The 144,179-nt window shown below is 34.4% G+C and overlaps 5 protein-coding genes and 3 pseudogenes across 6 annotated transcripts in view; 4 read left to right on the top strand and 4 right to left on the bottom strand.

The window, feature by feature from the left end:
- Positions 1-37,242: 37,242 nt before the first annotated feature.
- Positions 37,243-42,913, bottom strand: LOC120120704 (annotated as a pseudogene).
- Positions 42,914-58,200: 15,287 nt separating this feature from the next.
- On the bottom strand, positions 58,201-58,774 carry LOC120120599 (40S ribosomal protein SA-like). Its single transcript, XM_039140222.1, has 3 exons — positions 58,733-58,774; positions 58,442-58,649; positions 58,201-58,319 (listed from the first exon to the last, which is right to left on the bottom strand). The coding sequence occupies exons 1-3, from the start codon at positions 58,772-58,774 to the stop codon at positions 58,201-58,203; spliced, it is 369 nt and encodes a 122-aa protein (XP_038996153.1).
- Positions 58,775-68,671: 9,897 nt separating this feature from the next.
- LOC120126109 (endoplasmin homolog) lies at positions 68,672-73,258 on the top strand. Its single transcript, XM_039144414.1, has 15 exons — positions 68,672-68,837; positions 68,910-69,021; positions 69,129-69,282; positions 69,362-69,442; positions 69,599-69,710; positions 69,809-69,935; positions 70,022-70,160; positions 70,355-70,494; positions 70,601-70,790; positions 70,884-71,099; positions 71,218-71,383; positions 71,526-71,667; positions 71,793-71,943; positions 72,089-72,493; positions 72,790-73,258. The coding sequence occupies exons 1-15, from the start codon at positions 68,771-68,773 to the stop codon at positions 73,054-73,056; spliced, it is 2,469 nt and encodes an 822-aa protein (XP_039000345.1). The 5' UTR covers positions 68,672-68,770; the 3' UTR covers positions 73,057-73,258.
- A 5,479-nt stretch (positions 73,259-78,737) lies between these two features.
- Positions 78,738-80,511, bottom strand: LOC120126011 (thaumatin-like protein 1b). The gene is made up of 3 exons (XM_039144341.1): positions 80,308-80,511; positions 79,506-80,199; positions 78,738-78,982 (listed from the first exon to the last, which is right to left on the bottom strand). The coding sequence occupies exons 1-3, from the start codon at positions 80,369-80,371 to the stop codon at positions 78,802-78,804; spliced, it is 939 nt and encodes a 312-aa protein (XP_039000272.1). The 5' UTR covers positions 80,372-80,511; the 3' UTR covers positions 78,738-78,801.
- A 14,348-nt stretch (positions 80,512-94,859) lies between these two features.
- On the bottom strand, positions 94,860-96,967 carry LOC120125909 (annotated as a pseudogene).
- Positions 96,968-103,931: 6,964 nt separating this feature from the next.
- On the top strand, positions 103,932-126,385 carry LOC120120497 (snakin-2-like). Its single transcript, XM_039140161.1, has 4 exons — positions 103,932-104,150; positions 125,835-125,927; positions 126,030-126,072; positions 126,175-126,385. Exons 1-4 carry the CDS (start codon positions 103,932-103,934, stop codon positions 126,354-126,356), a joined length of 537 nt encoding a protein of 178 aa, XP_038996092.1. The 3' UTR covers positions 126,357-126,385.
- Positions 126,386-136,710: 10,325 nt separating this feature from the next.
- On the top strand, positions 136,711-137,587 carry LOC120120403 (annotated as a pseudogene).
- Positions 137,588-142,065: 4,478 nt separating this feature from the next.
- Positions 142,066-144,179, top strand: part of LOC120125738 — a 4,068-nt gene continuing 1,954 nt past the window's right edge. Inside the window, exons 1-7 of one of the 2 annotated variants that reach the window (XM_039144118.1) lie at positions 142,066-142,351; positions 142,451-142,508; positions 143,057-143,181; positions 143,281-143,476; positions 143,554-143,851; positions 143,943-144,000; positions 144,087-144,147. In XM_039144118.1, coding sequence (XP_039000049.1) covers positions 142,226-142,351; positions 142,451-142,508; positions 143,057-143,181; positions 143,281-143,476; positions 143,554-143,851; positions 143,943-144,000; positions 144,087-144,147 — 922 coding nt within the window. In that variant the 5' untranslated portion in view covers positions 142,066-142,225. The remainder of the gene's footprint in view (positions 142,352-142,450; positions 142,509-143,056; positions 143,182-143,280; positions 143,477-143,553; positions 143,852-143,942; positions 144,001-144,086; positions 144,148-144,179) is intronic. The other variant, XM_039144176.1, reaches the window with a different exon arrangement.

Below are 144,179 nucleotides of genomic sequence, written 5' to 3'. Positions count from 1 at the left end.
GAGTTGCCGAGGTGTGGGATATTCGGCCAAGGACTGGGTGGTTTACTTGGGCTAGTGGAACTCGAGCCAGATCGTTCGTGTGTGAAAGAATTGATAGATATGTTGCGAAGAATGATTGGAGATTGCTTTTTCCGGAGGCTAGAGTTGATACGGTCCCGATGGCTTCCTCGGATCATTCGGCTATTGTTTTAAGTTTAGAGGGAGTTGCGGTGATGCGCTCGGTTAGGAAGGATTACTTCAAGTTTGATGCTTGTTGGGCTGAGGAAGAGAAATGCAAGGATATTGTGCAACGGGCTTGGGGGAATTGGGATGACTCTTTTGAGACCAAAGTGGGAAAGTTGGGGGATACGTTGGGTGGTTGGCAAAGGATGAGAAGATCTAAAGCTAAGAGGGAAGAGAAGCGGTTAAGAGGAGCTATTCTTAAGATTGATTCTGGACCGTTCAATGATGAGAAGTGTGATCTTCGGAGGAATGTTATGGCTGAGCTAAAGGATGTGTTGGATAAAGATGAAATGTTCTGGCTTCAAAGATCGCGTGTGGCGTGGCTTAAGGATGGTGATCGCAATTCCTCTTTTTTCCATGCGAGAGCTAATGGGCGTCGGAAAAAGAATTGGATTGAGGGTCTGGAGAATGAAGGAGGGGTTTGGTGTGATAGGTTGGAAGATATCTTTGGGATTGCTTCAAGCTATTTTTCCTCTCTCTTTCGTTCATCTGCTGCGAACCCTGATGAGGAGATCTTCCAAGCCATTGAACATTGTATTGAGACATGTGACAACGAGATGCTTTGCCGGGAATTCTCTGCTGAGGAGGTTACCTTTGCCTTTTCCCAAGTTAACCCTTCGAAAGCTCCAGGGTTTGATGGTCTTCCAGGTCATTTCTTTCGTTCTTTCTGGAATATTATAGGTAGTGATTTTGTGAATCTTTGTCTTTGCCTTTTGAATGGTACGAAGGAATTTGATTTTGTTAATCGTACCATTGTTGTTCTTATTCCTAAGGTTGATAGCCTGAAATTAATGAAGCATTTTAGACCGATAAGCCTTTGCTCGGTCATCTACAAAGTAGTGTCATTGTTAATCGTCTTAAACCGCTTATGAATGCATGTGTCTCTGAGAATCAATGTGCTTTTGTTTCGGGTCGTAGTATTTCGGATAATTTCCTTGTAGCTCATGAAATTTTTCACTATCTTAAACGTGCTAAAAATGGTCCTAACAAGGGTGCTGCTTTAAAGTTAGATATGGAAAAAGCTTATGATAGGGTGGAATGGGATTTTTTATTGAATGTTATGACCAGGATGGGTTTTTGTGATCCCTTTGTTAATCTCATTCGCAAATGTATTTCCACTGTGTCTTTCCAAATTCGTATCAATGGTGTGTTGTCTGATGCATTTGTTCCTCAGAGGGGTCTCCGTCAAGGAGATCCTTTATCGCCCTATTTGTTTTTGTTCTGTGCTCAGGGTCTTTCCGCTTTGCTTCTCAAGGCTCAAAGGCAGAACGAGATCAAGGGCATTAGAGCCAGCGTGAGAGGTCCGAGGGTTTCACATTTGTTTTATGCGGATGATAGCCTATTGTTCGTGAAGAATTCCTTGGCGGAAGTTAGAAGAATTAAGGGTATCCTTGATCAATATGAGAAAGCGTCCAGACAAAAGGTGAATTATGAGAAGTCTAGTATCTACTTCAGTCCTAATACACCGTCTGCGGATAGGGGATCCTTTTTGAGAGAGCTCGGTGTTGCTGAGGCCTCGGAGCCGGGAAGTTATCTTGGTCTTCCGTTGGTTGTGGGGAAAGGCAAAAGGGCAGCGTTTAATTTTATAAAAGACAGAACGGAAAAAAGGATCCCGGGGTGGACGAAGAGATTGTTGTCTTTTGGAGGGCGGGAGGTCTTCATTAAGTCCGTGGTGCAGGCTCTTCCTACTTATGCTATGTCTTGCTACTTGATTCCGGATGGGGTTCTGGAGGACATTAAATCACAAGCTAGATCTTTTTGGTGGTCGGGTAAACAGAATTCTAGAGGATAGGCTATGGTGGCGTGGGATAGAATTTGCAAGGCTAAGAAATTTGGTGGGATGGGGTTTAGGGATCTTCGAATGTTTAATGTGGCGTTGCTTGAGAACCAGATTTGGAGATTTATTCAAGATGAGAATTCGTTGGCATTTAAGGTCATTAAAGCAAAATACTTCCCGAATTCATCATTTTTTGAGGCAAGGCTGGGGGCTAATTTTTCTTATGCTTGGGCCAGTCTTATGAAGGCTAAAGAAGAACTCAAGGATGGATTTTTCTGGAGAGTGGGTATTGATAGTGGGATCAGAATGTTTGAGGAGAATTGGGGGTATGCTTGCCCTATTGAATGAGGAGAAAGATATGTGGATAATGCTGCTCGACCGGTTCGGGTTGCGGAATTCATGATTCCTGGGTGTGCTAGGTGGGATGTGGATAAGGTGCTTGGAGTGCTACAGACGGCAGATGCTGAGAAAGTTCTCAAGACGCTTATTGCTCCAGTTAGAGGGGATCGAATACTGTGGAATCATCATGGTTCAGGGTTCTATTCTGCTAAATCGGGTTATAATTGGTTGATGCTTCGTAGCAATCCGACCTTGGTGGTGGATGGTATTTGGAACAGAGTTGCAAGAGCTCGGGTTCTTCCAAAGATTAGAATCTTTGGATGGCGTATTTGTCATGATGTCATCCCTGTGGGTGCTAAATTGGTTCAAGCGAATATTGAAGATGGGGTTTGCCCGTTGTGTAATTTGGATTTGGAAACCATTATGCATGCCATCAAAGATTGTCCCAAAGTTAGGTCGGTCCTGGTGTTATCGGGGCTTTCCCAGGTGATTGTTGATTGGAGTGGGTCTTCTCCTCTTTCATGGTTGGTCTTTGCCCATTCCAAATTGTTTAATGAAGGATTTGATCTTTTCCTGGCATTATTATGGAATATTTGGAATCGACGAAATGACGTGGTGCATAACGGGGAAATGCAATCGGACAAGGACGTTATTGTAAGTTCTTAGAGTTTGATTGGGGAGTATCATAAAGTGGCGAAGGTGGATGCGTTTGCTAGGGATGAGGTTGGTATTAGTCGTTATCGGGGTTGGATAAAGCCGGGGCAGGATGAAATTAAAGTTAATGTGGATGGGGCTTTTTGCAAGGATTCTAGGATCGCGGCTATTGGGGTTGTGGCGAGGGATTCCAATGGAATGGTGATTGCGGGTCTCGCGAAGAAGATTAATCCTCCGTGTTCGGCCGAGTCTGCTGAAGTTGCTGCGTTTACAGAAGGTATTAAGTTGGCGTTTGAGAATGGGTGGAATAGAGTTGTTATTGAAGGCGATGCTATCTCGATTGTCAATAGATTGGCTAACAAGAGAACGGGGAAGATTCAGGATTTATCTACGATTGGATTGCTGCTCAAAGAAGCTAGGCATATGTTGGTTAGGGTTCCTACCTTTAAAGTTCATTATGTATGTAGGGATGCTAATCGTGCTGCTCACTCCCTTGCGCATTGGGCTTTATCGAACACCAATCCAATTTGATTCTATTTTGATGAACCTGAATGTATTAAGCAAGTTGTAATTGATGATGCGATTGGAATATAATGAATTTTCACTTCAAAAAAAAAAGTCTAAAAAAATTAGTCGGTACCTGGTAGTTGACAGTTATTCTAAAAGTAACCATCATTTATATTTGAATATAGCGGTGACTGACCCCCAAGGCAAAAGGCAAATTACAAGACAGAATACAAGCGTAACAGGACAAAGACACCTCCCAGAAATCAAAACTTTAGATTCCTAATTTCGAATCAAGCCTTAGCTGGAACGAAGCATGCCCCTTTCAAATTTCAAATTCCAAATTCAGCTGCTTGCTTTCTTCACAGGATTTGAGCCACTGTTCTAAAGTTAAAATATCATCAACCAACCAGCAGACAACCAACCAGCAGACAACCAACAGTCACTTCTGAGTCGCTGAATTTCAACCGGGAAGTTCTGCGGTGCGGCGCCTAAAAAACGGCTAATATACGGCGTGATCGGTTAAAATTTGGACCGGTTATGTTATATTATTTAACCGAAAATATTATAAAGTATAATAACATACTAGGTAGCGCTTATATAATGTAATAGGTAGCGCTTATATAATGTAATAGGTAGCGCTTATATTTACCTATTTTATAAGTAAACCGGTATATTATACCGATAGCATGCAAATTACCTACATTATTATATTGAAAGTGTCTTTATAAATGATCGATATTCTTTAAAGTTATGTAATTATGTTTCAATTTTTTTTAATAGTGTTTCATGTTTCCACCTACAATATTAATTAATAATTCATTTGCACAAAAAATTATTGATTGTTTTGATTTTATAAATATATTAGAATTTTTAATAATAATATATATCGTAACGTAAAAAATAAATCATTAGACGCCTATAATTAAATTAATATCTTAAAACTCACTCAAAAGATAACCTTAAATTAAGTTTTCCACAGTGAAAAGTATGGACACTTTTAAAAAGGATAGATACTTTACAATAAGCACTACCTATTACATAAACGCTACCTATACATTATATAAGCGCTACCTATTACATCATATTTTTACCTATATATTGAAAGTGTCCATACTTTTTATAAAAAGGTTCGATCTTATTTTAAGTTATGTAATTGTTTCATTTTTTTAATAGTGTTTCATGTTTTCACCTACAATATTAATTTAATATTCATTTGCACAAAAAATTATTCATGTTTTGATATTTATAAAATAATTTAGAATTTTTAATTTAATAATATATCGTAACGTAAAAAATAAATCATTAGACGCTATAATTACTAATTAATATCTAAAACTCACTCAAAGATAACCTTAAATTAATGTTTTCTACAGTGAAAAAGTATGGACACTTTTAAAAAAGGAAGATATTTAACCACTACCTATATATTATATAAACATACATAACATATATAAGCGCTACCTATTACATCATATTTTTACTATTATATTGAAGTGTCCATACTTTTTAAAAGGATCGATACTCTTTTAAAGTATGTAATTTGTTTCAATTTTTTTAACAGTGTTTCATGTTTTCCACCTACAATATTAATTTAATAATTTCATTTGCACAAAAAATTATTTGATTGTTTTGATATTTATAAATATATTTAGAATTTAAATTTAACAACATTAACAAAGATATAAAAATATGTAATATATATGTTTATTGTTTTTAATTAATAATAATATATACAACATCAACACATTCCAAGCTATAAATTACAAGCTAAGACACTTGAAGAAGCAAGAGAACAACTATCCAAGCAATCAAAAACGAGAAATCCCACATGATAACACTGAACATATCATATCAATGTCAACTCAAGTTGTAGATTTTGATTTCCTTTGCTTGGCATCATATGAAATTTGGATTTTGATTTCCTTTGCTTGGCACCATATGAGCTTTGGATTTTGATGAGCATCGGAAGTATTTCGGACTTATGATTTGGGTGGTACTCAGAAGCATTTCGGATTATGATTTTAGTTGCTATTGTTACATTTCTGGATACCACCCAGATCATACGCCCGAAACGTTTCTGACGCTTTAAAGTTGACCAAAAATACAATGGTCGGGATTCCCTCGCGTTTAAACTTGGAAAAAAAACAATGGAAATTAGGAATAATCAATGATAACATGCATATTGGCTTGGGCTAATATTATAGTGGAGCCGAAATATATATTGAAATTCAAACTCAAATTGAAATTTAAATTCAAACTCCATTACATATGAAATGAATTTGAAATGCAGTGTTAAATTGAACATGAAAATTGCATATTGATCATTGTTCAAGTAACATGCTTATGAAGCATCAAGCTAAAAGACAATATTGATTAAGTTCAAGCTGAGTTGTGAGTTGATGGAGTTGTCACACTTGTCAGATGGTTGGAATAAAGTACTCGCATGGAAGAGATAGATTGTTTTGTTATACTAACACATCTCACTGAATGAAATACATACAATATAATCAAACCAAAACATACATACACAACAAATTTATATATAACAATGTTCAAATAATGTACCCACAAAAACGAAATTAATCCAATGAAAAAGAGTTATTTCTAACAAAGTCTGGAACATTATTTTTCCAAATAATGTACCCATAACAATGTTCAAAAATGTCCCACAACAATGTTTAATTGATTTGTTGTTTAATTTCAATTTGAATTATTGATTTAATAATTTCATTTGCACAAAAATATTTGATTGTTTTGATATTTTATAAATAATATTAGAATTTTTAATTAATATAATATATATCGTAACGTAAAAATAAATCATTAGACGCCTATATTACTAAATTAATATCTTAAAACTCACTCAAAAGATACCTTAAATTAATGTTTTCCACAGTGAAAAAAGTATGGACACTTTATAAAAAGGATAGAACTTTACAATATAACCATACCTATTACATTATATAACGATACCTATTACATATAGCGCTACCTATTACATCATATTTTTACCTATTATATTGAAAGTGTCATACTTTTTATAAAAAGGATCGATACTTTTTTTAAAGTTATGTAATTTATGTTTCAATTTTTTAACAGTGTTTCATGTTTTCCACCTACAATATTAATTTAATAATTTCATTTACACAAAAATTATTGATTGTTTGATTTTATAAAATATATTTAAATTTTAAATTTAACAACATTAACCAAAGATAAATAAATATGTAATATATGTTTATTGTTTTAATTTAATATATATATATGTAACGTAAAAATAAATCATTAGACGCCTATAATACTAAATTAATATCTTAAAACTCACTCAAAGATGTATATACCTAAATGTAGTTAACAAACATACCTAAATGTACTGCGAATTTAATGTTGTACCCACCCTTTAATACCACTACCATGCCACATCCTATTGAAAGCAGCACGACTGAAACATGTCAAAATGACCTTTGCTTACATCTCCATCAACTCCTGGAGCACTGAACTTGCACAACAAATTTTACCAAGGATAATGATGTAGACAATGTTAAGCCAACGAGGAATGCCATGAAGTACATATGTTGATGAATCTGACAGATTGGTTGGTCAGCTCTTCTGTTCACGTGATCAGCTTGGCACTTTACAAGGGATTCGCACGGGAACATGGGTTTAGTGCACGTAAGGGAACAACACGGCTTGACGTGGAAGGAATGTGAAGACACAAGAATTTTGTTGTTCCAAAGAAGGGTTTCGAGTATCAAAAGTCAATATTGTTGATCGTCAACGTGCTCATACGCCAGTCACAAGAACAATGTAAGGCTAGAGTCGCAACAAATACAAACGGTCAGGGGTTATAAGTAAGTCTGATCAGAAACATAATCATGCATTGTGCACAACCTGCTATGACACCATTTATGTGTTCTAATAGAGCTGTAAGTAAGGCTGATATCGATGAGGCAACAACATTGAAAGAGGTCGGTGTGGCAGTCACAAGTAATGAACTATTTAACGCAGCAGGCAGGGGGCTTCATAATGTTGGATTTACATAAAGACCTCTACAAGCACTTCAAAGAGGTAAAGCAAAGGAAATCGTCGATGGGGATGTGAATGCTTATTGTCTACTTTGATTATAAGAAACATGATGATCCCGGGTTTTTTATGACACTCGGTAGACGAATCAGGGCATTGTATAATCTTATTTGGTCGGATTCTACATCGAGATCGGATTACACATGCTTCGGTGATGTAATTGCGTTCGACACAACGTACAAAGATAATTTGTATGGTCGACCAATTATGCCTATTGTTGGTGTCAATCATCACCAAACAATTGTGTTTGCCACTACCATATCGCTGACGAGACGTCTCAATCTTTCGAGTGGGTGCTACAGAATTTTTTAGAAGCCATGATGAATAAATCACCTATTTCCGTTGTAATCGATGGGGATAGGGCAATGCAGAGGGCTATCAAATATGTTATCCCTTATGCTAAGCACAGATTATGTTCTTGGCATCTTTCTCGCAATGCACAAGCTAACATTGGTGACCCAAAGTTTACAGCAGCATTCTCAAAATGCATGGCTTCCTGGTGGACAACCAAGGAATTTGATATTCAATGGCGTTCGGTTGTTTCAGAATTCAAACGTCCAAAAGCATCATGGGTGATTGAGAAGGGAAATACACGACACTTATGGGCACAAGCTATCTACCCGGTCATTTCTTTGCCAATATTCGCTCAACACAAAGGTGCGAGTCTATGAATGCTTCACTAGCTATTGCACTGAAACACAAGAAGACATATTTAGATGTTGTTCGTGCAATTGAAGATGGAATTAGTAGAATGCGTAGAACGATGAAACGAGTTGAAAGCGGATTACTTAAGTTCCCATACGAAGCCCTTCCAGATCACAAAACTGGTCGACCTTGAAAACCATGCCGCTACGATTTTTACCCACGAATCTTTTCCTGTGTTCCAAGATGAACTTATACGGGAGACATTATACCGGATTGAGGCAGAGATTAAGTCCTTATCAGATGAATGTCAACATTATATTTTGTCAAAGTACGCAGAAAAAAAATAGGAAATTTGAATTAGTTTTGATTCTCGTACGAAAACTCTAATTTGCTCCTGCAAAAAATTCGAGACCGTTGGACTTCCATGTCGCCATCAACTTCACATTTTGAAGCAATTGGACTACACATATTGCCGGGACTTTTAATTCAAAGTAGGGGACTAATGATGCGAAGGCTTCTGCACCCAGCTAGTTGATTGAATGTGTCTCCAGAAGTGATGCAAATGGCAAGGTTCGCTGCTCTACGTTCAACGTCAAGTAGGTTATGCTACATTGCATCAAAGACAGACGGTCTTTCAGAACCGCAAGAGATGAGATGAAAAAACTAATAGAAGAATTAGAAAACTCGTTGGTTTGATCATTCAGTCAACAGAGCATTGTATAAACAATGTTCGTGACCCTCAACGAAAAACAACGCAAGCGAAAAGAAGTGCCGAAGAACAAGGTCGAGAAGAAAATTAGGCGATGTGGGTACTGCAACGATGAGGGACATAACAAACTAACATGTCCTCAAGTCAGCTCAGTTTGAGTACAAGCACACATCCTACATCAACTGATTTTTTCGAAGACGGAATGGAATGACAACGATCTCCATATAATATATCGTAAGTATCAACATGACTCCTATTGTATGTACATATAATATTTTGAATGAAGGAAGAAAAACCGCGTTACTTAAAATTACCGACACTTTTTTAAATGGTATTGACACATTTTCTTCCAATCTGGACATAAAGTACCGACAAAATTAGAAAGTGTCGATATAGGTTGTAGACCTATTCGCTCATAAAACCGGTATATATACCGGTTATATTACAAAATTATCTATTACATTATAAATCTGGGTTCCGATGTGTAAATGTCGACACTTTTTTAAATCGTATCGACACATTTTTCTTCCAATCTGGACATAAAGTACCGACACAATATTAAAAAGTGTCGATATAGGTTGTAGACCTATTCGCGCATAAAACCGTATATTATACGGTATATTACAAAATTATCTATTACATTATAATTATGGGTTCCGATGTAAATGTCGACATTTTTGACAATGTATGGACACATTTTTCTTCCAATCTGGACATAAAGTACCGACACAATATTAAAAAGTGTCGATAGGTTGTAGACCTATTCGCGCATAAAACCGGTATATTTATACCGATAGCATTGCAAATTTACCTATTTTATTATAATATGTTGAAAGTGTCCATACTTTTATAAAAAGGATCGATACTTTTTTTAAAGATATGTAATTTATGTTTCAATTTTTTTAAGTATGTTTCATGTTTTCCACTACAATATTAATTAATAATTTCATTTGCACAAAAAATTATTGATTGTTTGATTTTATAAAATAATATTAAGAATTTTAATTTAATAATAATATATATCGTAACGTAAAAATAAATCATTAGAGCCTATAATTACTAAATTAATATCTTAAAAACTCACTCAAAAGATAACCTTAAATTAATGTTTTCCACAGTGAAAAAGTATGGACACTTTTATAAAAAGGATAGATACTTTACAAATAACCACTACCTATTACATTATATAAACGATACCTATTACATTATATAAGCGCTACCTATTACATCATATTTTTACCTTTATATTGAAAGTGTCCATACTTTTTATAAAAATGATCGATACTTTTTTAAAAAGTTATGTAATTTATGTTTCAATTTTTTTTAACAGTGTTTCATGTTTTCCACCTACAATATTAATTAATAATTTCATTTACACAAAAAATTATTTGATGTTTTGATTTTATAAAATAATATTTAGAATTTAAATTTAACAACATTAACCAAAGATAATAATAAATATGTATATATTGTTATTGTTTTTAATTTAATAATATGTAAGTTATGTAATAGGTAGCGCTTATATTTACCTATTTTATAAGTAAATCGATATATTTATACCGGTTATATTACAAAATTGTCTATTACATTTTTCAGTCGACACTTTTTTAAATCGACACTTTGTTGTGGATATCATCGAAAACAATGCTATAGTCATGTGTTCGATACATTTGCAAGCAGATGTAAAATATATTAGTATTGATATTTCAACAATCCTCAAATGTATATGTACACATAGAGCAAATATGGAATAATTAATGAAAATATACACAATATAATCACACCAAATATAAATACACAAGAATGTTCAAATAATGTACCGACAAACAAAATTAATCCGATGAAAAGGGTTATTTCTAACGAAGTCCGAAACATTAGAGGCCTTCAACAAATTTTCCAAATACTCTCGTATGTTTCCACCTTTTTCTGAGGACATACATAAATAATTTCAATTATCAAACTAATGAGGTGCAATTTTACTAACAATAAACTAAATTCGTATAAGCATGAATAAATTTGTGTCATACCTAGAGCATTGTCGTTCGAATGGGAAGCAGCGTCAAAGGTATGTGGACATATGTAATTGTATTTCTATAAACATAAGTTGTTAAAATAATCAATGTCTGAACACCTGTTCAACTGGAAAAACATATTGCATAATGCAACTTACGGATTATAAATCATTTTTCCGCTGAATCATCGACCAAAAGTGTATTTAGCTCGTTAAAATCTGGACACGCGTTCCAAACATCATTGAGATCTTTACAGTAGGTAACAGAATCGTATGTTTTGCATTTTTTTGATCATGTTCACAAACAGTCGAACATAAATATGTAGGAATCATAGACAACGAAAAGTCAGCAAACTGTAATGACATCATCTTACCCACACGAATAGAAAATGCTCAGAAAATACAGGTAGTTTCTCAAGTACACGGTCGACGTTATGCCTGAGATTGTAATCAAGTTTGAATGTTAACATTCAAATGTATATTAACGATTTTGACTACAGTAATTCAATGCTTCAAACATGTTCTAACCTCATCTTTGAAGACCAAAGGGCAACACAAAATGTCGACACAAAATTGCATAAATTCAAATAATCCTCTTCTGAGGACAACATCTACAACATGAGAAAATGAGATTAAAGTTCTACGCTTATATGTTAAAATAAGGGATACAAAAGAATAGAATTAAAACCTGCAGGCAGTCTTGGGATGTAGGCAAGGACACCATTGAGATCAAAAATTAAAAGTTTTCTTGAAGGCGGCGTTGAAGACACGATATACTTGTTTGGATCATCATCTTCATCATCATCATCATCATCGTCATCATCTTCATCGTCAGCTTCATCGTCATCTCATCGTCATCTCATCGTCAGCTTCATCTTCTGCGACCGCTTAGTTGTCACATCTGTTAAAAGAAAATAAAATAAAGTTCAGAACGTATAATGTTAAGAAACATAGATATGAATTACCTAACTCGTTTGATGTTGTTGACGTAATTCGTTACCCAACATGGAGACTTCACGTTGCAATGATGAAATATCGATCGCATTCCACTCACAAGGGAATCAATATGCTCCCGAAAATTGACCATGTATTCCATCACGGTCTTAATTGTGACATCCTCTGCAACTGGAGCTTCTTCCATCATTGCGTCTCCACTTGGTTGCTCTTCATGGCCAACGGGGTTCATTCCTACCTCTCTTGATCTAATCCGGCCTCCTTGACACGCTTCCAATCGGTTTTTCAACAAAATCATATCCCGCTTTTTTAATAAATACCATGTCAATCTTGCGGGTTAATCGAACAGGGCGTCATGCGAAAAATCAACTTCCTTCTTCTTCAACAGATGGGTTGATGACACATCCATATGTAGTGTAGTTGAAATTGTTGCTCCCTTTGTGACCATATACAATTGTATTAAATATGAGTTTGCAATGTTTGGAGCTGTTTGGATTTATACTTTGCTATCCACCAATAATCGTTGTCTCGAAGCGTTGAATGTTTTCCCCCACTAGGCCGGATATACCATGTGAGCATTTTGTGAAACACTCTCGACTCTACATCGAGGTGATTGGGCTATTTCTAGCAACCCGTTTAATTGTAGACCAATCTACACCATTTTCATCTGAATCCCCTGTATTCGCTACACCTAAACCCTCCGCAATAGTTTCTGGAGATATATATATATCCTTCCCCATGACATGTGTATTAATTCCTATTATATTAGTCTTATTAGGCTCGTGCTGTAAGGAAGCATTGTTTTAGAAGACTCTAACTAGGTTGGGATAATATCTTGGTTCTACACCAAGGAATTCAAGCCAACCCCAAGATGTAATGTGGATTTAAAACTAAATGCATATTTATCATCAAACAAGAAACTCAGGTCAATGACACGTTCGGGACGATCTTCCTTACTTTAAACTCGTCTGCCATCTTTGTTTCTCCATATCGGATCTAAAGTTTAGAGTTTCGAAGGACCTGATTTCCTCAGAAGAATCGTTTGTTACAGAAGGAGGTTGTGGTTGAGAAGAACTGGGTTGAGAAGAGCTTTGAGAAAGACCTCGCTTCTGACGCTGACGTTTTGGAGCCATTTTGGTTGGATGCTATTACAATGGAACACAAACCATTCAGGAAAAAACTCCAATATAGAAATCAATCAAACCCATAAAATATCGATAAATTTACCTGAATATCTGATCGTCACGATGATAACGGTAGAGGAAAGAGGAAGAGCTATCTTCTGCCTGCTTGCCTTTATGTTTAGGGTTTCTCGATTAAGAGTACTATATATAGTGAACGGTGGAAAAACACTTGATATTTAAATTACTATCGACACAAACTAAAAAGTGTCGACACATTATTTAGACATATTCTCTCATAAAACCGGTATACTTGTACCGGTTAGATTGAAAAATTACATATTACATTATACTTTGGGGTTCGATGTTTTTGGGATCGACGACACTTTTTATATATGGATCGACACTTTATGGGTGCACCCTGTTTTCCATTCATTCTGGAACAAAAATATCGACACCAACCAAAAGTGTCGACACATTATTTAGACATTCTCTCATAAACTGGTATACTTGTACTGGTTAGATTGAAAATTACATATTACATTATACTTTTGGGTTCGATGTTTTTGGGATCGACACTTTTTATATATGGATCGACACTTTATGGTTGCACCCTGTTTTCCATTCATTCTAGACCAAAAATATCGACACAAACTAAAAAGTGTCGACACATTATTTAGACATATTCTCTCATAAAACCGGTATACTTTACCGGTTAGATTGAAAAATTACATATTACATTATACTTTTGGGTTCGATGTTTTTGGGATCGACACTTTTTATATATGGATCGCACTTTATGGTTGCACCCTGTTTTCCATTCATTCTGGAACAAAATATCGACACAAACTAAAATAGTGTCGACACATTATTTAGACATATTCTCTCATAAAACCGGTATACTTGTACCGGTTAGATTGAAAAATTACATATTACATTATACTTTTGGTTTTTGATGTTTTTGGGATCGACACTTTTTATATATGGATCGACACTTTATGGTTGCACCCTGTTTTCCATTCATTCTGGAACAAAAATATCGACACAAACTAAAATAGTGTCGACATATTATTTAGACATATTCTCTCATAAAACCGGTATACTTGTATCGGTTAGATTGAAAATTACATATTACATTATACTTTTGGTTTTCGATGTTTTTGGGATCGACACTTTTTATATATGGATCGACACTTTATGGTTGCACCCTGTTGGCCATATTGTAAATTTGCCTTTTACTTCAAAGTATCAACATGACCCTTAATGTGTATAAGAAACATGTACAACAACATACTACTAACTTTTCTCATCTCATCATAATTATATTCACATACAAAAATATAAATCGTATACAAAATTATAAATCTTATACAAATTACCCTACATTTACATCATTGCATTCTTTTGTTTATTAATATGGCAGCTTTTGTTATCTCCTGTCTTGTTCATTTTGATTGTGGCTTACGAGATCGTTTAATATTCGCGATCGATCCCAGTCTCCAACAACCTATATTCAAATTGTCAGAACGTTAAGTATTGTCAACTACAACATTCAATCTACGACTTTTAACAATTTTACCACAAACGAATTTTTCTATCCACTTACAAATCACCAGTTGCCCCTAGAACCGATCGATTCCATCCACATCATCACATACATGCCGCAATCATGTCTGTTACAAAATTGAAGACCACACATGTCAATTATGATGAATACTGCATAAATTAAGCTTTCTATTTGTGATAACATCTCATACCCATTCAATTGCTTATTCTTCTTATGCTCCACAAATTTGAAAATTTTCAAGGGATACTTTCCTAGAGATCCACAGGATTCAACCCAAATGCGTTTCTTATTATAAGAATCTAATATTTTAATCTGCATTAAAATAGAAGAAGTTATGCACCAAAAAATTTATGCATTATAATTTACATAATGTCCTTTCATACATACATACATACATACCAATCTCTTAGCATCCTTCACTCTCTGTTTAGCTGCTTCAGTTGTAAACATACTATCATATATTGTTGCAACACGATCTATCATATCCAACACCAACAGATACCAATGTGAATTATGGTAGTTTATTGTGATCATGATCTGCAACAAATTTCACACCCAATTTGACAAAATTCAACATTCTATATCCGAAAACATCATTTGCAATTGGTATGGTGTCTTACCTTCTCACAGTCGGTGAATTTCACATAGTTATCCAATATGAGACCCCAGAAGGTAGAAATACTCTCAACACTTTCTTTGTTGTTGGCATCCAATGCATGTTGCTGTAATTACGCAACAAACATTATTAATTTACCGTCTATAACACTACTTTTCAACATTTATTAATTTAACTCACCGCTAAGAGGTATGGAAGGTAGCCAATCCTCCGGAGTGACTTTGAGAATCGTAGCATATTGTCCAGGCGAGCAAATCGATAACCTAACAAAATTAATTACACAATCAGAACATATTCAATAAGTTTTAACATTTTCTTTCTACTTACACACCGCCAACCCATTCCGTAGGCTTCAACGTTGCAACGTCGTATACAGTAGCGAATTGATTTCCCATTGAGATTACAGAATATCTGTATGAATCATTAGGATTAATATGTTGTCATGAAATATTTAAATATCACTCACAAAACAATATATTTCACTTACTCCGATTCTAACTCGCTATTCCATAAATAATCACAAATTACAGCTTCGATGTCATCAATTCCGCTTGGAATATCCGCTTTTTTCAACCTACAATTTTGCATACAAATTTTTGTCACAAACATAATAAAAATCAAATTAAGTTTTCTTTTATTCAACTTACCTCTGCTTCTTCTTCTGGGGTGCAGGACATTCCGAATCCAAATCTGCTGCTATAACACTCTCCGGTGTATAAATGACATTGACTTCCTTCCTCCTCATTTCTTCCATCTTCTTCTTCCTCCTCCCTCTTTCTTCTTCATATTTTTCAGTTCATCGTATTTTTTTTCTACATAGCTATTCATCTCTTTTATTTCACCCTTCAATTGATCTCCTTCATCCAAGTATTTATCAACCACCCCCTTCACCCCGTAAGTTCACTCCTCAATTCCACAACCTCCTTCACCACTCCCTCAAATTTTCACCCGTCACCATCTTAATATCACCCCTTAACACCCCAACTTCTTCACCACTTCACCCCTCAACACCTCTACTTCTTTCACCACTCCATCTATTTTCCTTCCACTACCCCCTTATGCCTCTCAAGTGTATCTTCGACTCTCTCAAGTTTCTCTTCGACTCTTGATTGTCTTTGCATGATTTCAAATTGGATTTTTTTGATATCAGCCAATTCAGACATCAAAATGTCGAAGTTACTACGTTTTCCCTCACCATCGTCCCACTCACCGTCATCCCCCAATACAACCATCCCTCCTTTCTTCTCCTCTGCCTCCACTGCCTCCTCTACATCCTTGCATCCATGGCTACTGCTAATAAGTTTACTCCAAGGTATCGACCTTTCAAATGTGCTCCGTCCAACTATAATAACTGGGCGCATACAAGTAATAAACGAACGAATCTACAAAATAATATACACAAGACATAATCATTTAAATGTGAAATGTATGTAACTAACAAAAATGAGTCAACAAAATTATATTGATTTACTAACCGCAACACCAATGGCGATAAACAGTAACTCAAAGCGTCCATCTCTATTTATTTTGATATGAGTTACCGACCCAGGATTTTTCAGCTTTAAATTGTGACAATAAGCCGGCAGTTGGGTAAACGATGCTTCTGGAGACCCCTTAACAATTCCAAGGCATACATTTGGCTCTCCAAGCTTGAGAATATGAGATACTAATCCTGAACCGAGCATTCATGTCAGTCATAATTTCATGTCCCCGATATACCCTGTCATTCAAAACATTAACTCAGCCAGAAAACCACCCAACACCTTTTGTTTGCCTGTCTATGGTGAGGAAAAACTTGGGTTCTTGAACATGTATGTTTATCAATAAAAGTCCTAACTTGAACATTTCGCAATCTTTTATCTCTCTTTTGCAATCATACGCCACGTACAGTTTTTGTCAATCATACACTTTGTTTCGAAACGATTTTTGCTTGATTTGTTAACTTTTAGTTGATAGTCATCTTCCACACATTTCATATTCAAAGCTATCTTCAAGTCTTCCTTTGTATCAAAAACAATCATCTTTCTTGATACGAATAACTTTTGTGTAACAATCAACTACTATCTTTACCAACTCTTCTCCGTATCTGAAGTAATTCTGGCATATTCCAGTTATACTCCGTGGCATTTTCTTTATTTCTTTTCTTCAGGGACTTATTCTTTTTTTTTCTTCAGGGTTTTATGAATTACAGAATGAATGTTCACATGTCATTCATAGTCGTAACTTCCTCCTCATTATTATCAACAATCTTCCTCGGCAACGGCTATTTCATCATCAAAATTTGGGTATTGACCAATATCAAAATCATTACACGCAGGGCTTGTTTCTTCTTCTAAAACATCATCAAAATCCGAGTATTGACCAAGATCAAAGTCCGGGTATGACCAAGATCAAATTTCGAATACTGACTAGTGCTCACAATTTTTTCTGTTGGCTCATAATCGTCTAACTGGTCAATACGAAAACCAGAATTTGGTGATGAAAGTTGATTGGGATTGGATTAGGAAAATGTTGTGGGTTTTGAGATTGTGTTTGATATTGTGTTTGGTATTGGAAATGTGGGTGAAACAAAATTTTCTTGGTGATGAAATTGTGGTGGAACCATTAAATTTTGAGGTTCATAACAACGTTGTACATGTGAGCACCATAAACTGGGGTTGAAGAACTTAGTTGATTACTACCCACTACTGACCCAACTTCACTACTTCTAGGTTCAACAACATACAATGTAACATCATCTTGCGAAACACTAATGTAAGCAATGAATCGTCAAACATCTTCATTGTCGGTTAACAAATAAACTTTACATTTCTTTGATAAGATAGCCTAAATCCACTTAGAAGCTCTAAATTCAATTTCTTTGCAACACGTAACATTAGAGTTTCATAAGTTAACTTTTTAATGACAATTTTAGTTGAGATTCATAGGTAAAGGCATATATTGTAAAACACCATGAACATTCTCCCATGACCCTCCAAAACACAAATCTATCCAAACATGATCAACATTAGATGATTTCATTCTACAAATTGTAAATTAATTTACTAAACAAACGAGCTATAAAAACATATCATCACTAACTTAGAGAAAAACATACCTTTATTAAGTTGATAGTTGATAATTGGGAGAGAAATCATTGAAAATTATAGAAATAAAATTATGTAAAAAAATAGAGATGGGGAAGGATGTCGTTGGATATAGGACGGATGTCATCGGAAAGAGTGATAGATGGAGATGGAATGAGTTGCGATTTAGGAGTTAGGTATGAGTTGCTGTTGCTGCTGCGTAGTTATATACCCAAAACATTTGTGTTGCAAAACTAACCTGTTGCGAAATTAAAATTCATGTTGCGAATTCAAAATCGAGTTGCGAAAACAAAATTCGCGTTGCGAATTCAGAAATCGAGTTGCGAATTTGAAATTCAGTGTTGCGAATTTGACTTTTGTGTTGCGAATTTGAAAAATCGCAATGCGATTACATATTCGCGTTGCGAGTTTGGAAACTGAGTTGCGAAATTAGAGTTCGCGTTGCGAATTTGTTGGTCATTTCGCAAATCCAAAAAAAGTTGTTTAAAATCGTATATTATAAGGCATTTTCGGTCACTGCAATTATTTCTCAAAAATTATTGCCTTTTAAAATAATTATTTAAAAATATACAAAAATTAAAATAAACTTTTAATTACAACTGAGGGTTCAAATGAATTATTATTCAATAATTTTTTTAAAATTATATGAATTTTATAATTTTTTTTAAATTATAAAATATTTATTATTATAAAAAATAAACTTGTTAAACACTAAAATACTAATAAACTAAACCACTACACACACTGCCCACTTCATTAATTTGTGACAAAACTCCAGCCAGTTCAACCTAGAACCTTACGGGGTGTCTGCACAATTTAAATGTTGACGTTTTTACACAAATGTCACCATAATAGAAATTAATGACATATTTGGCACCCGTTTAAAAATATTTATAAAACTAGCACCCGGGTTTTTTACACATTTGGTAAGGGGCGCGCCTTCGACCACGTGGCGTAAAGCGCGGTTCAAGGGACGCGCTTTCCTACAAATGATGTTAGATCGAAAAATATAGTCTGAACAGTGTCTGATAAGGAAATATATAGGGTTAGGGTGATATTTCAGGAGAAACGCCTTTGAACCGTTAATTTAAAAATAATTGGAGTAAAATAATGTTATAAAATAGCATACCCAAAGATTAGAAATTAAGTCTAAAAAATTAGTCGGTACCTGGTAGTTGACAGTTATCTAAAAGTAACCATCATTTATATTTGAATATAGCGGTGACTGACCCCCAAGGCAAAAGGCAAATACAAATTACAAATTACAAGACAGAATACAAGCGTAACAGGACAAAGACACCTCCCAAAAATCAAAACTTTAGATTCCTAATTTCGAATCAAGCCCTTAGCTGGAACGAAGCATGCCCCTTTCAAATTTCAAATTCCAAAATTCAGCTGCTTGCTTTCTTCACAGGATTTGAGCCACTGTTCTAAAGTTAAAATATCATCAACCAACCAGTAGACAACCAACAGTCACTTCTGAGTCGCTGAATTTCAACCTTCTTCTTAATCTGGAACTCGCAGGGGATTATGATGCCAGTCAAGACATGCGCGATTGCAATGGCAGATTATAGAGCTTCCATGCCTTGTGGACTTGCACCAAAGGAGCCAAGCAGTGCTTAGGATCGGCAGCAAAGTTTCTTTTTCCGAGAAGAGTTTGATCACTTCAAAATGACATATAGGGGTTGAATTTGCAATGTTTTCTGGTACTGCAATCTCACAAGACGAGTGGCATATTCTCCTTAGATATCAAATCTATGTGGCTTCCACTCTCAACAAACCTGACCACTGTTCAAAACGATTATGGTGTCACATCTCGAATAGTGGATAATCGCTGTGCCACAAAATTTCGTTCGATTTGACGCCATCTTGTCTAGTGCCTGCTGAACTATGAGATCTGATTCTACATCAAGTGCACATGTTGGTCTCATCAAGCAGTACCTTCGGCTTCTTCCAATAGCAATTCTATGTTCTGCGGCTGCCCTCCAGAAAGTTGATCCCCTCCCTCTCCAACCTAAATTCAACAATCTATTAAAAGCATCACACTTGAGATTGGCCACAAATCTGTAGAAAAAAGTTTGATATGGGCAATAGATTGTTCTTGAGGATGGGTGTTTGGAGAACGCACCTGTGATAGGTGTTTGGAGAACTAGCTGGAAGTTCTTGGCATATATGCGTTTGCGGCTTTGAGGGCTTCGTGGTCTTGCTTCGATCATGCTTAAGATATTGGCAGCAACCAGCAAGGTTCGGTGCTTTCAGACCTAAAGAATTGTGGTTGTTTATTTGCATTAATTCTGCGTTCCTTTATAGTTTCACCCAACGTATACAATCGTGCTAAATTGGATTGCTTTCGGCCACTTAATTCTAAGATTTATTCTAACTTTATGAATTCTACCGAATATTCCAGCTCTATTACCAGAATCATTGCGTCCAGCTAATTGAGAACCAACACCATGCTTTACATGACAAAAAACCGAAAATGGCAAATAAGGGAAATACAATATTTTTAACTTTGAATCCCAACATCAGTTGATAAAAAAATTCCACAAGTTTTCCATTTCAGTTCGTTCGTGTGAGGATTTACACCTGTAGTAGGATTTTTTTTTTTTCAAAAGCAACAAATTTTTTTGGCAATTTTCTGCTCGAATCAACCAATACATTTATCAAACAAAAACAAAGGGCAAAGCCTGTATAATTGTGCTCACCCCATTCAAGAACAAGGTAGTGATCACAATATCGTTGCATATGGATCTAAATTACAAACATATTACACACTCTGTACGATATACAGAAAATGGACAATCTATGACGAGGACCTTCTTCTTCTTCATCGTCATCATCTTTTTTTCTTTCTTTAGCGCACCTCATTTCAGAAAAAAAAAAAAGGAGGTGATCAAAATATTTTCCCATGAAATAAGAATATCTTGGGGAGACATGAGAGAACGAAATATAGAAATTTACTAATCGATCAAGGAAAGCATACCCATAAGTAGTCAGGCCGTCTGCAAACTGCACAACGGGAGACAATTGGTCAACGGATACGGAGAAGCCGCCGGAGATTGTCAGTGGCTCCGATATCGACCTCGGCGGCTTCAGCGTTACAACTGAGTTTCGGTCTAAGCGAAAACTTGGGCAAGGCAAGCTGCTAGGTGGTGGAGAGAGTGTAAAGACAGAACCTGAAAACTTCTCCAAATCTTTGGCAACGTTACCTGTTGCTATGTAAGACTAGAACCTTGGGGAGATCATTCGGGTCGGGTCCTATCTGGTTAACTGATTCCATGACTGAGGGCTTAATTATGGCCTGTTTTTTGTTGCTTCTGTTGGCTTCAAGTGTTTATTCGGCTGATCCTCTACTCTGCCACAGATGATGAGCTGTTTTGATTTCGATCTCTTTGGTGTGAAAGATTGGTCTCTGGCTTTGTTGTTTTTCCTGTTAGACGGAGAAGAAGAAAGGCTTCGGATTCGAGAAGGGAGATGACTATTGGGGGTTGGAAGTGGAAGGAGAGGCGGCTGCTGCTGCATCTGCTGATAATTTGTATAGAATATTGGATTGTGAAGAGAGTCGAAGGAGGATAAGAGAAAGAGAGGGACAGCGGTGGAGGAAAGAAGAAGCCGCCTCCGCCTCCTCTTCCATTGAGGGTGTTTTTGTTGGAACTAAGTTCTCATTTGATTTTGAAACGAAGTTAGCTCCCATATTGCTCTTTTGGACATTTCTGAGTTGCTTGGAGAAAATGATTTCTCAGCTGAAGATGACATGAAAATTGCAGCCATGATATAATGGTTTTTTTTTCTTTTACACCTTACTGACTGAAATTTGTAAAAACAAATAAATCCGTAAAACCCGGATTTTTTAAAAAAATATTACAAAGAAAAACAGGCATGATCTTTGAAATAATATGATCAAGAGCCTAAAATCAAAATCTTGAAGAAAAAAAATCAAATTTCACAGAGAAAATTAATCTTTACAAATTCTCTCAAGAGGAGATAAAAAAGAAGTGTTACAAATAATACATACAAAGCCGACGGGAAAGATATCAAAGGATCGATTAGAAATCTTCTAATCCCAAACGGATCTGAAACACCCTTTTCCATACAAGAGTTTTGGATTTTTCTCTGTAATTATTATTCTGTGCCAAGGTACAAACTTCAATAGCATTAAACTCTGTGCCTCCTTTTATAGGGGGCATTTAGCCTCCGAAGTCTCCAACGGCTATTTTATTTTTAGAGGAAATTACTAACTTCATCGTTGAATTTTATCTTTATCCTATTTTACTCACTAAATTTAATATATTGAGTTTTTTTTATCACTCATCATTAAATAATTATCAGCATTAAAACGATACCATTTCAAAAAATATTTTTTTCTAAAAAAATCATTTCACATCTATAACATCTCATTTATCATATCGTTATTAAAAAAATGACTGAGTGATAAAAAAATTCAATGTATTAAATTTAGTGAAAATTGAAAATATTTAAAATATAGTGAATAAATACGAAAGAGAGTAAAGTTAAGTTACCAAATTTGTAGTTTACCCTTATTTTTATGACTAAAATATTACTCAATTTACAATTTACAGACAAGACCCGGGAGACAATGTTTGGGCGGCAGCCGTCGATCCGATGTTGACCGTTGGATCCAATTATTTGATGTAGCCGTTTGTGTGCTCCTCCGGTTCTTCAAAGTTGGTCCGGTATGAAAGGGACTTGATAAAATCTTAACCATACACGTGCCCACTTGGTGGGACCCTCGGGAGGGTATTTTATATTACCTCACGCACAGGGAATGAGCGCGGGCAACGCATTTTTATTTTGCTTTTTAGAGCGCAGCCATGATAAGTATTCAATTGGCAGTTTAGAAAATGGTCCTACAATAATACAGTACCAGAACTCCGCGATTCAACACGGCAGATCCTTGATGAGATTTTCCAGGCCGTGATTGTTAGTCGGTGTCATGTGCACGTGATCTTCTTTGCCTTGATTAATGTGATGGAAACGGGGTTCTACGTGTAATTTACTACTGAGATTTGGATCCTTAAGGCTATGAATTTTGCAAAAGAAAAATTGACTATTTGCCATACAACATTTACAATTTAATTATCAACGTAAATCTTTTAAGTTTTTGATTTAATTTTAATTTAATTGAAAATAATAATAATTTAAAAATACAAATATATATACATATATTTAAACATATATTATTTAAAATTTAAATTTATATATAAACATTAAAAAGATAATAAGATTTCAAATTTTATAAAAAAAATCAACTGCCTACACTAAGGTGGTGTTTGTTTTTACTGTGCAAGGTCTGCAAAGTTTTATGTATGCGCCGCGCATCACGCGCAGACATTGGCTTTACAGATAATTTGTTTTTTAGAAGACAGAAGCTCTTCTAACGTCTGCGTGAGGTTTCTTTGTGCAGACATGATTTTATGTCTTCAAACCTCTTCAAAATTAAAATTATTTAAATTATTTTAAAATTTTATTTTAAAATATGAATTGATTTATTTTAAAATATGATTGATTTATTTTAAAATATAGAAAAATTTATTTTAAAATATGATTGATTTATTTAAAATATGACAAATTTATTTAAATATGGATTGATTTATTTTAAAATATGAATTGATTTATTTTAAAATATTTATTGTTGTATGGATTATTTAAATTTCAATATTATAAAACTAAAATTATTTAAATTTCAGTATCAAAATTTTAAGTTTAAAAAACCAGTTTATTTATATTTCAGTTTATTATGCAGTCTGCAGATGTTAAAAAATAAACAATCTTCTTCTTCCAGACTACAAACTTTTATTCACTCTTCTGATGCAGATAATCGGATGTAGTTTACAACTACAATTTTTACCTCTGTAAAAATAACACACCTAAACTATAGTGTTATGGGTAGCGTCCAGTCCCAACTGCTCGTTGCACAGTTTTCAACTATTTGAAGTTTTTACGCATCGATTTTCATATTTTAAATTAGAAGTGAATTTATAAAATTTTAAATATTTTAGAGAAATAAAAAAATTTTTTAAACCCTGTTCAAAGCTTCTTGGGCGGAAAGGAACAATCTGAAGATAAATAATTTTAATAAACTAACTAACAATAATGATTTAGTTGTATAAATATCGTGTTTAATTTATTCTAGGTAATTTTTTTAATTATATATCGACCAAAGTTGAACATGTCACGATGTACATGAAGGTCGAGTGAACACATTTTACTTTAAAATTTAAATTTTTTATGTTAATTATTAATTTTATTGATGAATATCATTTTAAAATTTTATTTATGTTTGTCTCATATAATTTTTTTATTATTAATATATATGTATTCATTCTAAAAATATTTTAAATCCGTTATTATCTATAGAAAATAACCTCAGTGACCAAAAATCCCAGATAATATACGATTTTGACCAATTTTTTTGGATTTGCGAAAATGACCAAAAACGCAATGCGATCTTTAATTCGCATTGCATTTCGCTATCGCAAATCGCGTTGCATGCGTTGCGATTTTCCAAATTCGATAGTCTACAGTTGTCGTTGCGATTTTCTAAATTAGTTGCGATAGTCGACAGTTGTTGTTGTGAAAGTCTACAATTGTCGTTGCGATTTTCCAAATTCGTTGCGATAGTTTAAAAAAAGATTTTGTTTCTTAAGAATTTTCTCTAAAAAATAGTCCGCGCGGATGTCGAAGACACGTACGACCCACGACCCGACCCGAGACGAGACGAACGGCGGCGGCGCGCGAGAGTCCCCTTGTTCTCTATCACTCAACAAGGAAGTGGGAAAGCCAAGCCTTAAATACCATTCCCAATAGTATTTCCAATACTATGTGGGATTTGAGCATTACCAACACTTGTTGCCAATACTATGTGGATTGAGCCTTAAATAGTGAATACCATTCCCAATAGTTTCCAATACTATGGGGATTTGACATTACCAACACTTGTTGCCAATACTATGTGAGATTGAGCCTTAAATAGTGATATTATTTGAATGTTTTGCTTAAAACAATAATCACGATTGATGTAGATTGACTTTAATTATGACATATTTAATCGATAATACTAATGCATTGTTGATTCAGTTGTTTTAAGGTGCATGATTGTTAATTGTTTCCTGAATAATCACATTGTATTGGAAACAAGTGTTGGTAATGTTCAATCCCACATAGTATTGGAAACACTATTGAGAATGATATTAAGGCTTGGCTTTCCACTTCCTTGTTGAATGATAGAGAACAGGGGACTCTCGCGCGCCGCGCCGTCGCCCGTCCGTCTCGTCTCGTCGTGGTCGTGGTCGTGGTAATACGTGCTTCGACACGTCCGCGCAAACGACAACTGTATACTATCGCAACGCGAACTGGAAAATCGCAACGCTATTTTCAATTATCGCAACGCGAAATCAACGCGAATTTGCGATAGTGAGATCGCAATGTGAATTAGAGATCGCATTGCGATTTTGTGGTCATTTTCGTAAATCTAAAAAAAATTGATCAAAATCGTATATTATCTGAATTTTTAGTCACTGAAATTATTTTCTCTTATCTATTTACTTATAAATTCACTGTGTCTCCTAGATCTTTCATAGTTATTATAGGCGGTGACGTGGGTTTAATCCATTTAAATGGACCGACCGTATACTTTAAAGCAGGTTTAATATTGGTCATTTTTAAATCCTAGGCTTCATTTAATTATTTTGGTTATTCGATGAAAACCCTTTGACAATATGACATCCCTTCTAGATCGAATGAAGTTAGGGTTTTTAAAGATATTCTCTAATGTTTAGTCGGCTGCACATAAAAGAAATTTTTGTATTTATTATAAATTTATTTATAATTTGATTTTCATAAGTCCTTTTCAAATTTTTATTTTAAAGTATAAATGTTTAAATTAATATTGTTTTATATATTTACTTAATATTATTTTAATACTATTTTAATAAAATATTAATTATTAAATATATTACTAAAATTTTCAGGGAATGTTATGGTATATGGATCAGTAATCAAAGCTTAATATTCCGACTTTGTTTATTATATTCACGCTCTTGCCATTGCATAAGGTGCCTTATTTAAGGTCATTTTTCTCTGTCAAATAACATCTTCCCAACGGTCTGGCACTCTGGTTCTTGCTTCTCTTTTCATATTTCCTGTCATCGCATATCAACTGTATAAGGTACAAACCAAAATATTCCTTCAAGCTGAGTGTGCTTGAATGCATTGATGAAAGTGACGGAATGAACCATGGTAGGTCGACATTTTTTTCTTTTTTTTTTTCTGGTAGTCTCTTCATGAGAATCCAAGTGAGTCGAATAATTGGGTTGCTGAGCATCTTGTCGTAATTCACATGAAAAAGGTCTGGTTTCGATACTTGGTTTTATGTTACACACACGATCATGAAACATATTACATCCTACTGAGCCTATGTTACCATTTCTCCTGTGTTTGCAAACTAGATAACGGCCTATCATATATGTTCCGTTGATTTGTTGGTTGCTTTATTTCCTTCTCTTTCAGTCTATTGTTTTACCTATGACTGAATTTTAAGCCTTAATGTTTTTTGTCAGACTTTCAGGCAATGAAAGTACATCTGTGCAGCCATGTCACAGCTGGTGAAAACATTAGTGTCTTTCCACATTCTGCATTAATGTTAGAAATTGACCATTAGTTTTTTTCCCTTTGACAACATTATGCCCTCTTAGGACTCATTGGATCTGCTGGTATCACGTAAGCATATTGAACAAACTCAACAGCAAGATCAACAATCTGTTGATGATTCTGAGAGGGGTAAGATGGGGAAATGTAACCTGAAATTGAAGGATTGATCCAAATTGAACTCATAAGTTTTTTTAAATAGGGACCTAGAGTAATAGTAGTTTCCTATAAATTTAAGGATAATGCTATAGTACCCATTCTTTTTGCTTTTTAATTAACTCCCTATTTTACATCGGATTGGATCAAATTTATACTTAAAAATTCGGGTTGGATCAGATTCGGGTAGAGAGAATATGCTCTTTGGGTTGGATCGGACGGAGAGTATATGATTCTCAGGTGAGTTTGAGGGAAGATATATTTTTCGAGTTGGGTTGACCAAACCCCCACCTATTGCCATCTCTAAGTAAAACCTTATACTTCTTGCAACTCTTCGGAGAAGGAAAATAAAGGTTTAGAGTTTAGAATTTGTTTGGTTTTAGAAAAAAAATTTTTTTTCAAAAAATAATTTTTATTTTCAATTTTTTGAAAATTAGACAACATGTTAGCTATAATAAATGAAAATTTGAATTCATAAATAAAATAGTGAAAATGTATTTGGTATCTAATTTTTTAAATATATGACAAATAGTTGTTACAAAATTCATTATTAAAAATTTCATTATAAATTAATCACATGAGTTATACAATATAAATAATAAAGTTGATAAGAAATTTCATAACACAAAAACTATTTAGTGTATAGAAGAACATAGACATTAATTAAATTTAAAAAACACAAAAAATATTGTTACAAGTAAGAGCACACATTGACAAAATTAAGGAAATAATACATGCCGGAAATTTCTTTTAAAATGGGGGTGGTTGAATTATTTGGAATCTAAGACCATTTGTTATAGTGCACGTTAAACTCGTCACGTGGAGGTGACAAGTTTCATACAATTTGATCCGTTTCATATGACAAGTTCTATTTTAATATATTTATGAAACTCATCACATCTACGTGATAAGTTTCACGTACTGTAGCAAAATTTGCTAATTAATTATTTCACTTGCGTTATTACCTGATTTTTTCCACAAAAGTTTTGTTAATGTGTGTGCGCATATGTGTATATATATATATATTGGTTTTTGGAGCTCTCAAATATTTTGAGAAAAAATACTAATGTAGCCCACAAATTTTCTTTACATTTAATGTGATTCTTAAATTGAGAAAAAAACAATTTAATCCTTGATCAACATAACCAAACATTAAACATCATGAGCTTACATGGTAATATACAATGTTGATGTGAGTACATGAGAGTTGATGATGTGGTAAAATAGCTTAATTGATTTTTTAACTAAGTTCAAAGATTTAATTATTTTTTTTGCAAAGTTTGAGAATTTATTTAATTAAAAAAGAAATTAAATAAATAAAATATAAATAATTATTAAGATATTTAATTCCTAAAATATGAAAATACTACAAAATTAAGTTATTAAAATTAATTTGAGGATCACACAGTGTTAAAAAATTATGTACTATAATGATTTTTCTGTAAAAGTTTAAAAGCTTCGGATACCATTAAGTCAACAAATTATTATCAGGATTTGAATCCGTGTAAATTAAGTTAAAAATCTAAATTACGTATTTTTCTATTTTCAAAATTTTAAATAATTTTAATAAAATATTAAAAACATTTTGTATGTTTTCATTTTTGAACTTAATTTTTTTATGTTCCATATTTAATTTTACAATTAAACACATTCACTTTTTATAAGAAAATAAAATAAAATAGTTTATTTTTAGAACCAAATAAACCCTTGATTGGTTAGATTTGGATCACGTCCTGGGTTCTTGTTAGTCTCGGTACCTATCTTGCTTTACATCATTGTTTGCTCATAAGCCTTTTGTTCTTTTGAACTCCCTCGGATCCTTGCTATATACATTGCACAAACAGGAGACTTTTGCCTAATCATCCATGTGAAATCTATTAGTGACGAATTAAAAATTTAAGATTGAATGTCCAAAATTTAATATTTTTCTAAAATAATGAGTATAATTTTTTTTTTTTTTTTAAACACGTTAAATTAAATTTAAGATGCATTTGACCGGCAGAGGTTCGTGCATCCGCCCCATGCACCTGTGATGTTGAAAGAAAGAAAAACCAAAGGTTAGTTGATAAATCTCGTGGTCTGTTGCTTTGAAGTTTACATCGTAATCTAAATGCACTTCACAGGGAATATAAGGCTTAATATTGTTGCTTGTAAAGAAATAAACTGATACGATTCATTCACTCCAATGAACAACATATCTCCTAGAATCTTTCTGCAGGGAAATGGAGGAAAGAACTCAGGGCAGCATTTCTCCTACGCTTACTAAAGAATAATCCTCATCTCTAGTTTAGCACCTTTATCCTTTCACGTAACGCTTGCTCTTTTGTATAGATGGGGGCAATTTTGAGTTTTTTTTTTTGGGGGGGGAGGGGGATAGCTAAATATGATATGTGCAATGGTTATCGTTTGCTTAATCTTCGAACTCCCAACAAACAAATATCTACAATTGCTGTCCCTCCTTTATTTCACAAGTGAATGATTGTGTAGTCACTATTGATTATCTTAATTAAAGTTGGGGGTGTCAGAAAAAGGTTATCACAATAATTGGCTTCTGACAATAAGCATTTGGAACAGTTAGCTTTTTATCCTTTCATAGATTGATTCAACTATTTCTAATCAGATACTATTTTGTCAAGCTGTTACAGTTCTAGTTTCCTTTTGTAAGTTTTCATTACAACTAATGGAGTGGGATGCATGTAATAATAATAATAATAATAACGTGTTATGAACGCACCCGATGTCTACGCTGATTACCTCAAATCTTTTTGCTCTTGTCCTTCGTCACTTAGCTCCCGTTCACAAAGGCCAAAGCTTTGTTGACTGTTGGCTCACCGCCGTGCCTTTGTTACCTCTTGCAGTATGATCAAACTTTACCAGGTATAAACAATTATAGATGCAATCCAATTTTAGTAACAAGTATTTTTTTGACAATCATCTGTATTTGATTTATTAATCGATTAATTCGAATCAGGTACTGCAGAGGGGACGACGACCCTCTCAACTCAATTTGCTCCATACACAAATATCATGATTCAAACCTCTAACATTGTTAATAAATCTAATCTATATCGCTAGACCAACTGGTTGTTGTATACAATCCTTCCCTAAAAATACAATAATATTAACTAAATAAATCGGATTTGAGGTTGGAGAAAAATTAAATTAAAATAAATCTAATGTATTCATATAAAATTGATTGATCTAGGTATTAACATAAATAAATCAATAACCAATCATGTTTCAACATACTTTTAAATTATCATAAAATCAAAGTTTAAATTTAACTGAATTTTGTTTACAATCTATATAAGGAAACCCATCTCGTTTTCAAGGGTGGGTGGGTTTAGACCATGTCAAGTCCGCCTATTTCAAATTTTCTCCGTTACAGTTTTAGGTCTCTACACAATAACATTGTTAAAAAAACTCGTTAAGTGATACATTCATGTTTTTAGTTTTAGTTTAATGTAAAAATAAATGCTAATCTACACCCTAAGTTAACTTTAAGTGCCTAAAAAGTGTTTTATCTTGATAACATTAAACGAGTTCAATATTTTGTGAGAGCATTTGATTGGTGTTTTATCTTGTAGGTCAAATTTCAAATGAATCTAAAATTTTATTATTTAGGCATCTATTAATGTTATGATTCCTTTAGCAAGAAATTATGACAGTAAATTTTAAGTGAATCATGTATCATGTATTTTTCTCTTGCTTGTTTGATTTATAATAATGAATATTATTGTTCTATTTTATGATAATTTTTATATGATTATGTAACATCTTAAACCCGACTCATAGTATTTTGGAAATTGAGGTAAAAATAACCCAACAAAAATTTAAATAACCTTAGTCAATCCTAGGATCTCATGCATATCATACTAACTATGAAGAAAAACAATCCTGAGATTACTTTATTCGTCGGTTTAGCAATCCTCTTCTATTGTCACTGATTTTCTTTGATCTTCAAAGGTGATACCTTTCTAAAAGACGAAAACCATCTACAAGTATCCGCACACGAATGATGAAAAACGATTTACAGAATGCTAGTTCTCATAGTTTTCTCAAAATTGTATTTTGTGATTTTGGTTTTGGACGGAACTTTTACCCTAAACATATTACATATATGTAAATTGATTGGTTAAATAATTCATCAATTTTTTTCTGTTATACTTAATTTAAATTCTTTTAAAAAAATAATTCAGTTATTATATCTAAAATGTTTTTAAATAATAATATATAAAGTATATTTTTATTTGATAAGGAATTCAAATTCATCCAAATCTTAATAAATATTAGTTAATTATTTATTTATTTAATATTATTTCTAAATCAAATAAGAAATAATAATAAAAAATATTCTATCAAACCTATTTAAATAAAATTTAATAATATTTTATAATATAATTTAAATAATCTCTTTATCTTAAACTATCATTTATAATAATAACCACAACCGTTCTTATTTATTCTTAGTATGCGACTCTATAGGTTCAAGTAACGCTGACAGTAGATAAAATCATATTTGATTATACAAGTCATAAGTGGCATTTAGCAAGACATTATGACTACTAAATTAAAATGAAAGCTCATGGTCTGAGACATAATGTATCCTATGTTATAATCATTTTATCTCACGATATCTTGATAGAATATGAGGTATGAAAATGTCAACCTTATATCACTCTATCTTTAATTTATCGATATTCAATTGAATTGATTAAATAAATGACATTCATTTTTATTTTTAGGCACCTAAAATTAATTTAGTATAATTTGAATACTTATTTACATTAACAAATACAAACATGATATATGTTACTTAAAACCTATTTTTTACCGAAAAAAATCTTTAAATATTTAACATTAATTTAGAGTACAATATGAACACTTATTGTGTATAACATAAATAAAATAAAAATAGAAAGCCCCACCAACTATACTCGAAATGACTGTTTCTCGGGTGCAAATCTTTAACTATACTCGAATCGATCCGACCGGGACATCAATTCGCACACACTGCACGTGCCATTTCTCTTAACTGCGAAACTAAACCGAAAGCCACCACAAGAATTGACAGTGTAAAATCAAAATTAGCCTAAACCAAAAATTAAAAAGAAATTATTATTTTCGAGGAATAAACGTCTCTCTCTCTCTCTCTCCCCCCTCAACCTGGTGCGGGAAAGCTCAAAACCAAAGGGTCGAAAAAAACTTGAGAGCGATTTTGGTTTTTTTCAATATCAGGGACAAAAGGGTGTGGTGTCGTCTCCCTATTGGAGCTCAGTTTCAGAGCTAGGGTTTCGTTTTTCTTGCTTTTTGAAGGTTTTCGATGAAGGTAACTACGCATAACGCTTTTAATTATTCGATATATTGCTTCCTTTTTAAAAGGAAAAGTGGGTTTTTTTATCATTTTTTTTGCACATTGGGGATTGGCGTTATTAGAGTCTGTTGTATCTTGGCATTAAGTAAGACAATCTTAATTAAATTCACATCACTCTTTAAGCTGTATATCTGTGAAGGTAGGGTTTTGTAACGATGTTTCTTCTGAGCTTTGGTTTCTAGGGTTAGATCTTCACTGTCTACTATGGTAATTGATATTACGTTGCCCTGTTAACCGTTTTAGAGGAAATTCGAAGGGCCTATTTAATTGTTTCTTTGGGTTTTTAGTTGGTTTAACTTTTAAGAGTTGGTTTTTGTATGTTATATAGTTTTGGGGTTAAGTCTATTTTAGAATTGAAATTCAATTTATCTCAAAATCAAACATATTTCTGTTAGTTCTGATAATTTTAAAAGCTTGAGCTTTTAGTTAATTCTTGTATGTCAGGTTTTGAGGAGTGTCATCATTTATGTTTGTCTAATCTTTTGTTGACAATTAATATGATTTTACATGATCAGCTTGCTTGGAAGGTATAATACGGCTGTTTTAGCTCATTTTGTCCTTTTTTTTTGATCATATATCAATAATGTCAATGTTTCTTTCCCTTTTAATTCGATACCAATTAGTTGATTAGCCATTTATATCATGCAATTTACAGAGAACTTTATTAGGGATGAGGAGTACGTGATTAACCATTGTGTCATGCCATTTTACAGGTTTTTTTAGATATCACCTTGAAGCTTCACCTCCTGTTCTAGATGGAACAAAAATTGTCAATATTACAAAGTTCTCTTTTTTAGCAGTTTGCATCTGAAGCACCATGACACTGGAGGATTTTTTACGCTGACTGAGATGAAAGATGGACTTACAGTCCCTTCGCGAGTTGAGGAGCTAGTAACTGTAATGAAGAAGGAGAAAGAATCCGTTGTTAAAAATGTCAGCGATGTGACCAGGCAGTGGACTGCTGTTACAAGTACAATTGCGGCCACCGAGAATAAAGATTGTCTTGATCTTTTTATTCAACTAGACGGACTCTTGTTCTTGACAGATGCTCAAGGATGCTCAGGAATTTGGTAAGACTCAAGTGGTAGTTTTGTGGAAGAATCATTACTGCACTCTTACGAGCACTTGAAAAGTTGCATAGAATAGGGATACGTCTATTTCTTCAGAGATTTGGACTATGGTCAAGAATCTTTGTGGCCAATAGCTCTCGAGTTCAGGACAGTGCTAGGTTGCTCTTTGATAGCTGGAAACAAGGTAGAGTTACTGATCAAGTTGACAGTAGTGGACGTGAGTATGAGATTTCGGGTACTGCTACTGTTACTGGAGAAAATAATGGGCCAGAATGTTCTTCCAAAGATGGTCCTGTTTCAAGAGGAAGTTCCCATGAGGAAAATGATGGAGCAGATGCTGCAAAAAGTGAAAATCTTCCTTAAGCCAAGATGGTGTTCAACCAGAAAGCACTAAAGATTACCCATTGAAACTACTCATGATGAGCTCCAGCTCCACATAAATCAGACCATTCGGACATGGAAACAGATCTCCTTCTCTGTGGCCTCTTCTTTGGTGTCAAATCCAGTTCAAGAGGATTCACCCAAAACGGAAGAGCTCCCTGCAAAAACTGTGGAAGAAACTGCTTCCCATGAGACCTTAAGTTACCAGATCCAAAGCAAGAAAATATTGAAGTTTGGACGCTCAGAAGTTGAATGGGTTATCAAGTGATGAAAAGTTGTTTGATGTGACAGCTTCAAACTCTAGTACTGTGGAGCATGCTGGTGTTGGAAGTGCTTTGGAGGTTACAACAGAACCCAATTCCCAAAATGATTCTGAGGCCAATAGAAGTCATGTCCTAAAATCTGTCGATCTTGCTGATGAGAAGTCACATGGATCTGAGCCAAAGAAAGCTGTGGGTGATCTGGAAGCAATGAATCATTCCGGAATAGTTCACAGCTATTCAAGATTGCAGGCAAAGACATTGAGTCTCATTTGAGCATGTTGCGGAGCTCCTCTGAGTATCACTCATGTATAAGAGACTGGAATCTGGAGACTAGGTTTTCCAGGAAGTCAGATAATGGAATAACAGATGAAGATAAGGAGAATATTGGATTTGAGAATTTGAGGGGTGCTTCTAGGTTTACCGGTAGTCCTGTTGTGATCAATACAACATCTGACATTGAACTTGAGTATGGTATAGTTGATGCTCTAGAAGTTGCCCGAATAGTTGCTCAAGAAGTGGAACGAGAAGTTGTAGATGACAGAGAGCTTCCAGCAGCTCATCAGAGAAGATTTCGGAAGGTGTATTAGGGAACCTAATGCCCTAGGATCCATAAATGGAAAGAAGATCTACCCAGCGAGGCCTTGCAAGGAGGTATCAACTGACCCTCTCAGTCTGCTGGAGCGCAATCTGAGGGGGATGTGCTTATTAATTCAGATGATGCAGACAATGAACCAAAAAATGAGTTGCATGACATGGAGTCCTCTCAGGTGACTGTAGTTCAAGATCCTGAGCCTAACACAGAGAAAAGTCTGTGCGATTTGATCTGAACCAAGAGTATGTTCTGATGATATGGAACATGTTGCGACTTCCATCTCCACCCCTGTTTCGGTAGTTTCTGCTTCAGGGCGGCTGCAGTGCGTGACTTACCTGCAGCTCCTTTACAATTTGAGGGGACTCTTGGATGGAAAGGATCTGCTGCCACAAGTGCTTTTCGACCAGCATCACCTCGCCGAAACTCTGTTGGTGGTAAGACTGTATCACTTGGTGGAACTAGCAATAGCTCAAAACAGAGACTGGATTGCCTTGATTCTTAATGTTGCTGAGGCCCTTGATGAACAAGGTGCTGAACTAATGTCCGGAAAGCAGTTTACAGCTCATCAGGCCTCCATTCTGCTGAATCTTCAAAAACAAATCATAGAAAATCCGAGAGATTTGAGCTGGATTTAAATTGTATCAGTGATGATGGTGATGCTCCAGCATTAGATTCAAGAGTGGAGCAACAACTTTTTTATGACAGGAATGGCCATCGTAGCCAATCACCTGTTTCTTCATCATCAGCAATGCAGTCTTCTCTGAGGAACTTCGATTGAATGACGGACCATATAGTCAAAATAATACTTAGAACAAGGGCCATATCCTGGTAGATCACGAAATGCTACTGCTCATGGAGGGCCTAAATCAAATGATCCTGTCTTTCTATAATGGGTGCTAGAGTGAAGTCAATAGGAATGACTTTGTTTCTCAGGTCGTATCCTTCCCAAATGGCGAGGCTCTTGAGCCTGCAACTGATGCAAGTATCTCAAGGACTGCAGGGTTTATGGGTTGGTTCCCACTGCGTCGTACACATTCTCTGCTTTTAGTGCTAATGGAATGCCTTTGGCACCGAAGATGTCCTCCTCTGCCATTTACGGGGCTAGTGGTTCAATACCTTATATCATTGATTCAGGTGCACCTGTTGTGCCTCAACTTATGGGCTCTACATCAGTTGTTCCAATAGCTTACTCAAGCACAGTTCTGATGGGAATGAGCAATGTGAGTGCTGGTTTAAATGGTTCAGGCCCCTCACAGCCTAATTTCGATCTGAATTTTGGATTAGCAATCGAGGGAGGAAATACAGAGTCCATGGGTTTAAGGCACCCATTCATGCCTGCTCAAGGTAGGTCTATAGAAGAACATTTGAGGGCAAACGCACAAGCCTCCTCCAGTTCTGGGGTCGCCATGAAAAGGAAGGAACCGGCGTTGGACGGGATCCATACACATTTACCTACAGACAGCAGCAATTCCCATGGAAACAGTAAGTTCATATTACGTTGCTCCTTCCTCCCTCTGGGTCATCTCATAGTACAAGTTAATTGATGGTTGCATTGCCAAAGATGCCTGGAAAATCAAAGAGCCCATTGACTTTTGTGGAGGGGAGTTGAACTGAATAAAACAGGGAAATGACGATGTAATATGATTCATGAGGCAAAGGGGGAACTAGGTTTTCATTGTTTTAGTTTTGCCTTGTTTTCATATTCTGCGTTTCATAGAAGTCCATTGCAACCGCAGAAGGCTTGGTACGTGTAGGTTAACTTATTTTCCGTTTATGCCACAGAAAGATAAAGAAACTGTGCTTTTCTTACCATTTCTTTTCTTTTTGCGAGAAACAATTTTGGTTATTCATCATACCGATTTCAGTTACTGACAGCTAGAAATTAATATATTATTTTCAACATCCTCATTTTTTTGCCTGTCTGCGTGTACTCAACATTTATATAATCCCGATCAGCGTAGACTCCAATAACAAAGTAATATGCGGCCCAGTATCATTACCACACCCTTCGGGGTACTTTATTAAAACATTTTCCTAATGATTTGCTTCGTTTTCCTTTTGTTCGTTGCTCTTTTTCATGTGAACAAGATTTAGAATAAAAAAATAAACCTAACATGTGAAGGGTGACAGCACGAATTAAAAAAAAAACATTTAACAAAATTGACTTTGATTATATATTCAGTAATTTAGTCAAAAATACATTTCCAAAAACATCTGCAGAAACTAGAAATATTTGATAACTAATATAAGTTACAGTTGATGTAGAAACGTCAGGCTGCCCCTTTCGACAGGCAGAACCTGACCATTGTTGAAGGTAATCCCATCTTGCAATAGCTAGCTCTCCCTCAAGAGAGAGTGTGTAATAATCAAGTTTAAGTTGACCCATGGAGCTGCTCCCACCAACATAAAGAGCTACAGATTTGGTGCACCCAATAGAGCGTATTAAAGCTACCTACGCTTGTAACTGGAAGACAAAAAGGAAGTTTAGTAAAAGCAGCATCAAGACATTCTTGAGAATAGGAAGACGACTGTACTAAGCAAACATATTCCTTTCAGTTATTCAGAAATAGATGTAGAATCTACTTGGAGAACTTGGTAGTGCAAAGACGTAAAGAAAATAAGATGCAAATGGATCTGTAAAATCAAGTTCATCATACGACGGATCTAAGAAATTGTGCAGAAGCATGTGTGCTAATTTTTCTAAAATACATTTGCGCAAACATTGCCAAAGACAAATTTGAAGACGACGAATTAATGGTTTAATCGGCAACCAAGTTCACCCGCTTGATTTGAACCAAGAAACAGTTAATATATATCAATAGAGAAACAAGGCAGGAAAATTAGAGCAATATATCATGTTTCATACCGTGATTTGCTCTTAAATGAACTCTTGGACTTTTTCCTTCCAGCATTACTAGAGCTTTTTCTGCCTCCTCTCACTCATGTCATTTTGAAATAATTCCCTCATCTCTTCTGTCCTCGATTGAGTTCTTTGTTTGGGTTGCTTCGACATTTTGTTGGATTTCTTAACAATTTTTCCAGAATTACTGCCTTCTTCACAGCTTTTGCTGCTTTTGCTCTCCGGTAAGCCAAATCAACCAAAGATATACCTCCTTCTCTTTCTTATTTTTTCCACTACACTGCAACTCTAATATATTAGCATTTCATAAAATAAAGAAAAAATAAAAACTAATACTTGAACCAGTAAAACAGATTCTAGTGGCAAGAAAGAAAAATTGACTGATTTTGACAGTTATGAAGGGAAGAGTCAAAAGGTTTGCCAACAAAAAAATTAGATAAGCATTATAAGCCTTGAAAACGGTTAGAATTCCAAAAAAGAAAGAGATGCTTACATGTGATTCATTAATTTCACTTTGATCCTCCAACATTTCTCTGGCAGCTTCCAGTTTTCGACGTTTCTTCCGAGGTAAATTTTTCTGTTCAGTAGATGTTAGAATTAGCAATGTGCACAATGCAAAAGCTTTTAAAGCAAGTTTTGAATTGGAAAATATCTACACCTCACGCTCCCGCTTCCTCTTTTCCTTCATCTTAAGGTCCTCGGCTTGTTGGGCACTTATGATTGCATTTGCATAATCTTTTTCCTTCTCCACAGAAGCCTATTCAAAGAGATAATTCACATCACGGTAGCTAAACAGAAAGTGGTTTTAATAAAAATTCCTGAAGCTTATAGACTAGTGACATCAATACATGAAAATCAAAATTTCAATGCCAGGATTATTCACCTTTGCTTCCTTCGCTACAAGCTTTTTCTCCTTTTCAGTCATAAACCAGTTCTTTTAGGTCGTGCATAAATTCATCCTTATGTGCAATCATATTTTCAGCCTTGCAACACAAAAGCACATCAGTTTATACATAGCATGAAGTTTCAAAATAAAAATATATTCACTAGGATCTGAAAATGGTACAGCCAGAAAGCCATTGAACAATTAAATAAAGACAAGTAATAACATAGAGAGCAGAATCAGAACTTTAGAACTATACAATCTGGACTTCTAGGTATAAATAGCATGAAAATGAGATCACCCACCTTAGTAGCTTCCATTTCAGCCTTTCTTAGGGCTCGCTCAGCCTGACAAATCCAAAATCAGAAGCTATAATAGTTGTATGAAGAGAAAGAAATAACCTTGAAAATGAAACAAACCAAACCTCTCCTCTTCAATAACTTCAGTGAATTTCTCTTCCATCGCCTCTATTTTCTGAGACCACTTAGCAATAGACTGCTCCGCAACATCCGACTCTTCAACTTGGAACCCCTCTTGCCTATCGATAAACCACCATATAGAGTTAAAAGAAAGAATTTTCAAATTTCTGATTGCTGACGAAACTGTTTCAGATTGTGGATGAAATTGAAGTTTAAGAAGGTGTCAGAGTAGAACGAAATATTTGGAACACCCACCACCTTTGCAATTCAAAGTTTCATAATTAATCTTACCTTTATTGAGGCCAGCATGATTCTTTACCACAATCAAACCAGTATTAACATGCATAATCACTTCTCACAAAAATATTAATCCGGAATGCCTATTCTAAACTGGAAAAGAAGGCAGACCAGGATGACCATCACTTACAATAGCTTTTAATAGAGATCGGTCATTGTCAGTAAGAATGTAACAGCATATCCTTCTCTTCCAGCCTTGCTGTCCTACCCACTCGGTGAACATAACTGCATAAAGAACAAAAAACAGAGCCAAGCCATTGCAATTAAGCACAGTGCACATGAAAGAAACGAAGTACCACAAACTATTATTGATAACAGAAAGATGATGCATGCCAGGCAAACATAATTCAAAGAATGTGAATCTACCTTGTAATATCTCGAGGACAAGCATAATTAATGACGGTCTCAACACCAATTATATCAAGTCCCTACACATTGCAACCAATCAGAAGCATGTGTTAGAAAACAATACTGCTGCTGCGTAGATGTATGCATGTACATGTGGAGAGTATTCCATTATCATCTAACATATATTATGTAAAGTTGATTCCTTTCAATGACCAAATCTATCAAACTAAAGCACGTAGAAGTTTACAAACTTCTGAGCATTAGGGCAAGGGACGAGTTTCAGGGCAGCTACTTACACGAGCAGCCACATCAGTGGCAATTAAAAAATCAACTTCCTGCTTCCTAAAACGTTCCAAAGCCTAAACAACAATAGTTGATTAGAATGGAAAAAAGAGTACATAATAATAATAATAATAATTAAAAAAAAGAGAGAAGGAACTAAGTATAACAATAGCATATACTCACATCAAGGCGCTGAACTTGAGTAAGATCTCCATGAAGCTCAGCTGCTTGAAGACCGGCCAACTGAAATAAAATCTTCAATCTATGCGCAGCTTGCTTTGTTCCACTGCCAAATGAGATGGAACGTCATTTCTAAGTCATAAGCGATTGCCCACTAACGTGTGGGTGTGACATAAAACTGGTTAGCAAAAAAACTGGTTTATAAATTAAACTGAAACAAAAGAGGAAACATATCATATTTTCTCTATGGATCCTTTTTTCCCTCAGAACAAGTGAACTGATTTGAGAAATATGATACTTTCCAAACATCTATTTGTCCTATTGATATATTAAATCAGTATGGCCATCTACAAGTGTAACAATAACCTGAAGATGATCACTTTGGACATGAAAGTCTTTGTACACAATGACAGAAGAACTGCTTCTTGATTTACTTCTCGCATTCGGCGTATCCTTACAACCCTAACAAGAAATAACAAAGATAACATAGTCAAAAAACACAAAACGAGAAATCAGCAAGCAAAATAGACTGAAATTATAAGAGTTTACTCCTCAGTCAATGTTGATGGCCGTTTAGCTGATGGGTCGCTGAGAGACGTAAGGGTCTGGTCAAAGAAAGCTTGACAAGCTCATCACTTCTTCAGTCATTGTAGCTGAAAACAGCATAGTCTGCCTCCTTTAGGACAAAGACGAACCTATATATAAGTTGCTTAGATAACATACAAATCCACAGAAACAGATATCAATTCAATGCAGAAAAACATAACATGGTACGTTAGAAGTGAAATTATTGCTATCAAAAGGAACTCGATTATTGCTATAAAGATAAATTCATTATAAACTAAAACTGTTTCGAATATGGAAAACAATTTTGTTTTACCTCTGCATCCTACTACCTCATAAGAATTAGACAAAACCCGTCAAGTAGTACGTCAAGAATAAACTATTCTTTCCCGTCATCTAAGAAATTCAGAGAACCACTTACAAAAACAACTCATAATAAAGAGATTTGATTGGGAGAAGTTACCAACTCATGAATTTCAGCGTTGAATCCGAGCTCCAGAAGACGATCTGCCTCATCAAGGATCAAAACTGCAAGATCATCCAAATCCACAGACATTGTATTCCGTAAATGATCTATCATGCGTCCAGGAGTAGCCACAACAATGTCAGGCATTAATCTCAAAGCTGTCTCTTGTGCCTAGAGATGACATGAGATAAAAGAAGAAATGTAAGCATAGGAATGCAAATAATTAGACAACAGTAACATCAGCTTCCAAAAATAACAGGTTATAACCAGTCAAACATTTAAGAAATGGAAAGGGTGATCAATGATCATAGCTTTTTTACAATAGTGGATGAAGTTTCAACTGAGTTAAAGAAACAATTAAAAAAGAGTGCTGAAAGGATCAGACATAACTTTTTGCCTGTATATTAAATGAGTGCAAATTAAGCCGGCTAAGTAGGGAAATCAATAGGTAACCTTTAATGAAAGCCCACCAACAATCAGACAACATCGAATATCAGTATACTGAGCAGTTTCTATCATACTGTGAACCCTGCAACAAATGAATGTAGAATAAGGTTTAAACCTTAACGAATCTCCAAAAATACACATGAAACATATTTTTAGTTTTCAACAAACTTGAAGCATAAAAGATCGAACAAACAGACTAGAAAATTTCCAATAAACTAGTAAAATGCAAAAACCAGTTCACTGGTTTATGATAACATAATTCCATTAAAAAATATATTAGTTTACTTACATTATGCCAGAACAAAGAAAGCAAAATCCTGAATAAATCTGTGATAGAGAGCAGAAAATGTTCAAAAGATTTTATAGTACTTACTGAACGGCCAACTCTCTAGCAGGAGTAAGGATTAGCACTCGTATGCTGAAACCTTTAGGACGGAATACAGCCTTTCTAGTGTAGGTAAGGCATACGCAGCAGTCTGCATTATGGGAAAATTAAAAGCATTTTAATAAAAATCAAATCTTCAATGCAAATTAATGGCACAGAAAGAGATGAAGATCAAAAGAAATATACCTTCCCAGAACCCGTAACTGCACTCCCACATATCGCGTCCAGTCAAGGCTAAGGGTATACATGCAGCCTATAGAACAAATTACCCAAAAACTCATTGATGAAAACTCAATTAATGAAGCGAGAATATGAAATCAAGTAAATAAAGACCTGAATAGGGGTAGGCTTGGTGTAACCAATTTTCACAAGCTCGAAGCAAAGGACGCGAGAGATTGAGCTCCATGAAAGAATTCGAATGAAGCTCCTTCAGATGGCGCAAAGAACGATTACTGTCTGCTGCATTTTTTGTTTCTTCATCTTCATCTTCTGATCTATAATCAACCTGATATATTGAAAAAAACAGGATTACTAATTTAAAAACGATATTTAGAATAAAAAGAACAAAGCAATAAGAAATAATTACTTGTTTATCGGATTCGGAATCGGAGGTCTCGTCCTGCTGAGCTGGAGCAGCGCTTTGTTGGAGGATTTTGGTGATTTTGAAATCAACGGAGGTGGTGCCACGGCGAGCGTGTTCCTCTGCCACGGACTCGGAGTAAGAAGCAAAGTCCCATGGAGATTGAGATTTGCGTTCGGTTTAGAAGGTTTGTCTCCTGCTTCATCTCCTTCTTCTACTTCTTCATTTTCTTCCTCGTTGGATTCTGAAAGTTCGGGTTCTTCGTCACTGGGGGCTTCGAATATGAAAGGAGTCATGGAGTTCGGAACCAAGAAAGTTTGTGTACGTATAACTTTCACAAATAAAACCCCAAGACCTAAAGTGGCGCAACAGTGTGCTCAAACAAGCTTAATGCTTAAAACCCATAAACCCTAGCTAATGCCAAAGGCAAATGTAGAAGGGAAAACCTTATGTAGAAAGGAATGTGCCATAATTATTTTATGGTAAACTACACTATGATCCCCATACAATTCTCTCTCCTATTTTGTGTTACTATACTAATTTTATATAAATAATTATTAATATTACTTTTTTTCCTAATTAATATAATAATAATTTATAAATTTAAATTTAATATTAAAAACCTATCAACTTAAATTTTAAATAAATATCATTGTTATCCCACATCAAACATTATTATATAAATTGTTTTTTCTAATAATAAATCTCGGAACCTTTACTTGTTGTAAATCTATTTCATAAATAAAATGAGGTCATCAATTAGGAGTAAATATTTGGTCAAGTTAAAAAAATTGAGTTAGTTAGTATTTTACGATTATTTATAATTTAAAATTTATTTGAATTTTTTAGAGTAGAGTTTATGAAATTTAAGTGAGTTATTCGAGTTTATTTGAATTTAATTATAAATATTATAATAATGGTGCTAATTGATTTCAATTTAAATGGATTTCTATAAATATATGCGATATACATATATTTCTTCATATTTTCTATATGTGATATACATATATCATGTAGGGTTGAAGAACTCAAGCCGAACTTGAAAATCAGTCCATTAAGTATTAAAAAATCGAGTCTTTGAGTCTTATTCTATAACTCAAAGCTTATGTAATTTCTTTTAATCGGCTGAGTTTATAAAAAATCCAAGTCAAGTTTTGCTTACCTCGACATAAAAATAAGATTTTTTATAAAATTTTAGAGTACTCTTTATAATGCTTTTAAAATAAATAAAATAATAATATTTTTATTTAATATAGTGTTTTCACCATTTACAAATATTATAAAATATTTTAATATTATAAAAATTAAAATCTAAAATTTAATTTTTGTATTACATTTAAACCACATACAATCTAAACAATAGCCGCTCCAATCCAGAACAAAAACCAACACATTTAAAAAAAAAAGGAGGACATGTACTGATCATACACGAAAATCATAACCCTTTAATGAGGCCCATGAGGTGGTGTACTTGTAATCTTCTCTATACAAAATACCTCTTTCAAAAAAAAATTATTACATTTTAAAAATTATAAATAATAATTTTTTATATATTATAATTTGATTCTATTTACAACTGCTCAAACCCTAGGTTATTAAAAAATAACAGTATTTATTTTAATTACTAATATCACTTAATGAATTCTACTCTCTTTAGTGAGGTCCTCTCATACTATAAACATATAACTCCTAATTGATAAATGACATTGTCATAGTAAAGTGATCAAATGTCATATTTTAGTAATAATCTTTATATTGTTATAAGTTTAATATTTAATATTTTTAATACTTTAGTTTTTATATCTTTCAAATTTTAATAAATGGCATTTATTATAAATTAATGAAATATGCTTGAATTTACATTTTATTACTTGTTTTAATAATTTTTTATATTCATACTTGAAGAATAATGTTTTATTATAATTCTTAATCTATAATTAATTTGTAAATTTAGCCTACATTTTTACACACCTTTTTTATAATTTAATAGTATTATTTAAATATTAATTGAGTCAATTAACAAATTTATAATAGGTTTAAGGTTTCACCCGTTTACTCCCTAGATTTTTATCTAGATTTTTTTTCTTGTATCGCTTATTCCCTTTTCTATTTTTCCTTAAAGTAACGACATCAACTTTAATATTAGCTGTTGACCGTCAATATTTTGTTGACCGTCAATATTTGTTTATTTTCTCTTTTTTTGTATTACATCTTTATTTTTCTTTCGAATTTAGTTTTAAATAATTTTATCTTTATGGCTTTATGACAAATTTTTTTCCATGTTTTTTGTATTTTTCAGTCGTTTGACAGTTCTTTCTTTTTCTTTTTTCTCAGGATTGGATTTGAGGATACTTCGACTGATCAAGATATCACTTATTTGTTATCTAGATGATATTTCATGTTTTAGATCCTCGGTTTGGATTGAGATACATGGGTGTATTCGGTGGTCTTTCAGTATTTTTCATCCCTTTTGTAGTTCGTTTACCAATGCAATTAGATCTATTTGTATCTATTTTTGTTCGGATATTTTAGTTGAATTTTTAACATTTTCCTAATATGTGTATGATCTCAAGAGACTGATTTCTTGTGTTAATCCTAGTTATGTGCTTAGTTTATGGTTATGCTTGTAATCATTCATTGTAATTTTAGGTATTTTTCTTTTAATAAAACTAGCAATTTTTATTCAAAAAAATATTAATTGAGTCAAACTAAAATTTTAAATTATGAAAAAACTTAATATAAAAATAAGTGCTCAAACTATACTCTTTTGCCCATTTAGGTGCCTAAACATTTTTCTGGTTAATTTAAGTGTTTAACATTTTTTAGGCTACACTTTTATGTACCTCGACTGTAACGAACAGTAAATTTGTCGTTAGGTGATGCATGTTGCATTCAGATAATTTTTAAAAATTTATTTAAACAAATTAAAAAAATATTACATTAAAATTTGGTTTTTTCAAAAACTCTCTCACTTGTCCCCGTCCCCCTCACTCTTGCAAATTCACTCCCCTTTGCTCCCTCTCTCCCCTTGTTCTATTTTCATTTTCTTCCAATATGAACAACGATTGAGATTTATAAAAAACAATGATGTAAAAAAATGTTAGGATTTGCACAAAAAGGGATGGGATTTGTGCAAAACAATTTGGTCTCGCGCTGTTAAGGAGGTGGATGGCCGGTAGTGGATTTCATCGGCGATGAGCGAATGTTTGTCGATAGTAGTGTTTGTTTGGTCATTTGATGAAAACCAAAAAATTTGTTGTTTGGCCATTTGGTTGTTGACTGATGGGTCGAGATTTAGGGGTGGTGAAAATAGCGATAGGCTAATCGACAAGGGGTTATCGGTAAAGATTAATATTTTGTTTTTTGGGATAATTTCATTTTATTACCCAAAGAAGCATAGTTCTGCTACAAAAATAATCAACAATCTGATTACATATGAACATCCTATATACAAAATCAAAACATCAGTTAAACTATACCTCAATGTTTACAAAGTAATATTAACACTATCTAGTCTATTTATCTTTCTACCCCTTAATTATATACCTGCAATTTCCTTAATAGCTTTAAGTATCTCATCAACATTTCTTGAGCAGCCTTGAACAACCTTATGTTTTTCTCCTCCTACAGAGTGTAAGTTAGTGCACACCAAACAAGCTTCAAGATTGTTGTGAGTAAGGACTTACCTTTCTAAGCACCACAAGCCCAAGCTAACAGATTCTCCCATGACAAAGATTTTATCCTCAAGTCGTTTAGGATCAACACAACCTCCCATAAAGAAACAACCAAAGGGCACTCTAGGAACAAATGATCATTTATCTCTAAAGCTTCATTGCAAATAACACAATTTCCATCAGTAACAAGCCCCATATGTTGCAACATTTCCCTTGTTGGAAGTCTGTCCAATAATGACATCCAAGCAATCAATGTTTTGGGATGTGGAGAGGAAACCATATCAATTTATGCCATGGTACTTTGGCACCCTTCACCCGAATATCTTCACATATTTCCCCTACCTTTTTTGCTCTAGTAGATAAAACAGGAAAAGCCTCAGTCCCCAGTTTAAGAATTCTACTTAAGCACCAGCTAGTATTTACTCCAACTTATATGTGCCAAAAGTCCATATCCTTTTGTAGCTTTTGAGTCAAGCTACCTACAAAGAACCTTCTCCTGCAAGGATGTTTCTGATTAGTTGCATCATACATGCTTTATTCCAAGTTTTTATGTCCTTTATACCAAGCCCTCATTCTGATTTCAAACAACAAATCTTCTCCCAGCTTACTCTGGCTCCAGAAGTTACCTTATCAGATCTTTTCTAGAAAAATCAAGAACAAAGTTGCTCAATCCTATTAATAATATATTGAGGCAGAATTAACTATCTGCACCAGTAATTAGCAATACTAAACAGAACTGCTCTGACTAATTCAAGTCTGCCTGCAAAACTCAAGTGCTTTCCTGACCAATGGTGAAGCCTTGACTTGATCTTATCAATAAGAACCACATAGTCCTTTTCAGAGAGTTTTCTAATGACCAAAGGAACTCCTAAATATCTCACAGGCAAGCAACCATGCTTGATAATTTCCTCAAGTTTACCAATAGTGATACCAGTATCAAAAAATTCACATTTAGCAACATTAAGTTTGAGGCCAAACAGTTCATAAAAGTAATCTAAAACACTTATGACTCCAACAACAAATTCAATATTTCCTTTAAAAAAAATAACCATATCATCAGCAAAAGTTAAGTGAGTAAGGCCTATCTTCTTGCATTTAGGATGATAACAAAACGTACCTCTAGTAACAACCAAGTTAAGAATTCTTGAAAGCAATCATTGAAAGAACAAATAAGAAAGGAAAAAGAGGGTATTCTTGTCTTATTCCCCTTGCACCTTTGAAATAACCTATCAAACTCCTATTAAAATAGATAGAGTATCTAGTTGCTGTAAAACATGCTTCAATCCAACCAATATAAACCCTTAGAAGCCCTAAAGTTTTTAGAATATCATAAATGAACCCCCAATAAACAGAGTCCAAAAGCCTTTTGGAGATCATTTTTCAAAGAACACCTTGGAGAACTAGACTTCCTTCCATAGCCTTTAACCAGTTTTTGGGCAAGGAGGGTGTTGTCAACAATACTCATTCCTTTAAAAAATGTTGTGTGATTTAAAATAATCATCCCTGGAAGGATATTTGTCAATCTTTTGACCAAAATCTTTGAAATTGCCTTGTACACCACTAAACAACAAGAAATAGGTCGAAAGTCCTTTACCTTGCTAGGATTTGGTACCTTAGGCACCAGTGCAATAGTTGTAGCATTGAAGGCTGGCAGCAGAAAATACTCTTGAAAGAAATAGTTTATAGCGCCACTACATCATCACCAACTATAGACCAAGATTTTTTGAAAAAACAAGGGGTGAATCCATCAGGACCCGGAGCTTTATCGTTTCATTGACAGAAAATGGCATCCTGGATTTCCTCTCTCGTAACTTCCTTAACAATGCCATAAGATGCTTCTATAGGTAAGGTAAAATGTAACAAATCTTTCAAAAGATTGGCATTACAATATTTAACTCCAAGATCAGTAGTGTCAATCAAGCTAGTGAAGAATTTAATCACTTCGCAAGCCATAACATCTAAGTATTCTAACTTATTTCTTTTATCATCAACAAGAACCCTGATTGTATCCCATTTATTTTAACATCAACTACTGAATGGAAAAATTTTGAGCATTTTTCACCCTCCTTTAACCACTGCACCTTAGCTTTTTGCTTTAAGAACATCTGCTTCTTTGAGAATTTTTAACTCATTTTGTAAATAAAGCTCATTGTCAATAACATCTTCTCCTTTTAAAGTTAAAATTTGCTGCCGTTCCAACTCAATTTTCTTTTGCCTTACCTAAGTTAAGAGATCATTATAACAAGACTATAGTCTATAAATTTTCCAAGAATATAAATATGATCTTTATAGGGTTGCCTTGAATATAAATTTGCCAAGACTACCTAACCACACACAAGAAATTATGATGAAGAGTCTAGAAATTAAAGAATTTGAAATGCTTAGGACGATTAGCTGGAACCTCTTTAGAGAGCCAGACCAAAGCCAAATAATGGTCGAAAATACCAGGCGCAAGGAATTCCATAAAAGAATTTTGAAAAGCATTTACCCACGTAGAGTTAATTAATACCTTGTCGAGTTTCCTTACAATGAACGAATCATGTTACTTGTTGCTCCATGTGTAGAAATAACTGAAAAATGGATGGTCATGAAGATCTAAGTCATGGAGGATATCTTGAAAATCTTTCATATCAGAAGCTGAAATAGGCCCCAACAGCTCACAATCTAAGCTTTCATTCGAATGTAAGATAATATTGTAATCCCCTCCTAGGATCCAAAGGAACTGACCTATATTACTTTCCAAGTCACGCATCTGCTACCAAAGTTGTCTTCGTACAATACCATCGTTGCTACCATAAACTGTTATAAAAATAAGAGGAATACCAAGATAAGAACCTTTAACAGAAATACACTGGTCAGAAACATGACAAACTGAAAAATCCAAGCCTTTCTTCCATAGAACCCATATCCTCCCATTTAAAGCATACTCATAATTTGAGAAAACATTCCAGTTTACAAACTTACTCTCAAGAATATCCACTGACTTATCAACTTTTACACGAGTCTCCAACAAATAGAAAACATCAACTTTGTTCTGATTTACCCTTTGCAGTACTCTATCTTATTTTAGAGGACTATTTAATCCTCTAACATTCCAAAAACTAATTATCATTGAGAATGAGAGCCCATAATACCCCCATTTACCACATTCTACAGGACTTTTTGCTTTGTCTAATTGATTCTTCTTTTTCGTTTTAAGTTCATTAATCAAACCAGCAACTCCTAGAGAGGCAGTTCGAACTTTCCATGGTTGACCCATCAGAAATAGAAGGATTCTCATCAACATAATTTAGGACTTCAAATCTATTTTTTGATGTAACATCCCAAACTATAGGTTAGTGACTAAATTGTAAATTTTCAGAATTTGGTGATTAAAGTTGAAAGGTTCAATGATTCATTTGAAAGTATTTCCTGAAAGTTTTTAGTAATCATCAAAGGAAATAAAGGGCAAAATGATCATTGAACAAATAAAAGAATAAAATATTATTTTAGGGTTATCTTATAACCCACAGAAGAGAAATGTTGGAAACAAATGTTTCCAGAAATTTCTCTCATCATCTTCTCATTCTTCACCGTGAAGCATACAAGCAAAGGTAAGTTTTCAGTTTAGCTAATTGTTTGTTAATTTTAAGATTGAGTTATGATCATTAGATGATAATTAAGCTTAAGGAAAGCTTAATTTGTTCTAAAACAACAATATGCACTACAAGAAAATATACCTTTAATGACACACGAACGATGACACACGCTAATTTATGACTTACAAAAAATGTGTGTAACAAAAAAATGTCATATTTTTTAAAATTTGAACGATTTATCACTTACACTAATGTGTGTCATATTTAATAGTCATAATCCAAAAATTTTACAAAAACCCAGAGTACACTTTTAATTGTGTGTCATCTGTAAAAGTCGTCTTTTAATTTCCCCCATTATTTTCTTCCTTCCCCGCTTCTTCCCCCTCCATAATCAGTTCACGCCACATGTTTCTCCCTTTTTTTTTTCTCTTTTTCTCTTTGCATCAGTCCACTGGTAAAATGCCGAGAACCACCCCGACAACAGCCCCGATGCTCGACCAAGGTAAGCTCTCTCTCTCGCTGATATTTACTATTTTGATTCAAAAATGATTTTATCTACTAACTTCACTCTTATCTTTTGACAAAGGAAATCGAACAATGATAAAATGGAGTTAACGAGACTCCATTAACGTGTGCACAACCCAGGTAAATATTCCTCTCTCGATTCCTATTTGTTTCAAAACAATGTACACACAAACAGAAGTAAAAAAATGGAAAGAACAACATGAAATGAGATATAAAAAATACCCTATAAAAGCTAAATAAATGATTGTTCTTCGATTGCAATTGCAAATCCCCTTTACAGATATTTATTGTTGAGTTTTCTAATATTCCCCCATTACAAAAGATTTCCCTTCCGTTTTTTCCTTGTGTTCTCCTCTTCTTTTTTCTCCCTCTCTATTGCCTTCCTCCTGTTCGAATTCCCCTGTTGTTGATGAAATATTTTCTCTTCGAATGGTAGCCTGCTTTCAGTGGTACTCAAGCTTTCAGGTAGTTTATTTTTATTTATTTCATGGATCTTGCGGTGCTAGTAGTTGTGCCTTCATTGCTTCCTTTTATATGATCTGAATGTAACACCCCCAACCCGTATCCGACCCAGATCCGAGTCTGAAGTGTCACATTGACTTTTCAAAACCTTTACTTATATAAAATAGTGAGCAATTTAAAATTTATTATTACAAATAACTTTTTCAAAACCTTTACCGAACTATTTAGAGCTTATACAATATATTATTTTGAATACATGCCAACTAGAACTTTTATATATTAAAATACATAATATTCACCTTTCCTCTGATCTGACCTTTATTAAGGATAACTGACCTGTCTTTCTCCACATTGCTCTTTACTCTTCTCACTTCGGTAACCTACGTGTGAAACAATCACATGCTAAGTCTATGACTTAGTGAGGTAATAAACATAAAATATAGACTATAACTTGTAATCATGCATGAACAATTATTACTATCACTCATACCCTTATGCATGTAACAAATCCCTATCACACATATGCAATATATCATTACATATAAGAACATATACACACATATATTCATCACTCATCATTTCCATCATTAGCCTTATTTCATTATCAATATTATTATCGTTTATATCACTTAATACATATCCTCTTATACCTAGCATTTTAACCAACATTTGACTCATTTAATCATACAATCCACATATCATCATATAAATCATATAATACCATTCATAGCACAAAAGCATACAAGTCACATGTAATATATTTGTTGTTATTTCTTTATTATCCCATGTACACATGTGAGAACTATAGATATATGAGTCTATAGAGGTTGTGCACTAATGCTGTCACCACAGCTCGTATAAATGCACCGAAGTGTCACGTAGAATTGTACCGTAGTGCCGCGTAGAAATGCACCTAAGTGCCATATAAGGTTGTCCCTAAGGACCACATAGAAAATTCCTCAAGAATCATATACATATGCCAAGGATCAAGTATGTGTCTCAAAAGACCTCACACATGTTCCAAATAATACATATATGTCCCGAAAGACTGCGTAGACCCTCGACTCTTGGCATGCCAACTATACCCTAGCTCTCATGACACATAACATGGGCATCATCATTTTATGTCATTTCATATTTTCACATAAGCACGTAGTTCACTTTCACATAGCACGTAGATTATGTCACATATCACGTAGCTCATATCCACTTTTCATACTATTTCACATTTCTTGTCACATTGCTTATATCTTATTTTTATGTCTTATCATATATATATATATATATATATATATATATATATTCCCATGTTCATAGAATCCATCATTTCAACATCTAAATGCGTATTCATATAATTCATTTTCCTATATATATATATATATATTTATTTATTTATATATATCATTTTTTCTATACTTGTATTCACATCATTTATATTCTCCTTCTCATAATCTCATATGTCCTGATTAATAGCTTATATCATATATGTATAAAATAACTTATATCATATCATATAACTTATACCTCATTCCATGATATTCACCTAGATCATATCACCTCTGTCATACTCATAAAGATATATCACTTCTATTATTTCATATATATACTAGTCTAATCTATTTACCTAATTCAATTCATATAGTACCTATAACTTTCTAATATGACTACGTAGATTTCCATCATACAACCCATATATCATAATTTTATTTAAGCATATGTATCTTTCCCATCTAGTTCATCTTATATGTTCCTATTATCACCTATGTTCAAGTCTCCTATTTGATCTACTATTCTCATATCATCATATATGTCAATATTATCTATCTTGTTTCAATTCTCATTCAATGATATAATTCTATTTTACTATTTCACATAAATGTTCATACCTCTATTCACTTGCCCAACTCACATTCTTATTGTTTATATAACCTTTACATTTGATTACTTCATTCCTATCATTTCTTCTAAACTCACTTTTTACCATATTCCCATATTATTACCTAATTTATCCCATATCATGTATTCGCGTAATCTTATATTCCATTTCTATATATCTCAAAGATCTTATCACATAACTTCTCTTTTATATTCATATAATTTCTTATCATATCATATAGTTTATATCATCATAACATAGCATATATTCACATCAACCATGGAATACATATACAATAACATGTCAACACATACCATAACATATAACTCAGACACTCATAACAAACACATGTTCATGTTCATACTTCATGCACAATACTATAAAAAATAGACTTGTCGCAAGTCTTATTTCCCATTAAACATTATATATAAAATAATGCGCACTCACCTTGGCCTCACTAAGTTCCAATCCATTTTTATAATTTCCTCTCTTGCAATCGAATCACAACTTGATAATCGGTCCGAGACTTGTTCGTGCTTAATATCTATATAATCATACATTGATACATATTAGTATCCAATTGATATACACTAATCTATCATTTCTTAGACCAAAAGAAAGGTATAATTCTATTTCCCTTGAAGTGCATCGATGCACTACCCATGCATCGATACACAAATCACCTTTGATGTTTTCATTTTAAGGGGATGCATCGATGCACTCCTTATGCATCGATGCACTCCTTATGCATCGATGCACTAATTACATTCGATATTTCCATTTTTAATGGGTGCATGTATGCACTTCTTGTGCATCGATACACACTGAACAATTTCTGGAAATTTACCCTTGATGCATCGGTGCACATTGAATGTGCATCGATGCACATAGCCCATAATTCATTTTTAAGCCAGAAAATCTACTCAAATCAACTCAAATGCTTCATCTTTCGTCCCCTTTCATGTTCTCAACTCATATACACATGCTTAAACCAATTTATATCCATATAAAACATCTTTAACTTCAAAATTCTATTCCTCATATGTAACTCAAGAATTAAACCAACTTTGCAATATGTTTTAATTCCAATTCTATGGCTTCTAATTTCTTAATTAGACCCTTGACAAGTCAAATTTAAATTCCAACTCTAATTATGAACTCTATTTTAAGATTTCACCCAAGAACCTCAAATCTTTAATCCCTCATAACTCCATCATACTTTGATTTTAAGATAACTTAAGCTTTCTTTAAGCATAGTTATCATCTAATAATCAAACCCAACCTTAAAACCAATAATTAATCCATAAACAAAGAAACTCACCTTTGAACTTGGAGATACGGGAGGATGAAGAAGAAGAAAGAAAAATCTGGATAATTCTCTCATTTTCCACGTGGTTCCTTTTCTTATAAAAGGAATATAAAAATCTTACTTGTCAATTTACCATTTTACCCTTTAATTCATTCAATAATTATTAAATAACCTTCATCATATTTCTAATAAATCATTGAACTATTCAATTATCCTACTTTAATCACCAATTTTTGAATCTTTACAATTTGGTCACTAACCCGGTATTAAGGATGTTACCAATCTCCCCTCCTTTAAAGAAAATTCATCCTCGAATTTTCACTGAACAAATCAATAAGAACATATCTTCTATTGCTCTCATATTACCTCCTTTCTTAATCTTTCCTTCCTTTATTTCTTCAACTACCTTCTACTATCACTGATCATATAAACAGTAACTAGTAACTTTAATCCCTTTCTATCTTTTCTCTCCTTCCATTATGCATTTTCCTTTGACCATTTCTGTGACTTCATATAATATCACTAATCATGTAGACATTAACATCCATTTTCATCACTTAACCTCATAAATCCCCCTTTAATTGTCTTATAACAATAATCAACTCGTTTTCCAAAATCATTTGACCGAGAACACAACATTAGATCTTCTTTAAATATAATTAACTCACACTTTTAAAGAATCTTTTCACATCACCTTGCACCCTTTTCTTACTTCTATATTAAAATTGTCATCTACACTTCCATATAACCTTTATCGTATCTGATCCTTTAACACATCCCTTTCATTTCTTTATTCCATTATTCCTTTATTTATTCCTTATACCCAAATCGTATATTTCCTTTCATGTTCACATACTCTTGTCTTATCACCTATACTCATCTCTATGTACCAATCTTCATTGCATCCTCATAACTTTGATAACCCGTTTACTTATACGAAACTTCATTCTTTATCATTTCTTATACTTGTATTTTTCTTCCTTAAGGTTCCATACAAATATTTATCTTCTTTTCTACATCATAGCTATCTGATCAGAATACACAACTATATTCAGTTTCACATCATAATTGATTAACTCAACTCTATATTTTCCTCCAATTTTATAACTCTATCACCTTTACTCTGACAGCTAGTCAATAACATCTGTCCAATCTAGGGCACAAGCCCTAGCCAACCAATCATATACATTCTTTCCAATCGAAATTATCTCAAAATTAGTTTATTTAACTTATCAATTTCACCTCTATTCTCATACATCTTGTAATTTCCGTTGCTCAAACTCAACATTCTGACTTCTTTTGTCTTATAATCTGATCATCGATATACTCATTTTTAAACTCTTCTTATCAATCTTCAACTTTACTCAAATATGCAAATCCTTACTTCCTTTTCCTTTACTATACCACCTTACTATGATCCAAATATACAACTGTATCTAGATCCATTTCATATTTGGTTATCATATCCTGACAATATCTTATAATCTTATAATTCGAGTACATTTTATCACGTACTCTGGTTAGCCAACGCTAACTCTTTCCGTCTTAACTGCAAACCCTTATCATATAAACACTCTTGCTTATACACAATATTATCCCTTCATTTCGAACTCATAAGCTTTGACTTTATACATTTTATACGCTTGTCACTGATACACTTATTCTTAAACTCTTATACCAATTCTCACTGCATCATTTGATCTTTTAATGCTCTTATGGTGACACTTGTTCACCTTATTTTATCTTATCCACGAAATAATAAAACTACTCCCTATCACTTTTCCGATTCAAAACAGTGAAAACCTGCTATCACTATTCTAATATGATTTCAACTTTCTGAAATCAATCTTTGATCTTACGAGGCATTTCCTGATGTGTCCGCTCTTCATCCTGTCTGGCCAAGGTAGGTGAATTGTTATTACAATCGGATTTACCTCTCACTTTATTTCGAAACTATTGCAATCAGATTTCTACAATATCATACTATTCTTATTCTATTAGCAAGATAATATATTCCTTACACTTATCAGATCAGAAATTATTGACTTTGTGTTGGCATGTATGCATTTTAAATCTTATTTAACTTCGGTTTAAGCCTAGAATCGGCTAAACCTTAGCTCTGGTACCATTAAATGTAACACCCCTAACCCGTATCCGACCTGGATCCGAGTCTGAAGTGTCAAATTGACTTTTCAAAACCTTTACTTATATAAAATAATGAGTAATTTAAAATTTATTATTACATATAACTTCTTCAAAACCTTTACCGAACTTTTCAGAGCTTATACAATATATTATTTTGAATACATGCCAACTAGAACTTTATATATTAAAATACATATTATTCACCTTTCCTCTGATCTGACCTTTGGTAAGGAGAACTGACATGTCTTGCTCCACATTGCTCTTTACTCTTCTCACTTCGGTAACCTACGTGTGAAAGAATCACACGCTAAGTCTATGACTTAGTGAGGTAATAAACATAAAATATAGACTATATCTTGTAATCATGCATGAACAATTACTACTATCACTCATACCCTTATGCATGTAACAAATCCCTATCACACATATGCAATATATCATTACATATAAGAACATATACACACATATATTCATCACTCATCATTTCCATCATTAGCCTTATTTCATTATCAATATTATTATCGTTTATATCACTTAATACATCTTCTTATTCCTAGCATTTTAACCAACATTTGACTTATTTAATCATACAATCCACATATCATCATATAAATCATATAATACCATTCATAGCACAAAAGCATACAAGTCACATGTAATATATTTGTTGTTATTTCTTTATTAGCCCATGTACACATGTGAGAACTATAGATATGTGAGTCTATAGAGGTTGTGCACTAATATTGTCACCACAACTCATATAAATGCACCGAAGTGCCACGTAGAATTGCACTGTAGTGCCGCGTAGAAATGCACCGAAGTGCCATATAAGGTTGTCCCTAAGGACCACATAGAAAATTCCTCAAGAATCATATACATATGCCAAGGATCAAGTATGTGTCTCAAAAGACCTCACACATGTTCCAAAGAATACATATATGTCCCGAAAGACCGCGTAGACCCTCGACTCTTGGCATGCCAACTATACCCTAGCTCTCATGACACATAACATGGGCATCATCATTTATGTCATTTCACATTTTCACATAAACACGTAGTTCAATTTCACATAGCACGTAGATTATGTCACATATGACGTAGCTCATATCCACTTTTCATACCTATTTCACGTTTCTTGTCACATTGCTTATATCTTATTTTTATGTCTTATCTCATATATATATATATATTCTCATGTTCATAGAATCCATCATTTCAACATCTAAATGTGTATTCATATAATTCATCTTCCTATATATATATATATATATATATATATATATATATATATATATATATATATATATATATTTATATACATCATTTTTCCTATACTTGTATTCACATCATTTATATTCTCATTCTCATAATCTCATATGTCCTGATTAATAACTTATATCATATATGTATAAAATAACTTATATCATATCATATAGCTTATACCTCATCCCATGATATTCACCTAGATGAAAAGATTAAGTAGATAAGCGTGAAGCTTCATCTTCATTGTCATCTTCTCCATACTAACAAAAAAGTTACGCAATGAGGAGACTGTTATAGACTTATAGTACATGAAAAACACAAAAGAAAGAAGAATAGATGGTCAGCAAATGTGAGTAACGTTCAAAAAAAGAAAGGAAAAGGACGAAATGAATGAAATTGAAATGCACGAGGTTGGTGTTCAAATGTAAATTTCCTATTAATCCTAGAAAATAATCTTTACGCTTGTAATGTATTGAACGTGCAATGACATTAAAAAATTAGAAACTTCAATGACCACAAATCAATCACATTACTTATAAAACCAATTGATCCGATCATTGTTGATTATTTCGAACACAGGGAAATGCATGGTAGAATTTGAATATTTCTTTAGTTTATCACTGTTGGTTATTAGTTTAGGTGATAATGCAAAGCATACAATTTTAACACATTCTGATAACAAGAAGCTATTACAGCATATAACATAATATAAATTCATAACAAAATTTCTAAAGCCATTGATGTCTACAAGAACACTATTGCTAGAACACATAATTGTATCTTTATCATAACAAAGTTCAAAATGGTTCTTTTTAAAACAAAACTTTTTGCCAAAATTTAAAATAAAACATTTTTGCCAAAATTTAAAATGAATCCCTCTCACACCCAACTTGTGGGAGCAGGGCCGTGACATCGACGGGAACACCTGGGATTTGTGCTGGAGCGGCTACAACATCCCACCCTTCAGCACCACCAACTGTAACTACATTCGAAATTTCAAAGTAGATTAAGCAAAGGAAACAATAAGTAAGACGTAAATTAAATGATATAATCAGAAATAGAAGTTATTACCTTGGTCACCCTAGTTAACAACAATAGGGACACCAGAAATGGGTGCCTGAACCATATCAGCAGACCATTGATCGCCTATTTGCGCAGGCCATTGATCGCCTATTTGCGCAGGCAATTGATCAGCTGCTAACCCACACATTCCAAAATCTGCTGGAGGGAGTCCATAATCAGGGGCCACAACAACCTCCTCCTCTTCTGCCTCTTTAGCTTCCTCAGATTCCCTGTAGAAAAATAGATACACCTACATACAAACCATGTATAAGTAACACAAATTAACACATTCAAATTGTATAGGAGATATCATGAAAGTGATATATCTTTTACCATCACATCCCACTTCTGTCCGGGAGAAATTGTGCCGCGCATCTAAAGAACAATCCTTGCCAACAGTCAGAAAAGGCAACCGATGTTGTGTTTTCCCTTGTTGTTAACAGGGATACCAATGTCAACATATCGCATCAGCGAGTCGGTATCACAAAAGGTAATGGTCAGAATGTTTCCAAGAGCTGCTTCCTTGATGGGCTGTAGAGAGCAGTTGGTTACAGAAAAGGCTTCTTAAATGGTTATTGATTTCTCGATAAGAAAGTTTAATTATGCAAATTGCTCTTCATTTAATGGTATTTATTCCATAGGTACAATTCATATAATTTTCTTATAATATTAGCACTCTCAGAGCTCTATCTAGAATATCATATACTTAATATGATTTCTTTCTCATTTTAGCACACGAAGTGCCCTATTCGAGAATCCATACCATTAGTATGATTCATTTACCATTTTTAGCACATGAAGTGCCCTATTCGAGAATCCATACCATTAGTATGATCCCTTTACCATTTTTAGCACATGAAATGCCCTATATGAAAATCCATACTATTAGTATGATATCCTTATACTTGTAGCACCCTTAGTGCTTTTTCTGGAAATTCATACACTCAATATGATTCCCTTACCATTTTAGCACATATAATGCCCTATCTGGAAATCCATATATTCAATATGATTTTCTTATCATTTTAGCACACTCAGTGCTCCATATGGAAATCCATACACTCAGTCTGATTTTCTTATCATTTTAGCACACGCAGTGCTCCATATGGAAATTCATACATTCAATATGACTTCCTTATAATTTTAGCACAGATAGTGTCATTTGGTAATCACTATACATACATTAATAAATCATGTTATTTTAACTATTACCATATGTACGTGCATAATTGGATGCACTCACCTGGTTCTCCTTGCTTATATATCCTAATTAGCAAAATGATTACTCTGAGACTTGGCCCTTGCCTTTCACCTTACTCGACTCGGGAGCTTGATTTCGATCTATCTCCCATTCATTGAGTACATGTATGTTACCAATTGTTAGTGTATTTACTAACCATTATAACTTAAACATTAATAAAAATATTTATTTTTAATCTTTCTACAATATTTTTGTCCCAACTTAACAATTCTGGCCCTTATGTATCGATGCACTCAATAGTGTATCGATGCACTGCCTATGAATCGATGCACTTAATGTATTCAATGTTTTTTAATTGAAGGGGTGCATCGATGCACTTTGCCCATAAATCTCATTTTAAGCACAAAATTTCATTCCTTTCAACTTCAATACTCCATGTTTCTTCCCCTTTCATGTTCTTAAGTCACATACACATGCTTAAACTCATTAATACTCATTTATCCCATCTTTAACTTCAAAATCCACTTCTCTACATAGAACTCAATATTCATACTCAAATTTTAACATATTCTAATCATCATACATGCTTGAATATGCATATACTACCTCACAAACATCAAGATTCATCATCAATTCCATGATACCTTATATGAACACAAACTATAGAATTTGAGGTCTTTGAACACTAGCAAGATTATCAAGCAATATTGGTACCAAATGATAGTGTTTTTCGTATACAACAATTTTCTATTTACATCATACTCAAAATCCTAAGGAAATTGCTTGAAAATTGAGTTTAAGCTTTCTTTCACCTTTGAAGAGAAAACCCACGTAGCTTTGGAGAAGAAGAGAGCAAATTTGGATGAAATGTTGGGTGCATTTCATCTTTGTTTAAACTATATTCCACTATAAATGAATATAATATTCATTTAATTGGGTTAAGACCAAATCACCCTTAATGAATCTTCTTAATCACCACAAAACCATGACAATTCATCCTTATCATATTTCAAAGTCAAAGATGAATTAATTTGACTTTAATTTCTGAAATTTCCCTTGAACTTTTCAAAAATTGCATTTTAGTCACTAAATTCCACAGTTTCGGTTAAATCTGAAAAATTGCTCATTTCCAAACAAATTTTCTCTGATCTAAAATATTAAAATAATATTTCCAAACATATTATACCATCCTTTAAATTTTTATAAAATTCCAATTCGATCTGAATTACCGATTCCTTATCGGTTTCTAGCATTTCTAATTTTATTTACTAAAATTACAAATCCAAAATATGATTTCTATAAAATCCCCACTCTTAAGAGTAAACTATCTATTTATGGAATAAAATTATTTTTGGGGAAAATCACCACTTAATTCCTAAAACTTTTCCCAATTTTCTACTTTGACTATCAAACTTTCAAATTTTTCATTTTGCTCATTATATAAATTTTTGGGGTATTACAATTGGATTTAAAACATGTTGAAAATTGGGTATGATTCTTGAAGTTCATAAAGATGAGAAGATTTTGAGGTTTAAGATGTGATAAATGAGTAGAAATTAGTTTAAGTATGTATATTTGAGTTAAGAATATGAAAGGGAATGAAATATAAAGAATTGAAGTTAGAAATAGTGAATTTTCGTAGTTGAATAGTGATTTATGGGCAAAAATTTACATATTACGCAGAGGGTACAGATACCCCTTGGGGGGTATCGATTCCCCCTAAAGAAAAAAAATGGAATTTTGGTTCATTAAACTAGCTTAAGTTATTAACATCAAGTTTAAGGTTTAGGCTTCTGATAATTGTTTTGAAAATTATATTTATGTAGTTATTGAGCCTAAACAAGTTCTGGAATAATCAAAGGATTAGGATCGAATCAAAGTAAGGCTAAAGTGAGTGCAATTTAATTGTACTTATGCTATCGAACAAACATTGGCTTGCGATGAGCCAGTGACGGAGTTACTATGGTAAGAAGTGACTCCTAAAATATTATTTGATTTGTGATTGATGAAATTCTTATATGTGCATGAATACATGAAAAGGAGTGTATGTGTTTATATAATTGATATGAATACATGATGTGTTAGGAAGATATAAACCATATGATATGATAAGAAATTATAAGAATACATGTATAGGTGACTATAAGAACATGTAATATAAGATATGTAAATCTAATATATGAAAATATATACCTATGTGACAAGCTATGTAGAATTGTGAGATAAGTTATAGGGCTTTGATATGCAGATTAGATGAAAGTATATACATGCTTACATGAACCCATGAGAAATAATATAAGTTATGTGATTACATGAACATGTGATACATGTTATATGAAATGACACAGATGTTTACACATACATATGGTATGTGATAGAAAAAAAGGTATATGTGATCACAAGAGAAATGACATGAGTACATGAACATATGAAACATAAGAATAATGCCCATGGTATATGATACGAGAGCTATAGGTATAGTTGGCATGCCAAGAGTCGAGGGTTTCATAGGTCATTCGGGATAACTCATAGGTCATTCGAGACAAATTCACAGGTCCTTAGGGATAATTTATATGCCACTCAATGGGACTTATACGAGTTGTGGTGACATCATAAGTGCACAACCTCAATGTGCTCGAATACCTTAAGTTCTCAGTAATTTACATGGGCCTATAAAAGATATCAAAAGTATTTATAAGATTTATATGTGATACTGTGTATATTCCTAAGTGAAATGTACTTGTTATATGAGCTTGGAAATCATTTAAGCACTAGTGTGATTTAGAGTTTATAGTATATGCTGACATGGTATAAAAAGAAATTAATGATGATAAACATGTTAATGATGTTATGTTACATGATATGTGTATGTATGTATATGTTACAGAGAAGAATATATGTTTTGGTATGATAAAGCAGTATCAAATGTTTATGCATTGTAGAAGTTACAGTTAGCATATAATTATGTTTTATATGCCTCACTAAGTCATCGACTTAGCTTGTGATTGTTTCACACGTAGGTTTGGAAAGCGAAAAGAGAAGTAAAGAGGAACAAGACAGGTCAATTCTCCTTACCGAAGATCAGATCAGAAATGTAGTTGAATTACATGTATTTTGTTACATAGAATTTAGTTGGCATGTAATATAAAAGATTTGAATCCGATATGCTTGATCAAGTTTTGTAATGTTTAAACATATTTTTTGTAAATGATAAATGTATAGAGATGAACGTTTTAAATTTTAAGAGTTTATATATGTTTTACGGAAGTATTGTAGCAGGGTATCGGTTCGGTTTCCCTATAACAATCTGGAAAATTTTAACATTCAGGTATTGTTCACGGTACTGTTCATTACTGTTCACAGTACTGTTCATATCGTATTTTACTGTTCATAAATACGTTTTTGCCTCAAAATTTTATAACAAACACAATTGAACAATATATGATCGTATTTTCTTAATATAAGTTCAAATGTTCTGTTATTGCAAGAATAAAGGTTTTGAAATGTCAATGTGAAATCTCGGACTCGTATCCGGGTTGGATACGGTTGGGCTGTTACATTTGATCCTACTAATGCTATTTTAAAATTATCCTTTACTGGCCTTCCTCTTCCCTATTTAGGAATAGTTGGTTGATTTACAACTTTACCATCAACTGTTGAAACTGTAGGTTCAGTAATAATGTGTTCCCCTCAGCAGCAGAATCATTAGGCTCTATAATAGCTTCGATACATCCTAATTCTTTATCTATATTAGCTTCATTATTATTTTGCTCCTCTATAACATTAGGAACATGTAACTCCGATTCCTGCAAGGCCCCAATGCCTCCAACAATTGGAGCCACTATATAAGCATTCGATTCTCCCTTCTTTTTCCAAACTGTATTATAACTGGAGCTAAATTTTTAACTCCAAGCATCCCTTCTCACTATGCCCAATGTAACACCCCCAACCCGTACCCGACCCGGATACGAGTCCGAGGTGTCACATTGACTTTTCAAACATTTTTCTTTTACAGAATAAATAAAAGTCAAATTCACAATTTAAAAAAATGATTACTTTTCATTTATTTAAAATCAATTGGTTTACAAAACATATCAGAGCTTATACAATTTATATCTTTAGACTACATGCCAACTACACCCTATATAACAAAATACATATGTTCAACTACACTTCTGATTTGATACGTGGAAAGGAAAATTTGACATGTCATGCTCATCCTCGCTTCTCTTCTCGCTTTCTGGAACCTACGTGTGAAACACTCACACGCTAAGTCTATGACTTAGTGAGGCATATAAAACATATAATATAAACTATAACTTCTACAATGAATTCATGTTTCATGCTATCATATCATACAACCTCATATCCACTTTCATAAAATAAATACATGCATACACAAATATCATTATACCAACATATTTTGCATAGAATTTATAACATATGCAATAAATGAAACTCATACACTCATATCCAAGTGCTCAATCACATATAACAATCATATTAAGTTTATTTATATTATCTCTTAATTAGCCCATGTATATTTTGGAGATCTAAAGATATGTGAGTTCATTGAGGTTGTGCACTTATGTTGTCACCATAGTCGTATAATTCCCACTAAGGGAACTTAGAATTTGTCCTGAATGACCACTATGTCCTGAAGGACCACTCCTTAAGAACCATATACATAATACAATGGACTAAATAAGTGTACCGAAGTACCACATATATGTTCCACAGAATTACATATATGTCTCGAAGGACCACGTAGAACCCTTAACTCTTGGCATGCCAACTATACCTCTAGCTCTCATATTACATAACATGGGCATTATCGTTTATTCTTATCACATATTCACATAGTTACACAAATCATCATATAACGTATAATATTTCACATGTAGTCACATGGGTCATATCTCATAGCATATATCACATTGTTCATGTAACATTTTCATGTGCTCACTTAAATCATTGTCTTATAACACATATCACATAACTTCACATCTCATCTCATATAATGCTAACAAGGTATATCAATACATATGTAATCACCTACCTTATATCATATAATTTATTCTTTATTATCTTATGATCACCTTTCCATTTATATAATTTAAGCAGATACTCTTATATTAATACAATATAACTTATCTTACCGATTTTCGTAATCATTTATAACATATATAGTTTATACTAGTTCCATATATTTACTTAATTCAGCTTCACATATTTTATTACCTAAACATATATTCACATGTGATTTCCTATATAATTATTATACAACTAATATTAAATGTTAGTATAATAACTTATGCCAGTATTTCCTAGTTTACATCTGATTCTCATTTTATTATCATATATATATATATATATATATATATATATATATACATACCAATGCTACTCAACTTATCTCAGTCTTCATTTAATCACACAAGTTCATCATATTAGTTCACATAGATCTAACTTATATAACTTATACTTGGTTATCATATTTCACCTAAATCATTATCATACAATATACTATATGCCATATAGATCCCTTCAACTTAGAATATTCCCTAGGGTTCGTGTGCACTTATTACATATTCACATAAGTACTTAAATTGATAACACATAAATATATAAATTCTTATTCCATAGTTTTCCTATTGTTCTTAACTCTTCTCCTAATCATAAAGACACATAGATCCTTATTACCTAATATATATTACATGTCCATATAATTGTTGGTATTTATACCATAAAGCTTATACCACTTCATCTTGTTATTACTTAAGTCTTTGTTATCTACATAGTTCATGATCACGTAGCTTATATCAAATGAATTATTTATATCTATTCACATGATCTATTAACATGTATTCATACATATCATGTAATACATACCAGAACATATAACACATATACTAATATTAAACACATGCTTATATTCATTAATTCATGCATTCTAATATAGGAAATAGACTCGTCGCAAGTCTTATTTCCATTACACATCATATAACCAGTATGCACTCACCTGTGCCTCACTTGCTATCAATTACTCATATGGCTTACTTTCCCTTCTTGATCAATTCTAACATTTCAGTCATTCCAGAACTTGCTTACGCTCGATGTCTACATAATCATACATTAATACATATCAGTATTCTAAATAACATACTTTAATCCTCCATTTCTTAAACTAAAAAAAGGCAAAATTCACTTTCTATTTAAAGTAGGTATTGGTACCCCCTATAGGGTATCAATACATCTCTTAATTGAAGTATTGGTACACTGCCTAGGTATCGATACCCAAATTTCAGTCAATAATTTTTCATTTCAAGGGGGTATCAATACCATCCTTAAGGTATCGGTACCCTTTAAATATCTTCCTGAAATTTACTCTTGAGGTATCAGTACCTGATGAATAGGTACCGATACCCCTTGCCTAGAATTCACTTGTTAAGCCCGAAAATTACTTCATTTCGTCTCAAATACTTCGTATATCATCTCTTTTCATATTCTTAACTTACATACACATGCTTAAACTTACTTATACTCATTTATCACATCTTTAACCTCAAAATCTCATCTTCCATATGAAATTCAAGAATCATACCAAATTTTCTACTTGTTCTAAATTCAATTCTATCATTTCATATCTCTTAATTCAACCATTGACAAGTCAATTTTAGCCTCCAATTTATCTTATCAACTATTCTTCAAGATTTCATTTAAAAACTCTTTAACTTTAATCTCTCATAACTCTTTCATTCTTTGTTTTAAAGATAACTTAAGCTTTACTTAAGCTTAAGGATCATAAAATAACCTTAAATTCAACAAATAAACAACTAATAAGGAAACTCACCTTTGCTTTGGCTCTCACGGTGAAGAGAAAGAAGAAGAAGAGAGTTTTCTGGAGAATTTTTCCTTCATTACCCACGTGTTATATACCATACAAAAGAAAGATAAAAATATTTATTGTCAAATGACCATTTTACGCTTCTTTCTTTCAATCTTTACTAAACCATCCTTCACAAAATATTTCCAATTAAGCCCCTAAACTTTTAACTTATTTCAAAATCAAACACAAAGTTTTCAGAATTTGCATTTAGTCACTAGCCCTGTTTTGGGATATTACACCCAAAAACTTTGCATTTACTACAACAAGATGGTAACCAGGGAACCTCAACAATAATTGATATTGTTAGCCCGTCTTTTAAAACAACATCCACATATTTAGGAATTTCATCATTCACCCCTATTTCAATACAAGTTTTAGCACATTCTAATCTCGATTTGGATGCTGTAACAGAATCCATTGAGAGGGAAATTCCTATGGCACTAGCTATGTAGCTTAATCAAGCTTGCGAAAAGAGTTCAGAGGCGCATTATATAGATGAACCCAAACTGGAATTCTTGATAAATCGAAGTTTAGTCTTTTCAAGTTAGGCTCCCATTTTCTAAGAATCAGAAGTTTGTTTTGGATATGCCATGGTCCATTTTCTAAGACCCAATCTCTATCAGATTCAGAATTAAAAGGAAAAATGTAGAGATTGCTTCCAACTAAACTCACATGAACTCGAGAACCCATCAATGCCTTTTTCCACAAATTATCCACTATTCTTTGCATTGAAGCAAAATTTGGTGCAACACCAAGGAATTGCCCTACTAATAAAAGCTTTCATTCAGAAATTCCAACTTCAAAGACCTCATGAGGAGGTTAAACCATCAGAATCTTGTCTCAATCATCGGGGGAAAGAACTTTAATTCTAGCCCAACTGAACACCCAAAAAGCTTCATCCAATCCATCGAACGATCACTCTTAATGAAAATAAAAGGAACAAAAATGGCACGCGTTTATGGTTTTCTCTGGATGCAAGTTAGCATGGCTAATGTAATCTGAGAATTCCGTCCCACATCCTAATATTGTATAATACACATCATTGTCTACGTAGTATATTAATATTGGGTTTAAATTTTTTAGGGGTTTTCCTGATATTTTAGAAAAAATTTAAGGTCTTTTTTATATAAAAATATTTTAAAGTTTTTAATTTTTTTAAAAAATTATCAAAATATGATATGTGTCACTTAACAGATTTTTTTAAGAAAGTTACAGTTATGACACTTAAAATAATTACGTTTGTAACGTTAAACACATAAATTGCTTAAAAAAATGTAAACACCTTAATGAAAAAATAATATAGTTTATTTTTATATTAAGTCTAAAAACAACATCAATTTATTACAAAAAATATATATATATATATATATATATATATATATATATAAACTTCTGATTCTTGAACACTTATATAAATGGATTCAGAAGTTTGTTTTAGTGCCTTAATAAAACCACTTGTTTATATATATATATATATATACACTTATATATGTCACGGGACTAAGATTGAAATTAACAAATCGTACGTCTGTAGGCACTAAAACATGAATTATGTGTTTAAGAATTAAGTAAACCCTCAAATCGGATAAATAATACCAAAATACACTTAATCGCGTGAAAAAGGTATAACAGATTAAATGAGGGGAAGTAGAATTAAGAGAAAATTTATAATGAAAAGACGATGAAAGAGATTTCATCATTTTGTAAGTCATTCATATTACATAAAAGTAAAATTAATAAATGGAAAATTAATGAATTTAAGAAGAAAATAGTAAAAACCCAACTTTAATAACAAAATTATCAAAAATTGAAGACTTTCTGCGTAATATTTCCGTGCCAAGCTCCCACGTAGAACTCTCTAGAAAATCTTCTTCATCCACGTCAAGCCGGAGACTGATACCCAATAAATTTCTGCCACGTTCCTTGAAGCAAAACCGTTGGATTATTGATCAATAGGTCAAGTACACTTAGAACTTGAAGTCGTCTCATGTGGAGCCGGCCATAACACAGACTTCTCCACGTCGAACAAACAATGCAAAGCCAATAGCATCATTCCATGTGTTACGAGTTCAGTCATCAGCCGTTAGATCATCCACGCTGGCACCCATAACCAATCGAGAGACAATCCTTAAGGTACAATGTAAGCAAGATCTAAAGCTCTTCCCCTTGCTAAAACCTCCAATATATAAAACCTCGCTAAACCGACTCAACATTCCAAACAAATAGATAAGCGATCTCTTTACTGATTAATTCTACTATCAAACAGCTTGGAAGCAACACAATGAGGAAGTGGGCGATCCCTTCCGCTTTGATTCTTCTCTGCCTTCTCAGTCTCCTCTCAGATCAAGGTCAGTTTACTCCAATTTCCCTAACATTTTTGTAGTGTTCGCTGTCTGAATCTGGATTTACGGTTGTTTCAGGTAGAAAAGTACAGGCAAATGCTGAGGAAGGGACAGTAGATCCTCCTAAAGTTGAGGAAAAGATAGGCGCTGTGCCTACCGGTTTACAAACTGATTCTGATGTCGTAAAAAGGTTTGCATAATTTTGTTAAGCACAAGCTCTTACTTACCTTTTTGCCTTTATCTGTGATGTTTTGAACCCGAAAATGTAATTTGATATTCTTTTGCTTTTGTTTTCAGGGAAACTGAGTCGATCTCTTCTAGATCGCTTCGCAATAATGCGGAGAAATTTGAGTTCCAAGCTGAGGTGTCTCGGCTTATGGACATTATTATCAATTCTCTTTATAGCAACAAGGATATTTTCCTCCGGGAGTTGATCTCAAATGCTTCTGATGTAAGTTGTCAGCTTTTCTTTTGTGATTGTTTTTGTTGTCTTTTAGCTCTAGATTTGAAAGGAAACTTTTTGAACTTAGGCGTTGGACAAGATTAGGTTCATTTCACTCACAGACAAAGAAGTTTTGGGTGAAGGTGACACTTCCAAGTTGGAGATCCAGGTTAGTACTGCAAGTTAGAACTTTATGTTATGGAAATAAATGCAGGAAGCTCTCTGGTTTACATTATCTAGAAATGTTACTAGACGAGCATAAGCATGCACATGTGGAATTTCTGTATCAGAATTTATCAACCTTATAAACCTGATGAAATTGCAGATTAAGTTGGACAAAGAGAAGAAAATACTTTCACTTCGTGACAGAGGTATTGGAATGACAAAAGAAGATTTAATCAAGAACTTGGGAACAATTGCAAAATCTGGAACTTCTGGTAAATAAATATTAGATTTATTTTCTTCAAGAGTTGTTGTTTAATCAGAATTAATATTAATTTCTTAAATTGATTTTTTCCTTCTTTTCTTGATGCAGCATTTGTTGAGAAAATGCAGAGCAGTGGAGACCTTAACCTCATTGGCCAGTTTGGGGTTGGTTTCTACTCTGTATATTTGGTAGCCGACTATGTTGAAGTTATTAGTAAACACAATGATGACAAACAGTAAGTATTCTAGCTTAATGCAGTTATTATAGAAGTGTTTGAATCATTGTTACCTAACGGTTTAATGAATTTGCTTTGTTTTTCAGGTATGTATGGGAATCAAAGGCTGATGGGGCATTTGCTATTTCTGAGGATACTTGGAATGAACCATTGGGACGTGGAACTGAGATTAGATTGCATCTTAGGGAAGAAGCTCAGGAGTACTTGGAGGAGAGCAAATTGAAGGTTACTGTAGTTTAAGTCTTGTTTGTTTACTTTAAACTTTATTGTAGGCATATGATTTTGTCTGGGTTTTATTTGACCAATCATGTCGTCAGTTGTATTGTTATCTTCATAAATAAACTTGTAGTTTGATGTATTGAGTTATGCTCGGCCTTTTGAAAATATGCTAAGGATACATGCTATGTTTTCATCTGCAGGAGTTGGTGAAGAAATATTCTGAATTCATTAACTTCCCCATTTATATCTGGGCAAGCAAAGAGGTCGATGTTGAGGTACCTGCAGATGAAGATGATTCAAATGATGATGAGGAACGGTATGTATCACTGGAAACTAGCGTGTTTATTTGTATACGACTTTCTGATACCATCCTCGTTCCTGTAAAGAGTGTGCATGTTCTAATTGCTGTTGTTGGTTCTTTTATTGCTCCAAACAGTTGATACCAGCTCTTCCGAGGAAGGAGAAGATGAAGATACTGAAAAGGACGATGATGCTGAAAAGAAACCAAAGACAAAGAAGGTGAAGGAAACTACTTATGAATGGGAGCTTCTGAATGATGTTAAGGCTATATGGTTGCGCAGTCCAAAGGAGGTGACAGACGAAGAATACACGAAGTTCTATCACACTTTAGCAAAGGTAATTTGTCATATTTCCTACCTTCAGAATTCTTAAAATACTATGGAAGTTTCTAACTTCTATTCTTGTAATGTTATTTTTCATGCTCTGCAGGACTTTACTGATGAGAATCCCATGGCATGGAGCCACTTCACTGCTGAAGGTGATGTCGAGTTCAAGGCTGTTTTGTTTGTGCCTCCTAAGGCTCCTCATGATCTCTATGAGAGTTATTACAACACCAATAAAGCCAACTTGAAGTTGTATGTTAGACGAGTTTTTATCTCTGAGGAATTTGATGAGCTTTTGCCCAAGTATTTGAGCTTTTTGAAGGTAATTGAAGATATAAAAAGTTTTATGGTTCATGGAATCTGCAGTCGTGAGGTTTCTGCGATGTTTTCTTTCAACCTGATTGTTTTTTACCTCCTTTTGTGGATGACCTATTGAGCAGGGTCTTGTTGATTCTGATACACTTCCGCTCAATGTGTCAAGAGAGATGTTGCAAGCCCACAGCAGTTTGAAAACAATCAAGAAGAAACTCATTAGGAAAGCTCTTGATATGATTCGTAAAATAGCCGAGGAGGATCCTGATGAGTCCAGTGGAAAAGATGATAAAGGCATGTTATAATTCCTTTTAGTACTTTGAAATTAATTTACAAACAGTTCAGCCTGGACTGTGGCCTAATTTCCTTTCGAAAGGAAACTCTTTCATCCTGAGTTATTTCTGCGTTACTGATTGTGCTGAATATCGGTATGCAGAAGTTGAAAAATCTGGTGATGATGATGAGAAAAAAGGTCAATATGCCAAGTTTTGGAATGAATTTGGAAAATCCATTAAACTTGGTATCATTGAGGATGCAACCAACAGAAACCGTTTGGCGAAACTCCTACGATTTGAGAGGTATCTTATCTTAAATGTGTTTTAACCCTTTGTATATTAGTTCTTTGGCAATCTTTAGTTTCTTTGAAAATGACTCTCCCCTTATTACCAATCACGACTAAATAGTGGTATAAATTTCCATGCAGCACCAAATCAGATGGTAAATTGACTTCACTAGATCAGTACATCTCAAGAATGAAATCGGGACAGAAGGATATATTCTACATCACGGGAACCAGCAAGGAGCAGTTGGAAAAATCTCCATTCTTGGAGAGGCTCAAGAAGAAAAATTTTGAGGTATTGCAAAAACATTTGCTGTTAGCTTCAGTTATATGCTTGTGAGTTGTGTCTTTTTTCACATCTTTTATTTATTTTATTCCGCCTGATCCCTGTGCGTCTTTTTTATTTCCTTTTGTTTTTAATGGCCTTTGTTTGCTTCCAGGTTATTTTCTTCACAGATCCTGTTGATGAATACCTGATGCAGTACCTGATGGATTATGATGGAAAGCAATTCCAAAATGTATCCAAGGAGGGCCTAAAAATTGGAAAAGACTCTAAGAACAAAGAACTCAAGGAGTCATTTAAGGAACTTACCAAATGGTGGAAGGGCGCACTTGCAGGCGAGAATGTTGATGAGGTGAAAATCAGCAACCGTTTGGACAACACGCCTTGTGTGGTGGTTACATCAAAGTTTGGATGGAGTGCTAATATGGAAAGGATCATGCAATCTCAAACCCTATCAGATGCTAGCAAGCAAGCATACATGCGTGGCAAGAGAGTCCTTGAGATCAACCCAAGGCACCCGATCATCAAGGAGCTTCGTGAGAGAGTTGTGAAGGACCCTGAGGTACGTGTACATATGCAAGTGGAAACATGCATATGTAGTTTGTATGGAATAATTTCCCTTTCAAAATCTTGTTCCAAGCATTATAGTGATCTAGCATGACTATATAGGTTGTATGTAGGAGCAATTCATCATTAAGTGGTCGTGGTATGTGCCACAAAATGATGCTCACACTCGTGAATCCAAAACTTGGATGATTTCTCTCTGCCTGTACTTATTAGTCATTAGCTAAAATGTAGGAATCGGTATATTATTCTTCTGCTCCCTTTTCCTTATGAAACCATATGCTGAATCTTCAGGATGAGGGTGTCAAGCAAACAGCTCAGCTTATCTACCAGACAGCTTTGATGGAGAGTGGCTTCAATCTACCTGACCCCAAGGATTTCGCCTCACGAATCTACAGCTCAGTTAGATCTAGCTTAGATATAAGTCCTGATGCAACAGTAGAGGAGGAAGATGATGTAGAAGAAACCGAGACAGAAGATGCAGGCAGTCCGAAGGGCGAAGCTGAAACTGCCAAAGATGATGCAAATGCAGAGCCTTCCGATCTGAAGGATGAGTTGTAGGATTGTGAAACCTTGGGATACCGCGTTGTTGAGTTTTACCCGTAGTCGATGGAACCTAAACAAAACTGCATTATCAGTTCATCATGCATTTAAGTCTGAAATTTAAAGAAAACATTAGACAGCGGAGTTCAAATGTAACAATAGTTGCCAGGAATTTTGTATTTAGCATCTAAGTGGTTGTCGAGGTGCTGAAATTAATTGATCTGTGCGCTTTTTTCGTTTCTTCTGATGCATGACAAAGCTTTCCAGAAATTTCACTTTTGAATAAAGGTGCATGTTTCTTATTAACTTCGTTTGATCAATGCTAATTGGCACGGCCTCAGCGATGGCCCTAAATATAATGATCAAAATTATTTATCAAAAAGTACTTCAAATCCAAAATTATTCGTCAAGTTGAACTGTAGCTTTAGACAAAGAAGATTCCACATGTATAATCTATGTTGCAATTTGTGACTGACAATTTACTTGTAGGCTGACTGGCTTTTCATCGGATCCGTCCGAAGAACAAAGAGAGCATAAAAGACGCAGATTTATTCGCTAGAGATTAGATTAGAACCTTAAGAAGCCATTGCTTTAGATTTTATCTGTAATTTCGAGGCTGATTCCGATTCCTTCAGTTTGTCATTATCCGATTCAGGGAACCATTTTTTTTTATCTTATTGGTCTAAAATCTGCGGGGCTCCTTTTTTCAACTCGTGAAGCATACAAGGCATTACTACAATAGCCGATTACATTAATGAACATAAATCCTCTACCCTGTGCCTCTCTTTAACAAGGTGGGAAGTGGAATAAGGACAAAAGAAAGACCACACTAATATAATTAATTTAAAAACTAAATATTATAAAACATGTATTAATCTGCCAAAAATTCATTTCTTTTTATACTAATGTTACATGTAAATGATTTTCTCCTTCTAAATTTGTTAATATATGGTTGATAGATGAAAGTTTAATTGGGCTCCATTCAAGGGCAGATACCCGGATCGAGGATACATGGAGCCTAGGGATTGAGGCCATTAAGGGCTAAATATACTAGAGAAAATCAAAAGCCCAACTTTGCCTTTTTAGTTAGCAATTACAGCACATTGTTCCCGGGAATAATAGTAACTTTTGCTGGCAAATGAATTATGAAGATTAGCCATTAATAAATCAGAATACTGCGACAAGCCCTTTTTTCCAGTCAAATGGTTTTGACAGAAGCTGAATTTCATTGTATCATATGCCAATTCATCACATCCATTTAGCCTATCAAACGTTGATTTTTTTCATTGTATTTCATTTTTAAATTTTGTATAGAAATCTATATAATTATTGTTTGTTACATTAATGATTGTAATTTTATAAACAAAAATAATAAGTGATAATAATATTATTATTTAAGAAAATAAATGTTTTGATGCTTTCTTAATTTACCTAGCGAGTTAAAAAATTATCAAATCAATCACGTAGAAATTATATGGTGATTATATCTTGTTTCTTCGAAAAATGATATATAATTTTAAAAAATCAATTTTATCATTAATAATACTATGATTTCAAAAAATCCTATTTATTAAGTAATTATCTGTATAAATAAAACAATACGAGTTTTTTACAAATGATCACGTCTTTACTTTTCATAAGTCAAGATGAAAGGAATATATATATATATTGAAATATGATTTTATTACACAGTGTAAAACTCTTTTAGTTTTACACAAATTTAAGACTGATTGATGAGTGAAAATAGATGACTGATATTAACAGTAAGAAATGAGAATATATTTACTGGGGGAAAAAAATAGTCAATCTCATATATCTATTTCCACTCATCCAACGATTCTAAATCTATGTAAAACTAAAGAGTTTTACACCGTGAAAGTAGATCTTATCCTATATGTATATAAGTCATCTATTTTCACTCATTCGACGATTTTAAATCTGTGTAAAACTAAAGAGTTTTACATTATGTAACTGAATCCTAATCCATGTATATACAAGTCATCTATTTTCACTCGTCCAACAATCTTAAATCTATATAAAATTAAAGAATTTTACATTGAGTAACTGGATCCTAACCCATATATATATATATATATATATATATAAAGAATATTAAGCACTACTGCTCGATGGTAATCGATTGAGAGCATTGCACAGGCAAGACAAGTACATCTTCACTTAAAGCGATAAAAGATTTCCAAAGTTGGCTGCTCGTGGAAGAACCTTGTCCTTTTTTGTGGCCGATATTAACTAGGATATATTATACCTGTATTTTACCTAAACAAGCGGTTGGACATTCACCACTAACAAATTAACTGCTTCGGCAATCTCCTTTTCTTTAATTACGGATAAGGTTGTTATCCTCTTTGTCATAAACATAACGACATGTCCACTCTTGCATGTTCAAACATTTCTGCAGTTAACCTGATTTCCACGTGCTCATAAACCAGAGGAAAAGTAAGCTAACCCTCAACCCAGGATCAAGCTTTATCATCAACTAAGACATTTTCATGACATGTTAGCTAGTTTACTGCCTTAATTAGCTAGCTAGCTCTCAAGTCAAGTCACAGCCAGATAGCACAAAAACTACGTACAAAGAATTAACATGTGTGACTGTAAGTGTACTTTGATATGTTATCCATCGTGTAAAGAACCATTTTGGATAATTACTTGAATTTATTTTCCCCATCACTTCCTTTTTCCTCTCAGTCTCGCCTTTCTATTACTTTACAAAAAGATTTGCGTCATACCTACAGAAGCCTATATTTGATTTTGAAGACCCCTATAAAAGCACATATAGGTTTTACCTTTTCCCCTTTTGTTCTTCGACTTTTCTTCACATTATCTGCTAGAAGAGTCGATACCTTTTCCCGCACAACATCTGAATTGTTTACAAATTTCATAGATTAATAGTTTTTGCCTCAACCTTCTTAAAAGCTTTTCCTGTAGAGAAGGCATGTATTAGTTGAATAGATGTGGGAAAGATGTCAAAAGGGAAATCAATGACGTGGATGCAAATATGGCCAGTGAGGAGTATTATGTAGCCACTATAACTTTTATTACAACTTGTCTTGTTTATCAAATACTGACCATTTAATTGTAAACATAAACAAACACAATTAATTGAAGAATGGACAGAAATGATACGAGTCATTATTAGTCGAAATGAGTAGTTATTATATTGATGGATGGAAGTCGTTCTTAGTTTATGTAACAAGAAATGAGAAAAAAATTATTTTGATAAAATAGGCAAACTTTAGGGCCATTAAATTGAGGCCCAAAATCACGTTATATCCCGCTCCAATTTTGAGGTCCTAAACCATAGAGATTGGCTAAAGCCCGGCACAGAATTTACGCACCAACCGTCGTGCCAACCGGCACAGAAATTGGCTAAACCAGTATCGTTAAATATCATTAATTTAATTTATAAGAATTTAAATTTTTAAAGGATTTAACCTATAATTATAAGCTAGTTAAAATTTTAAAGGTAAATTATTTAAAATAAAATATTAATTACATTATTTTCCATAACTTTTTAACAATAATTTGATCAAATATCAAGCCTTAAATTAAAAAATTCTAAATATAAATATTTTTTTCCTTGTCAATGAAGTCTCCGTTAGCCTCTTCCGCCAACGAGATAATCGCTGTCGTTCCTTCCTCCCTTCTTGGTCGCCATTCGAGTTTGGTCGCCGCTCCCCTTCGTTCCCAAATTAGAACCCCAGTTCCTAAAATTGAACCCTAATTCCTATATTATAACATTAATTTCCAAATCTAAATTATGAATTCCCAAATTGAAACCCTCAGACCGTACCGATACGTTGTTTGAGGTGTATCGGTACCCGGGTAATGGAAAACCAATACTAGATGCGTATCGGTATAAAAATTGGTCACTAGAACGACGGACGGGCTTAAACGACATCCAAGCAGGGAGGGAGGAACGACAATGACAATTTCGTCGGTGGAAGAGGCTAACGGCTGCTACGACTTCAATGGTAAGGAAAAAATATTTAAGGTTTTTAATTTAGGGGTTGGTATCCAATCCAATTATTGTTAAAAAATTTATGAAAAATAATGTAATTAATATTTTATTTTAAATAATTTATCTTTAGATTTTTAACTAATTTAGAATTATATGTCGAGTCTTTTAGAAGTTTAAATTTTTATAAATTAAATTAATGATGCTCAGCATTGTTCGTCGTTAGTTGATATTGTACTTCTTGATAAAATATATTTAACGCAAAATAACTGCCGGAATTGAAATACAATATTCTATGCACTCTCGAAAGTTGATATTGTTAGATTTTTAAAGCCACCGTCTAATCAACATTCTCAAATGGTAGTAGAGCTGCCTTTGCTTACTCAATAAAAAGGCGAAGCTTTTGTTCCAAGGTTGGAACTAGAGGGATTATAAGACGCAGCAGAAATAGCTTGAAGTAACCTTATCCATTGTTATTGCTTAACAGAATCGTAGTTTGACAACCCCCATGTTTTGTCATTGGATCTTTTACGAACTTTGACGAACCAAAATTTTAACAGTCAAAGGTTCAATGCAGCAAAACATAAAAGCTCTTTTTCTTCAGAACCTGGACGTCAATATATTTATTGTTGTACATTTCAAAAGAGTGGAGATCGAGTCGGTTTTCGAAAAATTCAACATGTTATCAGTTAGGCTGACGTCTAACCACTTTTCTTTTCTTGTCTGTTTGAATTTGCATGTGCATAATATGGACAGAGCTCCTGAGTTTCTACCAAAGCTACATGGAGATTCCCAGTTCTCTTAGTTTCACACTCGGGCAATACCCAGCTTAGCAGACTAAGACGTATCATCTGTCTGCTTATAGTTAATTAGTGAACACAAATGATTGTGCTTGGCTACAACCAGCCGTTGATCTGTGTGCACGTCAAGGTGGGCACGTACTCGTTTTAAAATTCGAATTTCTTTATGTTAGTTGTTCATTTTACTGATGGTGCTCACTTTGAAAATTATTTATATGCTCCGTAGGAAAAATTTACATTGCTAATACATATGTGCTCACTCTAAAAAATATTTCTAGATCCACATTACAACCATTGAGCCTACGAACTTCCAGGAATGGATAAAGTGTGCACGCGCATGCGACCAACTAAATAGCAGCCTTGTGCGCCCAAATCGCAATGGTTATGATTATTTTATGTCAACATGTTGAAGCCAATTAGAGCATCTGTTCACATACAAACTATAAAATTATTAATCTACAATTCTTTGTCCGATCTTATCTTCAAAGCCAACATATTTCGCTTTGATCAGAAAAGATAAATGTTGCATTTTCTTCATGCTAGTTGTCCATAAAACGGTTTAGTAATAATAGGAATTGAATGAGATTATGGGTGGAATATATGATGAAATTGACAAGGAAATCCAACAAATAGCTGACGCCCTCAGGGCACGCTAAATTCAACCTAAAAAACCCTTTAAAATAAACCTAAAAGCCGCCTTTCGTGCATTAGGCCCTTCATCCCCACCTCTGATCTTCACACGTGCTCCGTTGCAAGTTGAAAAGGCAAATTGCTAGGGAAACAACTTCAATTCAATTGACGGGCGAGCTTTGAAGTCTTGACTCTATTCCACGTAACGGTTGACCAAGCACATGGGACCGATGGGGGGGTCAGAAAGCCGGTGTATAATCAAATTTTGATGCGGTTTTCTTTGCTCAACTCTGTTTCGTAAGTTTACGGTCATATATGGTATATCCTATCCTACAGATGGAGTTAGTGAACAAGTTAGAAGAGTTGCCATGACCACCAAAACGCCATAACCATTGTGATGCCGACAAAAACGTCGGTGCGCGAGGACGGCGATGCCACACTTCCGTCCAAGGCACCTTCGTATACCATTGTGCTGTTTTCAAGAGGTGACGTTAGCGTTGTTGTTTCCGCGTTCTGCCCTGTTGATGATTTCTGGCTGCAAATTTCATGTACCAAAACAAATTGTTAGAAATCCTGAACATTAGAAAACCAACATAAAAATAAACTCCAGCTCACAGTAAACGTGTTCCCTTGGGAGTGGAAACATTTATTTTATGAGTTATTATTACGTCAACAACAATAAATATAATTTTGATGGGCTTGCACTGTTCAGTCTGGCAAAGCATAATTGGTCTCAATTTGCGGGTTCGGTATCAAAAAGCGATGCCTACAGGCTATATAAAATGCCTCGGTAATATAATGCCAATGCCTGCCAGTCGGGAGATGCAGATGCAGATGCATTAATGCATTAAAATTAATTTCCCGTTGAGACAACCGACATTTTATATTTCGGCTACAACGCCTAAAATGACCAATGCCCGCCCACTCTACCTAGCATGTCAAGGAGGCAGCGACACAGCGAGCACATGTGAATTTAAAAGCTCAAAACCCACTATTACCATTTGACGTTACAAGTGCAATACCAAAAAGTTGAAAAAGGTTGGTAAAGTAACATTTACCTGGTGTTGGGCGAAGGGCAAAAGGTAATCGTGTAATCAGCATTAGCACATGTGAAGGTATTGGTTTTATCATCGTAGGCGTAGCTGTAGGCGAGTGGGCAAGCCGTCTTAAAGACCTTCGAGTACGAAGTAGGCTTGCAGGTATCAGGTGTTGCATACGCGCCGCTGCAACAGTATTGAGGCTGGCCGAAGGCCTCGCAAGCGCTCTTGCAAGCGACGCCACCTCCGCCGTCTGTGCTCATCACCTTGAGATCTGAAGGACACGAGTCATTAAGATCCACCGCACAGCCTGTGTAGGTACAATTCGGCCCTGTGCCACCCTGAGGAACTACCAACATAGGGATGTTGTAACCATCCACCAAACTCACATAAAAAAAATCGAGACCACCAGCACCATCTAAAGTAAATTCAGCCAAAGTGGCAGGTGGGGCAGCGCCATTTCCACAACATTCTAGCTCGCCGGATCCAATATCCCCGGTCAAACATGAAAATTTACCTGTGGAATCTTGGGAGCAATGGGTTCTGCCCCAGAAACGACCACCCCATGATATCGGTGTGGTAATGGTTTTGGTTTCACCTCTTTGGAGAATGAAACCTGTCGTTGGAAGTGGTGGAACACCTGCGTTTGTGAGAATTCCAGGCCATACAACATACTCGCATTTGTTTACTATGATAAAAGTTGTTGCTTGCAATCCTGTTTACAATGCAATGAAATCAGTTCAAACAACCCGAACTTGAATCCAAATCCCGAAAACTAGCTCTAGTATTAATTAAATATGCTTCAGTGTTTCTCAATCAGTACCTGATATGAACGAAGGTGATAGAATAAGAACACAAATGGAAACAAAAGATGTAAGCCGGGCCATGAAGTTTGCAAGAAGAGCTCTTTCTATAATGCGAAAGAAGAAGAGGAAGCTTGGGGGATGGCCAAAATCCAGCACTTTTCTTCTTCTTCGGAAATGGTGGTTGGGGAAGTGTGAGATTCTGCAACGGCGATAAAGAATGGGTATTTATAAAGGGAAATTGAGCTATAAAAACTAACGTCAGACATATTAGAACGGTTTTCATATTAGAACAGGAAAAGGGGGCTTAGCAACAAGAATTTGTAACATTACCTTAATTTGTTTACTAATTGAACAGCCTGAGGTAAGTTTAAGAGTGAATGGGTCAATTTCAAATAATTATGTCAAGGAAACACAAATGGTCTGACCTGAAAACAACAGCTCAAGAATATCTTTGATTTCAATATGTTGTTCCTTCAAAATATCTCATTTCTCAAGCAGTAACTGCTCAAATTTCCCCTTGGAGTAAACATGAACAAGTTGTTATGAAGATTTTCACGCGCAGCCGTCGGCTTAAACGACCAGACAAACAAGATTTGTGCTAGAATTTTGCAGTTAGCAAACTGCGCATGCCAGCTTTGAAGACACAGATACGGTCGGAATTGTTAAGTTTTTTTTTACTGCAACAAAACATGTTTTAGCGGCATTTTAAGTGCTGCTAAAAACCCTTGTGGCCAAAAAAATGCCACCAAAAAGCACCACTAAAACCAACGCCTCAAAAGGTAACGGCTTTTGTCGTCTACAAACGCCGCTATATATCTTTTCTTTTATAGCGTTTGTAAAAAATGCCACTAAAGTACAAGTCTATAGCGGCGTTTGTAAAAGCGCCGCTAACAATACTGCTAAACACCAAATGCCACTTTATTTAAGTATATCATATTTTGGTCATCCATTTTGAAAAAATTCATTTTAATCATCGCGACATTTGTATAAAAATGCTGCTAAAGTACAACTCTATTGCGACGTTTTTTAAAAAAATGCCACTATATATAAACCCTATTGTGGCGTTTGTATAAAAACGCCGCTAAAATACTACTCTATTATGGCATTTGTTGAGAAAATGCTACTATAGATGAACCATATTACGGAATTTTGTATAAAAACGCCGCTAAAGTACTACTCTATTGCGGCATTTGTTGAAAAACGCCATTATATATTAAACCTATTGTGGCGTTTGTTAAAAAATATCACTATAGATGAACCCTATTGCGACATTTGTATATAAACGTCGCTAAATTTACCATTTTGTGGCGTTGAATGAAAACACCACTATATGTTTAAAGTTAGTGGTGTTTACTCTCAAAACAACGCTAAAAATGTCACTGTAGAACAATTTTGTTGTAGTGGTTATTAGGTGTGGGTTGTTGTCGTTGAAATGCACACTCATAAGTTAAGACCGTTCAAAAACAAATTTGCAAGCTATCTCAGTTTGAACATAGATGTTATCTCTAGATGTTTCAGGTTTGAACATAGATTATAAAAATGTTTGAGCATTTATTGTCAAATGGTTAATAATTTTAAGAACATATACTATTTTATAATTACTTTAAATTATTAAAAACAATAATTGCAAAAGCGATTGAATTGCTAATTACAAGTGATACGAACTATAAATTTGTAATTTCATTCATGCGAAGGACTCGTCATGTATGTATTTATGTTAGGGGTGTTTAAAAAAACGACAATTGTTTATCGTAAACGTTAGCTGGAATAATTGTTATATTTAACATGTTTATTAATGGAACCGTTAATGCTAAATTATTTTGGTTAACCAAACAACTAAAATCGATGGTTAACAGTTAAAGTTACGATTATGAATTTCGATAAAAGGTTAACCAATAATTAACCGTTAATAAATTAAATTATAATTATATTGGGAGATGTATAAAATTCCACCAGTATAAGTATGTGTTAAGTGTTACACTTTTTAGGAGATGTACGTACTTACACCAATTAAGTATGTATTAAGTGCTACACTTTTTTGTAGTATGAATTATGAAGCTTTAAAACGTTCATGGTGTATTATTTTTGAAAAATAATTATAATAAGTTGACCGGAAGTTAATCTGTAACCGAACCGTTAATAACAATTAATTGTTAACGGTTAATCGTTTCTTAGTGATTAGATTACAATTAGAAAAATCTCGTAACTGTTATAACAGTTAACCAACCTTTTAAACTAAACGTTACAGTTAACCGTCTATGAACAACCTTAACTTATGTCGCTTGGAACGCAAATAGTTGGATACAAATAACGAAAATCAAAACATAATTCATTACGTTTATAAAAAAAAAGTAATTCGACAGGATAATTTTGTGATGACTACGATATACAAGAGAAGAGCTTTAAGTCAAATGATAGTGATTAGCGAGAGAGGTAGAGTCCAAATACTACAACTCTTCTTTGTATTTGGTAGAAAATTTTAATAATTAGGTGATAAATTTTGATAACCAACATTAATAATTCATTCTTAAAATAATAATTAAATGAAACATTATACATTTTTGTGATTCAAGAAAACTGTAAACAACTAAAACAAAAAGATACAACTTGAACACTAATTTCCTCAATTAAACATTTAAACAAATTAAGTGTATATAAAGCACCCATAGGTCCTTTTCGTAATTAATGTCAAAAGTGTTCAACAGCTGGCTTATGGATAACATTCATCACTCTGCAATGAAAACGACATTTTGATTACCGCAACAACATCAGTGAACAGAACAGTGATAATCTATCATAAATCTAAACAGGTCCAGGCCTCGGCAAAAATCAGATTCTCATTGCACAAAAACATCATTACTGTTGTTAACTTTCAACACACAAACACGACAGGTGGATAACGGGAATCGCTGATCTTCGATAGCAGAAGAGATTAACAAGAGTAGAAGCATGAGAAAGGTGTGAAACATCGAGTCTTTTGCACTTTGCAAGAGAAAAATGCAACCCGACATTTACGTGTTGTTTTTGTCATATGCTGAAATCATATTATATTTTTATTTGGGAAAATTAGGAGCACTCAAAATACATGTCATCATACTGTTCGTAATATTCCAATAGGGGAGGTGGTGACTGTTGATAAGAATATTTAAGCAGTCTTGATGCCATTGCCTGCAACTTTTTAAAATCACATCAGCTCATGCAAAAGGCAGGCCCTGTGAGAAAATTAAAACACTAATTATTGATGAGAGTATGAAGATTGCTTAATTTAACAAGCAGGTCTTTTGTTGGTTTCTATTATGACAATTATGTTATTGTCTCTCATTGCCAACATGTTTCAATAATTTCCAAATTAGTCCACTGTGATCTACTGCATTTGGAAAATTAAAATATAATGATTTTTGCAGACATTGGTGATTTGCATTAAGCTCATTAATCTGTGTAGTTTGTTAGATATTTCCAACCCAATTAAGTCTAAAATATGGAGTAATTAGTTGATCTTACATGTGTGTTGTAGTCTTTCTTCGCATCGTAGTCTTCATAGTAATGTCAGATATTGAAATATATTTTTGAAGATAGACATACATATTATATATATGGATGGGCATGAGTCTCGAACCCGACAGTTTCCGACCCGATCTGATCTGACTTGGTCGGGTTTTATTAAAAAAAAATCGGGCTCGGGTCAGGTCCGATCGGATTTTTTAAAGGTGATGTTCGGGTCGGATTGAATTCGGGTTTAGGGTGAAAAATATTAGACCCGACCTGAACAAAAAAAATATAATTTTACCTTATATATTTAGGAATAATTATAATAATACTCATCTATATATTATTTTTTTCAATTAAATCACTGTTTTTATTGAATAAAAATAATATTTTTTATTATTTCAGGTCGGGCCGGATCGGATTTGGATTTTATCTCAAAAAGTCGGGTCGAGTTCGGGTCGGGTGGATGATATATATATATATATATCGGGTCGGGTCGGATCGGGTGAAAGATGTAAAATTTTCGGATCGGGTCGACCGAAACCCGACCCATGCCAATCCCTAATTATATATATATATATATACTAATAACATAAAATTTTTATATGAGTTGAGCATAAATAAAATTTCAAGATGAATACAACCAATAAAATATATAATTACTCAAAAAATTAAATTTGAAGATGGACAGTTATCCGCCCTCGTACCTTAATAGATCCGTCACTACCTAAAAGGAATCTTTACCACTAACTTCTCCTTATTTAAGTTTATTAGAATTTTTCCAAGTTAAATTATTTATTTATATTTATTCTTTTATTTTTATCTATATTACTATTTGGATTGTTACTAACTTTTTATTTGTGAGAGGTTAGCTCTCTACTGAGTGCAGCTAGGTATATTGTGCAGCACTAGTGTTTGTTAAAGAGTTAGTTATGGCTTAGCTGAGGTGGATAGGAGTTTGTTAGCCCTCATCTTTGCCCTCGGCTCTCGCTTCCTCTTGTATAAATCCCTGAACCTCAGTTGAGGTTTTTCAGGCTTTCATTAATAAAACACTGAGATTGCCGTCTCTCTTTCACTATTGTAACATGGTATATTTCGCTGGCTTTCTGGTTGGACCTTTCTTTTCTGTTTCCGTGTCCGCTCTGTGATCTTGCTTCATTTCCTTTCTTGTTTTTCTCATGGCAATTGTTCCTCCGGTTGATTCTTCTCCCAGTGGTGATGTTTCGACTTTCGAATGCCTCCGGCAGTTCAGGTCCCTTGAATATGTCGATTCAGCATTGCCCAAACTTGATACATTGAAGTTTTCTCAGGGAAATTTTCTTTTATGGAAGCATCAGATTTTGCTTGTTGTTGATGGTTATGGGATGTTGCGATTCATTTCTGATGATTCTCGGGTCCTTGATCAGTTTATTTCCTCTGGTGATGGTCAGTTGGTGGAGAATCCTTCATTTCTGCTTCATCGTCAACAAGATAAATTGTTGGCCTCATGGTTGTTATCCATTGTTTCTTCAGAGGTTTTACCTCATTTGGTTGGTCTCACTGTTGATAATGCTCAAATTAAGTTATCCCACTAGTATTAGAAATATGCTCAAATTAGATTATCTCACTAGTATTGGAAATGACGATTTTACCCTCACTATTTAGCATATAATTAGTGAGTAATTTCATTTATTTGGAGATATCTAAAGCAAATATTTTCTTTGAAACACTCATCTCTTTTTAGTGTTGTTTGAGTTGAGAGAAGAGCAATACCACAAAGTTCACTCCAGTTTTCGAATGTACGAATTCTTGAAGAGTCGTGTTAACCTTAGGGGTTATTCGTCCATTGTAGCGATTACACACATCGGGGGAATTTGCTTCTAAGTCAGTAGATTACCACGACACGGTTATCATTCTGATTTATTATTTTATTTAATATTTTCCAGTCAGTGCTAATGCATCGTTTTGCAACAGTCTATTTTACCAACAATTTAGAAGCAAATTCATTATACTACTATTAACACATGATTCTTACAAAGGTAGGATAAATTTTCCAAATCGAATATGGATGCACTGTATGAGATCGTGTCTTTACTTTGCAAATTTGGAATTCATTACACTCTCGAAATGGTAAGAATCAAAAGATTAGTACAAACAATATATCTAAACATCAAATATGTTTTAAATCATGCGTTTGAAACTTAAGAGCTTTTAGTGCATAATTGTGCTAAGATCAAGAATTGCATGACATTAGCGTTAAAGGAATTAAAAATAGGTGCTTAAAGGCATTTGAAACTTATGGTAATTTAACGTTAATGCATAGTAATACACGAGATTAAATGCATGAGATTAGTGTATATACATAAAACAATTAACTTGATCGCAGTTCATTAAAATGCATGGTTATAAACTATTAATGCATTGATATAAAGTTATTGTATGAAAATAAATGTTCGATTCCTTTGTAGTAGGAGGAAGCATAAAAACATTTATTTGTTCAAAGGAGAAATATGTTATCATTAAATATTTTTATTGAACGATATTTATAAAAAAAATTGTGAGAATTGTTGTTTACAGTCTGGCAAGTGAATTACATTCAAGTATGCAGTTATGAAAGAATTGCATGTAAGAATTGCAATTTCTGTTGGAAGTATGTTACATTTCCACAGTGCAATGTGTTAATACGGTATGATATATTCAATTGCAAGGTACATTATAAATATTTTATGATAGAACCGTTTTATTTATAGCTTTTAATGATTTTCATAATGGCCATGAAAACATTGGTTTTAATATTTTTTTATTGAATTGAAGAACAATTTTAATGGTTAGATTAGTGAAAGATTAATAACCATTTATAATGGTTAAAGGCCAAATGGTTATGGAAAAGATTTATTAAAAGCTTATAAATATTTTGGGTTAAAAACATTGGAACGGTCGAATGGCAAAAGTTTTAATTTGCATGTATGATAGTAGATATGTGGAGAAGAGTAACTATTTATTTTCATGTGAGGTAAGATTATTCAGTTCTGAATAGTAAGTTAAAAATAAATGTCAACTCTCTTTTCATATTAATAATTTCTTTTGAGAAATTTATAAAGATAACAGAAAGATAACAAAACGTTACAATTTTGGAGAATCATGAAGATGATGATGTTGGACGAGAAGATTCTTCAAACCGAAATAGTTGTTAAATTCGGGTTTGATTTTCGCAAGCTACTGAAGATAAGGAACCAAAATCTTAAAGATATGGATCTCATTACTATCAGTAAATTATTTTTTTACTGTTAGTAAAATATTTTTGTGACTAACCATATATTCTTCATTTGAATTCAGAAGATTAAAAACAGATGATGGTTCAGATGAAGTGATTGTCATGATAGATTTTGGGGTCCTAATGCAAAGGCTGAAGTAGCATGCATGGTGAGGGTGAACAAGTCTATTTGGAAATTATGATTCTACCTGCGAGGTTAGATTATTTAGACTTGTTGTCTGTTAATTCATGTTTTTTTTAAATACATGAATTATATTGCATGAGCCTTTAAGATCGTCTTTAAAACTTAGTGGATACTATGAAATGAGATAAAACCACTAGTAAAGACTAAGGTAGTACTACTAAGGCTAAGGTGGTAGTTTGAGTCCAAAAATATATATGCTTAATAAGATACTATTGTGAGTAAAAATATCAAGCATAATTCTTTAAAGAGATCTTATTTAAAGAAAGAGGAAATTCACAAATAATATATTGGAAAGTAGTGTGATGAGTATGAAAGTGCATGTCTAGGATTGGTTCTGTGAAGACTTGGTACTTAAGTGTGCCTAGTGCACCACATCTCTTTCATAGAAACCTACCTGGTGTATTGTTCATTACCATGCTCACTATTCCAATTTATAAAATACTATGACAAGATAAAAACTCTTAAAACTTAGTTCATAAGTTAAAAGAGTATAGATTAATTTGGTTGAGTGGAATACCAAATTTAGTCATAGTAAATAAAATATGTGACGATCTCTTTAAGGCTAATATGTTGAATGTCATGAATGAAAATATGATATACACTATTGCTACTAAGAGTGTGTTGTAGCTATTAAATCTCTTTAAGTGGTTTTCCTAAGTAGAGGGAAAAAAGAGATTAACTATTTCAGAATTTGTGCTAAATCTCTTATTTTAAACTTGAGATCATTTTTCCTGATGTTAGGAAAAAATCGAAATTCATTTTGAATGAGAAAAAGTTATAAAGAATTTCATGATGGTTTATGTATTTTTGATTTGTAACTTCTCAAAACTTTGAGAATATAATTATGTGTAAACAAAACTTAAGTTTGTTAAAATATAGTTTTATGGCTAAAACTCATAACAAACTTTACTCTAGTATGATTGAGTATTTGTTTACACGTTTTACAAGACACTTATGGATATCCTAAAATGTTAGAAATGTAGGGGTGTCTTAAAATGTCATAAACTCAAATAGAAAATATTCTATCCACTTATTCTAGTATTTCTGCTAGGTCTTATCAAGAAATTGATTTCGAGCCTAGAGGAAGTAAAAGGCTATTTGGACCAAATTTTATCACTTCCTTTATTTCTGAGATAAATGATTTAGACTCTCTTTCTGATCATATAGCTTAAATATTATATGAGGATCCTAAAAAGGCTATAAGATCTATCGATACTAGTTCTAGAAAAGCGCTATTAATGATGAACTAGAATCGGTAATGTCTAATCATACATGGGAATTAGTTGACTTGCCTAAAGGATTTAAACCAATCTGTAACAAATAAATCTTCCGGAAGAAAATGAGACCATATGGTTTGATCCAGTGATACAATACAAGGCTAGTTGTCAAAGGGTTCACTCAAAAGTTTGTTTTAGACTACTTTGATTCTTACTCTCCCGTTATAAACATCTCAATGATCCGTGCATTATTTGCACTAGCCTCCATTCATAAGTTGCAAGTACATCAAATGGATGTTAAGACTACATTTCTGAATGGAGATCTAGATGAGAAGACCTATATGGGAACAATGGTACAAGAAATTTCATAAAAATATACTTAGTTTTGGTTTTGTTGTGAATGGTTCGGATGTTTGTATGTATTCGAGGATGTTTGGTACTTATTGCGTCATCATAAGTTTTGTATGTTGATGACATGTTGATTTTCAATTCTAACATTGAGTCCATTAACAAAACAAATAGTTTCTTGTCCACTAAATTTGAAATAATGGATTTGGGAGAAGTCAATGTAATCTTAGGAGTCAAAATTACCAAAAATTGAAAAGGGATTTTCTTTAGGTCAAGCACACTATCTTGAGAAAGTGTTAAAGAAATTTGACAGTTTTGATGTCGTCCCTGTTCGAACCCTTGTGACCCTAGTATATATCTCTTTAAGAATAAAGGAAGTAGCATTTCCCAAATAGAATATGCTAAATTAATCTGAAGCTTATTGTTCTTAATAAACTATACTCGGCCTGATATTGCTTATGTTGTGAGTAGACTAAGTAGATATACTCAAAATCTGAGTGGTGAACACTGATTGCTCTTAGACACTTGCTGAAGTATCTTAAGGGTACTTTGGATGAGTTTGTTGGCTATCATGTGGTACTGAAAGGATATTGTGATGCCAATTGGGTTTCTGATAATGATGAGGTAAGCTCTACGAGCGAGTATGTTTTTACTTTAGGTGGAGCAACAATCTCATGGAAATCATCAAAACATACTTGTATTGCTTGTTCTACTATGAAGTCAGAGTTTATAGCTCTTGACCTAACTAGGCAAGAAGCCGAGTGGCTTAGAAGCTTGTTAGCAGATATTCCGTTGTAGGGAATACCGACTCCTCTGATTTATTTATTGTGTGATTCACAAGCTGCGATATGTGCAGCTAAAAACCAAGCTTACAATGGTAAGAAAGTACACATTCGCATAAGACATGAATAAGTTAGACACTTAATAAAGAATGTAGTGCTCTCTTTATAGTATGTGAAGTCAGAAAGGAACCTAGCAGATTCACTTATTAAAGGGTTAAGTAGAAAGATGGTCCTAGATTCGTCGAGGGGGATGGGTCTAAAGCCCATTGGTTGAGGAATTTATGGTGGATACCCAGCATAGTTATCTAAGTTCCATGTGGTCAAACGAAACAATGAAAAGACTCATAGTGCACATTCCTACTGCATGTCCCTATGATGAATAATGTGCATGCCCAGGATGAGCTTAATTGCTCTTAATAAATTCATAGCCTAGGCTTTGGGTGGTCTTAGTGAGAAAGACTTGATGAATTTACCGATTTTGGCTGAATATCTATTCTTAATAAGTTCATAACCCAGAGTTGAGTGGTTAGTTCTAATCGCAAAGAACTAGATGAATTTACCATTTGAGATGATGAGTTGTATTAAACTCTTAATGAATTCAAACCCAAGAGTTTGGGAGTTCCAAGTGAGGACATATTGAATGAGAGTTCCTAGTGAGAAGTACATATTGAATTCACCGAATTATGAGGTTGAATATTTATTCTTAATGACTTCTTATCCCAGAGTTTGGGTGGTTCATTAATAATGAACTTGAAGAAAATCATCATACCCTTTGTGAGGTTGAGCTATTATAAAAGCTCTTAATTATTTCATATCCCTGTTAATAGTGGTTTATGTCGAGATAAACTTGATGAAATAACCTACGTAAGTGAGAAGGATTAGCCACCTTCTATGAAAAATGTTGGGCCGTTTTTCTAGTACACTTATTAGACTCACGAGGAAAGAGGGCTAAACATATATACACTTTTGTATATAATCTTTGTAGAAACATCGAGGAATTTGGTGGATGAAGGGGTTAGTTGTGTGTTATGAGTTTACCCCCATCTTAGAAAGATCAAGACTAGTTTTACTTATCTAAGAGAAGTATTGCTCATCATCACTATTTACTAGTTCCAGATACGTTCACTAGTGCTTAAGCAACTAATCTCGTTATTGCTCTTCTCGTGTTTTAACTTTATTGCTCTCATCTTTACAAAAGAATTCTGTCGTATTAGTGGAGGAATGTTGATAATGCTCAAATTAGGTTATCCCACTAGTATTAGAAATATTCTAAATTAGGTTATCCCATTAGTATTAGAAATATGCTCAAATTAGGTTATCCCACTAGTATTGGAAATGACGATTTTGCCCTCACTATTTAGCCTATAAATAGTGAGCAATTTCATTCATTTGGAGATATCTCAAGCAAACATTTGCTTTGAAACACTCATCTCTTTTGAGTGTTGTTTGAGTTGAGAGAAGAGCAATACCACCAAGTTCACTCCAGTTTTCGGGTGTACGAATTCTTGGAGAGACGTGTTAACCTCAGGGGGGATGTTCGTCCATTGTAGCGATTACACACATCGGGGCAAATTTTCTTATAAGGCAGTGGATTACCACGACACGATTATCATTCTGATTGATTATTTTATTTAATATTTTTCAGTCAGTGCTAACGCCTCGTTTTGCAGCAGTCTATTTTACCAACACTCATTACTTCTAAGATTTGGCGTGTTGTTTCTCGTCTCTTTGGTGCTCACTCTGCTTCGAAGGCGTATGCTCTTCGATATTCTCTTCATTCTCAGAAGAAACGTGGGCTGACTATTAACGAATATTTGGCCAAGGTAAAGATGATTTGTGATTCTCTCTTTGTTGCTGATACGATTGTCTCCGAGCAGGAATAAATTAGTGTGATACTTGTTGGGTTTCCTATTGAGTTTGAATTTGTGATTGCTATTGCTTCTAACGAAGTTTTATCTCTTACAAGTTTGACAGATATGCTTCTTGACTGTGAGACACGTCACAAGGAGTTTTTTTATGAATGATATGCTCATTCAGGCCAATATGGCTACTCATGATGATTCTTCAAAAGATTCGAGTGGCTCATCTGTTTCTCTGGATTTTTCAAATGAGGCTCGTGGGTCTCGTGGTGGTGGTAGTTATGCTCAAGCTCGTGGTAGGGGTCGGTTTAACAATCGTCCTCAGCGCCAACTTTATGGTAAGTTTGGCCATCTACTGTAGCGCTGCTACTATTGGTTTGATCACACTTTTCAGGGAGCTTCTTCGGAGGTGAAGTCTACTTCTAGGGGTGATTCTTTCTCGATTGTGGCCTCTGACCACTTATCATCTCCTCAAGCCTTGGTTCATGTTGTTGGACGAAGTTTATCTGATGCTATTTTTCAACCTGTTAATGGGTTCACTCAGCCCATTTATTAAAGTGTTTGCCTCTGGCTGTTACCCTCATTTGCATGGTTTTAATCAACATAAGCTAGATTTTCGTACTCACTAGTGTGTTTTTCTTGGCTATAGTGTTTTTCATAAGGGGTACAAGTGTCTTGATGAAAGTGGTCGTATTTTTATTTCTTGGCATGTTGTTTTTTATGAGATAATTTTTCCTAATGCATGCAATTTTCGTGCACTTAACTGTTGCTGAGAGTTTCTACTGAAATTCCACTTAGAATTGTAACTGGTTTTAATGGCTCCAGTACCAATCTTGTTTTGTCTAGTATGGCTAAGTGGCTAACAGGTCTTCCAGCACGCCTGATGAAGGTCCTTCTCATTCAGTGGCTGTTGATGAAGTTCCACCTAGTTCAGTGGCTGTGTTTCCTGATCGTTTGCCTGGGATTCCTGAGGATATTTCCTTGGTTATTTTGCGTCAGTGTGTTACTGATATTAGTGGTTCGCAGGTTCCACATGAGGGTTTATCTGATTCTCTTATTGATTTGCCTCATGAGTTATCTTGTGATAATGCAGGACTTCTGGTACTGATTTTGGCAATCCAAGTGGTGGTGATATTCAGGATTCTATGTTACCTGAATCTTCACATGTTCTTGTTCCAGTTGTTTTTCCCGTTTCTAGTGGTCATCCGATGAGCACTCGTAATAAGAGTGGTATTCAAAAGCCTAAGGTGTTTATTGTTACCACGCCCAAATCTCTTGATGTTTTGACCGAGCCTACTAAATTAAAAAGGTTTTTCAGGTCCCTTAGTGGAAAGAAGCAGTAGATTTAGAGTATGTTGCTCCTATTCGGAATAACACTTGGTCTCTTACTGAACTTCCCCTTAATCATTGTGTTGTAGGTTGTAAGTGGATTTTCAAGTTGAAGAAAAATCCAGATGGCACTGTTGCTCGTTATAAGGCGCGTCTAGTTGCAAAGGGTTATCTACAACAGACAGGTAGTGACTTTCATGAAACCTTTTGTCCCGTTGTTAAACCTGATACTATTCGAACAATTTATCTATTGTTGTGTCAAGAAAATGGGAGCTTCGACAGGTTGATGTTAATAATGCATTTTTGAATGGTGACTTAGCTGAGGAAGTTTACATGTCTTAGCCTCTTGGGTATGAGCAGGGTGACAAAAGGGTAGTTGTTTGTAAACTTAACAAGGCTATCTACGATCTTAAGAAGGCTCTACGAGCATGGTTTGACTAACTCTGTAGCTATTTGCTTGCTCAAGGGTTTTGTATGTCCAAGTATGATGCATCCTTATTTGTTAGAAAGACAGGTAGTCAAGTTCTTTATCTTCTTGTTTATATGGATGACATTTTTATTACTGGTAGTGATTGTGTTGATGTTCAGACTATTATCTTTAATATTAACAAGGTGTTTTATCTTAAAGATCTTGATCATTTGAGTTATTTTCTAGGGGTGCAAGTTTCTTATATTCCTGATGGATTGTTTCTTAGTCAGCAGAAGTACATTGCTAATCTGCAACACAAGTTTGGGTTTTCTACTGATTATCATAGTGTTGTTGGTGCTTTATAGTATGTTACTATTACCAGGCCTGATATTTCTTTTGCTGACAATCGTGTATGTCAGTTTCTTCTATCTCCTCTTTATGATTATCTTCATTCTGTCAAACGAATCTTGAGGTATCTGCAAGGAACGATTGATTTTGGCTTATGATTTACTCATGCCATGTGATTGTCTATTACAGGGTTTGCATTTGCATATTAGGGCTCAGATATTGATGATCATAAGTCAACTACTGGGTTTTGTATTTCCTTTGGGGGTAATCTTGTGTCTGGGGTTTCGAAGAAGCAGGTTGTTATGTCTCGCTCTACTACTGAGGCTGAATATAAAAGTGAAGCCTCAACAACTATCGAAGTTATGTGGCTTGAGTCCTTACTTGTAGAACTACATGTTGTTCCTGATGGGGTGCCTATTCTGTGGTGTGATAATTCTAGTGCAGTTGTTGTCTCGCTAATCCTGTGCTGTATTCCAAATTTAAACATGTTGAGATGGATCTTTTCTTTGTTTGTGAACGAGTTGCCTTATGTAGCTTGCTTGTTAATGAAGTGCCTGCCTATGAACAAGTTGCTGATGTTTTGACCAAACCTTTGTTTGCATTGTTTTTTTGTCGTTTACGAGATCGTCTTGGTGTTCTTCGCCTACCTCTTGGATGTTAGGTATGTGGTTTATTCTGTTTCTTTCTTTATTGCTGGTTTTTTTTGTTTGTTTATGTTTAGAATTTCAAAGTTGTTCAAAGCAGGGTGAATGTGAGAGGTTAGCTCTCTACTCAGTGTAGTTAGGTATATTGTGCTGCACCAGTATTTGTTAGAGAATTAGTAAAGGCTTTGCTGAGGTGGATAGGAGTTTGTTAGCCCTCATCTTTGTCCTCAGCTCTCGCTTCCTCTTGTATAAATCCTTGAACCTTTGTTGAGGTGTTTAAGGCTTTCATTAATAAAATACTGAGAATGACATCTCTCTTTCACTATTGTAACATTATTTGCTGCCATTTATTATATATTTTTTTTAAAAAATTGAACAACATTCGCTTTTCTAAAGGTATTAATTTTTAAACGTGATGGGATGTTTTAATTTTTTTCATGCATAATCGACTTACAAATTTAATTTATGTCCTATTTAAAGGCATGTCTTTAAAGTTACTTTTTTCTAAGAGAACGTAAAAAAATTAAAAGGGTGATTTAATGAGTATTCTAACGTATCTAGTTCAAAACAATCGATCACAACTTCGATTTTTCAAAACGCATGTTTTTCAAGATAATATTTTTCGAATCTAAAAAGAGTTTCGACGCACAAACTGAGCTTAAACCCATTTAGTGCTTTTAGATGAGGCGTTGAACCATTGGGCTTGTTTGCACCATACAACCTGTTTTGAGGCAATAATTTATGAGTTGAATTGACAATTCAACTTACACATCAAACAAGTTAGAAAAAAAAAAGAAAAAGAAAAAAGAGAGAAGGGATGAAATGACCGAATGGCAAATATAATGCAGCAGCCAAGATCAGTACACTTCAACGTTCCATTGTTCTCCTTTCTTTAATTCTTTCTTGTATTCAAGCCAGTCGATACCTGAAACAAGTAAAAGTTAGAAGGTGGAATCATATTTTTCTACAATGTTGAAGTAAGTTACCATCTCTGGCAGCCAAAGAAGTCATGATAGCATCGATTCCCTTCTCCATTCCCTTGAGCCCGCACATGTAGATATAGGTGTTGTCTTTTGTTGAGCAATTCCCAAAGCTCTTCAGCATATTGGGCCATTCGGGTTTGAATATACATCTTCTCGCCCTGTTCGTTTGTTTGTTCCCTGCTTATGGCATAATCCACCCTGAAGTTGATAGGTGCCTTCTCCTTCATCTCCTCAAATTCCTGGGTTGAAACTATTATTTTTAAGCCAATGTATTCCAGTACCAAGAGAAAGAATCTGGTAAAAAGTTAAGAGAGCTTGCCTCTGGGTAGAGTAGTGAGCTACTGGTGGGAACACCCAAGAAGAGCCAATCCAATCCATTAAACTGCATTTCATGGCAGTAACAGGTCAAGTACTTTCCATAACTGGCTACTCTTTTTGGGAAGATTTCGATATCCGACCTACCTTGTAGTCGTCGTGCTTTTCAAAGAACATCTTCCATAAGAATGAACGGAAAGGCGCAATTCCAGTTCCAGTTGCAAGCTGCAACAGGGAAACCAGACATAATTGTGTTACTAAATGCACAGATAAATGGTTAACATGTCTTTTTGTATATTATACTCTTGAAAGAGCAGATAATGTAGACATACCATTATGATGGTGACATTTGGATCTTTGGCATAAGCATCTCTTTCCCAACAGGCCCGTGATCTTTACGAAAGCTTCAGGCTTCAAATCACCTGAATGAGACAATTACAACTCATAAATGATGGTGAAAAGAAAACACTTCCCCAATGCTTTCATTAAAAAATGGTAATGTCTACCGCAGTTACTTATAAAGCTCAATCTTTTTCCCCCAAGGCTGCACATAGCTTCAATAACAAAGGTATCAACAAGAAATTTGGAAAGGTTACAATTATCTGTCATGTCTTAATTTGAACCAGTAAATGATCTCTTATAGTTAAAGGGGACAAAATTATTCATGTACTAAGAAGCTAATATGCTGCATATTAAACAATCAACAACCTCAGGAAATAAAAACGGTTGATGAAGATCATTAGTCAGATTTCTATCCTAGGTGGTCTTTGTATATTTGTTCAAGATTGATCCAAGTGAGGGTTTTCTCGAAACTTCTACTTATGTGCATATAGGAAACTGGAAAAGAATGAACTTTAAAATTCTTACACAAGAAATTTGAGCAAACTCCTTTCACTCTCTCCTTGTTCGTTGGTATAGACAAGCCTTTTGACACACAAGGACACCTGCATTTACAATCACATCAGGATCTGACTAGATATCAGTCTGAATAAATAAATTAAAACCTTTAAACCCCCAAGAAGCACATAACATTTTATCCTTATCTGAAGAAATAAGATCCTTACGGTTTGAGAATTGCCAAAGTCTCCCAAAGAACTGCTAGCAATAGAGTACAATCGAAGTTTGTGGGGTTTCCCGTTCTTGTCCAGACCGTCAGCAAGGACACCAATGGACTGTCCTTCTCCGTATGGTACTTTCCCTGTGTCATCCAACATCAAATGATAAAAAATGCATGTGCCAAGTCTTCACATGCTTAAAACAAGCTTCTAAATCGTTAAAAGATCACCTTCGGTACTAAAAACCATGTGCCAAGTCTCTCCAGGAGCATCATCTCCGGTGATTTTGGTGTTGAGGAGGGACTTTCCAACGTAGGGTTCCTTTGGCTTGTACTTGTTAACAACGATGCCTTCATCATCTTTCTTGGAAATCTTTTCTGCTTTTGCAGGAGCTTCTGCTGTGACCTGAGCTCTAATGGAAATCACATTTCCACCAACGCTGACATTCCTTGGGTGCAAAACACTCCGGGGAAGAAACTAAGACATATGAGTACGGAGTAAGTGAGTCAATGCAAAAATGCTTTCGTCTTACAGAAATCATACCTTGTTGAAGTTGAGTCTTTCAGGGACAGCATGGTTGAGTTTTTAAATGAAAGAGAAGATGACTTGAAAGATGGGAGAGCTACAGCTGCATTTACAGTCATTGCCATTGTTTACTAGCACCTGAAGAAAAAAAAGAAGGAACAAGCTGAAAACCACGAAAAGAAGGAACAAGCTGAAAGCCACGAAAACAAGAGTAGAGAAGAGAGATAAAAAAGACAAATCTGGGAGAGGGTTGCAGGCCTGGTTTTTAGAATCGGACCGATCAGGGAACCGATCGTGTTATCGATTCACTGGTTCAACCGGTTGAACCGGTTAAAAGAATCGGACGACGTCATAATTGATTAATTATTTAAAAAATTAAATAAAAATATAAAAAAACATTTAATAAAAAATAATTTTTTATATCACAAGTCATATTCAAAGCAAGTTATAACATATATAAGTTAAAAACCATAAAATTAAGTGAAACAAAATGATTCAAATTAACTACAACATAATATTTAAGGTAAAACATATTAAATAATAAATATAATTATATAACTATAATCAAAAAATAAATTTGGGGCTAAAAAAATCATAACAAACGATCTCGTTTGGTTTAATTTTTTTTAAATCTCACATGGTTAAAAAACATAGAAGAGCATCACAAAAGTCTAAAAAGTAAAAATATGAAAATAAAACAATCCCACATGACTAAGAAAAATAGAAGAGCATCTCAACTGACTTCTATAAATAATAGAAGTAATTTGACATTCAAAATCATGGAGTCTTTTGGTGAGCACATAGCGAACTATTCTTTCACTTTAATCGAGCTCAAATTTCAGGCTTCAATCGAGCTTCTAATTTTTTTTTTGAGTTCGAGCCTTTTTTAGTTCAAGTTTCAATATTATATTTCAAGTTCGAGTTGACTTTGATAATTTTTAGCTTGTGAGTTTTTGAGTTTAGTTGAGTTTACTTTTAAAGTTTTCGAGTTCGAGTAGAGCTCAATAATACTCAAGTTCGAGTCGAGCTCAACAATACTCGAGTTCGAGTCGAGCTCAACAATACTCGAGTTCGACTCAGCTTGTTTAACAAACGACGGCGTTTGATTTAATTTTTTTAGATAAAAAAACATAACTGGTTTTCAACCGGTTTACGGTCCGGTCCGGTTCGAACGGTTCACAGCCGATTCAGCGGTTCCTTCTGGTTCACTAGTAACGGTTTAACCGGTGTAAAATGAACCGGACTAGACAGCGATTCCCAATTAAATCAACCGAACCGATCCGATCCGATTTTTAAAACACTGGTTACAGGTTGGTTGGATGAGAGAGGTTCGGTGGCAGTTTAGTGTGTCTATGGTTGGACAGGAAAGGATTGTCGTTTAGATTCTTGGAGACGGATTTGTGGTCAAAGAGGCCTTAATCGTTAATAGGAAACTCCAAAATATTTTACTTATTGATTCCAAATGCGAACCACTCAATTTTATGAAGCCCATTAGCTTTTAGGTTAGATATTTATGATGCCCATTTTGAATTATATAGACTTACCCTTAACCACTATTTAGTTTAAGTCACATATGATTCACTTGTTTAATTTTTTTTTGCCTTCTCAGTTTCAGGTTTGTCATAATTAATCCGAATAGATCGATATCTCACAACTAATTTTAGTAGGCGAGTTTTCTAACGAGGATTTTCTGTATGCACAAAATCTCGAATATAAAACTTACTTAAATTATATTAAAATTACTTATCACTTGAATTTACCCGTTGAAATATTCCATTCCAGATTTTTACAATCGACTCAACCGATTCCACGTTGACTTGGGATTTTAACGTTTGTTGATGCTTGACTTGATAGTGCATTCCCCCTTTTATGATATGAATTATATGTTCATAAATTATTTGGAACAGGGGCAGACGGATCCATTGAGGATTGAGAGAGAGGAAATTATCTATCTTAAAATTTAAATTTTATTCGATTAGTTATCTATTTTTATTGATGGTGTCTAAAAATTTATTTCTACCCACCTTGAAACTCGAAATTTCTTCGGTTAATTACATATTTTTACTGATGTCCACCCTGAAATTTTATTTGTATCTACTGATAAGTGTTTAATATTGAATATATTTATTTTTATTTACTCCTTATTTTTCGATTGAATATTATTGATTTATCTTTATTTATCTTTATTTTGGACAGAAGCTTTATTATATTAGTTCAAAAAACCGTAGATTTTTATGATCCAGTCAGCATATTTTAGAAGATGAGCAAATTATCTTGAATATTTAATTGAAATTTAACTAGCATAAAGTTATTCATAAGATGAAGCATAATTCAACAATAAGTATAAGACTTAAATATTTATTTTTATCTTTTGTGATAAAACTTTTAGTTTTAGGATTTTTAGTTTGATTATTTTATTATTACTGGATTTTTTGTTTGATTATTTTATTATTATTATTTTATTTAGAAATTAGTTATTTTATTAGAACTCTTGGTAGGATTTTTAATTTTATTAGGAATTAGTCATTTTATTTACTTAGAACTTTCGAGTTATAAATACCATTTAGGTTCAACATTTGAACTCATATTGAAATTTATATTTCCTTAACTATTTATTGAAGTTATACTTTTCTTTCATCTTTTTACTTTTGTAAATTCCAATTCATGCTTGGCCAAACTCCAATTAGTCGAAAGCTAAGCTACAACTCAATATGTTTTGTGAGAATTGAAAAGTGTTTCATACCTTCATGTATATTTCTTGATTTTATGCAAACTAGGATTGACAATCGACATTTCCTTTAAATATCTCAACACTTTCAATTCAAAGATTGCACATTGACTTGAATGTTGTTTTGATTTACTGTTGGGGAGAAGAATCAGCTTGTAGCAAATTCAATTTCCTAAGAACAAACTTCGTGGCGATCCGCTAAGGGAAATCAAGATCAAGTTCAACTCTCATTGAGACACCAAAAATCTAAGCACGTGATTTTCCAACACTTAAAGTAGCGTTTGTGTTAACATCGATAGTCGTTGTTAATCCAAACAATAATTAAATTCCAATGATTGACTTTGGAAATTAGTTCACATGAGAGAAGAGCGAGTTACAAGGGTTAAGCCTTGTAGATTGTAATCAACAAGAATCCTAAAGCAAGATATATTTCAGTGATCAAAACAAATTGAGGTGAAGCAAAGCTGGAGGTTATCTCTCATCATATTTATTTTTAATCATCTAATTTTCTTATTTTTATTTATTCCAATTTATTCAATTTGTTTTACTAAACCACCTTTATTTTACTTATGCAGTTTTCTTGGATCAAGATCAATTCAAACCAATTTGAATTCAAGGGTAAATTATATAAATTGTCCCTAACTATAAGACATTATTTTGTTGTGTCCCTTGACTAGTAAAAATTATAAAATGATATTATAATTATATGACGCTGCTTTGTTAAGTCCCTCGACCATTAAAAGTTACAAAATGATCATTCGATTATTTATATGTTAAAAACTCGTCATTTTCGAGAGAAAAAATTAATAGTCATCTGAGTTGAAAGTTAACATGTTGAATGAGATATGATAGTCGTTTGAGATTTTGATATCAAATTTTAATATATCTCAATCAGCAAGTTAACGTCTAACTTAAATTGTCGTCATTTTTCTAACGAAAATTGGAACATATGAATAGTCGAGTGACAATTTTTAACTTTTGATAGTTGGAGGACTTAACAAAATAATGTCTTGTAGTTAAATAACCATTTTATAATTTTAATAGTTGAATGACTCAATAAAATAACATTCCATAAACGATGGACTACTTTATCCTTAATTTAATTTAGAGTGAGCTTATTAGGTTAGAACTAAGCAATAACCGTACCATAATCATCCAACTCAGGGACACGACGGGTAAAAACTAAAAACAAATGAACAGAAGAAACCCCGAAATATGTGCTTAATTGAAAACAAAATAGGAAAATGTGGCGTCACGGTTAACTCACTCAGTCTCTCGCGGTCTCGCCCTTCATTGCCTCGATGGACGGTTAGTTGATGTTTCTCTCTGGTTGTCAATTGTCTTTCTCATGACAGAACAGACAATCCTTCAAACTGCTCTATTAATTATCATTTGCATTTTCCTACTTTGACATCATCCCCTCAAGAAAAATCCCCTTCATTTCCTTCTCCTTTCTCCTCTCCAAACAAGATTTTAAGAGAACCCTTGAACCTCTTTGTTTTCTCATTTCTTTCTTCGACGAAAAAACAATGAGGGAAATCCTTCATGTTCACGGATTATCTGTATCAGAGTTTGTGTACCATGGTGATAACTATAAAAAGATTATTAAAGAATTAGCTGACTCATGGAAGAAAGTGCTCTGGATGGATATTGTGGCTGCAAGAGACATGCTTATTCCGGATTATATGGAGTGGTGAAGATTGAGAAAAAATGAAAACATCCCGGTGCCAGACTGTGAAGACACCCGGACCATAGAGGAACATCTCAGGCCTGTCCTTTCCGAACTTGAGATAGCCAAGACAGAGTTTGAAGCTGTGAATAATGAGTTGAAGCAGAGGGTAAAAGAACTTGAAGCTGAACGCTATCAGTGGAAGCTAGATGCTGACACTCAGAGAGATCGAGCAAACAAACTAAATAAAGAACATAAGAAAATCTGTTTTGAGCTCGAAGACTTGAGAAATGGGTATCAAGATAAAGTCAAAGATAACTCAAATTTGAAAAGAACTTTTGAATACTGGAAAAACGAAGCTCATGGCCTGAAAAGGAAGTTTGAGGGGTCTGATGAGTAGCTGAAGACTGCTCAAAGGTGGTTAGTAGATAATCAACATCATAACCAATGCTTGAGAATCCAGGTGGCTGATCTGGATAAACAACATGAGAAATATGGCAAAAAAAATAGCTGAGTTAGAAACCATTATGGATGGGTTCAAGAAGCAAGCAAGCGAGCTTCAGATGGTGCCATTTGATAGAGGTTTACAATGGTGTTTTTCGTTGGGAGCAAGCTCAGGAAAGGGTGAAGGACAGAGACGCAATCATCCATGATTTCCTGGATCAAGTACAGCAGATAGCCCGTCATCTACATAGCCTAGCAAGGGAAGCTGGAGTGGTTCGACAAGGCATTCAACCAGTGACAAATGAATGAAGAATATTTGTCAACATATTAGAAGATGTTCGGGGTCTGGATGATTTAGTCCGGATGTACCTTTAAGATTGTCTTTATGTTTCTTAAAAGATAAAACATTTTTATTTAAATGAGGATTATTTATAATAACGAACACTTTTCTAGATCAATACCTCTAAATTATATACATCATGCATTACATTCTTTGCATTTTATATGTTTTTCATGTTTTTACATTCGTATTAACTAACAGAACATGTCTCAGAAAGAGAAAGAGCAAACACCAAGTTTACCTCCACGAGCTCAAGACACACATCATCCGCACAGTACTCGGACAAAGAAGAAACAAATGGAAGCCAGAATTGAGAAAATCGAGGAGAACATGGCAAAATTACATAAAGAACTTGAAGATAAGATAGCCCAAAATAGTATGAGTACCCTGGATTCCATCACAAAAAGTCAGGAATCTTTGGTAGACCAAATCGTGACTAAGTTATCAGATTTACACCAGGCCAGTGCACCAGGGGCAGGTTCATCCGAAAGGGCAACTATACCATTGACCCCACAAGTGGTTGTCTCATCCGGGATCTTACCTGGATTGCAAGGTGATTCATCTGCCACCAAAGGGAAAGTTGTATCGGTTGCAAATATACAAACTTCTATAATTAACCCTGACAATCATCCAGACGACTGCCCTATCCCAGATTTTGACGAAGAGGATAAGGCAAAGAAAATGGAAGATAAGATTAGAATGTTGGAAGACCAGATGAAAATGGTCAAACAGGACCACGACTATTACGGGGTAGATGAAATGGAGCTGAGCTTGGTTTCTGATTTGGTGTTTCCACCAAAATTCAAAGTCCCGGAGTTCGAGAAGTTTGACAGGAACAGCTGCCATTCATCCCATATCACCCTGTTCTGTTAGAAGATGACAGGATATGGGAGAAATAACCAACTCCTGATCTATTGCTTCTAGGAGAGTTTTTCCTATTCAGCTATCCGGTGGTACAACCAGCTCAGCCGAACTCATATCAAGACGTGGAAAGACTTATCCAAGTCTTTCTTAGAGCAGTATAAGCACATTAATGATATGAGACCAGACGAGTTATGCTGCAGAGCCTGGAGAAGAAACATAACGAGAGTTTCCGATAGTACGCACATAGATAGAGGGATTTGTCTGTCCAAGTTCATCCACCCTTGGATGAAAAGGAAACTAGAAAGTTGTTTGTACAGACCCTAAAGGCACCTTACTTCGGGCACCTGGTGGTAATCACGTCGGGAAGTTTCTCAGATTTAGTCATGGCCAGTGAAATGATCGAACTGGCCATCAAACAAGGAAATATTGAGGAGAAGACTCCAGTAAGAAGCCTCCCATGAAGAAAAAAGAGAGAGAGATCAACAATATCAACACCTACAATGCTAACAAATGTGTCACGATCTCAAGTTCAAAAACCACTACAGTTGTACTATCCGGTACTTCTAATCAAACTTAGAGAGAACCAAGGAATGAAAGGGAAAAGGAAAGGGAGAAGTTTGATCCCATTCCCATGACGTATAAAGAGTTATACCAATAACTCTTCGATACTCATGCAGTGTCACCTTACCCTATGGATCAAATAAAGCCTCCTTACCCGAGATGGTTCGACAAGAACGCCCTCTACGAATATCATAGCGGTGTGTAGGGGCACTCAATTGAAAATTGTCTCGCATTCAAGAGGATTGTATAACGAGTGCGGAACAAAAACTGGATCTATTTCAACTCCGGAACACCAAACATGACCCATAATCCCTTACCTAATCATCCGGAAACTGAAATAAATGCAATCACCACAGAGAATGGCAGGAGAATGAAGACCAGTATTTCGAAAGTTAAAGCTCTTTTGGCTTGGGTTTGGAGCCAAATGGTAAAGGTGAGGCTTATTGCACCCCAGTCACGTGCAACAAGGATTGAAGGTGGTAATCACTGCCGTTACCACAACAAAGAAGGACATAAGGTGCAAGATTGCCCAGAATTCAAGTCATTAGTCTAGCTCATGATGGACAAGAAAGATCTGGAATTTTACGAAGAAGTTTAGGATTCCCCAGAAGCAGATGTTTGTGCTACCGGAGAATCATCAGACAAAAGAATCGGTAGGGGTAGTCCTTTGATAATTACCCCTAAAGTAAAGACAACAACAACACAAGCCAAGGTGATTATCACAGTACCTCGGCCTTTTCAGTACAAGGACAATCAAAAAGTGCCTTGAAAGTACTAATGTCAGGTGAGTACTTCCAAAGAATGTGATAGCAAAGTGGGGCATAAACCACTTAAGCCCTTCAAGGAGGATGTACTAGCTATCAACGAACCCATAAAAGAGGAGGAAACTAAAGAGTTCCTTAAATTCTTGAAGTATAGCGAGTAAAATATTGTAGAACAGCTCCACAACTTACCAACACGTACTTCAATGTTGGCACTTTTGTTAAATTCTGAGGCACATCGGGAGACACTGTTGAAAGTCCTAAATCAAACATTCATTCCACAGAATATACCAGTCAACAAGATGGATCGACTGGTGAACAATATTCAAGCTGATAATCTCATCTCATTCTCGGATGATGAGATTCCATCCGGAGGAAGAGGCCGAACAAAGGCATTACATATCACCACATATTGCAAGGGGCATGCCCTATCAAGTGTCTTAATTGACAACGGTTCAGCCCTGAATGTAATGCCTTTAGTCATATTAAAGAGGTTACCAATAGATACCTCACATATGAGAGCTTGCCAGAATGTGGTCTGAGCATTTGATGGGACCAAAAGAGAGGTTATTGGCAAGATCTAGGTGTCGTTAACAATCAGACCAGCCATCTACAATGTCGAGTTTCTAGTGATGGATATCATGCCTTCTTATACCTGTCTTTTGGGAAAACCTTGGATTTATCAAGCCGGTGCAGTACCGTCCACACTGCATCAAAAAGTTAAATTTGTTATTAACGGGGCCTTAGTAATCATCAATGCTAATGAAGATATCGTGGCAAGCGTAACCACGAAAGCCCCATACATCGAAGTAGACGAGAAAGCGGTAAAATATTTATTCCGTTCCTTGGAGTTTGTGAATGCCATATTCGTGGTAGAAGGAAGAAGGATTCCTAAACCCCAGCTTTCCAAGTATACCAAGATGGAGATCATGCAAACTTTGGGAAGAGGCGCCAGAATCGGAAAAGGGTTTGGGAAGCATCTGCAAGGAATGATTAATCTAGTTCTTCCTATTTCGAAACTAGATCAGTTTGGGCTCGTTTTTCAGCCCAGTCATCATGAAAAGATGAAGGAGGTCCAGAAGAACCGGGAGAGAAGAATAGCCAGGTTGACTAGAAGTGAACTTCAATGGGAACCCATGACATTCCCGCCTCTTTGCCACACATTCAAATCAGGTGGTTATGTGTTTGAGACCACCTCATCTGACTTAGAAGCGACTCTTGAAGATCTGAGCATCAATGCCGTGACCACAGAAGATGTTGACAATGCAGATAGATCCAGAATTTACCTTCTGCCACCTGGGCTTGTGCCTAGCAATTGGTCGGTGGAAGAACTATATGTGGTTTACAAGAGTCTTTCAGAGTAATATTCGAACTATCCCTATTTGCCTATACTCAGGGCAATAGGTGATCTTTTGTAAGGGTGAATGAACGTTATTGTTTAATTTCAATAGAAGATATATTTTCCCTTTCCATGGCAAACAAGTTTTCTTTATTCTTATTTTGTTTTTTTGAATTCATTTTCTACATTCTTCATTTCAGTAATTCATTTCTATTTTCTTTCAAATTTAATTCTTGACTATTCTGTGTGGGATGTTTTCCTCTTACGCATACACATTCTTTGTTTCCTTCAGGTCCCCAGATACCGATAATGTAGGCACTGATGATCCTTGTAACATCCTCCATGCCGGGTTAGTGATTAATTTGCAAAGTTTCAACATTTGGTGATTAAAGTAGAATAATTATATAGTTTAAAAAGAATGGTTAGTAAATATGAAATGAATGTAAGGACCAAATGGTCATTTGTAAGGAAAAATTTTAATTAAAAAAATGTTATGGGGTTATATTATATAACCCACGTGGGGCATTAGTATTCCAGAATCCTCTCATTTCTTCTTCCTTCTTCCTTATCTTCTTCTTTTCCTTCTCCAAACGTGAAGCTTGTAAGTAAAGGTAAGAATTTGAACCTTGGTAGTTTCTTTGATGTTTAGCTTGGAAATTGAAGTTTGGATGTTATATAAGCTAAAGGAAAGCTTATATGACATTAAGACAACAAGATAAATGTTTTAGAGATAGATTTGGAAAATGAGTTTTTAGATGAAATTTTTGATATGGATGAGTTTTTGAAGTTTGAATAAGATTTTTGACTTGTCAATAAGCTAACTAAGAAGTATGAGGTGTTAGAATTCAAATTAGAACATGTTGGAATTTGGGTTAGATTCTTAAATTTTACATGGAGAATTAGATTTCTAAGTTTTAGAAATATTTAATGGATAATAATTAGCTTAAGTAAGAGTATGCAAGTTAGGAAATAAGAAAGAGGATGATATATGAAGTATTAAGCTGAAAAGAGTGGATTTTCGGGCATAAAAGAGGATTCTGGGCAGAGTGCATCGATGCATATTCATAGTGCATCGATGCATAAAGTTTAAAACCCAGAAATTATTTGAAGGTGTATCGATGCATTGGTAATGCATCGATGCACTCTTTTAAAATAGAAACATCGAATGCAATTAGTGCATCGATGCATAAGTCATGCATCGATGCATCCCAGTAATAATACAACATCGAATGCATTTTATGCACCGATGCATCAGTAGTGCATCGATGCATACCCTCATTAAAGGATGAAATTGGCTTTTCTATGAGTCTAAGGAATGATAGTTTAGAATATATTAATTAGTATACTAATAAGTATTATTGAATTATTATGTAGATACTGAGCCTACACGAGTTCGGGAACAATCTACAAGTAGGATCGATCGAGGAAAAGGCAAAGAAATATAGGTGAGTGCATATGCATAGCATAATTATAGAAATATACTCCATTCTAGACTTGTGATAAGTCTAGATTTTATATCTTGGTACATGAGCATATTCTGTATTATGAGACATGACATGAGTTCATATAAAATGCATTATATGACATGACTATGTGGGAAAAGTTATGAGCTATGTGAAAAGGTAAGAATTTACATGTCTACGCGATATAGACTACGTGAAATGTAAAAGCCCATGTTATGTAGATGAGAACTATAGGTATAGTGGGCATGCCAAGGGTAGAGGGTCTACGCGGTCCTTCGGGACATATGTATATTCTTTGGAACATGTGTGAAGTCTTGAAAGACACATACTTGATCCCTAGTATATGTATATGATTCTTAAGGAATTCTATGTGGTCCTTATGGACATCATTATATGGCACTACGGTGCAATTCTACGCGGTCCTTCGGGATATATATATATTCTGTGGAACATGTGTGAAGTCTCGGAAAGACACATACTTTATCCCTAGTATATGTATATGATTCTTAAGGAATTATATGTGGTCCTTATGGACATCATTATATGGCACTACGGTGCAATTCTACGCGGCACTTCGGTGCATTTATACGAGCTGTGGTGACAGCATAGTGCACAACCTCACATTACTCAGATACCTTCGGTTCTCAGTATGATATCATGGGCCAATAAACTTATTCATACAAATTCATGAATGCTAAAGTAATATGCTTACAGGTATGGATATTGATGATGTAGACTACATTGATTAAGTACATGTTTGCATCTCATTTCATATCATTATGACATGGTCATTACATTGCTTTGTTATTATTATTACATTGCCTCACTAAGTCGATGACTTAGCGTGTGAGTGTTTCACACGTAGGATCCGAGAAAGTAGACGAGACATGTTAAGCAGCTTGACAGCATTACTCCTGCAACCACCAGATCAGAAGCAACTTAATCAGTAGGTCATTTTGTTATGTAAATGGTAGTTGGCATGTAATTAAAGGGTTAAGTTGTGTATGCTCTGAATATTTTGGTAAATTTATATTACAATATGTATATTATCGTATTTTCTTAATATAAGTTCAAATATTTTGCTATTATTTGTTAAAAGTTGTGTTTTAAAGTCAATGTAGTATCTCTGACTCATATCCGGGTCGGGTACGGGTTGGGGGTGTTACATTTAATGGTATCAGAGCTATGGTTTAGCCGATTCTAGGCATAAACCAGAGTCTATAGAGTCTTTAAATGGAATACATGCCAACAAATAGTGAGAACTTCTGATCTGGTATAGTATGAGTATGCTGTTTTGCTAATAGAACAATGTGTTTATTCTTATTAGATGTCCGGACATAATAGCTCCCGAAGTGAAGCGGGAGAAGATAGGCATGCTGAAAGCAGTAATTCACCTGCCCTGGCCAGGCAAGGTGAAGAACATGCATCTCAAGGAGTGCCTGTGCAAGATCAAGATACGTTCTTTAGAACGTTAGACGCTATTCTGACGCGTCTTCAACCTTCTGTTCCACTAACTCAAAGAATTAATGTAGCAAAAGAGTTGAGAGGTTTAGGAGCTCCCGAATTTAAGGGAGAAGCTGAGGAAGGTCCAGTGTCAGCGGATCTTTGGTTGAATGATTTGAAAATCATGTTAGATGGTCTCCACTGTTCCGAAGTGGAGAAATTAGATGGAGCTGTATCTTTATTGAGGGGTCAGGCGAGGATATGGTGGACGAACGTCACCATGAGGATGTCAACCGACCAGTTGACTTGGTCTTTGTTTTTAGAAGAATTTAAAAACAAATATATTGGAGATCAGTTTATCCGACAAATGAAGCAGGAGTTTATGAATTTGAAGCAGATGAGCCGCTCTGTATATGAGTACGAATGTGAGTTTAATAAGCTGAGCAGGTTTGCAGCTGAGCTTGTGCCTACTGAAAAAGATGCTGGCGAATGGTTCGTGGAGGGCTTGCGCCCTAGACTAAAGAAATGTTGATAGTATTAAACTTGTCCTCGTTCCAGGAGGTGATCAATCGTGCAAAAGCTCTTGAAAGGGCTCAGAATGAAAGATTTGGGGACTCAAGAGTTCAGACATCAAAGAGGACGACTACTTCCTCTAGCTCAGTACCAACAAAAAGGGGAAGAGACTCGGGATTTCGATCACAAGCTAGATCAGAATCAGTTGCATCGTCTGCTAGGGGATCAAGTTGGGCAAGACCTAGACAGACGCAGTCAGTGGAATCTGGTGCTGGGAGATCTACTCCGAGTCAAGGGAGACAGTGTCAGCACTGTGGGAAAAATCATTATAAGGCTTGTCGTATGGCTGCTGGGACTTGTTTTCGATGCGGAGATGCCGGACATTTTATTCGGGATTGTCCCTTGATTGTTGGTGAGCCTGCACCATCTGGAAGAGTTGGTTCTCCCTCCCAAAGAGGACGAGGAAGAGGCAGAGGAAGGAACCCGTCTGAATTCTTTGCTCAACCTGAAGTTCGATCCACTGCTCGGGTATACAATCTAAAGACAAGTGAAGACCGTGATGACCCTGATATTATAGCATGTACTTTTCAGTTGTATGATAAATTAGTATTGGTGCTGATTGATCCGGGTTCTAATTATTCTTATATTACAAGTAAGTTAGTAAATGAGTTGAGGATTCCTATAGAAGCTACGAGTAATGTGATGATAGTAACTAATCCGTTAGGGCATAGTACTCAGGTGGACAAAGTCTGTAAGGGGTGCCCCATAAAGGTTCAGGGAATTGAATTCCCTGTTAATCTGATGGAATTACCCTTTGACGAGTTTGAAGTGATTCTGGGAATGGATTGGTTGTTTCATTATTATGGGAATGTCGACTGTAGATTGAAAAAGGTAACCTTGAAGAGTCCAGAAGGAATAGAAGTTAATGTGATCAGTGAAATGTGTAATCCTTTAGCAAATGTAATATCAGTGATGTCTGCCAAGAAATTATTGCTATAAGGATGTCAGGGTTTTCTTGCAAATGTGATTGATTCAAGAGCTCAAGAGAAAATGTTAGAGGAGATTCCAATAGTTCGAGAGTTCCCTGATGTTTTTCCTGCTGAACTGCCAGGATTACCTCCGGATAGAGAGGTAGAATTTCAAATTGAAGTAATGCCAGGAACCGCTCCAATTGCAATGGCACCTTATCGGATGGCTCCGAAGGAATTGCAAGAGTTAAAGAATCAATTGCGAGAATTGTTAGAATAAGGATTTATTCGACCAAGTGTGTCACCTTGGGGAGCTCCGGTGTTATTTGTTAAGAAGAAGGATGGATCAATGCGTCTCTGTATTGATTATCGACAGCTTAATAAGGTGACCATCAAGAACAAGTATCCCCTTCCACGCATTGATGACTTGTTTGATCAACTAAAAGGAGCTTCGGTATTTTCGAAGATCGATCTACGTTCGGGTTATCATCAATTGAAGATCCAGGAGAAAGATATTCCGAAGACGGCTTTCAGAACGAGATATGGTCATTATGAATTCATCGTAATGCCATTCGGAGTAACGAATGCACCTGCTGCTTTCATGGATCTCATGAATAGGATTTTTCAGCCCTATCTGGACCAGTTTGTTGTTGTCTTTATTGATGACATACTGGTTTACTCGAAGTCCATTGAAGAGCACAGCACACATCTGAGGCTAGTGTTGCAAATTCTCAGGGATAAAAATCTCTATGCGAAATTGTCCAAATGTGAATTTTGGTTAAAGGAAGTAATTTTCTTGGGGCATGTGATCTCGGCAGTTGGGATTAGAGTAGACCCTCAGAAGGTTAAAGCTATAATGGATTGGGAAGTTCCTAAGAATGTGTCTGAAGTTTGGAGTTTTCTTGGACTTGCCGGTTACTATCGAAGATTCGTTAAGAATTTTTCGATGATTGTGCTGCCTCTAACAAAGCTAATGAGAAAGAACGTACCATTTTTTTGGACTTCTGAATGTCAAGAAAGCTTCGAAGCTTTAAAGAGAATTCTGACGGAAACTCCGATATTGGTTCAACCGGAATCTGGCAAGAATTTTGTAGTATACAGTGACGCATCCCATAACGGGTTGGGGTGTGTATTAATGCAAGAAGGAAAGGTGGTAGCGTATGCATCGAGACAGTTGAAACCACATGAAAGGAATTACCCCACTCATGATTTAGAAATGGCTGCTGTAGTATTCGCTCTCAGGATTTGGCGTCATTATCTTTATGGGGAGCGTTGTTACTTATATACGGATCATAAGAGCCTGAAGTATCTGATGACTCAAAAAGAATTGAATTTGAGGCAACGTAGATGGGTAGAGTTCTTAAAGGATTATGATGTGATAATTGACTATCATCCCGGAAAGGCTAATGTGGTAGCAGATGCTCTGAGTAGAAAGACGTTTGCAGCTTTACGAGCTATGGATGCAAGATTATCTTTAACGGGAGACGGTGGTCTTTGTGCAGAATTAACCCTTAAACCAGCATGGTTGGAACGAATAGGAGAATTGCAAGGTAAAGATGAAATGTGTTTGAAAAGAATTGAACAAGTAAAGAACAAAGAGATTAAAGACTTTGAGATTAAGTCAGATGGAAATCTATATTGTAAAGGAAGAATTGTAATACCCGACAATGACGACTTGAAGAAAGAAATATTAACAGAGGCTCATTGCAGTCCGTTAACGATGCACCCGGGTGGAACCAAGATGTATATGGATTTGAAGAATCGATTTTGGTGGTCAGGGATGAAACGAAGCATCACCGAATTTGTGTCTAAGTGTTTGATATGTCAACAAGTCAAAGCCAAGCATCAAGTTCCATCAGGATTATTGCAACCGTTTTTCATTCCTCAATGGAAATGGGAAAATGTTATGATGGATTTTGTTTCGGGGTTACCCTTGACCCCGAACAAAAGAGAATCAATCTGGGTAATTGTTGATCGATTAACTAAGTCAGTGCATTTTCTTCCGGTTAGAACGGATTTCTCTATGGAAAAGTATGCAGAGCTGTATATTAGAGAAGTTATTAGATTGCATGGAGTACCTGTTTCCATAGTCTCTGATCGAGACCCTCGATTCACTTCTAGATTCTGGAAATCTTTGCATGGAGCGTTGGGGACTTGTTTAAACTTTAGTACGGCTTTTCATCCTCAGACTGATGGGCAATCAGAGAGAACTATTCAGATATTGGAAGATATGTTGAGAGCATGCGTAATAGAATTTAAAGGATCATGGGAAAAGTATTTACCACTGGCAGAGTTTGCTTACAACAATAGTTATCAGTCTAGTATAAAGATGGCCCCATATGAAGCATTATATGGAAGAAAATGTCGTACTCCATTAAATTGGTATGAACTCAAAGACCGAAGTGTTCTTGGTCCGGATTTAATTCAAGAGGTAGAACAGAAAGTTCGAGAAATTCAGCGTAACCTCAAAGTGGCCTCTGATCGGCAAAAGTCCTATTCTGATCTTAAAAGGAAAGAAATTGAATTTCAAGTTGGAGATAAAGTGTTTTTAAAAGTGTCCCCATGGAAGAAGGTGTTGAGATTTGGTCGAAAAGGAAAATTGAGTCCTCGGTTTATTGGACCATATGAGATTGTGAAGAGAGTAGGACCTGTAGCATATCAGCTAACTTTACCACCTGAGATGGAAAAGATACATGATTTCTTTCACGTTTCAATGCTTCGAAGATATAGATCTGATCCCTCTCATATCGTGACACCAGAAGAGATTGAGGTTCGACCTGACTTGACTTATGAGGAAGAACCGATTCAAATTTTAGCTCATGAGGTTAAGCAATTGAGGAATAAGACTATTCCATTGGTTAAAGTTTTATGGAAGAATCACAAAGTAGAAGAAGCAACATGGGAGAGTGAGGAGGATATGAGGAATCAGTATCCTCATCTCTTTTCTTATTGAAAATTCGAGGACGAATTTTCTTAAGGGAGGGAGATTTGTAACATCCTCCATGCCGGGTTAGTGATTAATTTGCAAAGTTTTAACATTTGGTGATTAAAGTAGAATAATTATATAGTTTAAAAAGAATGGTTAGTAAATATGAAATGAATGTAAGGACCAAATGGTCATTTGTAAGGAAAAATTTTAATTAAAAAAATGTTATGGGGTTATATTATAACCCACGTGGGGCATTAGTATTCCAGAATCCTCTCATTTCTTCTTCATTCTTCCTTATCTTCTTCTCTTCCTTCTCCAAACGTGAAGCTTCCAAGTAAAGGTAAGAATTTGAACCTTGGTAGTTTCTTTGATGTTTAGCTTGGAAATTGAAGTTTGGATGTTATATAAGCTAAAGGAAAGCTTATATGACATTAAGACAACAAGATAAATGTTTTAGAGATAGATTTGGAAAATAAGTTTTTAGATGAAATTTTGATATGGATGAGTTTTTGAAGTTTGAATAAGATTTTTGACTTGTCAATAAGCTAACTAAGAAGTATGAGGTGTTAGAATTCAAATTAGAACATGTTGGAATTTGGGTTAGATTCTTAAATTTTACATGGAGAATTAGATTTCTAAGTTTTAGAAATATTTAATGGATAATAATTAGCTTAAGTAAGAGTATGCAAGTTAGGAAATAAGAAAGAGGATGATATATGAAGTATTAAGCTGAAAAGAGTGGATTTTCGGGCATAAAAGAGGATTCTGGACAGAGTGCATCGATGCATATTCATAGTGCATCGATGCATAAAGTTTAAAACCCATAAATTATTTGAAGGTGTATCGATGCATTGGTAATGCATCGATGCACTCTTTTAAAATAGAAACATCGAATGCAATTAGTGCATCGATGCATAAGTCATGCATCGATGCATCCCAGTAATAATACAACATCGAATGCATTTTATGCACCGATGCATCAGTAGTGCATCGATGCATACCCTCATTAAAGGATGAAATTGGTTTTTCTATGAGTCTAAGGAATGATAGTTTAGAATATATTAATTAGTATACTGATAAGTATCATTGAATTATTATGTAGATACTGAGCCTACACGAGTTCAGGAACAATCTACAAGTAGGATCGATCGAGGAAAAGGCAAATAAATATAGGTGAGTGCATATGCATAGCATAATTATAGAAATATACTCCATTCTAGACTTGTGATAAGTCTAGATTTTATATCTTGGTACATTAGCATATTCTGTATTATGAGACATGACATGAGTTCATATAAAATGCATTATATGACATAACTATGTGGGAAAAGTTATGAGCTATGTGAAAAGGTAAGAATTTACATGTCTACGCGATATAGACTACGTGAAATGTAAAAGCCCATGTTATGTATATGAGAACTATAGGTATAGCTGGCATGCCAAGGGTAGAGGGTCTACGTGGTCATTCGGGACATATGTATATTCTTTGGAACATGTGTGAAGTCTTGAAAGACACATACTTGATCCCTAGTATATGTATATGATTCTTAAGGAATTCTATGTGGTCCTTATGGACATCATTATATGGCACTACGGTGCAATTCTACGCGGTCCTTTGGGATATATATATATTCTGTGGAACATGTGTGAAGTCTCGGAAAGACACATACTTGATCCCTAGTGTATGTATATGATTCTTAAGGAATTATATGTGGTCCTTATGGACATCATTATATGGCACTACGGTGCAATTCTACGCGACACTTCGGTGCATTTATACGAACTGTGGTGACAGCATAGTGCACAACCTCACATTACTCAGATACCTTCGGTTCTCAGTATGATATCATGGGCCAATAAACTTATTCATACAAATTCATGAATGCTAAAGTAATATGCTTACAGGTATGGATATTGATGATGTAGACTACATTGATTAAGTACATGTTTGCATCTCATTTCATATCATTATGACATGGTCATTACATTGCTTTGTTATTATTATTACATTGCCTCACTAAGTCGATGACTTAGCGTGTGAGTGTTTCACACGTAGGATCCGAGAAAGTAGACGAGACAGGTTAAGCAGCTTGACAGCATTACTCCTGCAACCACCAGATCAGAAGCAACTTAATCAGTAGGTCATTTTGTTATGTAAATGGTAGTTGGCATGTAATTAAAGGGTTAAGTTGTGTATGCTCTGAATATTTTGGTAAATTTATATTACAATATGTATATTATCGTATTTTCTTAATATAAGTTCAAATATTTTGCTATTATTTGTTAAAAGTTGTGTTTTAAAGTCAATGTAGTATCTCTGACTCATATCCGGGTCGGGTACGGGTTGGGGGTGTTACAATCCTAACTCAGAAGTGGATTATTAATCGACCATTTATCTCGGGGAATTTGATGAATGCGACAATGAAGAGGAGTGCAACCTGCCTGCCGAATTGTTGAGAATGGTAAAAAGAGAAGATAAACAAATACTGCCACACGAGGAGGCGATCGAAATTCTGAATCTGGGTACTGAAGAAGATCGAAATGAGGTTAAAATTGGCACAACTCTTTCGACTGAAGCAAGACAAAACCTGATAGTCTTACTTCAGGAGTACAAAGATGTGTTCACTTGGTCGTATCAAGACATGCCGGGATTAGACACATATATGGTAGTTCACAAACTGCCTATCAAGTCAGAATGCAAACCTGTGCAGCAAAAACTAAGGAGAATGCGACCAATAATGCTCCTTAAGATCAAGGAAGAGGTCAAGAAGGAATTTGATGCCGATTTTCTTCAAGTGGCCAAATATCCGGAGTGGGTGGCCAACATAGTGTCTGTGCCGAAGAAAGATGGGAAAGTATGTATGTGTGTCGATTACCGGGACCTTAATAAGGCAAGTCCCAAAGATAACTTTCCTATGCCACACATATACACTCTGGTGGACAATACAGCCGGGAGCGCCTTTTTTCCATTTATGGATGGGTTTTCAGGGTACAATCAGATCAAGATGCATCCTGAGGACATGGAGAAGACTACGTTCATTACAATGTGGGGAACGTTTTGCTATAAAGTGATGCCCTTCGGATTGAAAAAAGCTGGGGTAACTTATCAAAGAGCTATGATAACCCTATTCCACGACATGATGCACAAAGAGATCGAGGTTTATGTCGACGACATGATTTTCAAGGCACAAACTGAGAATGAACATGTCGAGAATCTGAGAAAGCTCTTCCAGAGATTGAGAAAGTTCCAGCTAAAACTGAAACCTAGCAAATGCACCTTTGGGGTAATATCCGAGAAGTTATTAGGCTTTGTGGTAAGTAGGAAATGCATCAAGTTGATCCTGATAAAGTCAAGGCTATCCAGAACCTGCCTCCTCCATGAACACAAAAGAGGTCCGAGGATTCCTGGGCAGATTGAACTACATAGCACGGTTCATATCTCAGTTACCAATAAATGTGACCCTATCTTTCGTCTTCTCCGAAATAATAGCCCTGGAGCATGGGATGAAAACTTCCAGATTGCATTCCAAAAAGTAAAGAAGTATTTGTCTCGTACTCCTATCCTGATTTCCCTTATCCCAGTTAAATCTCTGTTCTTGTATCTATCCATATTCGAGAACTCAATGGGGTGTATCCTAGGTCAACATGACAAATCTGGAAGACAGGAAAGAGCCATTTATTATCTGAGCAAAAAGTTCACCGATTGCGAGGTCAAATATCCTCCTATCGAGAAGGTTTGTTGTGCTCTAGTCTGGGCTACAAAAAGACTCTGACAATACATGTTGTATCACACCACTTGGCTGATTTCCAAGTTAGATCCACTAAAGTACATGATGGGTATGACTGCTCTATTTGGAAAGTTAGCCCGATGACAGATGTTATTGTCTGAATTCGACATTGAGTATATGAGCCAGAAAACAGTAAAAGGAAAGGTCATATCGGATTTCTTGGCAAACAGAACCGATGAGAACTATGAGTGTAACATCCCAAAATACGGGTTAGTGACTAAATTGTAAAATTTCAGAGTTTGGTGATTTAAGTAGGATATTGGTACAGTCCAATGATTTGTTCGGAAATATTTCCTGAAAGTTATTAGTAATTATCAAAGGAATTAAAGGGCAAAATGGTCATTTAGCATGAAAGATATTTTTTATCTCTTTATTAAGAGATAAGCGTGAGTTGGGGAAAGAGTTTCTGAAAACTCTTTCTTCTTCCTTTCTTCTTCTCCAACGTGCAGGGCAAAGGTAAGGTTTTCTAAATTGTTGGTTATTTGTTAAATTAAAGATTAGGTTTTGATCATTAGATGATAACTAAGCTTAAGGAAAGCTTAAGTTGTCTTATAATCAAAAGATGAAGAAGTTATAAGAGATTAAAGAAAATGAGTTTTTATATGAAATTATGGAAAAGAGTTGATAAGTAGAATTTAAAGTTAAATTTGACTTGTCATCATCCTAATTAAGGAATATGAAGTATTAGAATTGTATTTAGAACATATTGAAATTTGAGTATGATTCTTGAATTTCATCTGAAGGATAGGATTTTGAAGTTATAGATGATTTTCATGGATATAAGTTGGTTTAAGTGATGATAGTTGAATTTAATGACATGATAGGGGTTTAAAATAGAAGAATTAAGTGAAGAATTGATGATTTTCGGGGTTAAAATACCAATTCTGGTTAGAGGGAACCGATACCCTATGAAGGGAATCGATTCCCCTCTTGGACGAAATTTTTCCAGAATGTCCAGGGGGTATCGATTCCCCTGGGGGGGGGAATCGATTCCCCCTAAAGGAAAAATGAAATTGGGTTCAATAATCTGGCTTAAGTTGTTAACATCAAGTTTATGGTTTAGGCTTCTGATAGTTGTTTTGAAATGTTATATTTATGTAGATATTGAGCCTAAACAAGTTCTGGAATAATCAAAGGATTAGAATCGATTCAAATCAAACAAGGCTAAGGTGAGTGCAATTTTTATTGTACTTATATTATTGAACGAACATTGGCTTGCGATGAGCCAGTGATAGAGTTACTACGGTAAGAAGTAACTCCTAAATTGTTATTTGATTTCATGATTTTTATAAATGTTACATGATATACATGCATACATGATTATGTTATGAGACATGACCATGTGAAATGAGAAAAGCTATGAGAATATATGAAATGACGTATGAATATGCAATATGTGATATGATATGAAATACATGGTTACACATACATGTTGTATGTGACAGAAGAGAAAGAACAAGTGATGAGAAATGTATTCATCATAAATGCCCATAGTATATGATACGAGAGATATAGGTATAGTTGGCATGCCAAGAGTCGAGGGTTCTGTAGTCCTTCGGGACGTAGTCCTTCGGGACGTAATGGTCCTACGGGACATATATAGCAGTCCTTCGGGACGAATACTGAATAAATGTTCGGTGCCCCATGAGGGAATTTATACGAGCTGTGGTGACAGCATTAGTGCACAACCTCAATGTACTCACATACCTCTATTCTCAATAATATACATGGGCAGTACAATTGAAAGATAAATTAAAGTGAAAGTGGCACAAGAAGGTAAGTGTTACATGTGCATGACATGCTTATATATGTTATCATGTAATAGATACATGCATGTTGAAATGTCGTGATCAAATGATATGAATGCACATTCATGAATTTATTGCCTCACTAAGTCTATGACTTAGCATGTAAGTGATTTACACGTAGGTACCAAGAAACGTGAAGAGCAAGAATAGAAGTAGCAAGGACATTATTATTACTTGAAGATCAGATCAGAAGTAATCGACAAAGTATGTATTTTGTTGTGCATAGAGTGTTGGCATGTAATAAGTCGTTAATTATGAGTACTCTAATCAAATTGGTATTTTGTGGTCTCTCTGATGTAAATTAAAGTATTTTGATTTAAACAAAGTTTTAAATTTACCCGGGGTATTTTCTTTAAGTGTCAAGTTTTGAAAAGTCAATGTGACACTTCAGACTCGTATTCGGGTCGGGTACGGGTTGGGGTGTTACAGTTAGCCGCTGGACTTTGATTTCCAGACGAAGACTTGATGGCTATATCCTTAGAAAAAACAGATGCTTCAGTAGATAGTTCCTGGAGAATACATTCCGATGGTGCATCAAATGCATTAGGACACGGTATTGGGGCAATCCTGATCTCTCCAGAAGGGAGTCATTAGCCATTTACCAGCAGACTGAACTTCGATTGCACCAATAACATGGCAGAGTATGAAGCATGTGTCTTGGGAATTCGAGTGGCACTGGGGCAAAATATAAAGGCCTTAAGGGTATACGGAGACTCATCCTTAGTAATTTATCAGCTCCGTGGAGAATGAAAAACCAAGGATATAAAGCTGGCAGAGTACCGGAAACTAGTATTGGATCTGCTTGAAGAGTTCGATGAGGTCACCTTCCACTATGTACCAAGAGAAGAAAATCAAATGGTTGATGCTTTAGCTACCTTGGTAGCTGCATTCAAGGCTGGCGGAGAGTCTGAAATGATGTCAATTAACATACAGTCGTATAAATACCCTGCTCATTGTTACCAAATCGAGGAAGTGAAAGACACTAAGCCTTGGTACTACGACATTCTACAATACATCAAGCATCGAAATTATCCAAAAGAAGCCATCGAAACTGATAAAAGAACCATTAGAAGGATGACAGCTGGATATGTCCTTGATGGAGATGTCTTGTACAAGAAAAGTCATGATCGAATCCTGTTAAGGTGCGTAGATGCAGAAGAGGCTAAGATGATAGTAGAAGAAGTACATGACAGAGTATGTGGAACACATGCAAATGAACATATGATGTCGAGACAAATAATGAGATGCGGATATTTTTGGTCTACACTGGAAAGTGATTGCATCAACTATGCAAGAAGATATCATAAATGCCAAATTTACAAAGCTAAATAAATGTTCCACTTCATGTCATGACATCACCATGGCCTTTCTCTATGTGGGGCATGGACGTTATCGGGCAAATACATCTGAAGGCTTCAAATGGTCACCGTTTCATCCTTGTAGCCATCGATTATTTCACCAAGTGGGTAGAGGTTGCTTCCTATGCTAGTGTCACTCAGTCCACTGTTTGCAAGTTTTTGAAGAAAGAGATCATATGTCGGTATGGTTTACCTGAAAGAATCATCACCGATAATGCTACAAACTTGAACAACAAAATGATGAAGGCTGCTTGTGAGCAATTCAACATAAAGCATCACAATTCTACTTCCTATAGACCAAATATGAATGGAGCAGTAGAAGCAACAAACAAAAACATTAAAAATATAGTGGAGAAAACGACTGAAACCTACAAAGACTGGCATGAAAAGTTGCCTTTCGCTTTGTTCGCTTACCGAACCTCGATACGAACCTCGACTGGGTAACTCTATTTTCACTAGCTTATGGAATGGAAGCAGTACTACCCATTGAAGTAGAAATTTCATCACTTCGGGTCCTGATAGAAGTCAAACTGGATGACACAGAATGGGTGCAATCCAGATATGATCAGCTTAATCTGATAGAGGAAAAGAGACTGAAAGCCATTCACCATGGTCAAATCTATCATAAACGAATAATTCGAGCACATGACAAGAAGGTGCGCCCTAGAATATTCCGTGAAGGAGATCTGGTGCTAAAGAGGGCCAGTCCAGAAAGATTCCCGAGGAAAATGGACGCCAAATTGGGGAGGGCCTTATGTCATAAAAAATGCCTTTTCCGGAGGAGTCCTTGTCTTGGCTTAAATGGACGGACCTGAACTGTCACATCCCATCAATTCAGATGCAGTCAAGAAATACTTCTCTTAGGATGAAAACCTGAGAGGGCGTCCTAAGTCGAAAAAAAACAAAAGAAAAGGAAAAACGTTTAGGGTGAAAACCCGAAAGGACGCCCTAAATTGAAAAAAAAGAATAAAAAGAAAGAGAAAAGAAAAATAAGGTGGGTTCAAGATGAAAACCCGTAGAGGGCGTCTTGCAATCCAAAGGATGGGTCCAAGTTGAAAACCCGAAAGGGCTATTTGGATATTGACTGAAGAAATCCAGACAATGGAAATATCCCGGTACCTGAATCTTCTACAGAGTTAACGAGTCAGAAAGGTTGCGTTCTTCATAACGTTGTCGTATTTTCAAAGATCCCTTGGCAAAGGCTGTGTTCAAGGTCACCTAACGACTTTTCAGCTTAGAAGTACTCATATTATTGAGATCTAAGACTTTCATACTTCATCATGTATGTTTGTCGTGTATTTATTCTTCTTTCCCTTATGAATAAAGATGATATTTTCTCTAAATCAATTCCTTTTGAGAATCTTGGATTGAACTTAAACCTAATGATTTGTTTACTCCTGCAAAAGATAATCACATATTATTGTACAAAGATTCGTTGAAACGTACAGGTACCCGGAAGCAGATCAAGGCTCATGCACATACTTGAGATGGTCGAGAAACATTTCCCAAATCAAAGAACAAAGAATATCATTTTTACACATTTGAAGAATTCAAGATCATGGATTAGAACTTTAAGATTCCAAAATCAAGATTCTAGACATGCAATCGGAGATTGAGATTTCTCTCCAGAGCCCAAAATAACATATGTTGCATGTGAATTTTAGGCATACCTAAGAGCATTGCATCCATCACATGTCTGCATCATTTTTCAGGTTTTAGCTAGATCCAATTTCAACTTTGCAGTGAAGGAGATTGGACTCGAAACGACACAATTTACTCGAGAGTATATTTCAACTTCACGACAAAGGATATCTAACTCGAAGCCAAACTTCACAATAAAGGGGTCATCCACGGTTTCAACTTCACGGCGAAGGGAATCGTGTCCACCCGCAACATACAATACTTGGATTTCAACTTCACGACGAATGATATTCAAGTCCAAGCTCAACTTCACGACGAAGGGGCCATCCGCGATTTCAACTCCACGACGGAGGATATCATGCCATTTGAGGCTCAACTTCACGACGAAGGGGCTTCCCAGTTTCAGAACCAATTTCAACTTCACGACGGAGGATATTGGAGTCGAAACAATACAACTTACTTGGATTTCAACTTCACAACAAAGGGGCCACCCGCGATTTCAACTTTACGGCGAAGGGAATCGTGCACAAAGCAGCATCTATCTCTAGATTGGATTTCAACTTCACGACGAAGGATATCCAACTCAAAGAATGATTGTCTGTCAATAAAATTTCTAGTTTTAGGGTCAATTTCAACTTCACAGTGAATGATATTGGCCTCTGGACAACGCAACTTACATTGGATTTCAACTTCACGGCGAAGGATATTCAAGTTTCAAGGCTCAACTTCACAACGAAAGAGCCATATACGATTCCAACTTCACAACGACGGATATCGTACCGCAACAGATTGACTCAAACTCACGACGAGGGAATCATTTCATGATTTCATTCAAAGTCTTAACATCAGATTCAACTCTACAACAGAGGGCATTCGATATAGACGAAATTCGTGTCTTTTAATCTTTGCTCTATTTTTATTACACGAAAATAAGAAAAGAGGGGCAGCTGTAGACATGTCATTTCTGTCACATATTTTACACATATATTATATTGATTATATATTTATATATTCATTATTTATTTGTTGTACAGGTCCAAGACTAATAAATCAGGGACAAGGCCCAACAACCAAAACCTAAATGGCCCTGGACTCATTCCAAGATCAAGGTTTCCAGGAAACCCTAGTGCGCCGCTTCAAGACTCCAACAGTCCGCGCCCGCGTTTCACAGCAACACGTCCCCACATCCGATTTTCACGACGCCAATCACCAACAACCATGCAACAACCATTAGACTTTAGGAATCGATTAGAAGACTAAAAACAATATTTTATTTTCCTATAAATGTAACATTTACATACGAAGATGGGGGGAGGAGAAAGGCAGGGGAAACAATTGTAAGGGGAGGAAGTCTCTCGGTTTTTTTTTTCCAGCACAAGTAAAAGCAATATTTTCAAGGTTATTTGATTTTTTTACACTCGAATATAGTTTTCTTTTCATGTATTTATTTGCTATTTAAGTTCTGTATTTATTTTATTTTTATTTTTATAAATAAAAATATTATTTTTATTTATTCTTAAAAAAACACTAAAAATGCTCATGTATATCGAACATAAATAATCACCATGTTTTATAATATCCAACGATTTCAGTTACAGCAAATAATAAAAAATATAAAGGGGTAGATCAAAATATTACCTGTGTCGAGGGAGCATCGTCGGAGTTGGGGTATCGTCGTCGTTGGGTTTAGAGAAGCGATGAAGGTGGATTTGTTGGAAAGCAGTCTGTTGTGGAGAGAGGATGACTGTTGAACGAAGAAAAAGGGAAAATGTTAGGGCTCCATGTGCATAATAAGAAGAAAAATGTGAAAGGGATTTTTTTAAAGGGTTCACGTGTTCTGAAAGTCAATTAGAAATGGAATTGCTTATATTTTAATTTTGGGTAACTCATACGTTAACTCATCATTATTTCATAGCTTTTTTCCTTTCTAGTCACTGATTTTAGTTTAATCTTATTTAAATCCCTTTCTTTCCATGTGTTACATTTAAGTCATTAGATTTAGGGTCAAATCACCCTTATGTCCCCCTAGTCTAGCCATGTTTTAATATTATGATCATTATGTGTATTTGTTTTATTTTAAACTCTATATTTTACTTAGTTTTAATTTAGTCATTAAATTGTTATGTTTTTTTATTTGAATTTAGTTACTGTCTTTCTAGTTTCCATTAATACTATTTTAATCCTTTAATTTTCTATTTGTTCTATTTTTGTACTTTACTCTTTTTTCCTTTTTCTATTTAATCCCTTAAGTTTCTGTTTTTCTTTTGCAGCTCGTTCCTAAAATTAATTCGATTCTTAAATTTTAATAATTTCCAATTTAATTTTTAATTTAAATTTTCTTTTATACCTTTTAGTTACTATTTTTTATTTCGATTTTAATACTAACTCTTTGTGTTTGTTTGTTTTATTTTCTTACTTTATTTATGATTTTTTCGGATACGTTTAATCAATCAAATGTAAGTAATTTGAATCGAATTTCTAAATTTCAATTTCAATTTTTTGCAATTAATAAAATCGATAAATTAAATGGTACCGAAAGGGCAGTTTAAGAGTGCTACTCATTCCTTGACTGTAATCGACTCTCGAACCCGACATATTTCTGGTAAAACGCAGATCAAGCAAGATGGTATCCAATCAACCAAATTTTTCACAAAAAATAAATGATCGATGGCGACTCCTAATATTTAATTTCAAGTCGAAGCTAAATTCCGGGCCCACTCGAAAGACGGCTGCGACATGTACAAGAAGAGCTTCGTTAAATGCTTACTTTCGCCGCTGACCTACAAATACCTCAAGGCCTTTTGCGCTGATTTGGGTTGTTTATTTTGTGACTGTGCAGTGTTAGCCCAAACCATTTATCAGTCAACTTGGGTCCAAATTTATTTTTCAAAAGTAAAAACCTGAGAAAATGTGATTGCTTACATCATAAGTCTTAATGTTTTTTTTTGTCTCTTTTAAAAATTAATATAAATGGAAGCATAAGAACAAGTGAAAAGAAAACTTAGATCCAAGCCTCTCACACTAATAGAACAATTCCATCACTGCATAGCCTTAAAACCCCTTCATTTTTGTTCAAGACTAGAGTGAATTCAAACATTCAGAAAGCTGCTGATATGATGGATGATAAAGTATGAGCCCCTTTGGCAATAGATTTCCGAGGGGTAGGGCTGTTGTCGGAAACAGGCTTTGAGAAACAGCTGTCTGGTTGATTGGATTAGGTTGAGTTCTCGGAGTGACGTTTGAGAACCATCTGCATAAAGTGACAAAATTCCCATCCTTTTCCCACTCAACAATTGCCCATTAGGCATATTAACGTAGTTTTTAAAATATTTGAATCAAGTTCAAATTATAAATTTTTACGTGAAAAAATATGTTTTAACACTAATTTTCAAATAAATATATAAAGAGTGCCCAATGATATAGTAGTTTTCATGGAAGTCATCTTTGCATCCACCGGCCTATAGCATAGTATTAGCTGTCGAGGAGCACAGTGGTTGAATTATTCCTATATTTAAGTTGCAAAACAAGTTGGTTTGACATTCCGAGGCCTCTAATAATTCTGCATGTCATTCCTCCCAAGTTTGGATATTAGGTGGCAATCATAATTGTATAACTAACAAGGACACTAGTAGAAAAAGAGAAAGCACTTCATGAAGCTTGGTTTAACCAAACCATGTCCATTAATATATAGGAATTAACAAGGACGTTTTATATCTATACTTCACTGGGCGTTGAAAAATGCTACCAACTAGAACAATAATGGTTTATGGAATGCATTCACCTATACTATACATTAATTACAGGTTTTGTTAATGTGACTTGAATAACGTATGCTTCTATTACGTGACAGTAATTTTTCTCATACTCGGCCAAGCAAACCGACTTGTATTATCAAAAGAATCCATGTTTAAGGTATATTTATTAACCCCACAGAGAAGGATAGTATGAAAAGCCACTAAGTAGATAATCGAAGCACCATTAATCAGAACGGATTATGTTAGAGGATGAATTTATAAAATCGTGGGGGATTGTTTCGGACTTTAGCATGCACACCTAACCTTTTTCAGTTACTAAGTACTAACCGGTACTTCTTTTCAATCTCCAACATTTTTGCTATAAATACAGAACGCTAAGGACGAGACGTTCATACTTGAAACGTAAACAATTCTCTGTTTCCTTCTAAGAAATAGGTTTTAGTCCTGGCTGTTATTTCTAGGGCTTTGATTGCCTCACTTCTCGTCTCTCTTCTCCTGTTTCAACTGGTTGAAGCTGACCATCAGTTGGTAAAGCTTTCTTTGTCCCTGCTTCCTTTCTTCTAAAATAATCTACGCAATGAACACTCTGTTATTGCCTTGTTCGTCGTAAATGATTCTTTTGAAATACAGGTGAATGATGCTAGCAAGGGAACCTCGCCCCCGAAGAAAATTGGTAAATTTTTGAACACGTTAAATATGATATCGAGATACGAAGCTACTTGTAGCTGAGACCCTTTTTGATATATATATATATATTTGTTTTGTGTTTTTTCAAACTGTGGGGGAGCTTGTGCAGCCAGGTGCCTGTTATCATCGAGGCCACATCTATTCAAGAGGGCATGCGGGACATGTTGCGCACGTTGCAACTGTGTTCCTCCAGGAACAGCCGGAAACCAAGAAATCTGCTCCTGCTATGCTAGCTTGACCACACACGGTCGCAAACGCAAGTGCCCTTGAGTTTAATATCAACGTGACAGAATCAATCTCACCTTAATTTGATGATAATTAATGAGTTGGTGAAGAAAGAAACTAACGCATGCATGGTTTGAGAATTAATAAAAGAAATGTATGATTGATGATTGCTTGTCTCTAGTTTTTTTTTGTCATTCTAATTTCTAAGGTTTTGTCTTAATTAATCCGGACCAACCCGAGTCGTACACGTAGCTGTGATGGGTGAGTTTCCTTAGGAATTTTCTACATACACCAGGACTCAAACTCGATACCTACTTAAGTGATATCAAGTTGCTTACCACTTGAACCAATCTCGTTGGTGCTTGTTTCTAGTTTGAATAAATATATGTGTGTAAATATACAAAGTGAAAGAATAAATAAATTTTTATAATTATCTCACTACAACAAATTTATCAATTTATGACAAAATTTATATATGACGTTACGTATATCGTCACAAAATATACTATAATGTGACGTTTTTTTATTTTCGTCATATTTATTGATTAATGATATATCTTTTATGACAATTTTAAAAAAGGTCATTGATTTTTGTCACTATATGTTTGGTGCCAAAATCTTCCCACCAAATTTTTTTGTGGGAAGCCTTTTAATGACATTTAGATAAAATAATGACGTTGTGTTGAGTTAATCGATCGACGGAATCGGCCAAGAGGGGGGTGAATTGGCAATTAAAAATTTCTTGGAAGCTTTTGCAGAAAATTGAAAGTAATTGCACAGCGATTTACAGTGGTTCGACTTTCTCAAACAAAGTCTACGTCCACTACCTTAGCTATCCACACTAAGGATTTTCCAACAAATTCACTAATTTGTTCTTTCTTTTGAGGCCAAAGAGATAACCTTACAAAATCCCTCAAGAGTATACCCCAACTCTTGAGAACACTCTTTTTCCCAAAGAGAAGATTACAAATTTGCAAACTTACAAGAAAACCTCACAAGGTAAGATGTTTGCACAATTCTAGAACAAAGAAAAGAACACTCAAAGATAAATACAATTGAGTACAAAAGTGTTCTTGAAAGCAAATGAATATTGGATGAAAAATAGGCTTGAAATGCTCAAACTTGAGGTTTGATGCTTTCTCTTTGATTCTCTCTTGATTCTAGTTGCTTGATGTTTCTTGTTGTTGATCAATGGCTTCAGAACTTGTTTAAATACCCCTTGAATCAATTCTGAACGTTGGTGATAATTAGTGGAGTCAATAGAGCCGTTTAAGTGTGAAAACAATTAATTTTTCTAGGTGGAGCGTCTCATGCATCGATGCATGATCAAGGATGCATAGGTGCATTCGTGTAAAATTCAAATATTTTGACCGTTGGAACACTTGATGCATCGGTGCACCAAGTGTGCATCGATGCATGAAATGCATTCGATGTTTGAAAAATAGCCTGGTGCATCGATGCATGCTTGTGCATCGATGCATCAAATGCATTCGATGTTTTGAAAATATTCAGAGTGCATCGATGCATGGAGAGTGCATCGGTGCATGGAATGCATTCGATGTTCAATTAATTCATCGATGCATCGATGCATGGACTGATGCATCGGTGCATGCCTTTGAATAATTGATTTAAGGCTTGTTTTTGGTTCAAAATACTTTGTGAAAATTGTTTCAAAAATAGTTTAAGTACAAATCACAATTTTACACATTTAGTAAGGATTAAAATTGATCTTGAAAAACTTGGAGTAATAATTTGATATTCGGTTAATTGAATCGAATATAAATTTGTAAAATCATTTGTAAAATCTTAAAATTCATTTAACTTAATTTGTTATATCGAAATATCAAAAATGTTTTCAACAATCTCCCCCTTTTTGATATAACAAAACATTTAAGTAATTTTAAGATTTGTTTAAGAAATTATTTTTGAAATTGATTTTGAAAAACTTACTCCCCTTACTATAGCACATCAAAAACTTACTCCCCCTTACTATAGCACATCTTAAATTTTCTCCCCCTTTTTGTTAAATCAAAAAGACTCTATAAAAACGTTTTAAACAAGAATTTTGAAAAACATTAGCCAATTGATTTATTAATAATAGGCTGCTAAGATCACAATCAAAAGAGAGATTAGCCATTAGTTTTCATAAACAATATTCATAATAAAATGTGAAATGGCATAATTTGGTCATAAATTTCTAATGATGCAAAATTAATAAACAGAAAGCGTTAAAATGTCAAACCAAATATATATAATAAGTTCAAGCATCCTCAAACAAACATCCAACAACTAATCAAGTTCAAAGTATCAATCAAACCACAAAAATCAAATCCAAGTTTTAAGAACAAGAAAGCATGGCAAGTAAGTCTACTCCATCGGAGGATCGGGAGGAGGATGTTGAGGAACGGGAGGACGGTTTTGGTGAGACCGACTATAGGATGTCCTAGGGCGTTTAGGATTAGTCATGGTAAGGAAAATCGGAAAAGGAATATCACCTGCAATTTTAAAACACATGTATGCACAACAATTAATCCCAAATCTCAAATGAGTCCTCAATAATTCAAGGTTCTCTAACAAAGTCCTAATGGGCAAAGTTTTGAAAACTATTTAAAATTAATATCATAATACGCATAGTTTTCATGAAAACAACACAATTGAATCAGTAATTTTCGTTTTTTTTTAATTCGAAATTTCAAAAACAATTTTGAAAAATTATGCGTTTTTGATGAAATTCATTGTAGAAACTAGTTTAGAATTATCATATAACCAATGCCCGATAATTATTTTAAACTAGAACTAATATAAACTAGTCCTAAGTTCAAAAATTAATAAAATAGAGTTTTTGTAAAAAATACCTTGAAAAATTCGGATTGAGGAGAATGTTGAGATGTTTTGTGCGATTTAATGATTGTAGCAGGTTTGTAGGATATAAAACTTGAAGAATCCGATGTTTTCCCGAAGATTTTGAGCAAAATAGAGATTTAGGATGAGAGGGTGACGAACAGCCGTGTGTTTAGTGTTTTAGGTTTTGAGAAAAATGAAGAAGATGAAGCATTTTAACCTAAAACCCGACGGATGCATCGGTGCATGGCCTCATGCATCAATACATATTCAAAGGGATGCATCGATGCATTGTTAAATGCATCGGTGCATAAAGCACAAAAATGTCAAAAATCCGTTTTAAACACTAAAAATGCTAAATAATTTAGCTCTAATGGTAATGGTAACTCATATATCAAAAATTAATTATGTTCAATCTTCAAACTTTATTTGAACATAAAATTAATTTTCATTAAGAATCATAAACTCCCCCTAACTAATAGCAAAAATGCAATCAAAAATTATTATTATAAGCATTTTTCAGTATTTATTAAAAGTGCTAAATTATTTTAAACACTAAGTGAAGATAGGTCAGTTAAACCTAATTCTCTTCTAAGTGTCCAAAACTTTTCCTTGTCTAAGGGTTTTGTAAAGATATCCGCTAATTGATGCAAAGTATCAACATATTCTAGAACTACATCTTCCTTAGTGACATGGTCTCTAATGAAGTGATGTCTTATTTCAATGTGCTTAGTTCTAGAGTGTTGGATGGGATTTTTAGTGAGACAAATAGCACTAGTATTGTCACACTTGATAGGAATTGTACCTACTTCAATTCCATAATCAAAAAGTTGTTGTTTCATCCATAAAACTTGTGCACAACAACTACCGGCTGAAATGTATTATGCTTCAGTGGTAGATAATGCAACACAATTTTGTTTCTTTGAAAACCAAGAAATCAGCATATTTCCAAGGAATTGGCAAGTACCGGAGGTGCTTTTCCTATCTAATTTGCATCCTCCATAATCCGCATCAGAGAAGGCATGCAAGCTAAAACTAGAGTCTTTAGGGTACCAAAGACCTATACTAGGAGAGTCCTTAAGGTATCTAAAGATCCTCTTAACGGCTAGTAAATGTGATTCTTTAGGACATGATTGAAACCTAGCACACAAGCAAACACTAAACATAATATCCGGTCTACTTGCGGTTAGATAAAGCAATGAGCCAACCATGGATCTATATAATTTAACATCCACACATTTACCTCCCTCATCTAAGTCAAGCTTTGTAGAAGAGCTCATTGGAGTGGCATAAGGCTTCCCATTTTCCAATCCAAATTTCTTGAGCATATCTTTGACGTACTTAGCTTGATTAATGAAGATGCCATCTTTTCTTTGCTTGATTTGGAGTCCCAAGAAAAATGAGAGCTCCCCCATCATGCTCATCTCAAACTCACTTTGCATTAGCTTAGAAAATTCTTGGCAAAGAACATCATTAGTAGAACCAAATATTATATCATCAACATAAATTTGAACTACTAATAAATCTTTACCTTTATGCTTTAAAAACAATGTAGTGTCAACCTTTCCTTTTGAAAAACCTTTTTCAATTAAAAAATTTGATAATATTTCATACCAAGCTCTAGGAGCTTGTTTTAAACCATAAAGAGCTTTTGTCAATTTAAGAACATGATCTGGAAATTTTGAATCTTCAAAACCTGGAGGTTGTTCCACATACACTTCTTCTTTTATAAAACCATTTAAAAATGCACTTTTAACATCCATTTGATATAATTTAAATTCATGAAAACATGCAAATGCTAATAACATTCTAATTGCTTCCATCCTAGCTACGGGAGCGTATGTTTCATCATAGTCTATGCCCTCTTCTTGAGTATACCCTTGAGCAACAAGCCTAGCCTTGTTTCTCACTATATTACCACTTTCATCAAGCTTATTTCTAAAAACCCATCTAGTACCTACAGTAGATTTATTACTAGGCCTTTCAACTAATGTCCATACTTTACTTCTCTCAAATTGATTTAATTCTTCTTGCATAGCCATAATCCAATGTTCATCTTTTAATGCTTCTTTGATGTTCTTAGGCTCTATGCATGAAATAAATGCAACATAGTTACAAACATTTCTAAGAGAAGATCGAGTAGTTACCCCTTTGGATTGATCACCTATAATTTCACCATCCTTGACATAGTTGTACTCTCTTGGAAAAGATACTTCCCTTTCTTCACTGGTTGGATTCTCGAGGGGATCATGAGTTTCCTCATCTTTTGTTTCTTCATTAGATGATGATTCTCCAACGTCATGTCTAACGTCATTTGCTTGTACAATACCTACATCATCATTAACAGAAGAATCCTTCCTCGGAAGGGGATTATCATCGAAAACAACATGTATAGACTCTTCTACAACTAAAGTTCTTTTATTAAATACACGATAAGCTTTATAATTTAAGGAATAACCCAGAAAAATTCCTTCATCACTTTTAGCATCAAATTTGCCAAGGTTTTCTTTACCGTTGTTTAAAACAAAACATTTACATCCAAAAGGATGAAAATAGCTAATGTTAGGCTTTTTATTTTTGAGAATTTCATATGGAGTTTTCTTTAAAATTGGCCTAATCATTACTCGATTTACAACATAACAAGCGGTATTTGTGGCTTCCGCCCAAAAATATTTTGGCAAATTATTTTCACAAAGCATGGTTCTAGCCATTTCTTCTAAAGTTTGATTTTTCCTCTCAACAACTCCATTTTGTTGAGGGGTTATAGGTGCTGAAAAATTATGACTAATACCATTAGAATTACAAAACTCAATAAATCCAAGATTTTCAAATTCAGTTCCATGATCACTCCTAACACTAGTTATAGAGTAACCTTTTTCATTTTGGATTATTTTTGAAAATGTGATGAAATGTTCTAATGCTTCATCTTTAGTACTTAAGAATAGAACCCAAGTATATCTAGAATAGTCATCTACCAAGACAAATGCATATTGTTTTCCACCCAAGCTAGTAGTTCTAGTTGGCCCAAAAAGATCTAAATGGATCAATTGTAATACTCTACTAGTTGATACATCATTAATAGATTTAAAAGAAACTCGTTTTTGTTTTCCTTTAGCACAAGCATCACAGATTTTATTATTATCAAATTTAAGCTTAGGCAACCCTCTTACTAAGTCTCCTTGAATTAACCGTTGCAAAACACTCATACTAGCATGTCCTAGTCTCCTATGCCATAACCAACTATCATGCTCATCCTTAGCAACTAGGCATAAATTAGTCATATCAAAAGAATCTAAATGCACCATGTAAATGTTCCCTATTCTATGACCAACAAGCATAATCCGATTAGATGCAATGTCAATGACTTTACAACCATTAATTTCAAATAAGACATTGAATCCTTTATCGCATAATTGACTAATACTCAATAGATTATGCTTTAATCCATTTACATATAAAACATTCTTAATTTGTATGGAAGAGGTATTACCTATTGTACCAATACCTTCAATGTGACCTTTTGAATTGTCTCCAAAAGTCACTTCTCCTCCATTTTTGGCGTTAAGCTCAATGAACCGGCTTTTGTCTCCGGTCATATGTCTTGAGCATCCACTATCAAGGTACCATGAATTTGAATTTGTTTCCCGTGCCTTGTAGCAATGCTCTTTTCCCTACAAACATAGATTAACTTTTGATTTTTGGTACCCAAATTCTTTTGGGTCCATATTCATTAGTTTCCAAAATCCTAGTCCCCTTAGGTATCCATATGTGTAGGATATTTTTATCTTTAGTAGTAATGAGTTCTTTAGGAACCCACATACTTCTAATGATTTTTCTATTAGAGGTTCTTTGGGGACCTCTATGATTGTAGTTTCTAAAACTTTTTCTAACAAAGTTAGATTTTGAATTTCCACCTTTTTCAAAATGTTTTGTTCCAACTTTATCAAAAGAAGTTTTAAGATCATCAATTTTCTTTTGATGATCATCATTGATCTTTGAAAGTAAATTTTGCAAATCTAAATTTTTCTTTTCAAACTCTTCTAGTTTTATTTGCAAGTCTTTGATTTTACTTTCAAGATCGTTGTTGGTTTTGGATATGAGTTTGTTTTCATTTTTCAATTTTGAAACATCATTTTTATATTTTAAAAATAATTTCTCATAATCCGAAGCCAACCCATTGTATTCCTCAAATAACTCATCATAAGATAAATCATCAAAATCGGATGAGTTAGAGGTTACCTTAGAATCTTCCCCGAATGCCATCAAGCACAAGTTTGCTACTTCTTGTTCCTCTTCATCGGAACTTTCTTCATCGCTCCATGTAGCCACATGAGCCTTGTGCTTAATCTTTAATTGACCATTTTTCTTCAATTATGGGCAATCATATTTGACATGCCCCGGCTTTTCGCATTCATAGCAAATGATTGGGTCCTTCTCTTTTGGTTCATTTTTGAGGCCTTCGTTTCGTTTGAATTTTCTTCCTCGGTAAGGTCTCATCATTTTTCTGAGCCGTTTGGCAAATAATGCCATTTCCTCGTCATCATCATCATTATTAGAATCACTCTCATCTTTTGTGGATTTTAGAGCAACTCCAATGTTTTTCTTCTTCTCCTTCTCCTTTGGTGTCTCTTCAACTTTATCAAGGTCCACCTCATCTTCAAGCATCATCTCATGAGTGAGGAGTGAACCGATAAGTTCTTCAAGAGTTAAGGACGATAGGTCCTTAGACTCGATGATTGCCGTCTTCTTTGATTGCCATGATTTTGGGAGGGAGTAGACTAACTTCCTCACAAGCTTTTCATTTGAGATTATCTCTCCATACGATTTAAGACCATTGAAAATCGTTGAAAATCTATCTGTCATAGCTTTGATGTCTTCATTTGGTTTCATCCTGAAATTTTCATAGCTATGCGTTAGAATACTAATTTTTGATTTCTTTACCTCATCTGTACCTTCATGTGTGACTTGAAGCTTGTCCCATATTTCTTTGGTGGTTGTACACGATGAAACTCTTCCGTATTCATCTGGTCCAAGAGCACAAAAAATAATATGGATGGCTTTGGAGTTGAGCTGGAACATTCTTGTGTCTCATTCACTCCACAACCTTGGATGAGTGAGAGGCTTGATGTATCCTTCTTCTACGGCATTCCATGCTCCCATGTCACTTGCTTGAATAAAGTACATCATTATATTCTTCCAATAGGCATAATTAGCCCCATTGAAGAAATGAGGCTTGTTGACGGGCATCGAATCGAGACCGGAGTCGTAATTTGAAGTGGAGGCCATTGATAACTTTGTAATCGATGTAACTCTTCCCGAATCGACTCAAGAGGCGATTAAACCTTTAAATGAGTGAGGCTCTGATACCAATTATTGAGTTAATCGATCGACGGAATCGACCAAGAAGGGGGTGAATTGGCAATTAAAATTTCGTGGAAGCTTTTACAGAAAATTGAAAGTAATTGCACAGCGATTTACAGTGGTTCGACTTTCTCAAACAAAGTCTACGTCCACTACCTTAGCTATCCACACTAAGGATTTTCCAACAAATTCACTAATTTGTTCTTTCTTTTGAGGCCAAAGAGATAACCTTACAAAATCCCTCAAGAGTATACCCCAACTCTTGAGAACACTCTTTTTCCCAAAGAGAAGATTACAAATTTGCAAACTTACAAGAAAACCTCACAAGGTAAGATGTTTGCACAATTCTAGAACAAAGAAAAGAACACTCAAACATAAATACAATTGAGTACAAAAGTGTTCTTGAAAGAAAATGAATATTGGATGAAAAATAGGCTTGAAATGCTCAAACTTGAGGTTTGATGCTTTCTCTTTGATTCTCTCTTGATTCTAGTTGCTTGATGTTTCTTGTTGTTGATCAATGGCTTCAGAACTTGTTTAAATACCCCTTGAATCAATTCTGAACGTTGGTGATAATTAGTGGAGTCAATAGAGCCGTTTAAGTGTGAAAACAATTAATTTTTCTAGGTGGAGCGTCTCATGCATCGATGCATGATCAAGGATGCATCGGTGCATTCGTGTAAAATTCAAATATTTTGACCGTTGGAACACTTGATGCATCGGTGCACCAAGTGTGCATCGATGCATGAAATGCATTCGATGTTTGAAAAATAGCCTGGTGCATCGATGCATGGCTTGTGCATCGATGCATCAAATGCATTCGATGTTTTGAAAATATTCAGAGTGCATCGATGCATGGAGAGTGCATCGGTGCATGGAATGCATTCGATGTTCAATTAATTCATCGATGCATCGATGCATGGACTGATGCATCGGTGCATGCCTTTGAATAATTGATTTAAGTCTTGTTTTTGGTTCAAAATACTTTGTGAAAATTGTTTCAAAAATAGTTTAAGTACAAATCACAATTTTACACATTTAGTAAGGATTAAAATTGATCTTGAAAAACTTGGAGTAATAATTTGATATTCGGTTAATTGAATCAAATATAAATTTGTAAAATAATTTGTAAAATCTTAAAATTCATTTAACTTAATTTGTTATATCGAAATATCAAAAATGTTTTCAACACGTTGTAAAATCATCTCCAATGAAAAACAGGTATTAGTGACGATTTATTATAATGACGATTCAATTTGAATTAGTGGCGCTGCACATTTGTCATTAATAAGTTTTATTTGTGACAATTTAATTTGTCATGTTTTATAAGACATTAAAAGTGACATTTTATTATTGTCACAAAAAATTGTTTTAGCACGACGAAATCAATTATTTGTCACTTGTTTTTATCTCTTATTTTTATATGACGTTTTAAAAGACGTCATGAAAATATGTCACTTAATGTTAAAAAATAAGATAATCTAACATCCTTATTAAATAATACAATGTATAGAGTTTTTTTGTGTTTTTTTTATTTTATTTACATTATTCTATATTAGATTATCTCATATTCAAAGATTTTTTTTACAGTAAAACATAAAATAATAAATCGTAAAAAAGAATTGACCATGATATTTTTATATATTATTATACTTCTATGTTTTCCATGATGTTACATCAAAGTGTTTAGAAAAAAATAGATATTTATATTTGATCACAGAAATACCCATAAAATTTTAGTATATTTAGATACATATAACATCAATAATTTTAAAATAAAAAATATTACTCTTTTATATATAAAAAAGCTAATATTATAAAACATGTATGTGTTTTGAATTTTTTTAGGATTATTATTGTTCCTCCAAGCACATTTTTAATTGAATCAAACTTTGCATTGGAGTAATTATTTATTATGAAATTGTTAAAAATAGTATTTACTTCAATTATTTTATAATTTTAAAATTTCTAAAGAGAAATCTTTTTACTATTTTAATAAGTAATCTTTAAATAATATCAAAACCATAAATAAAAAATATATTTTAATAATAAAAGATTTTAAATGTAAAAGAAAGGAAAACATAATAAAAAGGCACTAATGACTAAAATAAAATTCCGCGAAAACTAAGGGGCTAGATTCACAAATTTAAAAAAAGAAAAAGCCTTGAAATGAGGACCAAAATGAGATAATTTAAACATGGACATGACCCTTACAATGATTCACCCAAATCAAGAAAAATGGGCTAATTCTATCCCTAAACGACAACATGTGAAGTATTTTAATAAAATTTAATTAGGTTTAATATAAACCTACACTTCATTTTTAATAACCCTCTGCCGCCGTTCACTCTCTACACAACCCACTTCCCCATTTTCTTTCTTTTAAGTCTCCCTTCTTGGAGCTGCTTTTCACTAGCAAGTGCTTGCAGTTCCGTGGGAGTTAAATCCTCAAGCTTGACAGTGCGGTTGGGTTTTAACTCAAATGAAATTAGTAATTTCCCTAGAGCTTTTGTTTCTTCTCCTAAAAGAATGAGAATTAAGAAGTTCTCCGTAGCTTGCTCTTCTTCTACTACTGATCCATTGTTGGTTAAAGCTGCAAGAGGAGATCCTGTAAGTAGGCCTCTTGCATGGATGATGCGCCAGGCAGGAAGGTATATGACTGTTTACAGAAAGCTTGCAGAGAAACATCCGTCCTTCAGAGAGAGGTCTGAGACAACTGATCTCATTGTGGAAATTTCTTTGCATCCTTGGGAAGCTTTCCGTCCTGATGGAGTTATAATCTTACTCCACTACCTGCATTCGGTGTCCCGTTTAACATTGAAGAAGTAAGGGGTCCTGTCATTCATTCACCGATGCACTCTGAGGATTGCTTGAAGGCATTGCATCCTATTGACTTAGAGAAACTACATTTTGTTGGGGAGTCCCTTATGATTTTGCGCCAGTAGGTTGGAGATCATGCAACAGTGCTGGGTTTTGTCGGAGCACCTTGGACAATTGCAACATATATAGTAGAGGGAGGTACAACCCGCACTTACACAAACATAAAGAGTATGTGCCACACAACACCAAATTAATATTTAATAATTATAAAAATAATAACAATAAAAATCCCAGACAAAACGGGTGTTTACACTATATTCTATATTGAGATAATTTTGCTTTATAGTTTTATTATTTTTATAATTATTTTTTGTTTTGATTCATATTGTAGTAGTCAAAGGTTTCTCCAACTTTATTTTGCAGGTAATTATTTGTTTTCTTTTAAATTTATTTTCTTCGCTGTTAAATATGGTTTTTTCGATATTGTTGAATTCATATGGTTTAGGGTTAGTTTTATTATTCGATTTTTGATTTTTTGTTAAACGCTGATGTTTTTTACAAAATAATTGTTAGTTTTTTTCTTTTAAATATTGCTAAATGATGCTGCTTTTTACAAAATAATTGTTAATTTTTTCTTCAATTTTGCTAAACGTTGCTGCTTTTATTATTCGATATTGTGCAATCTGATTGGAAAACTCATTCAAAAACCTGTGCATGTCTTGTTTCCTTTTCACATTGATAATTCTTCATTTAATAAATAAATGTTTATGATGTAAAATTTCACCTTCACAAGGTATGCTCAAACTCTACTATGTATTTATGCTTCCTTTAGGTGCATGTGTTTGTGAAATTTGAATTTATATCATTCTTTTTGTTTATGTTAATTTATTTACATTTCCATTTAAACTGATTAAAAATATTGTTATTAGCATCATTTCAGTGTAAGTTTGCAAAATTTTGTAATTTAGCATAATTATTAATGTAGTTGAATTGCAAATGAATCATTCTCTTAGTGTAACTGAACTGTTGCATTTATGAATTAAGTTGTAGAATGCTCTGCCAGTGGAGAGCAAATGTGCTTTAATAATTGATGATTTTGGTTGTGGTTTAATGCGTCTTTGTATTTCCCTCTAATATCTAAGAGCAATCGATTGCAAAAGCTGCTGAAAGTATTTATAATAGTTTTTCTATATGTTTTAGGATGACACCAGGCAAAGTATCTCGTAAAAGGATTGGAACATAAGAAAATGAAACTCAAAAAGTCTCTGGTAAACTAAATCGAACCCAAGAATCTGAACCTCAACAAGTTACTGATGCTCCAAATCAAACACATGAAGAAATTGATCCAGATACAACAATTGAAAATTCAAGTGCCATCACTTCAATTTTCAGGTAAACAATATATTTAATCAAATAAAAATTATTATATAATATTAATTGTAGTAACTAATATTGATTATCTTAATTTGTAGCTTCAAATGATACCACAAACTCAACATCAACAGAACCACAATCGACTCAAGGTTTGGATTGAGATTGTTACAACGAAATATTCTACAAGTCATATTATTATCATATTATTTTTATTTTCTATAAACATTTAAACATTTTTATATTTATAGAAATGAAATTATTATGTATTTAGTGAAATATTTGTTTAAATCTTATTAGTTTGCAATAAGTGAACCATTTTATTTTTTATTTAGATTTGTATAAATAATTTTATTTTAATATATATTGTCATTAAAACGTCATAGAATATAAATTATTTGTGTTTTTCTACAATATTTCTTTCGTCACATATAAGTTGATTTTAATGCATTATTTGTGAAAATATAAATTATCAATAACAAATTCTTATTTAATTTAGTGATGTAACCAACTGTCATAGAATATAAATTATAAAGTGACGTTATGCATAAACATCATTCATAATATTATTAGGTAACATTTATATTATGTCGCTAAAAATGTGACAATATCTCTTTCGTCACATATAGGTTGATTTTAATGTATTATTTGTGATGATATAAATCATTAATAACGAAATTTTACATAATTTAGTGACATAATTAGTTGTCATTGAATATTAATTATATAGTGACGTTATATATAAATGTCATCCATGCTACTATTAGGTGACGATATACTACGTTACTAACAATGTGACAATTTTATTTTCGTCACGTATAAAATGAAATTATTGTGTTATTGGTGACAATATGATTTATTAATGACGAAAATGTATATCATTTGGTGACAAAAGTAATTGTCACTGAATGCAAATTAAACTGCGACGTTATCCATTAGCGTCACTATATATTTAACAATACATGATGATAACACATACATCGTCACTTTTGACATTTCGTGACACACCTAGGGTGACGATCATCGTGACATTGACTTTTACGTCACAAAATATATCTAGTGACATAAATTGAAGTTTTAGTGACAATAATCTAGATGCCACTAATAAGAAATTTTATTGTAGTGTCTTTGCTTTGTTTTATGCTACTCTTATTTAAATCTAAACCCCTATGTCTCATACAAAAAACGTTCGTTGTTAATTTTTAAAATGTCAAATTTTATAAACTTTGACCATTATTATTTTAAATATTTAAATTTTATAAAATATATATTTGAAAATTATTTGATTGAAGATTTTTAAAATATATTTTTACATATTTTATAAATAATAAATTTTAAATAATAATTAATCAAAAATTAAAAAATTAAAAAAAAATGTTAATAATAAACATCTTTTATGAGACATAGTGCGTATGAATGAATATGAGCATTATCAATTGGGCTGAGTCACATTTTTTAAAACATTATCCACCCCTCTAATAGGCTTGTACAAATTTCATCATTAAATTTTACTTTTTTTCTTATTTTACTCATTGAATTTTGAAAGTTTTTAATTTTATCACTAAACTTAATACATTGATTTTTTTTGTTCACTGAATTTTATTCTTTCTCATATTTTAGTCACTCTACCATTAAATAATTAACGGCGCTAAAATGACATAATTTTAAAAAAAATAAAATTTTCTCTAAAACAACGTCGTTTTACATCTATATAAAAAATTCAATGTAAATTAAAAAAATTTAAAATACAATTAATAAAATAAGAAAAAATAAAGTTCGTTACTAAATTTATAATCGACCCTTACTTTAATAAATTAGACACTACTTAATCACTAAAAACAGAGGATGCCACGTGGATTCTTTTTGGAGAACTGCGATTACGAGCCGTCGGATAAAGTGTGTTAACTCGAGTTTCAGTTACCTCAAAATTTTATTAAAAGCACTGAACACTTTTGAAAACGGTTTTATAATAGTGGAGCACAATTAAGGAAGCCAAGGAATCGAAGGGCCGAAAATCGGCCGATGTTGACACTGAAAACTAACAGCCGTACACTTGGGAATCAAGTTGCACTGTTTGCTGAGGGAAAAGGTATAGATCCGACGGCTATATGGAAAGGAGAGGTCGAAATCAAAATGGAATGACGTGAGATGGGACTTGGATTTTGTGTGTGTGTGAGAGAGAGAGAGTGTGCAGTGGGAAATTCTGAAGTGAATGAACAAGGAAGGTTGCTGTTAGCTGCATTCGTTCAATTGCTGCTATTTCTTGATTTGCTTTTACCTGAGATTTACTTTTCTTCGTTTCTGATTGCTCGGTTTAACCTTCAATGGTGTTTTTATTTTTTATAGAGAAAAAAGGAAGTGAAAGAAAAGATTAAAGGAAAAGTGAAAAAGCGTGATGGAATCCTTTTCTTTTATTGTTTGGTTGAGAAGTAGAGTGATGCAATAATGATTTCTCCTCTGCATTTGAATTTACAGTTTTAAAAAGTTTCTCTCTACGGATTTGCTTTTCTTGTGAGTTTTTTTTTAATCTTTTATACATACAGTTTCAATGCCATTTTGATCTCCTACTATTACTCATTCAGACTCTCAGTGCTTATCTTTTCTTGGCTAAGAGGAAATGGAGATCCTCTTAAGCACTTTGCTAAACTCACAAAACAAAGAGAAAAAAGAAAAGAGAAATGGAGAGATATCAGGCAAGGCAATCAAATTTGATTTATTTTCTCTTTCCTTTGAATAAACAAATCCCGAACGCCACTTTTTCGGTTTTCTTTCCGGCTTACTTTTCGCTCATAACTACTAAAACCCACAAAAATCAAATAAAGTTCTTCCATCTTATGTCCTTCATTTTTCCTTCTTTCATATTGAATTCTACACGGAGTTGCATTAAAAGGAGGCTTCTCTTACCTTGTTTATTTTGTTTTCGTTTTTTGTTCACGTAATTGAAGAAGTTCTGATATTGGAGGAGAAGAAAGATCTTGTCTGAAGCTTTTTATGAGTTTATTTGGATTTTGAATCGTTTATTTTGAAACCGTGAATGCCGTTTTCTGGAGAAGGAGCCGCCACGGGATATAGCTAGATGTTCGTAATGTTATCATGAATGTGGTATCAACAGAAATGGACAAGAGTCGAGGCGTGAGGCGTGAGGCGTGTTGAGTGACTCGGTGCTCGCAACAACAGATTAATACCAACAAGAAGCAACAACAATCTCGACCCAACACTTTGTTTGGTAAATTTACTCCAAAACCCCTCCCTTCTCTTGTCCTTTTCATAACATTCCTTAATTATTATTTTTTCCTTTTTATTATCGTTATCATTATTTTTTGGATAAGAAGAGCTAAGTAAATGATAAATGGCGTGTTTTGTCCATTGATTTTTAAGGTGTTGCTGGCGTTGCTGATTCCGGGGATTTCGTTTCTTTAGAGAAAGAGAAGAAAGAGAAAATTAGAAGATTGAGTAGCATTAGTGGTAATAGAGAAAGTCCCAGTTCAGGTCCCAATAGCAGCCCACACTGTGAAACTGAAATGGGTAGCTCTTGTTGCTGTGATTTGTCTTCTGATAATAGAGAAAATCAGTGCCCTTCACATTCACAACCCTCTTCTTCTCCCGTCACTAATTCTGCCACCAATATGTTTAACATACCAAAGAAGGTAAGCCTTCTGTTTTTGTCCATCACTCTCAGCAAAAATGAATTTTTTTTTTGGTCTTTGAATTTGAAAGCTTTAAATTTTATTTATTTTTCTCTGCAGTTCTTTCATGACTGCAATCTCATTAATCATTCCTCTGTTCCACGGAAGCTACGGTCAGGTGTGTAACTCGTGAATGAATAACAGGAAGGTTGTTTGTTGTAATGAATATAATTTATTCTGAAAAAGGAAAGGATTTTTTTTTTTGTATTTTATAAAATTATATCTTTCTTTCTTTTGCTTTTGCTTTTGCTTTTTTCAGGTTTAATGAACTTCTTGTTGTCGTTTTAAATTAAGTTTGCATTTGATGGGGAGTTGCTGGGAAGTTTCTCCATTTTTGTTTTTGCTTTTGGATTAGAAGTTTGGAACTGAAGCGAAACCAAGGCCTTTTGCCTTTTCTTTTCTTTCTACGGTCGCAAGATTCCTTTTGCTGTCTTGTTTCTTAATTCTTTAATATTATTGATGCTGTCACTTTTATGGTGTGTATTGCTTCTTGTCAAATAATTATACTATGTTGAGTTTTTGCGTCTGTGTACATACTGAAATTTACTTTTCCAAAGGTGGTACCGGCCAGCTTTTAATGAATTTGGAACTTTAATCCTTGTAGAGGAATAAAATAAGGCGTTTGATGGTATTAATGTTTCCGGATATTTGGAATTTTATTCACAGCCATGAAGAAGCGCAGTTGCGAATCGATCGTCCCTCCTTTACCAGATTCTAAGAAAACAAACCATAAACTTGGCGGAGATGAAGTGCATAGAAAGAATGGTCTTAAGAAACCAAAATTGAATTCGGTTGGTCAATTGTCACTCATTCCCCAGTTGTCAAGTGTAGTTATGGTTCTTTTTTAGTTAAGCATTTGTAGCTTATGCTGTTGAAATTGCTTTCTGTAGAAAGGAGAGGCAGGCTGGTCCAGGAAGGCGACAGTTTCTGGACCAATCACAAAAGATGAGGAAGAGGTTGTGAAGACCCTGTATGCTTTGGCGGGAATGTTCCCTGACGATGACTCAATGGATAAGGACAAAATGAATGGTGAACCGATAGAAGTAAAGGCTTCAGCTCCTCCAGAAACCGTCACAGCAATTGAAGGTTTTCACCTGCTTGCTATGTATTCGCAAGACTTCTTGTTTGATATTATCTGTAGCATAAGTTATATGATTCTGCAGTTAAAAAAGAAGATACAAACAAAGTTCGCCATCCACAAGCGGCCGAGACTGTTCCTCCATTCACTGTAGAGGATTCAACCAACGATGCTGCTAAACTCAAGTCTTTGAATGAAACTACCTCTCAAGATCAGCCTAACTTGCCAGGAAGCAGAAAGCCCCATTTTGAACAAGATAGTGCTGGTTCTAAAATGAGGCAGATTGGTTCCATCTCTTTCTTGGCTAGGAGTGAACCTGAAGTTGATAATTCATCTTGCATTCCTGGCGACTCTCATGTTCTCTCTGAATTAATCTTAACTGGGTAAGTGCTGAGGAGTTCTCTTTTACATGCATCTTCTTGCATTTCTAGTGTGCTCTTTTTTGTTCACTTTTAATTGATTACGCATACGCAGGTTGAAGCGGCAATTGGTGACGAATCTTTTTGAGAGAAAGGCAGAAATGGCATTTGGGGTATAAGCTTGACACCAACGTTAGAATCAAATACTGCTTTCATTGGTCAATCTTGAACTCATATGGTTGCTTTGGATCATTTGTAGGTTACTGCTTCAGAAAGCCAAATGGCAGAGCAAAATATTATCAAGGAGCCCAGAAAAAATGGTAAATACCAGCTTGGGAGCTTCCATTGCTGT

Source organism: Hibiscus syriacus, unplaced genomic scaffold, assembly GCF_006381635.1.
Source record: "Hibiscus syriacus cultivar Baekdansim isolate YM2019G1 unplaced genomic scaffold, ASM638163v2 tig00000132_pilon, whole genome shotgun sequence".
Lineage (NCBI taxonomy): Eukaryota > Viridiplantae > Streptophyta > Magnoliopsida > Malvales > Malvaceae > Hibiscus > Hibiscus syriacus.
The sequence above is the reverse complement of the archived record's forward strand: the minus strand, read 5'-3'. Positions and strand labels throughout refer to the sequence as shown.

Excerpts from the sequence above, each read along its gene's own strand:
- LOC120120599 (XM_039140222.1), bottom strand. The coding sequence starts at position 58,774 with ATGCGCGGCACAATTTCTCCCGGACAGAAGTGGGATGTGATG. Across the intron at positions 58,650-58,732 it reads GACAGAAGTGGGATGTGATG|GTGTATCTATTTTTCTACAG; the intron begins GTAAAAGATATA and ends GTTTGTATGTAG. Across the intron at positions 58,320-58,441 it reads GGTTCAGGCACCCATTTCTG|TTACAGTTGGTGGTGCTGAA; the intron begins GTGTCCCTATTG and ends TTTCGAATGTAG.
- LOC120126109 (XM_039144414.1), top strand. The coding sequence starts at position 68,771 with ATGAGGAAGTGGGCGATCCCTTCCGCTTTGATTCTTCTCTGCCTTCTC. Across the intron at positions 69,711-69,808 it reads TGCAAAATCTGGAACTTCTG|CATTTGTTGAGAAAATGCAG; the intron begins GTAAATAAATAT and ends TTCTTGATGCAG. Across the intron at positions 71,668-71,792 it reads AAACTCCTACGATTTGAGAG|CACCAAATCAGATGGTAAAT; the intron begins GTATCTTATCTT and ends ATTTCCATGCAG.
- LOC120126011 (XM_039144341.1), bottom strand. The coding sequence starts at position 80,371 with ATGGCCCGGCTTACATCTTTTGTTTCCATTTGTGTTCTTATTCTATCA. Across the intron at positions 80,200-80,307 it reads ATCACCTTCGTTCATATCAG|GATTGCAAGCAACAACTTTT; the intron begins GTACTGATTGAG and ends CATTGTAAACAG. Across the intron at positions 78,983-79,505 it reads TGCCCTTCGCCCAACACCAG|CCAGAAATCATCAACAGGGC; the intron begins GTAAATGTTACT and ends TGAAATTTGCAG.
- LOC120120497 (XM_039140161.1), top strand. The coding sequence starts at position 103,932 with ATGACCCATAATCCCTTACCTAATCATCCGGAAACTGAAATAAATGCA. Across the intron at positions 104,151-125,834 it reads ACAACAAAGAAGGACATAAG|GTTTTAGTCCTGGCTGTTAT; the intron begins GTGCAAGATTGC and ends TCTAAGAAATAG. Across the intron at positions 126,073-126,174 it reads CTCGCCCCCGAAGAAAATTG|ACTGTGGGGGAGCTTGTGCA; the intron begins GTAAATTTTTGA and ends GTGTTTTTTCAA.